Source organism: Zeus faber (genome assembly GCF_960531495.2).
Source record: "Zeus faber genome assembly, chromosome: 12".
In the NCBI taxonomy this organism is placed as follows: domain Eukaryota; kingdom Metazoa; phylum Chordata; class Actinopteri; order Zeiformes; family Zeidae; genus Zeus; species Zeus faber.
The window spans coordinates 640,986-785,164 of NC_137196.1; positions in this window are offsets into that span (position 1 = coordinate 640,986).

Sequence of the window (144,179 nt, forward strand, 5' to 3'; positions counted from 1 at the left end):
TTGTACTCTGTTGTCCCTGCCCATGCCGGTGTAATCTATGCATATTTCTCTGAAGGGGTAGGGGGGCACTGAGAATGTTCCCAAAGGTCTTTGGTAGACTGTCTTCTTATTTAGCTCGTGACAGACGACGCATTCTGCAATATGGTTGGCCACCATTTCCTCCAGGTAGGGATGCCACCAGTCCTGTTTGAGCCTGTTGGTGGTTCTTTTGGGTCCTTCATGAGTCTGTCCATGTGCATCCTTGATGAGGTAGACCAGGAGTGCGGCTGGTGCTACTGGGCGCCCATCGTGGCTTCTCCATAGGCCGCTGGTGCATGTGGCTCCTTTCTTCTGCCACTGCGAGTGTTCGTTCCATTTCGCTTCTTTCTGCACTTCTTTCAGATGTTCCTCTGACAAATTGAGGGCGTTGTTTTCAGTAAATACAATCATCATTGCTGCGCTTTCTTTTAGGTTCCCTCCTGCTTCTTTTGCTGCTGTGTCGGCTGCGTTTGAATTTCCTTTGGAGTGTCCTTTGCATTTGGTGATCTGGATTTTTCGGGGGAGATGTATAGCTTCCAGGAGGGCGAGTATGAGGTCTTTGTGTTTTACCGGGGCTCCTGCTGACGTTTGGAGTCCTCTTTTCATCCATATGGCTACATCCACGTGAGCTGCAGCGTGTGCGTATGCTGAGTCGGTGAATATGTTTGCATTTTTGTTTTTTGAGATTTTTAATGCTTTCACCGAGGCGTCGAGTTCTGCTTTTTGTGCTGATGCTGGTTGTTCTATCATCCCACTTCTTAGGGTGACGTGGTGTCCATTAATTTGTTGAATGGCTGCGTATGATGCTCTATTTCCCTCTTCTTCTTTGAAACAACAACCATCTATAAACAGGACAATTTCTGCATCGGGGTCAGATGTTCCATCCAAGTCTGTGCGGCCCTTTGCTTCCAGTTTCATGAGCTGTACGCAGTCATGGGTGCCATCTGCATACTGTAGTCCGCCGGCCAAGTTGATTCCATCGGCTGTGTACAAGACATTGTCTCTTTCCAGGGTGACATGCAAGCGCATCTTGTGTTTTGGTGTGGTAAAGGTGAAATCCGTTTGATCGAGGTAGGATTTGACTCCATGAGTGGTATGCACGATGGTGGGGTGGTAGAAAGTAATGTGGTCGGTTCTCGTAGGGCGTGTGCGATGGCAGCCGTGTGTCGTCCACATCCGGAGAGTCCATGTTCCACTGTGTCGAGTTTGCAACTGTGGTGAGCCAGGATCGCGCGCTCACCGTGTCGAGGCTGCCAGAGCACAGCTTGACAATTCCGTGCTTTTCAGTAACGTCCAAATGGAACGAGGAAGAGATGTCTGGGGTGCATAGGTGTTCGGCCTTCCCCATGAGTTGTTTCAATCTTATGAACGCTTCCTCCGCACTTGTGGTCCAGTTGAGTGGTGCCTTGACGTTCCGATGGCCAGCTTCCGCAATGGGTTCGCGTGGGGGAACAGTGTGGTCCACATAATCAGCTATGTGGTGTCTGCTATAGCCAGTGAGTCCCAGGAATGCTAGCATTTGCTGCACGGTGGTGGGTTTAGGGTACTGGAGCATTGCCTGTTGTCTTTCCGGGTTGATGTATCTCTTATCTCCCGTGATCCTTTTTCCCAGGAATACCACTTCTGTGCGGCAGACCTGTGCTTTTTCCTTCCTGATTTTGTAGCCACATTTTGCGATGCGCCGTAGCAGGGATTTGGTGGCCGTGAGGCAATTTTCTACTGTGGTGATGTCCATGAGGATGTCGTCGACATACTGGATGAGTAGGAGTTCCTTGAGATCTGCCTTCAGGCAGGCGTTGAATATGGTTGGCGTGCATGTGAATCCTCGTAGCATTCTTGTGTAGGTCTAAGAGCATTTTTTAAATGTGAATGCAAACATATCTTGACTTTCTTTGGCCAAGGGGAGGCAAAAAAATGCGTTGGCCAGGTCGATGACGGTGAAAAATTGATGACTCGGGGAGCCTGCATGCAGGGCGACATGGGGGTTGGGCACTTTTTCAGTAATGGGTTGGACCACCTGGTTGATACGTCGCAGATCGTGGACCAGGCGCCATGAGTGTCCTCCAGCCTTGGGTACTGGTAGAATTTGTGTGTTCCACGGTGAATCCGCTGGTCGTAGAACTCCTGCTTGTAAGAGGCCTTCAATGGTGGAGGCTATTCGAGCAGCTGCCTCGGGCTTGACCTTGTACTGACCTTGCCAAATGGGCACAGCGTGGGCTTTCACTTTGATGTGTATATTGTGGTGTGGTGTGCAGCCAACGTGATAGGGGCCGGTGGTCCAGAGGGTTGGCGGTATTTGGGCGAACATTTCTGCTGCCAGGGGGTGTTCTTCGATGCTTCCTTGATAAGTTCTTTCCAGGACATTTCTTTCATATATGCCTTGTTCGTAGCTGTTGTGTCCTATTCTCCAAACCGATTTGTCTGGCGTGTGTTGCAACAGGGGGTTCGTTGTGGGGACCCAGGTGGGTTGGCGAGGGCTCTTTTGACCATGGGGCCCAATTGTTTGGCTGCATGGTTGGCTTCTACGGCTAGGGTCACATGTGGAACTGCGGTGTTGTGAAGTAGATACCAGGATTGTTGGTCTGGTGTCAGGCGGACCGCTGCTGCAACTCCTTCGTGGCCCAGATAGAAGTCTGTTGTCTGGAGTCGTTCTTGTCGTCCCTCCTTTTTCGCTTCCCAGCCTTCGTCATAGATGTCATCACGGTGGCGTGTGAAACAGAGAGTGCAGTGTACGGGTCCAGCATCGACTTTTTCCAGAGTTGGTAGGTTTACAAAATGCCACCAGCCGGTGAGTGTGGGGTCGGGGGTGGTATCAGGAGTTCCACCTAAGACGAGTATACGTTCGAGGGGTATTAGCTCTTCTTTTGGCTCAGAGAAACTAACTTCCAGACCGTGGAGGTTACATATCACAGATGCCCCTGTTCTTCGGAGAAGGTCCCTTCCCATTAGGTTGGTGGGGCAGCTTGGTGAGTAGAGGTATTGGTGTCTGACTTTGTGAGGACCTATCTTGGTAGGGAGGGGTGCGGTGAAGGGTTGGACTTGTGTCGTCCCAGAGAATCCAACAGTCCGTAATTTCCGAGTGGATAGTTGTATGTAGTACGTAGTATGTTGGCGGCCAGGTTCTTCAAGCAAGACACGTGACAGTGACAGTGACAGTAATTCCTTGGATTGACAGTGATTCCTTGGATTGTACATGGCACTACTGGTTCGGCATTTATTTTTGTCTGTACCACCACTTCCATGCCCCCTGGGCGCCTCTATGCTCCATGCCATGGCGGGGTGTCCATGCGGGGTCCTCCCTTTCCTCTCGAGGAAGCTCCTCTTCCTCTCTGAGGGGGGCGGTAGGATCCTCTATATAATTGCTGGGGTTGTTGGTTCTGGGGGCATTCCCTTGCCCAGTGGTCACTTTGGCCACAGATGAAACATCCTGTAGTTTTCTCGGGTCCTCCCCATCCTCTAGAGGATTGGAATTGTCCTCTCCCTCTCAGTTGCTGCCATTGGGGGGGGCCTTGGGGGTATGAGGGTGCGGGGGCCCCGGGATACTGCCGCTGGGGATATTCATAGGGAGTCCAGGCCTGCTGCCATTGGGGTAGGTGCTGGGCTGGTGGGTAGGCGGGGGTTACAGTTAGGGGCTGTGGTCCTGTCCATTGTAGTGGCGCGGTTTGGGGCGGGGCCTGTGCTTCAGGGGTGGTGACTACTGCTTGCACAGTTGCTTTCTTCTTTTTGTCCGTATTGACTTCATCTTCCAGTTTTTTTACCTGCATTTTTAGTAGTCTGGTTTGTATGGAATCTTTCTCCAGGAATTCGTCTTCTTGCTTTTTGATGTGTCTTTCCAGGTGATGGATGAGATGGCTCTCCCACTGTCTCTCGGTCATGTCTGACAGTCAAACTGTGTCTGCGAGCTACAGCCTGACATCTCCTGGGAGGCCATTTTGGCATTTGGCATCTGCATGTACATGGGGAGACCCACTAGGCAGGGGTCATGACGTTCTACAGTGCTATCACTCCAGAGCTCCTTTGCTCATGTGAGATAGGCGTGTGGTTCTTCCCCATTTTTAAATCTCAGGCCTGCCAGGGCCACTGTGTTGCGTCTGGTCGGCCAGGTTTCTCTCATGGCTGTCCATATGTCATTCCGCATGTGGTCGAATGGGTGCTCGTGTGCCATGGTGAGGGTTCTAACTTCTCTTTCCAGGGAGGTCAGGGTGATGTTTCCTGCTGTGGCGCGGAGAATGGCTCGCACATCTCTTAGGGCTAGTGTGTCAGCCGCTGTGTGGTTTTCGAAGATTCGGATCCATGCTGCAGCTCCTTTGTCCAACGCTGATAGGTTGCCTTTGAGGGCCTGCATGTCGCGGTGGTACCAGGGAACAAATGTTTCTCTTTTGGCGGACTGCTTTTGTTCCTCCTCTCGTTGTCTAATTTTCGAGCGGGTAACTATCCCTATTGCTGACGATCTTCTGGCCTGGCTTTTGGATGATGCTATAAGGGTTCCTTTTCTTCTGTTGTCGTTTGTGTACTCTCCCCGGGAGCTGCCACTGTTTTTGAATGACCACTTTTTTGTCTTAGTCTCGTGGTCTGACATGGGTTCTTCTTCCCAGGAGCGGAGGGGGGTGGGGTGTCTTTGTTTTGTTTTCTTAAAGGTGTATTTGGGGACTACAGGGGTAGGTGAAGGTGTGGGCTGGCTTCGGGTCTTTTGTTTTTCTTTGGGTTGTTGTTTGGCTGTAGCGTCTGAAGGAGGTGCTATGAGATGAACATGGGTTGTGTTGGCATCCTCTGGTAGTGGGCCACATTGTCCAGTCAGTGTGACAGTTGCGTGGCTAACCCTTGTGGTACATTTCTTTTTCCTTTCTTGATGTCTTTTTGTGGTTTGTAGGACTGGCAAGTGCATTCGTCGTCCTCTGTATTAGAGGAGAGAAACTCTTTGTGTCTGTTTGATCGTTAGGGGGCGATGTCTGATCATTGTCCTTGTTCTCACTGTCAGATGGCTTTGGGGAGGGCTGTACTCGGAAATGGATTTGGATCGGGCCTTCCATTACTAATACGGGTGCTTGTATTTCTGGCGGGGGTGGGGTGGCTATTTTCTGGTTGCTCAGCACAGGGGGCGCTGTTGCTTCAGGTGTGTGCTCGGTCTTAGGGTTGTACGGAGAGGGGGGGTGCCGATGTGTTTCTTCATCGGCCAGCAGGGAGGGGTAGAGGGATGGGGTGGTGTGTGGTTGGAGTGGGGTGTGACCTTGGGGGATGGGTTCGGGGAGGGGTGGTAACTTGTCTTCTTGTGGGGGGTAGGGTTCCTTCTGGGCTTCTACCACTGCCTTGGTTGCGGCATTTCTGATTTTATTGCGACGTTCGACAATCATTTCCGCTCGAATCCATGCCGTCATGATGTGCTGAACCAGCGCCCATTGTGCACGCTGCTTTGTTTAACTTGCGCTTTCAAGCCCCCATTAATCCAGGGTTGTTTTTTGCATCCACTCCTGCTTCAGCCAGCAGTCTTTTTTCTTCCTCTATCACCTTGGTGCGGTTTTCTGCTGTCGGGGTAGTGTCTTTCGACCACCACCCTGCTTTGATCCATTTTTGTTCATATTTATGGAATTTCCAAGTTTCTCAAGCATGGAACTTTGGCTCTGTTCTGTTCTTGAGCTCAGCTACAGCTTCAATACGAATCTCACTGGTGCCGGGTCTGGGGGATGGGGTCTTTTCCATTATGTTTTTGAATGGCAGGAGAACAAAAGACATGGGAAGAAGTGGGAGGGGGAAACCTCAAATGTTCGGATCTCAATGTGTTTCTGGTGCAGCTACGCCACTAGTGGTCTTTTAGGTTATTACAGGTCAACTTTTTTTTTTATTTGTATTTTTTTTTTATATATTGCCCTTTTATCTAGGGCAATTTGAGGAGGTTGTTCATACACATACACACACAAAACCTCTAGCACACATGCACAGACTCTATCAAACACACACTCTCTTAAACACAAAGACTGTCTCAAACACACACACGCCCGCGGTCTCTCTCACATTCACACACACGCATGGTACCTCTCTTTCCACACACACAAGGTACCTCGTTGCGCACACTCTCACTCACACAGCCGGCAATACAATTTTACGCTAAGTCACGTGAATTGGGCCTTTAACCCTTTAATATTTGGTTTCTCTAAGAACCGGGCCTTTAACCCCTAAATGCTTGGCTTCCTTTTTACTTTAAAAATGATTCCGGGCCTTTCACCCTTAAATGAAATTACCGACTATCGACTACCCTTCTGAAGGCTGAGTTTAACATTTTTCATCGCCAGACATCACTTAGTTTAGGCATTTCGGAGGTCTTTTCAACAACCGGGCCTAAACGGGATTCGGAATTACTTCACGAGTTAAACATTGTTCATCACCAAAACGTCGCTCAGTTTAGGCATACTGGATGTATTCTCTACACACGGGCCCAAACGTTACGTGGAATTACTACGCAATTTAAACACACAGCCGCTTCGAAGGGGGGTTTCCTAACCCGTTCCCTTAACTTACCTTACTACCGTTCTCATCAAACAATCCAATTTCTCCTCTCCACAATATTTAACAATTATTATTCATGCATCATTCAACAATACATCCCCAAAACCACAAAGTTGTTCGTCCAGCCTTAAACAGTACAACACTTCCACCTAAAATATTCCTATCTAATCTATGCAGACTTCATGAAATGGCTCTGCTCACCTTTTAGCGGGTACCCATGGAAGTATCGCAACCGTTCAGGCTTTCGGAACTCCTCTGCTGTCTTGTAATGGGATCACGTCGGGGTCACCAATTTGTTGTGTTCAAAATTTCCAAATCCGGAATGATGGGATGAAACTGGAACTTTGAGCTACGGAGAGTTTATAGGACGGTTTGAGAATCTACCAAAAAATAAAAAACGTTTTACGTCGACGTGGTTAGTCCTAAGCTGCGTGTCTCATCTAGCATACATTTCACCCAGGAGTCTGCAGAAACTTTGTTTCCTCGTCACTTTGTTACAAACGACAGACCCCCCTTTGCGAGGCGGTCCCGCCTTTGTTATTTCCCATCTCCCGAGTATCTAGTTTCAGACTCCCCGCTGTGTGTGCGCCAGATTAACCGTTTCAGTGCCGGTTTCTAACTGGTTGCGTAGTTACACCCAGTGTCTTTAGACATGTTTTAATTTTGGCTCTGACTGATCAATAAAACTGTATTTCATAATTACCCACTATATGAATGATAGTAATGTACATGAATAAATTTATGTAATGTATACTGTAGTATACACACATATAGTTTTGCTATCGAGGATTACTTCAATCTGTAATGTTATAGTTATAGTAGTATAGTTATATGTAGTACGTAATAGTTATAGTATATGTATATATATATATTTTTTTTTTTTCTCACAAAACCCAACAGGAAGTCGGCCATTTTTAATTTTCCTGACTTTTTAGTCATATTTATGTTTTGTACTTTAGCGAAACTCCTCCTTGGCGATTTATCGGATCGGCTTCAAACTTGACGAGTGTCTACAAGACACCTTCACAGCTTAACATTATCAAAATATATATATTTTTTGGCACACGGTGTGGGCGTGGCAACACGTTAAATTTCATGTTCCAAAAGATACTTGGAAATTCACGAAACTTTGTGCACTCGTCAGTCCCAGTGTGGCAATTGATATTCTATGGATTCCGTGCTTGGGCATGGCAAAATGACCGGACACGCCCTGTTGAAAATTTCAAAACATCAAACCTATTCACTTTTTAACATGAAATTGGGTATATTAATGTAACATCACTAGACTCAAAAAAAATTATATTGCCGCCATGACCGACACCCAACCAACAGGAAGGTGGCCATATTGGATTTAATGTGCGCAAACTCCTAGGGGATTCATCAGATCGACTTCAAAGTTCGCGAGTGTCTACAAGACACTTTGGGGATTAAATTTATTAAAACATTGGGTTTTCGTCACACAATGTGGGCATGGCACTGTGTTGAATTGAAGTGTTAACCTGACTTTTGGGGCCTTAAGAAACTCGAAAAATCACAAAACTTTACACACTCAAGATCAAACCTATTCACTTTTTTAGTATCTCCTCCGAGATCTGCATAGAATTCCGGCAGGTTTTCCTCTTGTCTTTCTCCTCCGTCGGCGTATTGGTAAACACAGTGGCGGCAGGACAAAGAGATCTTAGTACGTACTCCGGTAAGTTGCGAAAAAGTCCGTATGAGGTGTCGAACAGACGTCCAGGAGTGCTTGTCGTTCATATTGTAATAGCGACAGTGCACTGCATGCAAAAATAAGAACAATACAAATAGTAATAAACACAAAACTAAGAGTTGAATGCAGAGCCGGTGTGTCCATACTACGGCGCAACCGGAAGTTAGTCCGGGTTAACTCATAAGTTAGCTAGCTTCCTCTGCTGAACCAATATTTTACTAAAATGACTTTTACAACTCTCTTTGCTCCAACTTCCATCCTTAACAAAGAATCCCAAATGCATCATTTGCTAACTTTCCCACTTTCATTGTCTTTCACATCAACTTCCATAATCATTTCAGCCTGTCAACTAACTTTACAGCTCTCTCGCCTTGTTATATTTTTTTCAAATAAATTTAAAGCCTTACAGTATCCTTTCCAGAAATCCTACCAGATATTTAGATTATAACGCTACTTTTAAACCAAGGACTCGTGTGGGAAACTAGTTTGACATGTTGTGTACAACACACATACTATGCTTACTGTATCTCACATTTATACATTTGCTTGTTTTTAATCGCGATTTTCATCAGCCATGTAGCTAAACATACCCCGAGACACTGATAAAATGTCTCCGAACTCATCTCATCCATACGTGCTCCAGAGTGATCCATCGGCCAGGCGGTCACACGCCTCAAACACCATTTCAATCACCCAAGGATTCATTCATTCAACGCTTTTGCTAGGATGGGTCAAGAATAATCTATAATAATCATGTATTTAATAATGTCGATTTTATTATTGGATAACATAAAGCAAATAAACAGACAAAAACCACGATTCTCTTGATCAATGCAAAATTGGCTACTTCATAAGTAAGGCATACATTTTTAATGTACAACACATCTCTGAGTACTTAAAAAAGCCCTCTATATAATACATTTCTCTTTATTCTTCTTCATAATATTGTTCTTATACTGTAGCTAACCAATAATAAATGAAATACTTTTTACCATTAATGCAACTTCTGGTGCTCCTTCGTTTTGCTGATGGCCTTCTAGTCTGGATCATACGTTGTGAGGTTAAGCTTAATGCAGGCGTTGAGGCTTCCATCAGTTAAACTTAAGCGTAGGATGGTCTTAATGTTTCTCAGATGCGAGAAAGACTGCTCACATGCATTTGTAAAGCCAAACATGGTCAATACGGCATTACTCACACGCTGCATTGTGTGCTGTGTGACGGGACGCTCGTTCCAAGTTTTAAGAATCAGCTGGTCTTCAGTTTCAAGTTCAAGTTCAAGTTCAAGAGATTATTTGTCACATACATATTGAAGTTTTTTCGACTTCTGTCCACTTTTGTTCAGCTGATTGGTCCGACTCGAGGCAGGGAGTTTTCTTAATGTTTGTCTGTCTTACAGAGGGGATCGGCGCATGGGCTCGTAAGCAGTCCAGCAGTGGAACGCCATTCCTCCTGCTCCCAAGAGGATCATTATTATCCACAATTATTATAATGATCCTCAGTGATACATATAATTGTGGCCTGCGTGCCGCAAGTTGAAATGAACAGTAAAACTTTCGCCATGTCGGCGCACCACAGCCATCTCCTTCCCTAAGCCCTTACCTGTGGGCAGAGACTTCCACAAGTTGCGCCTGAGCAGAGACCCGGTAGGGGCAGGGCGCCGAGTAAATGGCGCCCCGGAGTCTTTATGTTGTCCGCAGCCGGTGCTTGACTACTTTGTCCGCCACATTTATATTTTGAATTTTATTTTCAAGTTGTAATTTCTCTTACCTATTTTACTTTAAAATGACACAGAATAATAATTTATTACTTGTTAATTGTGATGAAAAATTTTAGCTCAAAATTGTATGCGAGCCATATACCGTCATCAAAAGAGCCGTAATTGGCTCGCGAGCCATAGGTTCCCGACCCCTGCTCTAGATTGATTCAATCTTTAAGCTTACTCAGATCTTCCCTGATCGGAACAATATCTCAGTGAGTCGTCACCTTCACTTTTCGGGAATCTTGTGTTGCCTTTGCTGGACCTGTCCAGACGACTCCTTGTTGGATATCTTACGGCCGGTCTCTGACTGCCGCTGGGCACACAACCTGGACATGAAGAGAGTCTCATCATCGTCGCCAGATTGTTGGATAAATTATCCTAGGTGGTCGGTGAGGTTAATCTGCCCGCTACAGGAAAACAAAACTGAGAGTATTAAAGATATTTATTCTGCAAAATAAAGAGAAAGATACCGTCATGCTTCAAAGCAGTGTTCTGATCAGTCTACCCCTATTACTGACGAAGAGGGCTTTATACCAAAGAGAGGTTGTGTGTCAGGTGTCATTTACAACTCTGATCCTCAGTCATATCCCTGGGTGTTCCCCCAAACAGTGATTTAACAGTCAAACTTCGGTCACAGACACAATCCTACTGTACCATAAAACAAACACACAACGCTCTTTTAAGTCCCTCTTGTCCTTATCCTTATCTCCACACAAGGTTGAGTGAAGGATGGAATGTGGTCTGGTTTTTCCAATACTACAACTGAAATGTTTTAGACAGTTTTTACACACAGACACACACAGACAATTTTTTTGTCTCTTTATATTAACTCTGAGTGACTCATAAAAACCCATAGACAATGAGTTTTATAACTAAGTAACATACAAAAGGCTGTTGTCCTGTATAAAACATGTAAAACCTCATTCAAATAGTTGATCATGTGCATTTTTCTCTCACAGCCTACATACGTGCAACTGCGGCTCTAGCGCATGCCACTGTGATTGCACTGACGTTTCACCTTCTGGACTTGATAGACCTGCTGGCTAATTTAAGGGTCTTATTGGCCCGACTTAATGGCCTTGTTGGCCGACTTGAAGGACCTGCTGGATGCGTTGCCAAGCCCGCTTTGCGCACTCAAAGTTGTACTGCCACTGCGGTCCAGGCCTTTTGCCTGTTCCTCCAAGCCTGGCTGTCTGTTTGGGCCCACGAGTTCTGTGGAGCCTCAGCCTTCCGAGGGGTCTGAGGGTTCCGTGGGCCCTGGGTGTTCTGACATCATTGCTCTCAGCAATGCCTTGAGGTGAGGCCAATCTTTTTACTCTTAAGCCCTCACCACATGTAGCTGTACTTGGCTATACAGCGAGCTAAACACTCTTGCAATAAGTACCCAGAGACAGGAGCGCACTTTTGGTATCGTTAATGAAAGCGGTGTAAAACTGTGGAACAGTAGAGAAATATGCAGATAAACGATCAATCTCTATGCAGATGTAGATAACGTGTTAATACGTTGTCATAGCTCCCACATTGTATACATACAACAATAACATGAATTATCTCACAAATTGTGCTTTCTCAAGGGCAGTGAAGAGGCTGATGGAAGAGATGTTAATCCGGGTCTGGGACATGATCAGATTGGCTGAGTGTGCCTTGATCTGTTTATGCCTGTTCTGATTTTACTATTATATTATTATACTATCATCCAAATGCTATGATGTTGCAATACTGACTGCGCGGGGGGCGCACCGGGAGGCAGAACAACCGTGTTTTGGTTGCATCTAAATTTTTTAGTATGGCTTTTAAGTTGGTTTTTAACTGTATTTCTGTGTTTGTATTGGAACTGATTTTTTTAATCTGGCTTTTAAATCAGTTTTGAAACTGTATTTCTGTATCAGGATTGGGTCTGAATTTTTGGGACACATCATCAGTAGTGGACCCCAGGATCATGGGGGGTTTGACCATTATCACTAGACACCCTCGCCTGAGGAAGGCCCTCCCGTGGTTGATCAAGCCTCGGAGTGTGTCCCATAGCCAATTGGAGTTCAATTTGGGTTATGCTCGATTGTGGGTAGGCAAAGAGTTTTGCTAAGCATTAATTTGGAATGATTTATGTTAAGAGTTTTGCTAAACATTAATTTTGAATGACCAATTTACTAATGCTTCATGCAATTATGCCATGTCAAGGTTGGTATGGTAAATTATAAAAAAAAAATAAAAGGTTACGTTTAATAGGTAAGTATTTAGAGGTGTCTTGTGTTCCTACTTTGTGTCAGGGTCTTCTGTAGGTTCAGAATGAAGTTAGCTCCTCGGCACATCTGAATTTATGGGGCATAGCTCCACCCATTTTTTGGAATAAACTCCTTTTATTTTCTTTGTTTTCTTCCAATAAAAATCCTAATTGGTTTTAACCAATTGGGGATGGGGGGATGGGTTTTAACCAACTTCATCTTTCATTTTCATAAACGTCCTTTACTTACTCAACTTACTACGCCGGATCGAGCTGTACACTCTACCTTCATCCACTCCCTCATTTTCATGAGGGAAAGGAGGATAGAAGAGAGAAGATAGAAGATAACGTATTGTCAGACGATTTAAAATGCTGAAAAGGCGGTTAGGTTAAAAGCTTGTATGTGCGCCCCACACTGTGTTGGTGTGGGGCGTGGTTGTGTGTTTGGGCGCCGCGCCCCTGCATCGATCTGGTCGCGATTCGCCTATCTCTCCCAGTGCCAAAACTTATATTCACAAATACACCACACAATAGGCCTAGGGCTTGCGGGATGGGTGGGGTGCAAGCTATATAGGTGGGGATGCAGCGGGCAGCTGCCATCTTGCCTGTCACGCTCCTGCCCCAGCGTGCTTCTCGTCCGTTACGAAATGTTAATCCGACTCATATTGGCTTAGAATGCATACACTCGCACACGAATCCTACTCCAAGCAACACTCCACCAGACCAGGGTCTGCGGGGCAGGAGGGGTGTGAGTGATTCAGGGTCGACTTGCCTGAAGGACTTGCATCCCCAACCCCGCAATTTTGACTGCAATAGGCAACAGTACACATTTAGCACTGGGGTTTTCCGGGATGGACAGACAGGCGGTCCTATCACACACACACACACATGCACACACCACCACACCTTCTTTGAATGCACCCCAGCAGCCTTCTGGTTGCATTACTCTCCTTTTCTCCCTCATTTACTGCCATAACTATGACAGGAAGAGGCCAGGTGACCATTTGTCATTCCAGTTTTCCTGGACCTAATCAACTGTTTTTCATTACATGTTGTCGTCCAATGTTAATTTTTTTGTGTAAATGTTTTCAGGTTCTATGTTTAATTGTCTCACCGGCCATGATTCTCTCCCTCTTGGGGTAGTGATCAGTTGTTTATAGACCCAAACATGATAAATAGTTTTCCAAAGAGGGGGGTTGGTGGTGGTTCTCTTTGACCAAAAACTGTGCTCTTGTCATCCTACAGGTCATCCACTGGACAGAATTATTGCAGCAGTTCTTGATGATTTAAGAATTAATAAAGTGTTGCATTGCAGGTGGAGAACTTGAGCTACACTTGCGGACTAACTCTGTCCTAGATGCAATGGCATGCAAATACTCTTTGTTGTATGCCCAGCATGCTGACAGGATGGGTTGAAAATAAATAAATAAAAAATAAAATTACTCTGTGTGGCAGGATCAGACAAAAGGTCAAACATGTATTTGTCGAGTTAAAAAACGCATTTTCAGCCCATTTAAACGTCGAAAAGGCGGATCGGTTAAACGCTACAGTCATTACTCTGTGTGACAGTGTCAGGCAGTTTAAATACTATGATGAACTAGTATGTGCTGCTAAAGTGTTGTTTGTCAAACAGTTGTAGGTCCTTCTAACATTTATTTTTCGAGTAATGATTATTTTTATCAACGTCTGCACATGTGGGAAAAAACGCATTTTCAGCCGATTTAAACGCCGAAAAGGCGGATCGGTTAAACGCTACAGTCATTACTCTGTGCGACAGTGTCAGACAGTTTAAATACTATGATGAACTAGTATGTGCTGCTAAAGTGTTGTCTGTCAACGAGTTTTAGGCTCATATAAAATGTATTTTTCGAGTTATGAGTATTTTCAGAATTTTGGAGGGTTTGCTGCCTTGCTGAATTAGAGAAACACCGAACCAATGTCTCTTTATAGGTGAATGATTCAGAATGCTGCAGTACACCATATAATTTTAATTAATATGAGGAACAATTATGTGCTTAAGTCTTTCTCAAAGACAGTTTAAATACAATGATAAACTAGTATGTGCTGCTAAAGTGTTGTTTGTCAACCAGTTTTAGGCCCATATAAAATGTTTTCTCGAGTTATGATCATTTTCATCAAAGTCTACACATGTGGGAAAAAACGCATTTTCAGCCGATTTAAACGTCGATTTGGCGGAACGGTTAAACGCTTCAGTCATTACTCTATGTGACAGTGTCAGACAGTTTAAATACAATGATAAACTAGTATGTGCTGCTAAAGTGTTGTTTGTCAACCAGTTTTAGGCCCATATAAAATGTATTTTTCGAGTTATGATCATTTTCAGAACTTTGGATCGTTTGCTGTCTAGCTGAATTAGAGAAACACCGAACCATTGTCTCTTTGTAGGCGCATGATTTAGAATGCTGCAGTACACCATATAACTTTAATGAATATGAGGAACTATTATGTGCTTCTTATGTCTTTCTCAAAGACAGTTTAAATACAATGATAAACTAGTATGTGCTGCTAAAGTCTTGTTTGTCAACCAGTTTTAGGCCCAAATAAAATGTATTTTTCGAGTTCTGATAATTTTCATCAAAGTCTACACGTGAGATTAAACGCATTTTCAGCCGATTTAAACGTCGAAAAGGCGAATCGGTTGAACGCTTCAGTCATTACTCTATGTGACAGTGTCAGAAAGTGTAAATACAATGATAAACTAGTATGTGCTGCTAATGTGTTGTTTGCCAACCAGTTTTAGGCCCATATAAAATGTATTTTTCGAGTTATGATCATTTTCCGAACTTTGGACCGTTTGCTGTCTAGCTGAATTAGAGAAACACCGAACCATTGTCTCTTTGTAGGCGCATGATTTAGAATGCTGCAGTACACCATAAAACTTTAATGAATATGAGGAACTATTATGTGCTTCTTAAGTCTTTCTCAAAGACAGTTTAAATACAATGATAAACTAGTATGTGCTGCTAAAGTCTTGTTTGTCAACCAGTTTTAGGCCCATATAAAATGTATTTTTCGAGTTCTGATCATTTTCATCAAAGTCTACACATGTGGGAAAAAACGCATTTTCAGTCGATTTAAACGTCGAAAAGGCGAATCGGTTAAACGCTTCAGTCATTACTCCATGTGACAGTGTCAGACAGTTTAAATACAATGATGAACTAGTATGTGCTGCTAAAGTGTTGTTTGTCAACCAGTTTTAGGCCCATATAAAATGTATTTTTCGAGTTCTGATCATTTTCAGAACATTGGTCGATTTGCTGTCGAGCTGAATTAGAGAAACACCGAACCATTGTCTCTTTGTAGGTGAATGATTCAGAATGCTGCAGTACACCATATAACTTTAATTATTAGGAGGAACAATTATTTTGCTTCTTAAGTCTTTCTCAAAGACAGTTTAAATACAATGATGAACTAGTATGTTCTGCTTATGTCTTGTCTGTCAACCAGTTTTAGGCCCATATAAAATGTATTTTTCGAGTTATGATCATTTTCCGAACTTTGGACCGTTTGCTGTCTAGCTGAATTAGAGAAACACCGAACCATTGTCTCTTTGTAGGCGCATGATTTAGAATGCTGCAGTACACCATATAACTTTAATGAATATGAGGAACTATTATGTGCTTCTGAAGTCTTTCTCAAAGACAGTTTAAATACAATGATAAACTAGTATGTGCTGCTAAAGTCTTGTTTGTCAACCAGTTTTAGGCCCATATAAAATGTATTTTTCGAGTTCTGATCATTTTCATCAAAGTCTACACATGTGGGAAATAACGCATTTTCAGTCGATTTAAACGTCGAAAAGGCGAATCGGTTAAACGCTTCAGTCATTACTCCATGTGACAGTGTCAGACAGTTTAAATACAATGATGAACTAGTATGTGCTGCTAAAGTGTTGTTTGTCAACCAGTTTTAGGGTCATATAAAATGTAGTTTTCGAGTTCTGATCATTTTCAGAACTTTGGACGATTTGCTGTCGAGCTGAATTAGAGAAACACTGAACCATTGCCTCTTTGTAGGTGCATGATTTAGAATGCTGCAGTACACCATATAACTTTAATTAATATGAGGAACAATTATTTTGCTTCTTAAGTCTTTCTCAAAGACAGTTTAAATACAATGATGAACTAGTATGTGCTGCTTATGTCTTGTCTGTCAACCAGTTTTAGGCCCATATAAAATGTATTTTTCGAGTTCTGATAATTTTCATCAAAGTCTACACATGTGGGAAAAAATGCATTTTCAGCCGATTTTAACGTCGATTTGGTGGAACGGTTAAACGCTTCAGTCATTACTCCATGTGACAGTGTCAGACAGTTTAAATACAATGATAAACTAGTATGTGCTGCTAAAGTGTTGTTTGTCAGCCAGTTTTAGGCCCTTATAAAATGTATTTTTCGAGTTATGATCATTTTCAGAACTTTGGACGATTTGCTGTCGAGCTGAATTAGAGAGACACCGAACCATTGTCTCTTTGTAGGTGAATGATTCAGGATGCTGCCGTACACCATATAACTTTAATTAATATGAGGAACAATTATTTTGCTTCTTAAGTCTTTCTCAAAGACAGTTTAAATACAATGATGAACTAGTATATGCTGCTAAAGTGTTGTTTGTCAAACAGTTTTAGGCCCATGTACAATGTATTTGTCGAGTTATGATTATTTTCATCATTGTGTGCACATGTGGGAAAAAACGCATTTTCAGCCGATTTAAACGTCGAAAAGGGGAATTGGTTAAACGCTTCAGTCATTACTCTGTGTGACAGTGTCAGACAGTTTAAATACAATGGTGAACTAGTATATGCTGCTAAAGCGTTGTTTGTCAAACAGTTTTAGGCCCAAACAACATGTATTTGTCGAGGTATGAGCATTTTCAGAACATTGGACGGTTTGCTGTCTAGCTGAATTAGAGAAACACCGAACCATTGTCTCTTCAGAGGTGAATGGTTCAGAATGCTGCAGTACAGTATTGAAATTGTATTAATATGATGAACTATTATGTGCTTCCTAAGTTTTTCTCTCAGATTTCTATGCCCATCTAACATGTATTTGTGGAGTTAGGATCATTTTCATCATAGTGTGCACATGTGGGAAAAAATGCATTTTCAGCCGATTTAAACGTCGAAAAGGGGAATTGGTTAAACGCTTCAGTCATTACTCTGTGTGACAGTGTCAGACAGTTTAAAGACAATGGTGAACTAGTATATGCTGCTAAAGTTTTGTTTGTCAACAAGTTTTAGGCCCATCTGACATGTATTTGTCGAGTTATGATCATTTTCATCATTATGTGTACATGTGGGAAAAAACGCATTTTCAGCCGATTTAAACGTCGAAAAGGGGAATTGCTTGAACGCTTCAGTCATTACTCTGTGTGACAGTGTCAGACAGTTTAAATACAATGGTGAACTAGTATATGCTGCTAAAGCGTTGTTTGTCAAACAGTTTTAGGCCCATACAACATGTATTTGTCGAGGTATGAGCATTTTCAGAACATTGGACGGTTTGCTGTCAAGCTGAATTAGAGAAACACCGAACCATTGTCTCTTCAGAGGTGAATGATTCAGAATGCTGCAGTACAGCATAGAAATTTTATTAATATGATGAACTATTATGTGCTTCCTAAGTGTTTCTCACAGATTTCTATGCCCATCTAACATGTATTTCTGGAGTTATGATCATTTTCAGAACTTGTGACGGTTTGCTGTCTAACTGAATTAGAGAAACACCGAACCATTGTCTCTTCAGAGGTGAATGATTCAGAATGCTGCAGTACAGCATAGAAATTTAATTAATATGATGAACTATTATGTGCTTCTTAAGTGTTTCTCACAGATTTCTAGGCCCATCTAACATGTATTTGTGGAGTTATGATCATTTTCATCATCGTGTGCACATGTGGGAAAAAACGCATTTTCTGCCGATTTAAACGTCGAAAAGGGGAATTGGTTAAACGCTTCAGTCATTACTCTGTGTGACAGTGTCAGACAGTTTAAATACAATGGTGAACTAGTATATGCTGCTAAAGTGTTGTTTGTCAACCAGTTTTAGGCCCATCTAACATGTATTTGTCGAGTTATGATCATTTTCATCATTATGTGTACATGTGGGAAAAAACGCATTTTCAGCCGATTTAAACGTCGAAAAGGGGAATTGCTTAAACGCTTCAGTCATTACTCTGTGTGACAGTGTCAGACAGTTTAATTACAATGGTGAACTAGTATATGCTGCTAAAGCGTTGTTTGTCAAACAGTTTTAGGCCCATACAACATGTATTTGTCGAGGTATGAGCATTTTCAGAACATTGGACGGTTTGCTGTCTAGCTGAATTAGAGAAACACCGAACCATTGTCTCTTCAGAGGTGAATGATTCAGAATGCTGCAGTACAGCATTGAAATGTAATTAATGTGATGAACTATTATGTGCTTCCTAAGTTTTTCTCTCAGATTTCTATGCCCATCTAACATGTATTTCTGGAGTTATGATCATTTTCAGAACTTGTGACGGTTTGCTGTCTAACTGAATTAGAGAAACACCGAACCATTGTCTCTTCAGAGGTGAATGATTCAGAATGCTGCAGTACAGCATAGAAATTTAATTAATATGATGAACTATTATGTGCTTCTTAAGTGTTTCTCACAGATTTCTAGGCCCATCTAACATGTATTTGTGGAGTTATGATCATTTTCATCATTGTGTGCACATGTGGGAAAAAACGCATTTTCAGCCGATTTAAACGTCGAAAAGGGGAATTGGTTAAACGCTTCAGTCATTACTCTGTGTGACAGTGTCAGACAGTTTAAATACAATGGTGAACTAGTATATGCTGCTAAAGTGTTGTTTGTCAAACAGTTTTAGGCCCATGTAAAATGTATTTGTCGAGTTATGATCATTTTCATCATTGTGTGCACATGTGGGAAAAAACGCATTTTCAGCCGATTTAAACGTCGAAAAGGGGAATTGGTTAAACGCTTCAGTCATAACTCTGTGTGACAGTGTCAGACAGTTTAAATACAATGGTGAACTAGTATATGCTGCTAAAGCGTTGTTTGTCAAACAGTTTTAGGCCCAAACAACATGTATTTGTGGAGGTATGAGCATTTTCAGAACATTGGACGGTTTGCTGTCTAGCTGAATTAGAGAAACACCGAACCATTGTCTCTTCAGAGGTGAATGATTCAGAATGCTGCAGTACAGCATTGAAATTTTATTAATGTGATGAACTATTATGTGCTTCCTAAGTTTTTCTCTCAGATTTCTATGCCCATCTAACATGTATTTCTGGAGTTATGATCATTTTCAGAACTTGTGACGGTTTGCTGTCTAACTGAATTAGAGAAACACCGAACCATTGTCTCTTCAGAGGTGAATGATTCAGAATGCTGCAGTACAGCATAGAAATTTAATTAATATGATGAACTATTATGTGCTTCTTAAGTGTTTCTCACAGATTTCTAGGCCCATCTTACATGTATTTGTGGAGTTATGATCATTTTCATCATTGTGTGCACATGTGGGAAAAAACGCATTTTCAGCCGATTTAAACGTCGAAAAGGGGAATTGGTTAAACGCTTCAGTCATTACTCTGTGTGACAGTGTCAGACAGTTTAAATACAATGGTGAACTAGTATATGCTGCTAAAGTGTTGTTTGTCAAACAGTTTTAGGCCCATGTAAAATGTATTTGTCGAGTTATGATCATTTTCATCATTGTGTGCACATGTGGGAAAAAACGCATTTTCAGCCGATTTAAACGTCGAAAAGGGGAATTGGTTAAACGCTTCAGTCATAACTCTGTGTGACAGTGTCAGACAGTTTAAATACAATGGTGAACTAGTATATGCTGCTAAAGTGTTGTTTGTCAACCAGTTTTAGGCCCATCTAACATGTATTTGTGGAGTTATGATCATTTTCATCATTATGTGTACATGTGGGAAAAAACGCATTTTCAGCCGATTTAAACGTCGAAAAGGGGAATTGCTTGAACGCTTCAGTCATTACTCTGTGTGACAGTGTCAGACAGTTTAAATACAATGGTGAACTAGTATATGCTGCTGAAGCGTTGTTTGTCAAACAGTTTTAGGCCCATGCAACATGTATTTGACGAGGTATGAGCATTTTCAGAACATTGGACGGTTTGCTGTCTAGCTGAATTAGAGAAACACCGAACCATTGTCTCTTCAGAGGTGAATGATTCAGAATGCTGCAGTACAGCATAGAAATTTTATTAATATGATGAACTATTATGTGCTTCTTAAGTGTTTCTCACAGATTTCTAGGCCCATCTAACATGTATTTGTGGAGTTATGATCATTCTCATCATTGTGTGCACATGTGGGAAAAAACGCATTTTCAGCCGATTTAAACGTCGAAAAGGGGAATTGCTTAAACGCTTCAGTCATTACTCTGTGTGACAGTGTCAGACAGTTTAAATACAATGGTGAACTAGTATATGCTGCTAAAGTGTTGTTTGTCAAACAGTTTTAGGCCCATGTAAAATGTATTTGTCGAGTTATGATCATTTTCATCATTGTGTGCACATGTGGGAAAAAACGCATTTTCAGCCGATTTAAACGTCGAAAAGGGGAATTGGTTAAACGCTTCAGTCATAACTCTGTGTGACAGTGTCAGACAGTTTAAATACAATGGTGAACTAGTATATGCTGCTAAAGCGTTGTTTGTCAACCAGTTTTAGGCCCAAACAACATGTATTTGTCGAGGTATGAGCATTTTCAGAACATTGGACGGTTTGCTGTCTAGCTGAATTAGAGAAACACCGAACCATTGTCTCTTCAGAGGTGAATGATTCAGAATGCTGCAGTACAGCATTGAAATTTAATTAATGTGATGAACTATTATGTGCTTCCTAAGTTTTTCTCTCAGATTTCTATGCCCATCTAATATGTATTTCTGGAGTTATGATCATTTTCAGAACTTGTGACGGTTTGCTGTCTAACTGAATTAGAGAAACACCGAACCATTGTCTCTTCAGAGGTGAATGATTCAGAATGCTGCAGTACAGCATTGAAATTGTATTAATATGATGAACTATTATGTGCTTCCTAAGTTTTTCTCTCAGATTTCTATGCCCATCTAACATGTATTTCTGGAGTTATGATCATTCTCATCATTGTGTGCACATGTGGGAAAAAACGCATTTTCAGCCGATTTAAACGTCGAAAAGGGGAATTGGTTAAACGCTTCAGTCATTACTCTGTGTGACAGTGTCAGACAGTTTAAATACAATGGTGAACTAGTATATGCTGCTAAAGTGTTGTTTGTCAACAAGTTTTAGGCCCATCTAACATGTATTTGTCGAGTTATGATCATTTTCATCATTATGTGTACATGTGGGAAAAAACGCATTTTCAGCCGATTTAAACGTCGAAAAGGGGAATTGCTTGAACGCTTCAGTCAGTACTCTGTGTGACAGTGTCAGACAGTTTAAATACAATGGTGAACTAGTATATGCTGCTAAAGCGTTGTTTGTCAAACAGTTTTAGGCCCATACAACATGTATTTGTCGAGGTATGAGCATTTTCAGAACATTGGACGGTTTGCTGTCTAGCTGAATTAGAGAAACACCGAACCATTGTCTCTTCAGAGGTGAATGATTCAGAATGCTGCAGTACAGCATTGAAATTTAATTAATGTGATGAACTATTATGTGCTTCCTAAGTTTTTCTCTCAGATTTCTATGCCCATCTAACATGTATTTCTGGAGTTATGATCATTTTCAGAACTTGTGACGGTTTGCTGTCTAACTGAATTAGAGAAACACCGAACCATTGTCTCTTCAGAGGTGAATGATTCAGAATGCTGCAGTACAGCATAGAAATTTAATTAATATGATGAACTATTATGTGCTTCTTAAGTGTTTCTCACAGATTTCTAGGCCCATCTAACATGTATTTGTGGAGTTATGATCATTTTCATCATTGTGTGCACATGTGGGAAAAAACGCATTTTCAGCCGATTTAAACGTCGAAAAGGGGAATTGGTTAAACGCTTCAGTCATTACTCTGTGTGACAGTGTCAGACAGTTTAAATACAATGGTGAACTAGTATATGCTGCTAAAGTGTTGTTTGTCAACCAGTTTTAGGCCCATCTAACATGTATTTGTGGAGTTATGATCATTTTCATCATTATGTGTACATGTGGGAAAAAACGCATTTTCAGCCGATTTAAACGTCGAAAAGGGGAATTGCTTAAACGCTTCAGTCATTTCTCTGTGTGACAGTGTCAGACAGTTTAAATACAATGGTGAACTAGTATATGCTGCTAAAGCGTTGTTTGTCAAACAGTTTTAGGCCCATACAACATGTATTTGACGAGGTATGAGCATTTTCAGAACATTGGACGGTTTGCTGTCTAGCTGAATTAGAGAAACACCGAACCATTGTCTCTTCAGAGGTGAATGATTCAGAATGCTGCAGTACAGCATAGAAATTTTATTAATATGATGAACTATTATGTGCTTCTTAAGTGTTTCTCACAGATTTCTAGGCCCATCTAACATGTATTTGTGGAGTTATGATCATTTATATCATTGTGTGCACATGTGGGAAAAAACGCATTTTCAGCCGATTTAAACGTCGAAAAGGGGAATTGGTTAAACGCTTCAGTCATTACTCTGTGTGACAGTGTCAGACAGTTTAAATACAATGGTGAACTAGTATATGCTGCTAAAGTGTTGTTTGTCAACCAGTTTTAGGCCCATCTAACATGTATTTGTCGAGTTATGATCATTTTCATCATTATGTGTACATGTGGGAAAAAACGCATTTTCAGCCGATTTAAACGTCGAAAAGGGGAATTGCTTAAACGCTTCAGTCATTACTCTGTGTGACAGTGTCAGACAGTTTAAATACAATGGTGAACTAGTATATGCTGCTGAAGCGTTGTTTGTCAAACAGTTTTAGGCCCATACAACATGTATTTGTCGAGGTATGAGCATTTTCAGAACATTGGACGGTTTGCTGTCTAGCTGAATTAGAGAAACACCGAACCATTGTCTCTTCAGAGGTGAATGATTCAGAATGCTGCAGTACAGCATTGAAATTTAATTAATGTGATGAACTATTATGTGCTTCCTAAGTTTTTCTCTCAGATTTCTATGCCCATCTAACATGTATTTCTGGAGTTATGATCATTTTCAGAACTTGTGACGGTTTGCTGTCTAACTGAATTAGAGAAACACCGAACCATTGTCTCTTCAGAGGTGAATGATTCAGAATGCTGCAGTACAGCATAGAAATTTAATTAATATGATGAACTATTATGTGCTTCTTAAGTGTTTCTCACAGATTTCTAGGCCCATCTAACATGTATTTGTGGAGTTATGATCATTTTCATCATTGTGTTCACATGTGGGAAAAAACGCATTTTCAGCCGATTTAAACGTCGAAAAGGGGAATTGGTTAAACGCTTCAGTCATTACTCTGTGTGACAGTGTCAGACAATTTAAATACATTGGTGAACTAGTATATGCTGCTAAAGTGTTGTTTGTCAACCAGTTTTAGGCCCATCTAACATGTATTTGTCGAGTTATGATCATTTTCATCATTATGTGTACATGTGGGAAAAAACGCATTTTCAGCCGATTTAAACGTCGAAAAGGGGAATTGCTTAAACGCTTCAGTCATTTCTCTGTGTGACAGTGTCAGACAGTTTAAATACAATGGTGAACTAGTATATGCTGCTAAAGCGTTGTTTGTCAAACAGTTTTAGGCCCATAAAACATGTATTTGACGAGGGATGAGCATTTTCAGAACATTGGACGGTTTGCTGTCTAGCTGAATTAGAGAAACACCGAACCATTGTCTCTTCAGAGGTGAATGATTCAGAATGCTGCAGTACAGCATAGAAATTTAATTAATATGATGAACTATTATGTGCTTCTTAAGTGTTTCTCACAGATTTCTAGGCCCATCTAACATGTATATGTGGAGTTATGATCATTTTCATCATTGTGTGCACATGTGGGAAAAAACGCATTTTCAGCCGATTTAAACGTCGAAAAGGGGAATTGGTTAAACGCTTCAGTCATTACTCTGTGTGACAGTGTCAGACAGTTTAAATACAATGGTGAACTAGTATATGCTGCTAAAGTGTTGTTTGTCAAACAGTTTTAGGCCCATGTAAAATGTATTTGTCGAGTTATGATCATTTTCATCATTGTGTGCACATGTGGGAAAAAACGCATTTTCAGCCGATTTAAACGTCGAAAAGGAGAATTGGTTAAACGCTTCAGTCATAACTCTGTGTGACAGTGTCAGACAGTTTAAATACAATGGTGAACTAGTATATGCTGCTAAAGCGTTGTTTGTATAACAGTTTTAGGCCCAAACAACATGTATTTGTCGAGGTATGAGCATTTTCAGAACATTGGACGGTTTGCTGTCTAGCTGAATTAGAGAAACACCGAACCATTGTCTCTTCAGAGGTGAATGATTCAGAATGCTGCAGTACAGCATTGAAATTTAATTAATGTGATGAACTATTATGTGCTTCCTAAGTTTTTCTCTCAGATTTCTATGCCCATCTAACATGTATTTCTGGAGTTATGATCATTTTCAGAACTTGTGACGGTTTGCTGTCTAACTGAATTAGAGAAACACCGAACCATTGTCTCTTCAGAGGTGAATGATTCAGAATGCTGCAGTACAGCATAGAAATTTAATTAATATGATGAACTATTATGTGCTTCTTAAGTGTTTCTCACAGATTTCTAGGCCCATCTAACATGTATTTGTGGAGTTATGATCATTTTCATCATTGTGTGCACATGTGGGAAAAAATGCATTTTCAGTCGATTTAAACGTCGAAAAGGGGAATTGGTTAAACGCTTCAGTCATTACTCTGTGTGACAGTGTCAGACAGTTTAAATACATTGGTGAACTAGTATATGCTGCTAAAGTGTTGTTTGTCAACCAGTTTTAGGCCCATCTAACATGTATTTGTCGAGTTATGATCATTTTCATCATTATGTGTACATGTGGGAAAAAACGCATTTTCAGCCGATTTAAACGTCGAAAAGGGGAATTGCTTAAACGCTTCAGTCATTACTCTGTGTGACAGTGTCAGACAGTTTAAATACAATGGTGAACTAGTATATGCTGCTAAAGCGTTGTTTGTCAAACAGTTTTAGGCCCAAACAACATGTATTTGTCGAGGTATGAGCATTTTCAGAACATTGGACGGTTTGCTGTCTAGCTGAATTAGAGAAACACCGAACCATTGTCTCTTCAGAGGTGAATGATTCAGAATGCTGCAGTACAGCATAGAAATTTAATCAATATGATGAACTATTATGTGCTTCTTAAGTGTTTCTCACAGATTTCTAGGCCCATCTAACATGTATTTGTGGAGTTATGATCATTTTCATCATTGTGTTCACATGTGGGAAAAAACGCATTTTCAGCCGATTTAAACGTCGAAAAGGGGAATTGGTTAAACGCTTCAGTCATTACTCTGTGTGACAGTGTCAGACAGTTTAAATACATTGGTGAACTAGTATATGCTGCTAAAGTGTTGTTTGTCAACCAGTTTTAGGCCCATATAACATGTATTTGTCGAGTTATGATCATTTTCATCATTATGTGTACATGTGGGAAAAAACGCATTTTCAGCCGATTTAAACGTCGAAAAGGGGAATTGCTTAAACGCTTCAGTCATTTCTCTGTGTGACAGTGTCAGACAGTTTAAATACAATGGTGAACTAGTATATGCTGCTAAAGCGTTGTTTGTCAAACAGTTTTAGGCCCATACAACATGTATTTGACGAGGGATGAGCATTTTCAGAACATTGGACGGTTTGCTGTCTAGCTGAATTAGAGAAACACCGAACCATTGTCTCTTCAGAGGTGAATGATTCAGAATGCTGCAGTACAGCATAGAAATTTTATTAATATGATGAACTATTATGTGCTTCTTAAGTGTTTCTCACAGATTTCTAGGCCCATCTAACATGTATTTGTGGAGTTATGATCATTTTCATCATTGTGTGCACATGTGGGAAAAAACGCATTTTCAGCCGATTTAAACGTCGAAAAGGGGAATTGGTTAAACGCTTCAGTCATTACTCTGTGTGACAGTGTCAGACAGTTTAAATACAATGGTGAACTAGTATATGCTGCTAAAGTGTTGTTTGTCAACCAGTTTTAGGCCCATCTAACATGTATTTGTCGAGTTATGATCATTTTCATCATTATGTGTACATGTGGGAAAAAACGCATTTTCAGCCGATTTAAACGTCGAAAAGGGGAATTGCTTGAACGCTTCAGTCAGTACTCTGTGTGACAGTGTCAGACAGTTTAAATACAATGGTGAACTAGTATATGCTGCTAAAGCGTTGTTTGTCAAACAGTTTTAGGCCCATACAACATGTATTTGTCGAGGTATGAGCATTTTCAGAACATTGGACGGTTTGCTGTCTAGCTGAATTAGAGAAACACCGAACCATTGTCTCTTCAGAGGTGAATGATTCAGAATGCTGCAGTACAGCATTGAAATTTAATTAATGTGATGAACTATTATGTGCTTCCTAAGTTTTTCTCTCAGATTTCTATGCCCATCTAACATGTATTTCTGGAGTTATGATCATTTTCAGAACTTGTGACGGTTTGCTGTCTAACTGAATTAGAGAAACACCGAACCATTGTCTCTTCAGAGGTGAATGATTCAGAATGCTGCAGTACAGCATAGAAATTTAATTAATATGATGAACTATTATGTGCTTCTTAAGTGTTTCTCACAGATTTCTAGGCCCATCTAACATGTATTTGTGGAGTTATGATCATTTTCATCATTGTGTGCACATGTGGGAAAAAACGCATTTTCAGCCGATTTAAACGTCGAAAAGGGGAATTGGTTAAACGCTTCAGTCATTACTCTGTGTGACAGTGTCAGACAGTTTAAATACAATGGTGAACTAGTATATGCTGCTAAAGTGTTGTTTGTCAACCAGTTTTAGGCCCATCTAACATGTATTTGTGGAGTTATGATCATTTTCATCATTATGTGTACATGTGGGAAAAAACGCATTTTCAGCCGATTTAAACGTCGAAAAGGGGAATTGCTTAAACGCTTCAGTCATTTCTCTGTGTGACAGTGTCAGACAGTTTAAATACAATGGTGAACTAGTATATGCTGCTAAAGCGTTGTTTGTCAAACAGTTTTAGGCCCATACAACATGTATTTGACGAGGTATGAGCATTTTCAGAACATTGGACGGTTTGCTGTCTAGCTGAATTAGAGAAACACCGAACCATTGTCTCTTCAGAGGTGAATGATTCAGAATGCTGCAGTACAGCATAGAAATTTTATTAATATGATGAACTATTATGTGCTTCTTAAGTGTTTCTCACAGATTTCTAGGCCCATCTAACATGTATTTGTGGAGTTATGATCATTTATATCATTGTGTGCACATGTGGGAAAAAACGCATTTTCAGCCGATTTAAACGTCGAAAAGGGGAATTGGTTAAACGCTTCAGTCATTACTCTGTGTGACAGTGTCAGACAGTTTAAATACAATGGTGAACTAGTATATGCTGCTAAAGTGTTGTTTGTCAACCAGTTTTAGGCCCATCTAACATGTATTTGTCGAGTTATGATCATTTTCATCATTATGTGTACATGTGGGAAAAAACGCATTTTCAGCCGATTTAAACGTCGAAAAGGGGAATTGCTTAAACGCTTCAGTCATTACTCTGTGTGACAGTGTCAGACAGTTTAAATACAATGGTGAACTAGTATATGCTGCTGAAGCGTTGTTTGTCAAACAGTTTTAGGCCCATACAACATGTATTTGTCGAGGTATGAGCATTTTCAGAACATTGGACGGTTTGCTGTCTAGCTGAATTAGAGAAACACCGAACCATTGTCTCTTCAGAGGTGAATGATTCAGAATGCTGCAGTACAGCATTGAAATTTAATTAATGTGATGAACTATTATGTGCTTCCTAAGTTTTTCTCTCAGATTTCTATGCCCATCTAACATGTATTTCTGGAGTTATGATCATTTTCAGAACTTGTGACGGTTTGCTGTCTAACTGAATTAGAGAAACACCGAACCATTGTCTCTTCAGAGGTGAATGATTCAGAATGCTGCAGTACAGCATAGAAATTTAATTAATATGATGAACTATTATGTGCTTCTTAAGTGTTTCTCACAGATTTCTAGGCCCATCTAACATGTATTTGTGGAGTTATGATCATTTTCATCATTGTGTTCACATGTGGGAAAAAACGCATTTTCAGCCGATTTAAACGTCGAAAAGGGGAATTGGTTAAACGCTTCAGTCATTACTCTGTGTGACAGTGTCAGACAATTTAAATACATTGGTGAACTAGTATATGCTGCTAAAGTGTTGTTTGTCAACCAGTTTTAGGCCCATCTAACATGTATTTGTCGAGTTATGATCATTTTCATCATTATGTGTACATGTGGGAAAAAACGCATTTTCAGCCGATTTAAACGTCGAAAAGGGGAATTGCTTAAACGCTTCAGTCATTTCTCTGTGTGACAGTGTCAGACAGTTTAAATACAATGGTGAACTAGTATATGCTGCTAAAGCGTTGTTTGTCAAACAGTTTTAGGCCCATAAAACATGTATTTGACGAGGGATGAGCATTTTCAGAACATTGGACGGTTTGCTGTCTAGCTGAATTAGAGAAACACCGAACCATTGTCTCTTCAGAGGTGAATGATTCAGAATGCTGCAGTACAGCATAGAAATTTAATTAATATGATGAACTATTATGTGCTTCTTAAGTGTTTCTCACAGATTTCTAGGCCCATCTAACATGTATATGTGGAGTTATGATCATTTTCATCATTGTGTGCACATGTGGGAAAAAACGCATTTTCAGCCGATTTAAACGTCGAAAAGGGGAATTGGTTAAACGCTTCAGTCATTACTCTGTGTGACAGTGTCAGACAGTTTAAATACAATGGTGAACTAGTATATGCTGCTAAAGTGTTGTTTGTCAAACAGTTTTAGGCCCATGTAAAATGTATTTGTCGAGTTATGATCATTTTCATCATTGTGTGCACATGTGGGAAAAAACGCATTTTCAGCCGATTTAAACGTCGAAAAGGAGAATTGGTTAAACGCTTCAGTCATAACTCTGTGTGACAGTGTCAGACAGTTTAAATACAATGGTGAACTAGTATATGCTGCTAAAGCGTTGTTTGTCAAACAGTTTTAGGCCCAAACAACATGTATTTGTCGAGGTATGAGCATTTTCAGAACATTGGACGGTTTGCTGTCTAGCTGAATTAGAGAAACACCGAACCATTGTCTCTTCAGAGGTGAATGATTCAGAATGCTGCAGTACAGCATTGAAATTTAATTAATGTGATGAACTATTATGTGCTTCCTAAGTTTTTCTCTCAGATTTCTATGCCCATCTAACATGTATTTCTGGAGTTATGATCATTTTCAGAACTTGTGACGGTTTGCTGTCTAACTGAATTAGAGAAACACCGAACCATTGTCTCTTCAGAGGTGAATGATTCAGAATGCTGCAGTACAGCATAGAAATTTAATTAATATGATGAACTATTATGTGCTTCTTAAGTGTTTCTCACAGATTTCTAGGCCCATCTAACATGTATTTGTGGAGTTATGATCATTTTCATCATTGTGTGCACATGTGGGAAAAAATGCATTTTCAGTCGATTTAAACGTCGAAAAGGGGAATTGGTTAAACGCTTCAGTCATTACTCTGTGTGACAGTGTCAGACAGTTTAAATACATTGGTGAACTAGTATATGCTGCTAAAGTGTTGTTTGTCAACCAGTTTTAGGCCCATCTAACATGTATTTGTCGAGTTATGATCATTTTCATCATTATGTGTACATGTGGGAAAAAACGCATTTTCAGCCGATTTAAACGTCGAAAAGGGGAATTGCTTAAACGCTTCAGTCATTACTCTGTGTGACAGTGTCAGACAGTTTAAATACAATGGTGAACTAGTATATGCTGCTAAAGCGTTGTTTGTCAAACAGTTTTAGGCCCAAACAACATGTATTTGTCGAGGTATGAGCATTTTCAGAACATTGGACGGTTTGCTGTCTAGCTGAATTAGAGAAACACCGAACCATTGTCTCTTCAGAGGTGAATGATTCAGAATGCTGCAGTACAGCATAGAAATTTAATTAATATGATGAACTATTATGTGCTTCTTAAGTGTTTCTCACAGATTTCTAGGCCCATCTAACATGTATATGTGGAGTTATGATCATTTTCATCATTGTGTGCACATGTGGGAAAAAACGCATTTTCAGCCGATTTAAACGTCGAAAAGGGGAATTGGTTAAACGCTTCAGTCATTACTCTGTGTGACAGTGTCAGACAGTTTAAATACAATGGTGAACTAGTATATGCTGCTAAAGTGTTGTTTGTCAAACAGTTTTAGGCCCATGTAAAATGTATTTGTCGAGTTATGATCATTTTCATCATTGTGTGCACATGTGGGAAAAAACGCATTTTCAGCCGATTTAAACGTCGAAAAGGAGAATTGGTTAAACGCTTCAGTCATAACTCTGTGTGACAGTGTCAGACAGTTTAAATACAATGGTGAACTAGTATATGCTGCTAAAGCGTTGTTTGTCAAACAGTTTTAGGCCCAAACAACATGTATTTGTCGAGGTATGAGCATTTTCAGAACATTGGACGGTTTGCTGTCTAGCTGAATTAGAGAAACACCGAACCATTGTCTCTTCAGAGGTGAATGATTCAGAATGCTGCAGTACAGCATTGAAATTTAATTAATGTGATGAACTATTATGTGCTTCCTAAGTTTTTCTCTCAGATTTCTATGCCCATCTAACATGTATTTCTGGAGTTATGATCATTTTCAGAACTTGTGACGGTTTGCTGTCTAACTGAATTAGAGAAACACCGAACCATTGTCTCTTCAGAGGTGAATGATTCAGAATGCTGCAGTACAGCATAGAAATTTAATCAATATGATGAACTATTATGTGCTTCTTAAGTGTTTCTCACAGATTTCTAGGCCCATCTAACATGTATTTGTGGAGTTATGATCATTTTCATCATTGTGTTCACATGTGGGAAAAAACGCATTTTCAGCCGATTTAAACGTCGAAAAGGGGAATTGGTTAAACGCTTCAGTCATTACTCTGTGTGACAGTGTCAGACAGTTTAAATACATTGGTGAACTAGTATATGCTGCTAAAGTGTTGTTTGTCAACCAGTTTTAGGCCCATATAACATGTATTTGTCGAGTTATGATCATTTTCATCATTATGTGTACATGTGGGAAAAAACGCATTTTCAGCCGATTTAAACGTCGAAAAGGGGAATTGCTTAAACGCTTCAGTCATTTCTCTGTGTGACAGTGTCAGACAGTTTAAATACAATGGTGAACTAGTATATGCTGCTAAAGCGTTGTTTGTCAAACAGTTTTAGGCCCATACAACATGTATTTGACGAGGGATGAGCATTTTCAGAACATTGGACGGTTTGCTGTCTAGCTGAATTAGAGAAACACCGAACCATTGTCTCTTCAGAGGTGAATGATTCAGAATGCTGCAGTACAGCATAGAAATTTTATTAATATGATGAACTATTATGTGCTTCTTAAGTGTTTCTCACAGATTTCTAGGCCCATCTAACATGTATTTGTGGAGTTATGATCATTTTCATCATTGTGTGCACATGTGGGAAAAAACGCATTTTCAGCCGATTTAAACGTCGAAAAGGGGAATTGGTTAAACGCTTCAGTCATTACTCTGTGTGACAGTGTCAGACAGTTTAAATACAATGGTGAACTAGTATATGCTGCTAAAGTGTTGTTTGTCAACCAGTTTTAGGCCCATCTAACATGTATTTGTCGAGTTATGATCATTTTCATCATTATGTGTACATGTGGGAAAAAACGCATTTTCAGCCGATTTAAACGTCGAAAAGGGGAATTGCTTAAACGCTTCAGTCATTACTCTGTGTGACAGTGTCAGACAGTTTAAATACAATGGTGAACTAGTATATGCTGCTAAAGTGTTGTTTGTCAACAAGTTTTAGGCCCATCTAACATGTATTTGTCGAGTTATGATCATTTTCATCATTATGTGTACATGTGGGAAAAAACGCATTTTCAGTATATGCTGCTAAAGTGTTGTTTGTCAACAAGTTTTAGGCCCATCTAACATGTATTTGTCGAGTTATGATCATTTTCATCATTATGTGTACATGTGGGAAAAAACGCATTTTCAGCCGATTTAAACGTCGAAAAGGGGAATTGCTTAAACGCTTCAGTCATTTCTCTGTGTGACAGTGTCAGACAGTTTAAATACAATGGTGAACTTGTATATGCTGCTAAAGCGTTGTTTGTCAAACAGTTTTAGGCCCATACAACATGTATTTGACGAGGTATGAGCATTTTCAGAACATTGGACGGTTTGCTGTCTAGCTGAATTAGAGAAACACCGAACCATTGTCTCTTCAGAGGTGAATGATTCAGAATGCTGCAGTACAGCATAGAAATTTTATTAATATGATGAACTATTATGTGCTTCTTAAGTGTTTCTCACAGATTTCTAGGCCCATCTAACATGTATTTGTGGAGTTATGATCATTCTCATCATTGTGTGCACATGTGTGAAAAAACGCATTTTCAGCCGATTTAAACGTCGAAAAGGGGAATTGGTTAAACGCTTCAGTCATTACTCTGTGTGACAGTGTCAGACAGTTTAAATACATTGGTGAACTAGTATATGCTGCTAAAGTGTTGTTTGTCAACCAGTTTTAGGCCCATCTAACATGTATTTGTCGAGTTATGATCATTTTCATCATTATGTGTACATGTGGGAAAAAACGCATTTTCAGCCGATTTAAACGTCGAAAAGGGGAATTGCTTAAACGCTTCAGTCTTTACTCTGTGTGACAGTGTCAGACAGTTTAATTACAATGGTGAACTAGTATATGCTGCTAAAGCGTTGTTTGTCAAAAAGTTTTAGGCCCATCTAACATGTATTTGTCGAGTTATGATCATTTTCATCATTATGTGTACATGTGGGAAAAAACGCATTTTCAGCCGATTTAAACGTCGAAAAGGGGAATTGCTTAAACGCTTCAGTCATTTCTCTGTGTGACAGTGTCAGACAGTTTAAATACAATGGTGAACTAGTATATGCTGCTAAAGCGTTGTTTGTCAAACAGTTTTAGGCCCATACAACATGTATTTGACGAGGTATGAGCATTTTCAGAACATTGGACGGTTTGCTGTCTAGCTGAATTAGAGAAACACCGAACCATTGTCTCTTCAGAGGTGAATGATTCAGAATGCTGCAGTACAGCATAGAAATTTTATTAATATGATGAACTATTATGTGCTTCTTAAGTGTTTCTCACAGATTTCTAGGCCCATCTAACATGTATTTGTGGAGTTATGATCATTCTCATCATTGTGTGCACATGTGGGAAAAAACGCATTTTCAGCCGATTTAAACGTCGAAAAGGGGAATTGGTTAAACGCTTCAGTCATTACTCTGTGTGACAGTGTCAGACAGTTTAAATACATTGGTGAACTAGTATATGCTGCTAAAGTGTTGTTTGTCAACCAGTTTTAGGCCCATCTAACATGTATTTGTCGAGTTATGATCATTTTCATCATTATGTGTACATGTGGGAAAAAACGCATTTTCAGCCGATTTAAACGTCGAAAAGGGGAATTGCTTAAACGCTTCAGTCATTTCTCTGTGTGACAGTGTCAGACAGTTTAAATACAATGGTGAACTAGTATATGCTGCTAAAGCGTTGTTTGTCAAACAGTTTTAGGCCCATAAAACATGTATTTGACGAGGGATGAGCATTTTCAGAACATTGGACGGTTTGCTGTCTAGCTGAATTAGAGAAACACCGAACCATTGTCTCTTCAGAGGTGAATGATTCAGAATGCTGCAGTACAGCATAGAAATTTAATTAATATGATGAACTATTATGTGCTTCTTAAGTGTTTCTCACAGATTTCTAGGCCCATCTAACATGTATATGTGGAGTTATGATCATTTTCATCATTGTGTGCACATGTGGGAAAAAACGCATTTTCAGCCGATTTAAACGTCGAAAAGGGGAATTGGTTAAACGCTTCAGTCATTACTCTGTGTGACAGTGTCAGACAGTTTAAATACAATGGTGAACTAGTATATGCTGCTAAAGTGTTGTTTGTCAAACAGTTTTAGGCCCATGTAAAATGTATTTGTCGAGTTATGATCATTTTCATCATTGTGTGCACATGTGGGAAAAAACGCATTTTCAGCCGATTTAAACGTCGAAAAGGAGAATTGGTTAAACGCTTCAGTCATAACTCTGTGTGACAGTGTCAGACAGTTTAAATACAATGGTGAACTAGTATATGCTGCTAAAGCGTTGTTTGTCAAACAGTTTTAGGCCCAAACAACATGTATTTGTCGAGGTATGAGCATTTTCAGAACATTGGACGGTTTGCTGTCTAGCTGAATTAGAGAAACACCGAACCATTGTCTCTTCAGAGGTGAATGATTCAGAATGCTGCAGTACAGCATTGAAATTTAATTAATGTGATGAACTATTATGTGCTTCCTAAGTTTTTCTCTCAGATTTCTATGCCCATCTAACATGTATTTCTGGAGTTATGATCATTTTCAGAACTTGTGACGGTTTGCTGTCTAACTGAATTAGAGAAACACCGAACCATTGTCTCTTCAGAGGTGAATGATTCAGAATGCTGCAGTACAGCATAGAAATTTAATTAATATGATGAACTATTATGTGCTTCTTAAGTGTTTCTCACAGATTTCTAGGCCCATCTAACATGTATTTGTGGAGTTATGATCATTTTCATCATTGTGTGCACATGTGGGAAAAAATGCATTTTCAGTCGATTTAAACGTCGAAAAGGGGAATTGGTTAAACGCTTCAGTCATTACTCTGTGTGACAGTGTCAGACAGTTTAAATACATTGGTGAACTAGTATATGCTGCTAAAGTGTTGTTTGTCAACCAGTTTTAGGCCCATCTAACATGTATTTGTCGAGTTATGATCATTTTCATCATTATGTGTACATGTGGGAAAAAACGCATTTTCAGCCGATTTAAACGTCGAAAAGGGGAATTGCTTAAACGCTTCAGTCATTACTCTGTGTGACAGTGTCAGACAGTTTAAATACAATGGTGAACTAGTATATGCTGCTAAAGCGTTGTTTGTCAAACAGTTTTAGGCCCAAACAACATGTATTTGTCGAGGTATGAGCATTTTCAGAACATTGGACGGTTTGCTGTCTAGCTGAATTAGAGAAACACCGAACCATTGTCTCTTCAGAGGTGAATGATTCAGAATGCTGCAGTACAGCATAGAAATTTAATTAATATGATGAACTATTATGTGCTTCTTAAGTGTTTCTCACAGATTTCTAGGCCCATCTAACATGTATATGTGGAGTTATGATCATTTTCATCATTGTGTGCACATGTGGGAAAAAACGCATTTTCAGCCGATTTAAACGTCGAAAAGGGGAATTGGTTAAACGCTTCAGTCATTACTCTGTGTGACAGTGTCAGACAGTTTAAATACAATGGTGAACTAGTATATGCTGCTAAAGTGTTGTTTGTCAAACAGTTTTAGGCCCATGTAAAATGTATTTGTCGAGTTATGATCATTTTCATCATTGTGTGCACATGTGGGAAAAAACGCATTTTCAGCCGATTTAAACGTCGAAAAGGAGAATTGGTTAAACGCTTCAGTCATAACTCTGTGTGACAGTGTCAGACAGTTTAAATACAATGGTGAACTAGTATATGCTGCTAAAGCGTTGTTTGTCAAACAGTTTTAGGCCCAAACAACATGTATTTGTCGAGGTATGAGCATTTTCAGAACATTGGACGGTTTGCTGTCTAGCTGAATTAGAGAAACACCGAACCATTGTCTCTTCAGAGGTGAATGATTCAGAATGCTGCAGTACAGCATTGAAATTTAATTAATGTGATGAACTATTATGTGCTTCCTAAGTTTTTCTCTCAGATTTCTATGCCCATCTAACATGTATTTCTGGAGTTATGATCATTTTCAGAACTTGTGACGGTTTGCTGTCTAACTGAATTAGAGAAACACCGAACCATTGTCTCTTCAGAGGTGAATGATTCAGAATGCTGCAGTACAGCATAGAAATTTAATCAATATGATGAACTATTATGTGCTTCTTAAGTGTTTCTCACAGATTTCTAGGCCCATCTAACATGTATTTGTGGAGTTATGATCATTTTCATCATTGTGTTCACATGTGGGAAAAAACGCATTTTCAGCCGATTTAAACGTCGAAAAGGGGAATTGGTTAAACGCTTCAGTCATTACTCTGTGTGACAGTGTCAGACAGTTTAAATACATTGGTGAACTAGTATATGCTGCTAAAGTGTTGTTTGTCAACCAGTTTTAGGCCCATATAACATGTATTTGTCGAGTTATGATCATTTTCATCATTATGTGTACATGTGGGAAAAAACGCATTTTCAGCCGATTTAAACGTCGAAAAGGGGAATTGCTTAAACGCTTCAGTCATTTCTCTGTGTGACAGTGTCAGACAGTTTAAATACAATGGTGAACTAGTATATGCTGCTAAAGCGTTGTTTGTCAAACAGTTTTAGGCCCATACAACATGTATTTGACGAGGGATGAGCATTTTCAGAACATTGGACGGTTTGCTGTCTAGCTGAATTAGAGAAACACCGAACCATTGTCTCTTCAGAGGTGAATGATTCAGAATGCTGCAGTACAGCATAGAAATTTTATTAATATGATGAACTATTATGTGCTTCTTAAGTGTTTCTCACAGATTTCTAGGCCCATCTAACATGTATTTGTGGAGTTATGATCATTTTCATCATTGTGTGCACATGTGGGAAAAAACGCATTTTCAGCCGATTTAAACGTCGAAAAGGGGAATTGGTTAAACGCTTCAGTCATTACTCTGTGTGACAGTGTCAGACAGTTTAAATACAATGGTGAACTAGTATATGCTGCTAAAGTGTTGTTTGTCAACCAGTTTTAGGCCCATCTAACATGTATTTGTCGAGTTATGATCATTTTCATCATTATGTGTACATGTGGGAAAAAACGCATTTTCAGCCGATTTAAACGTCGAAAAGGGGAATTGCTTAAACGCTTCAGTCATTACTCTGTGTGACAGTGTCAGACAGTTTAAATACAATGGTGAACTAGTATATGCTGCTAAAGTGTTGTTTGTCAACAAGTTTTAGGCCCATCTAACATGTATTTGTCGAGTTATGATCATTTTCATCATTATGTGTACATGTGGGAAAAAACGCATTTTCAGTATATGCTGCTAAAGTGTTGTTTGTCAACAAGTTTTAGGCCCATCTAACATGTATTTGTCGAGTTATGATCATTTTCATCATTATGTGTACATGTGGGAAAAAACGCATTTTCAGTATATGCTGCTAAAGTGTTGTTTGTCAACAAGTTTTAGGCCCATCTAACATGTATTTGTCGAGTTATGATCATTTTCATCATTATGTGTACATGTGGGAAAAAACGCATTTTCAGCCGATTTAAACGTCGAAAAGGGGAATTGCTTAAACGCTTCAGTCATTTCTCTGTGTGACAGTGTCAGACAGTTTAAATACAATGGTGAACTTGTATATGCTGCTAAAGCGTTGTTTGTCAAACAGTTTTAGGCCCATACAACATGTATTTGACGAGGTATGAGCATTTTCAGAACATTGGACGGTTTGCTGTCTAGCTGAATTAGAGAAACACCGAACCATTGTCTCTTCAGAGGTGAATGATTCAGAATGCTGCAGTACAGCATAGAAATTTTATTAATATGATGAACTATTATGTGCTTCTTAAGTGTTTCTCACAGATTTCTAGGCCCATCTAACATGTATTTGTGGAGTTATGATCATTCTCATCATTGTGTGCACATGTGTGAAAAAACGCATTTTCAGCCGATTTAAACGTCGAAAAGGGGAATTGGTTAAACGCTTCAGTCATTACTCTGTGTGACAGTGTCAGACAGTTTAAATACATTGGTGAACTAGTATATGCTGCTAAAGTGTTGTTTGTCAACCAGTTTTAGGCCCATCTAACATGTATTTGTCGAGTTATGATCATTTTCATCATTATGTGTACATGTGGGAAAAAACGCATTTTCAGCCGATTTAAACGTCGAAAAGGGGAATTGCTTAAACGCTTCAGTCTTTACTCTGTGTGACAGTGTCAGACAGTTTAATTACAATGGTGAACTAGTATATGCTGCTAAAGCGTTGTTTGTCAAAAAGTTTTAGGCCCATCTAACATGTATTTGTCGAGTTATGATCATTTTCATCATTATGTGTACATGTGGGAAAAAACGCATTTTCAGCCGATTTAAACGTCGAAAAGGGGAATTGCTTAAACGCTTCAGTCATTTCTCTGTGTGACAGTGTCAGACAGTTTAAATACAATGGTGAACTAGTATATGCTGCTAAAGCGTTGTTTGTCAAACAGTTTTAGGCCCATACAACATGTATTTGACGAGGTATGAGCATTTTCAGAACATTGGACGGTTTGCTGTCTAGCTGAATTAGAGAAACACCGAACCATTGTCTCTTCAGAGGTGAATGATTCAGAATGCTGCAGTACAGCATAGAAATTTTATTAATATGATGAACTATTATGTGCTTCTTAAGTGTTTCTCACAGATTTCTAGGCCCATCTAACATGTATTTGTGGAGTTATGATCATTCTCATCATTGTGTGCACATGTGTGAAAAAACGCATTTTCAGCCGATTTAAACGTCGAAAAGGGGAATTGGTTAAACGCTTCAGTCATTACTCTGTGTGACAGTGTCAGACAGTTTAAATACAATGGTGAACTAGTATATGCTGCTAAAGTGTTGTTTGTCAAACAGTTTTAGGCCCATGTAAAATGTATTTGTCGAGTTATGATTATTTTCATCATTGTGTGCACATGTGGGAAAAAACGCATTTTCAGCCGATTTAAACGTCGAAAAGGGGAATTGGTTAAACGCTTCAGTCATTACTCTGTGTGACAGTGTCAGACAGTTTAAATACAATGGTGAACTAGTATATGCTGCTAAAGTGTTGTTTGTCAACAAGTTTTAGGCCCATCTAACATGTATTTGTCGAGTTATGATCATTTTCATCATTATGTGTACATGTGGGAAAAAACGCATTTTCAGCCGATTTAAACGTCGAAAAGGGGAATTGCTTGAACGCTTCAGTCAGTACTCTGTGTGACAGTGTCAGACAGTTTAAATACAATGGTGAACTAGTATATGCTGCTAAAGTGTTGTTTGTCAAACAGTTTTAGGCCCATACAACATGTATTTGTCGAGGTATGAGCATTTTCAGAACATTGGACGGTTTGCTGTCTAGCTGAATTAGAGAAACACCGAACCATTGTCTCTTCAGAGGTGAATGATTCAGAATGCTGTAGTAGAGCATAGAAATTTAATTAATATGATGAACTATTATGTGCTTCCTAAGTTTTTCTCTCAGATTTCTATGCCCATCTAACATGTATTTGTGGAGTTAGGATCATTTTCATCATAGTGTGCACATGTGGGAAAAAATGCATTTTCAGCCGATTTAAACGTCGAAAAGGGGAATTGGTTAAACGCTTCAGTCATTACTCTGTGTGACAGTGTCAGACAGTTTAAAGACAATGGTGAACTAGTATATGCTGCTAAAGCGTTGTTTGTCAAACAGTTTTAGGCCCAAACAACATGTATTTGTCGAGGTATGAGCATTTTCAGAACATTGGACGGTTTGCTGTCTAGCTGAATTAGAGAAACACCGAACCATTGTCTCTTCAGAGGTGAATGATTCAGAATGCTGCAGTACAGCATAGAAATTTAATTAATATGATGAACTATTATGTGCTTCTTAAGTGTTTCTCACAGATTTCTATGCCCATCTAACATGTATTTGTGGAGTTATGATCATTTTCATCATTGTGTGCACATGTGGGATAAAACGCATTTTCAGCCGATTTAAACGTCGAAAAGGGGAATTGGTTAAACGCTTCAGTCATTACTCTGTGTGACAGTGTCAGACAGTTGAAATACATTGGTGAACTAGTATATGCTGCTAAAGTGTTGTTTGTCAACCAGTTTTAGGCCCATCTAACATGTATTTGTCGAGTTATGATCATTTTCATCATTATGTGTACATGTGGGAAAAAACGCATTTTCAGCCGATTTAAACGTCGAAAAGGGGAATTGCTTAAACGCTTCAGTCTTTACTCTGTGTGACAGTGTCAGACAGTTTAATTACAATGGTGAACTAGTATATGCTGCTAAAGCGTTGTTTGTCAAAAAGTTTTAGGCCCATACAACATGTATTTGTCGAGGTATGAGCATTTTCAGAACATTGGACGGTTTGCTGTCTAGCTGAATTAGAGAAACACCGAACCATTGTCTCTTCAGAGGTGAATGATTCAGAATGCTGCAGTACAGCATTGAAATTTAATTAATGTGATGAACTATTATGTGCTTCCTAAGTTTTTCTCTCAGATTTCTATGCCCATCTAACATGTATTTCTGGAGTTATGATCATTTTCATCATTGTGTGCACATGTGGGAAAAAACGCATTATCAGCCGATTTAAACGTCGAAAAGGGGAATTGGTTAAACGCTTCAGTCATTACTCTGTGTGACAGTGTCAGACAGTTTAAATACAATGGTGAACTAGTATATGCTGCTAAAGTGTTGTTTGTCAACCAGTTTTAGGCCCATGTACAATGTATTTGTCGAGTTATGATTATTTTCATCATTGTGTGCACATGTGGGAAAAAACGCATTTTCAGCCGATTTAAACGTCGAAAAGGAGAATTGGTTAAACGCTTCAGTCATTACTCTGTGTGACAGTGTCAGACAGTTTAAATACAATGGTGAACTAGTATATGCTGCTAAAGCGTTGTTTGTCAAACAGTTTTAGGCCCATACAACATGTATTTGTCGAGGTATGAGCATTTTCAGAACATTGGACGGTTTGCTGTCTAGCTGAATTAGAGAAACACCGAACCATTGTCTATTCAGAGGTGAATGATTCAGAATGCTGTAGTGGAGCATAGAAATTTTATTAATATGATGAACTATTATGTGCTTCCTAAGTTTTTCTCTCAGATTTCTATGCCCATCTAACATGTATTTGTGGAGTTAGGATCATTTTCATCATAGTGTGCACATGTGGGAAAAAACGCATTTTCAGCCGATTTAAACGTCGAAAAGTGGAATTGGTTAAACGCTTCAGTCATTACTCTGTGTGACAGTGTCAGACAGTTTAAATACAATGATTCAGAATATGCTGCTAAAGCGTTGTTTGTCAAACAGTTTTAGGCCCAAACAACATGTATTTGTCGAGGTATGAGCATTTTCAGAACATTGGACGGTTTGCTGTCTAGCTGAATTAGAGAAACACCGAACCATTGTCTCTTCAGAGGTGAATGATTCAGAATGCTGCAGTACAGCGTTGAAATTTAATTAATGTGATGAACTATTATGTGCTTCCTAAGTTTTTCTCTCAGATTTCTATGCCCATCTAACATGTATTTCTGGAGTTATGATCATTTTCAGAACTTGTGACGGTTTGCTGTCTAACTGAATTAGAGAAACACCGAACCATTGTCTCTTCAGAGGTGAATGATTCAGAATGCTGCAGTACAGCATAGAAATTTAATTAATATGATGAACTATTATGTGCTTCTTAAGTGTTTCTCACAGATTTCTAGGCCCATCTAACATGTATTTGTGGAGTTATGATCATTTTCATCATTGTGTGCACATGTGGGAAAAAACGCATTTTCAGCCGATTTAAACGTCGAAAAGGGGAATTGGTTAAACGCTTCAGTCATTACTCTGTGTGACAGTGTCAGACAGTTTAAATACATTGGTGAACTAGTATATGCTGCTAAAGTGTTGTTTGTCAACCAGTTTTAGGCCCATCTAACATGTATTTGTCGAGTTATGATCATTTTCATCATTATGTGTACATGTGGGAAAAAACGCATTTTCAGCCGATTTAAACGTCGAAAAGGGGAATTGCTTAAACGCTTCAGTCATTTCTCTGAGTGACAGTGTCAGACAGTTTAAATACAATGGTGAACTAGTATATGCTGCTAAAGCGTTGTTTGTCAAACAGTTTTAGGCCCATACAACATTGTATTTGACGAGGTATGAGCATTTTCAGAACATTGGACGGTTTGCTGTCTAGCTGAATTAGAGAAACACCGAACCATTGTCTCTTCAGAGGTGAATGATTCAGAATGCTGCAGTACAGCATAGAAATTTTATTAATATGATGAACTATTATGAAAATCGAAAATTGAAAGACTGAAAGTAAGAATGAAAGAAAGATTGAAAGTTTGAAAGAAAGAATGAAAGAATTAAAGAAAGATTGAAAGAAATATTGAAAGAAAGAATGAAAGATTGAAAGAAAGAATGAAAGAATGAAAGAAATACTGAAAGAAAGAAAGATTGAAAGTAAGAACGATTGAAAGAAAGATTTATAGAAAGATTGAAGGACTGAAAGAAAGAATGAAAGATTGAAAGAAATATTGGAAGAAAGAGAGATTGAAAGATTAAAAGATTGAAAGAAAGAATGAAGGAAAAACTGAAAGATTGAAAGACTGAAAGAATGAATGAAATAAAGATTGAAAGATTGAATGAAAAAATGAAAAACTTAAAGAAAGATTGAAAGAAATACTGAAAGATAGATTGAAAGATTGAAAGAAAGAAAGATTGAAAGAAAGAATGAAAGAAAGATTGTAAGAAAGAATGAAAGTAAGAAAGAAAGATTGAAAGATTGAAAGAAATATTGAAAGAAAGAAAGATTGAAACTAAGAACGATTGAAAGAAAGATTGAAAGAAAGATTGAAAGCTTGAAAGAAAGATTGAAAGAAAGATTTTAAGAAAGGTTGAAAGACTGAAAGAAAGAAGGAAAGATTGAAAGAAAGAATGAAAGAACGATTGAAAGAAAGAATGAAAGAATGAAAGAAAGATTGAAAGATTGAAAGAAATATTGAAAGAAAGAGAGAATGAAAATAAGAAAGATTGAAAGAAAGATTGAAAGTAATAAAGATTGAAAGAAATAACAAAAGAAAGATTGAAAGAAATATTGAAAGAAAGAAAGATTGAAACTAAGAACGATTGAAAGAAAGATTGAAAGAAAGATTGAAAGCTTGAAAGAAAGATTGAAAGAAAGATATTAAGAAAGGTTGAAAGACTGAAAGAAAGAATGAAAGATTGAAAGAAAGAATGAAAGAACGATTGAAAGAAAGAATGAAAGAATGAAAGAAAGATTGAACGATTGGAAGAAATATTGAAAGATAGAAAAATTTTAAGTAAGAAAGATTGAAAGAAAGAATGAAGGAAAGATTGAAAGATTGAAAGATTGAAAGAAAGATTGAATGTTTGAAAGAAAGATTGAAAGTATTAAATATCGAAAGAAATATTTAAAGAAAGATTGAAAGATCGAAAGAAAGAATGAAATAACGATTGAAAGAAAGAATGAAAGTATGAAAGAAAAATTGAAAGATTGAAAGAAATATTGAAAGAAAGAGTGATTGAAAGATTAAAAGATTGAAAGAAAGATTGAAAGTGATGAAGTTTGAAAGAAAGAATGAAGGAAAAACTGAAAGATTGAAAGACTGAAAGAATGAATGAAAGAAAGATTGAAAGATTGAATGAAAAAATGAAAAACTTAAAGAAAGATTGAAAGAAATATTGAAAGATAGATTAAAAGATTGAAAGAAAGAAAGAAAGATTGAAAGAAAGAATGAAAGTAAGAAAGAAAGATTGAAAGATTGAAAGAAATATTGAAAGAAAGAAAGATTGAAACTAAGAACGATTGAAAGAAAGATTGAAAGAAAGATTGAAAGCTTGAAAGAAAGATTGAAAGAAAGATTTTAAGAAAGGTTGAAAGACTGAAAGAAAGAATGAAAGATTGAAAGAAAGAATGAAAGAACGATTGAAAGAAAGAATGAAAGAATGAAAGAAAGATTGAAAGATTGAAAGAAATATTGAAAGAAAGAGAGAATGAAAATAAGAAAGATTGAAAGAAAGATTGAAAGTAATAAAGATTGAAAGAAAGAATGAACGAAAAATTGAAAGATTGATAGATTGAAAGAAGGATTGAAAGAAAGATTTAAAGAAAGATTGAAAGACTGAAAGAAAGAATGAATAAAATAATTAAAGAAAGATTGAAGGTTTGAAAGATTGAAAGAAAGATTGAAAGAAAGATTGAAAAAAAGATTGAAAAAAAGAAAAATTGAAAGAAAGATTGAAAGAAATATTGAAAGACTGAAGGAAAGAATGAAAGAAAGATGGAAAGAAAGATTGAAAGAAAGAAAGATTGAAAGTAAGAAAGATTGAAAGAAATATTGAAAGAAAGATTGAAAGAAAGATTGAAAGATTGAAAGATTGAAAGAAAGAATGAAAGAAAGACTGAAATATTGAAAGAAAAATTGAAAGAAATATTGAAAGATTGAAAGATTGAAAGAAAAATTGAAAGTTTGAAAGAAATATTGAAAGACTGAAAGAAAGATTGCAAGAAAGATTGAAAAAAAAGAAAGATTTAAAGATAGAATAAAAGAAAGATTGAAAGAAATATTGAAAGACAGAAAGATTGAAAGAAACAATGAAAGAAATATTGAAAGATTAAAAGAAAGAATGAAAGAAAGATTGAAAAATTGAAAGATTGAAAGAAAGACTAAAAGAAAGAAAGAACGATTGAAAGAAAGATTGAAAGAAAGATTGAAAGAAAGATTGAAAGAAAGAAAGATTGTAAGAGAGAATGAAACAAAGATTGAAATAAAGAATGAAAGAAAGATTGAAAGAAAAAATGAAAGAAAGATTGAAAGAAAGATGGAAAGAAAGTTTGAAAGAAAGAAAGATTGAAAGAAATAACAAAAGAAAGATTGAAAGAAATAATGAAAGAAAGATTGAACGATTGGAAGAAATATTGAAAGATAGAAAAATTGAAAGTAAGAAAGATTGAAAGAAAGAATGAAAGAAAGATTGAAAGATTGAAAGATTGAAAGAAAGAATGAAAGAAAGATTGAAAGATTGAAATATTGAAAGAAAGAATGAAAGAAAGATTGAAAGTTTGAAAGAAAGAATGAAAGAATTAAAGAAAGATTGAAAGAAATATTGAAAGAAAGAATGAAAGATTGAAAGAAAGAATGAAAGAATGAAAGAAATACTGAAAGAAAGAAAGATTGAAAGTAAGAACGATTGAAAGAAAGATTTATAGAAAGATTGAAAGACTGAAAGAAAGAATGAAAGATTGAAAGAAATATTGAAAGAAAGAGAGATTGAAAGATTAAAAGATTGAAAGAAAGATTGAAAGTAATAAAGATTGAAAGATAGAATGGAGGAATAATTGAAAGATTGAAAGAAAAAATGAAAGAATTAAAGAAAGATTGTAAGAAATATTGAAAGAAAGATTGAAAGATTGAAATAAAGAAAGATTGAAAGAAAGAATGAAAGAAAGATTGTAAGAAAGAATGAAAGTAAGAAAGAAATATTGAAAGATTGAAAGAAATATTGAAAGAAAGAAAGATTGAAAGTAAGAACGATTGAAAGAAAGATTGAAAGAAAGACTGAAAGCTTGAAATAAAGATTGAAAGAAAGATTTTAAGAAAGGTTGAAAGACTGAAAGAAAGAATGAAAGATTGAAAGAAAGGATGAAAGAACGATTGAAAGAAAAAATGAAAGAATGATAGAAAGATTGAAAGATTGAAAGAAAGAAAGATTGAAAGAAAGAATGAAAGAAAGATTGTAAGAAAGAATGAAAGTAAGAAAGAAAGATTGAAATATTGAAAGAAATATTGAAAGAAAGAAAGATTGAAACTAAGAACGATTGAAAGAAAGATTGAAAGAAAGATTGAAAGCTTGAAAGAAAGATTGAAAGAAAGATTTTAAGAAAGGTTAAAGACTGAAAAAAAGAATGAAAGATTGAAAGAAAGAATGAAAGAATGAAAGAAAGATTGAAAGATTGAAAGAAATATTGAAAGAAAGAGAGAATGAAAATAAGAAAGATTGAAAGAAAGATTGAAAGTAATAAAGATTGAAAGAAATAACAAAAGAAAGATTGAAAGAAAGAATGAAAGAAAGATTGAACGATTGGAAGAAATTTTGAAAGATAGAAAAATTTAAAGTAAGAAAGATTGAAAAAAAGAATGAAAGAAAGATTGAAGGATTGAAAGATTGAAAGAAAGATTGAATGTTTGAAAGAAAGATTGAAAGTATTAAAGATCGAAAGAAATATTTAAAGAAAGATTGAAAGATTGAAAGAAAGATTGAAAGATTGAAAGAAAGAATGAAATAACGATTGAAAGAAAGAATGAAAGAATGAAAGAAATATTGAAAGAAAGAGAGATTGAAAGATTAAAAGATTGAAAGAAAGATTGAAAGTTATGAAGATTGAAAGAAAGAATGAAGGAAAAACTGAAAGATTGAAAGACTGAAAGAATGAATGAAAGAAAGATTGAAAGATTGAAAGAAAAAATGAAAAACTTAAAGAAAGATTGAAAGAAATATTGAAAGACAGATTGAAAGATTGAAAGAAAGAAAGATTGAAAGAAAGAATGAAAGAAAGATTGTAAGAAAGAATGAAATATTGAAAGAAAAAATGAAAGAAAGACTGAAAAAAACAAAGAAAGATTGAAAGAAATAAAGATTTAAAGAAAAAAAGATTTAAAGAAAGATTGAAAGACTAAAAGTAAGAATGAAAAAAAAGATTGAAAGAAAGATTGAAAAAAAAAGAAAGATTGAAAGAAAGATTGAAAGAAAGATTGACAGAAAGAATGAAAGTTTGAAAGAAAGATTGAAAGAAAGATTGAAAGAAAGATTGAAAGACTGAAAGAAAAAATGAAAGAAAGATTAAAAGAGAGATTGAAAGATTGAAAGATTGAAAGAAGGAATGAAAGAAAGATTGAATGATTGAAAGATTGAAATAAAGACTGAAAGATTGAAAGAAAGAATAAAAGAACGATTGAAAGAAAGAATGAAAGAATGAAAGAAAGATTGAAAGATTGAAAGAATATTGAAAGAAAGAGAGAATGAAAGTAAGAAAGATTGAAAGAAAGATTGAAAGTAAAAAAGATTGAAAGAAAGAATGAAATGAAAAATTGAAAGATTGAAAGATTGAAAGAAAGATTTAAAGAAAGATTTAAAGAAAGATTGAAAGACTGGAAGAAAGAATGAATAAAAGAATTAAAGAAAGATTGAAAGATTGAAAGATTGAAAGATTGAAAGAAAGATTGAAAAAAGAATGATTGAAAGAAAGAAAGATTTAAAGAATGAAAGATTTAAAGAAAGATTGAAAGACTAAAAGTAAGAATGAAAAAAAAGAATGAAAGCAAGATTGAAAGATTGAAAGATTGAAAGAAAGAATGAAAGATTGAAAGAAAGAATGAAAGAATGAAAGATAGATTGAAAGACTGAAAGAAATATTGAAAGAAGGAGAGAATGAAAGTAAGAAAGATTGAATGAAAAATTGAAAGATTGAAAGATTGAAAGAAAGAATGAAAGAAAGATTGAAAGATTGAAAGAAATACTGAAAGAAAGAAAGAAAGAATGATTGAAAGATTGAACGATTGAAAGAAAGAATGAAAGATTGAAAGAAAGAATAAAAGAACGATTGAAAGAAAGAATGAAAGAATGAAAGAAAGATTGAAAGATTGAAAGAATACTGAAAGAAAGAGAGAGTGAAAGTAAGAAAGATTGAAAGAAAGATTGAAAGTAAAAAAGATTGAAAGAAAGAATGAAAGAAAAATTGAAAGATTGAAAGATTGAAAGAAAGATTTAAAGAAAGATTTAAAGAAAGATTGAAAGACTGAAAGAAAGAATGAATAAAAGAATTAAAGAAAGATTGAAAGATCGAAAGATTGAAAGATTGAAAGAAAGATTGAAAAAAGAATGATTAAAAGAAAGAAAGATTTAAAGAATGAAAGATTTTAAGAAAGATTGAAAGACTAAAAGTAAGAATGAAAAAAAAGAATGAAAGAAAGATTGAAAGATTGAAAGAAAGAATGAAAGATTGAAAGAAAGAATGAAAGAACGATTGAAAGAAAGAATGAAAGAAAGATTGAAAGAAATATTGAAAGAAAGAGAGAATGAAAGTAAGAAAGATGGAAAGAAAAATTGAAAGATTGAAAGATTGAAAGAAAGAATTAAAGAAAGATTGAATGATTGAAAGATTGAAAGAAAAATTGAAAGAAAGATTGAAGAAAGAAAGATTTAAAGAAAAAAAGATTTAAAGAAAGATTGAAAGACTAAAAGTAAGAATGAAAAAAAGATTGAAAGAAAGATTGAAAAAAGAAAGAAAGATTGAAAGAAATATTGAAAGAAAGATTGAAAGAAAGAATGAAAGTTTGAAAGAAAGATTGAAAGAAAGATTGAAAGACTGAAAGAAAAAATGAAAGAAAGATTAAAAGAGAGATTGAAAGATTGAAAGATTGAAAGATAGAATGAAAGATTGAAAGAAAGAATGAAAGATTAAAAGATTGAAAGAAATATTGAAAAAAAGAAAGATTGAAAGTAAGAAAAATTGAAAGAATGAATGAAAGAAACAAAAAAAGACTGATAAAAAGAAAGAATGTTTGAGAGATCAAAATATTTAAAGAAAGAAAGATTGAAAGAAAGGTTGAAAGATAGAATGAAAGAAAGATTGAAAGATTGAAAGTTGTAAAGAAAGATTGAAAGAAAGATTTAAAGAAAGATTGAAAGACTAAAAAAAAGAATGAAAGAAAGATTGAAAGGTTGAAAGAAAGAATGAAAGAATGAAAGAAAGATTGAAAGATTGAAAGAAAGATTGGAAGAAAGAATGAAAGTATGAAAGAAAGATTGAAAGATCGAAGGAAAGATTGAAAGAACGATTGAAAGAAAGAATGAAAGAATGAAAGAAAGATTGAAAGATTGAAAGAAAGATTGAAAGTAATAAAGATTGAAAGAAGGAATGAAGGAAAAATTGAATGTTTGAAAGACTGAAAGAATGAATGAAAGAAAGCTTGAAAGAAAGATTGAAAGAAAGATTTTAAGAAAGGTTGAAAGACTGAAAGAAAGAATGAAAGAAAGAATGATTGAAAGATTGAAAGAAAGAATGAAAGATTGAAAGAAAGAATATAAGAACGATTGAAAGAAAGATTGAAAGTAAGATTGAAAGTTTGAAAGAAAGATTGAAAGAAAAATTGAAAGAAAGATTGAAAGACTGAAGGAAAGAATGAGTGAAATATTGAAAGAAAGATTGAAAGATTGAAAGATAGAATGAAAGAAAGATTGAAAGATTGAAAGATTGAAAGAAAGAATTAAAGAAAGATTGAAAGACTGAAAAAAATATTGAAAGAAAGATTGAAAGATTGAAAGATAGAATGAAAGAAAGATTGAAAGATTGAAAGATTGAAAGAAAGAATGAAAGAAAGATTGAAAGACTGAAAGAAAGAATGAAAGAAAGATTGAAAGTGCGAAAGAAAGAATGAAAGAATTAAAGAAAGATTGAAAGAAATATTGAAAGAAAGAATGAAAGATTGAAAGAAAGAATGAAAGTAATAAAGATTAAAAGAAGGAATGAAGGAAAAATTGAATGTTTGAAAGACTGAAAGAATGAATGAAAGAAAGCTTGAAAGAAAGATTGAAAGAAAGATTTTAAGAAAGGTTGAAAGAATGAAAGAAAGAATGAAAGAAAGAATGATTGAAAGATTGAAAGAAAGAATGAAAGATTGAAAGAAAGAATATAAGAACGATTGAAAGAAAGATTGAAAGTAAGATTGAAAGTTTGAAAGAAAGATTGAAAGAAAAATTGAAAGAAAGATTGAAAGACTGAAGGAAAGAATGAGTGAAAGATTGAAAGAAAGATTAAAAGAAAAAAAGATTGAAAGTATTAAAGACTGAAAAAAATATTGATAGAAAGATTGAAAGATTGAAAGATAGAATGAAAGAAAGATTGAAAGATTGAAAGATTGAAAGAAAGAATTAAAGAAAGATTGAAAGACTGAAAAAAATATTGAAAGAAAGATTGAAAGATTGAAAGATAGAATGAAAGAAAGATTGAAAGATTGAAAGATTGAAAGAAAGAATGAAAGAAAGATTGAAAGACTGAAAGAAAGAATGAAAGAAAGATTGAAAGTGCGAAAGAAAGAATGAAAGAATTAAAGAAAGATTGAAAGAAATATTGAAAGAAAGAATGAAAGATTGAAAGAAAGAATGAAAAAAAGATTGTAAGAAAGAATGAAAGAACGATTGAAATATTGAAAGAAAGATTGAAAGAAAGATTGAATGTTTAAAAGAAAGATTGAAAGAAAGATTTAAAGAAAGATTGAAAGATTGAAAGAAAGATTGAAAGATAGATTTAAAGAAAGATTGAAAGACTGAAAGAAAGATTGAAAGAAAGAAAGATTTATAGAAAGAATGAAAGAAAGATTGAAAAAAGAAAGATTGAAAGATAGATTTAAAGAAAGATTGAAAGACTGAAAGAAAGATTGAAAGAAAGAAAGATTTATAGAAAGAATGAAAGAAAGATTGAAAAAAGAAAGATAGATTGAAAGAAAGATTGAAAGATTGAAAGAAAGAATGAAAGAAAGATTTAAAAAAAGATTGAAAAAAAGAAAGATTGAAAGAAAGATTGAAAGACAGATTGAAAGACTGAAGGAAAGAATGAAAGAAAGATGGAAAGAAAGATGGAAAGAAAGATTGAAAGAAAGAAAGATTGAAAGAAATATTGAAAGAAAGATTGAAAGATTGAAAGAAAGAATGAAAGAAAGATTGAAAGAAAGATGGAAAGAAAGATTGAAAGAAAGAAAGATTGAAAGAAATAATGAAAGAAAGATTGAACGATTGGAAGAAATTTTGAAAGATAGAAAAATTGAAAGTAGGAAAGATTGAAAGAAAGAATGAAAGAAAGATTGAAAGATTGAAAGAAAGAATGAAAGAAAGATTGAAAGATTGAAATATTGAAAGAAAGAATGAAAAAAAGATTGAAAGATTAAACAATTGAAAGAAAGTTTGCAAGAAAGTTTGAAAAAAGAAAGATTGAAAGAAAGAATGAAAGAAAGATTGAAAGATAGATGGATAGAAAGATTCAAAGAAAGAAAGATTGAAAGAATAACAAAAGAAAGATTGAAAGATTGGAAGAAATATTGAAAGATAGAAAAATTGAAAGTAAGAAAGATTGAAAGAAATATTGAAAGAAAGATTGAAAGATTGAAAGAAAGATTGAAAGAAAGATTGAAAGAAAGAATGAAAGAAAGATTGAAAGAAAGATTGAAAGACTGAAGGAAAGAATGAAAGAAAGATTGAAAGAAAGATTGAAAGAAAGAAAGATTGAAAGAATGAATGATTGAAAGATTGAATGATTGAAAGATTGAAAGAAAGATTGAAAGAAAGATTGAAAGAAAGATTGAACGACTGAAAGATTGAAAGAAAGATTGAAAGTTTGAAAGAGAGATTGAAAGACTGAAAGATAGATTGAAAGATTGAAGATTGAAAGATTGAAAGAAAGATTGAAAGAAAGATTGAACGACTGAAAGATTGAAAGAAAGATTGAAAGTTTGAAAGAAAGATTGAAAGACTGAAAGAAATAATGAAAGAAAGATTGAAAGAAAGATGGATAGAAAGATTGAAAGAAAGAAAGATTGAAAGAAATAACAAAAGAAAGATTGAAAGAAATAATGAGAGAAAGATTGAACGATTGGAAGAAATATTGAAAGATAGAAAAATTGAAAGTAAGAAAGATTGAAAGAAAGAATGAAAGAAAGATTGAAAGATTGAAATATTGAAAGAAAGAATGAAAGAAAGACTGAAAGATTGAAAGAAAGATTGAAAGAAAGATTGAAAGATTGAAATATTTAAAGAAAGATTGAAAGAAAGAATGAAAGAACAATTGAAAGAAAGAATGAAAGAATGAAAGAAAAATTGAAAGATTGAAAGAAAGAATGAAAGAACGATTGAAAGATTGAAAGATTGAAATATTGAAAGAAAGAATGAAAGAAAGATTGAAAGAAAGATGGAAAGAAAGATTGAAAGAAAGAAAGATTGAAAGAAAGAATGAAAGATTGAAAGAAAGAATATAAGAACGATTGAAAGAAAGATTGAAAGTAAGATTGAAAGTTTGAAAGAAAGATTGAAAGAAAAATTGAAAGAAAGATTGAAAGACTGAAGGAAAGAATGAGTGAAAGATTGAAAGAAAGATTAAAAGAAAAAAAGATTGAAAGTATTAAAGACTGAAAAAAATATTGAAAGAAAGATTGAAAGATTGAAAGATAGAATGAAAGAAAGATTGAAAGATTGAAAGATTGAAAGAAAGAATGAAAGAAAGATTGAAAGACTGAAAAAAATATTGACAGAAAGATTGAAAGATTGAAAGATAGAATGAAAGAAAGATTGAAAGATTGAAAGATTGAAAGAAAGAATGAAAGAAAGACTGAAAGAAAGAATGAAAGAAAGATCGAAAGTGCGAAAGAAAGAATGAAAGAATTAAAGAAAGATTGAAAGAAATATTGAAAGAAAGAATGAAAGATTGAAAGAAAGAATGAAAAAAAGATTGTAAGAAAGAATGAAAGAAAGATTGAAAGATTGAAAGAAAGATTGAAAGATTGAAAGAAAGATTGAAAGATAGATTTAAAGAAAGATTGAAAGACTGAAAGAAAGATTGAAAGAAAGAAAGATTTATAGAAAGAATGAAAGAAAGATTGAAAAAAGAAAGATAGATTGAAAGAAAGATTGAAAGATTGAAAGAAAGAATGAAAGAAAGATTTAAAAAAAGATTGAAAAAAAGAAAGATTGAAAGAAAGATTGAAAGACAGATTGAAAGACTGAAGGAAAGAATGAAAGAAAGATGGAAAGAAAGATGGAAAGAAAGATTGAAAGAAAGAAAGATTGAAAGAAATATTGAAAGAAAGATTGAAAGATTGAAAGAAAGAATGAAAGAAAGATTGAAAGATTGAAAGAAAGAATGAAAGAAAGATTGAAAGAAAGATGGAAAGAAAGATTGAAAGAAAGAAAGATTGAAAGAAATAATGAAAGAAAGATTGAACGATTGGAAGAAATTTTGAAAGATAGAAAAATTGAAAGTAGGAAAGATTGAAAGAAAGAATGAAAGAAAGATTGAAAGATTGAAAGAAAGAATGAAAGAAAGATTGAAAGATTGAAATATTGAAAGAAAGAATGAAAAAAACATTGAAAGACTGAAAGAAAGAATGAAAGAAAGATTGAAAGATTAAACAATTGAAAGAAAGTTTATAAGAAAGTTTGAAAAAAGAAAGTTTGAAAGAAAGAATGAAAGAAAGATTGAAAGATAGATGGATAGAAAGATTGAAAGAAAGAAAGATTGAAAGAATAACAAAAGAAAGATTGAAAGATTGGAAGAAATATGGAAAGATAGAAAAATTGAAAGTAAGAAAGATTGAAAGAAAAAATTAAAGAAAGATTGAAAGATTGAAAGAAAGAATGGAAGAAAGGTTGAAAGAAAGAAAGATTGAAAGAAATATTGAAAGAAAGATTGAAAGATTGAAAGAAAGAATGAAAGAAAGATTGAAAGATTGAAAGATTGAAATAAAGAATGAAAGTTTGAAAGAAAGATTGAAAGAAAGATTTTAAGAAAGAAAGATTGAAAGATTGAAAGATTGAAAGAAATATTGAAAGAAAGATTGAAAGATTGAAAGAAAGATTGAAAGAAAGAATGAAAGAAAGATTGAAAGAAGGATTGAAAGAAAGATTGAAAGAAAGATTGAAAGACTGAAGGAAAGAATGAAAGAAAGATTGAAAGAAAGATTGAAAGAAAGAAATATTGAAAGTAAGATTGAAAGATTGAATGATTGAAAGAAAGACTGAAAGATAGATTGAAAGATTGAAGATTGAAAGATTGAAAGAAAGATTGAAAGAAAGATTGAACGACTGAAAGATTGAAAGAAAGATTGAAAGTTTGAAACAAATTTTCAAAGACTGAAAGAAAGAATGAAAGAAAGATTGAAAGAAAGATTGAAAAAAGAAAGATTGAAAGAAAATTTGAAAGAAAGATTGAAAGAAGGAATGAAAGAAAGATTGAATGAAATATTGAAAGACAGAAAGATTGAAAGAAACAATGAAAGAAAGATTGAAAGATTAAAAGAAAGAATGAAAGAAAGATTGAAAAATTGAAAGATTGAAAGAAAGATTGAAAAAAAGATTGAAAGACTGGAAGAAAGAATGAAAGAAAGATCGAAAGATTCAACAAATGAAAGAATGATTGCAAGAAAGATTAAAAAAAGAAAGATTGAAAGAAAATTTGAAAGAAAGATTGAAAGAAATAATGAAAGAAGGAATGAAAGAATGAAAGAAAGATTGAAAGAAATATTGAAAGTAAGAAAGATTGAAAAAAAGAATGGAAGAAAGATTGAAAGAAAGATTGAAAAAAGAAAGATTTGAAGAAATATTGAAAGAAAAATTTAAACAAAGATTGAAAGACTGAAAGAAAGATTGAAAGAAAGAATGAAAGAATGAAAGAATGAAAGAAAGATTGAAAGAAAGTTTGAAAGAAAGAAAGATTGAAAGTCATATAAATTGAAAGAAAGAATGAAAGAAAGATTGAAAGAAAGAATGAAAGAAAGATTGAAAGAAAGAATGAAAGAATGAAAAAAAGATTTAAAGAATGAAAGAAAGATTGAAAGAAAGATTGAAAGAAAGAAAGATTGAAAGTCATTTAAATAGAAAGAAAGAATGAAAGAAAGATTGAACGATTGAAAGAAAGATTGAAATAAAGAAAGATTGAAAGAAAGGATGAAAGACAGATTGAAAGAAAGAATGAAAGAAAGATTGAAAGAAAGAATGAAAGAATGAAAAAAAGATAATGAAATAATGAAAGAAAGATTAAAGGAAGGAATGAAAGAATGAAAGAAAGATTGAAAGATTGAAAGAAATATTGAAAGAAAGAAAGATTGAAAGTAAGAAAGATTGAAAGATTAAAAAAAAGAATAAAAGAAAGATTGAAAGATTGAAAAAAAGATTTAAAGAATGAAAGAAAGATTGAAAGAAAGATTGAAAGAAAGAAAGATTGAAAGTCATTTAAATAGAAAGAAAGAATGAAAGAAAGATTGAACGATTGAAAGAAAGATTGAAATAAAGAAAGATTGAAAGAAAGGATGAAAGACAGATTGAAAGAAAGAATGAAAGAAAGATTGAAAGAAAGAATGAAAGAATGAAAAAAAGATAATGAAATAATGAAAGAAAGATTAAAGGAAGGAATGAAAGAATGAAAGAAAGATTGAAAGATTGAAAGAAATATTGAAAGAAAGAAAGATTGAAAGTAAGAAAGATTGAAAGATTAAAAAAAAGAATAAAAGAAAGATTGAAAGATTGAAAAAAAGATTGAACGAAATAATGAAAGAAAGATTGAAAGAAATAATGAAAGAAGGAATGAAAGATTGAAAGATTAAAAAAAAGAATAAAAGAAAGATTGAAAGATTGAAAAAAAGATTGAACGAAATAATGAAAGAAAGATTGAAAGAAATAATGAAAGAAGGAATGAAAGAATGAAAGAAAGATTGAAAGAAATATTGAAAGTAAGAAAGATTGAAAAAAAGAATGAAAGAAAGATTGAAAGAAAGATTGAAAAAAAGAATGATTTAAAGAAATATTGAAAGAAATTTAAACAAAGATTGAAAGACTGAAAGAAAGATTGAAAGAAAGAATGAAAGAATGAAAGAAAGATTGAAAGAAAGAATGAAAGACAGATTGAAAGAAAGAATGAAAGAAAGATTGAAAGAAAGAATGAAAGAATGAAAAAAAGATTTAAAGATTGAAAGAAGTATTGAAAGAAAGAAAGATTGAAAGTAATACAAATTGAAAGAAAGACTGAAAGAAAGAGTGAAAGTAAGAAAGATTGAAAGAAAGATTGAAAAGAAAGATTGATAGAAAGATTGAAAGATTGAAAGATTGAAAGAAAGATTGAAAAAAACAATAAAAGAAAGATTGAAAGATTGAAAGAAAGATTGAAATAAATAATGAAAGAAAGATTAAAGGAAGGAATGAAAGAATGAAAGAAAGATTGAAAGATTGAAAGAAATATTGAAAGAAAGAAAGACTGGAAGTAAGAAAGATTGAAAGATTGAAAAAAAGAATAAAAGAAAGATTGTAAGATTGAAAAAAAGATTTAAAGAAATAATGAAAGAAAGATTGAAAGAAATAATGAAAGAAGGAATGAAAGAATGAAAGAAATATTGAAAGAAATATTGAAAGTAAGAAAGATTGACAAAAAGAATGAAAGAAAGATTGAAAGAAAGATTGAAAAAAAGAAAGATTTAAAGAAATATTGAAAGAAAAATTTAAACAAAGATTGAAAGACTGAAAGAAAGATTGAAAGAAAGAATGAAAGAATGAAAGAATGAAAGAAAGATTGAAAGAAAGATTGAAAGAAAGAAAGATTGAAAGTCATATAAATTGAAAGAAAGAATGAAAGAAAGATTGAACGATTGAAAGAAAGATTGAAAAAAAGAAACATTGAAAAAAAGAATGAAAGACAGATTGAAAGAAAGAATGAAAGAAAGATTGAAAGAAAGAATGAAAGAATGAAAAAAAGATTTAAAGATTGAAAGAAATATTGAAAGAAAGAAAGATTGAAAGAAAGATTGATAGAAAGATTGAAAGTTTGAAAGAAAGATTGAAAGAAAAATTGAAAGAAAGATTGAAAGACTGAAGGAAAGAATGAGTGAAAGATTGAAAGAAAGATTAAAAGAAAAAAAGATTGAAAGTATTAAAGACTGAAAAAAATATTGAAAGAAAGATTGAAAGATTGAAAGATAGAATGAAAGAAAGATTGAAAGATTGAAAGATTGAAAGAAAGAATGAAAGAAAGATTGAAAGACTGAAAAAAATATTGAAAGAAAGATTGAAAGATTGAAAGATAGAATGAAAGAAAGATTGAAAGATTGAAAGATTGAAAGAAAGAATGAAAGAAAGATTGAAAGACTGAAAGAAAGAATGAAAGAAAGATTGAAAGTGCGAAAGAAAGAATGAAAGAATTAAAGAAAGATTGAAAGAAATATTGAAAGAAAGAATGAAAGATTGAAAGAAAGAATGAAAAAAAGATTGTAAGAAAGAATGAAAGAAAGATTGAAAGATTGAAAGAAAGATTGAATGTTTGAAAGAAAGATTGAAAGAAAGATTTAAAGAAAGATTGAAAGATTGAAAGAAAGATTGAAAGATAGATTTAAAGAAAGATTGAAAGACTGAAAGAAAGATTGAAAGAAAGAAAGATTTATAGAAAGAATGAAAGAAAGATTGAAAAAAGAAAGATAGATTGAAAGAAAGATTGAAAGATTGAAAGAAAGAATGAAAGAAAGATTTAAAAAAAGATTGAAAAAAAGAAAGATTGAAAGAAAGATTGAAAGACAGATTGAAAGACTGAAGGAAAGAATGAAAGAAAGATGGAAAGAAAGATTGAAAGAAATAAAGATTGAAAGAAATATTGAAAGAAAGATTGAAAGTTTGAAAGAAAGAATGAAAGAAAGATTGAAAGATTGAAAGAAAGAATGAAAGAAAGATTGAAAGATTGAAAGATTGAAAGAAAGAATTAAAGAAAGATTGAAAGAAAGATTGAAAGACAGATTGAAAGACTGAAGGAAAGAATGAAAGAAAGATGGAAAGAAAGATGGAAAGAAAGATTGAAAGAAAGAAAGATTGAAAGAAATATTGAAAGAAAGATTGAAAGATTGAAAGAAAGAATGAAAGAAAGATTGAAAGATTGAAAGAAAGAATGAAAGAAAGATTGAAAGAAAGATGGAAAGAAAGATTGAAAGAAAGAAAGATTGAAAGAAATAATGAAAGAAAGATTGAACGATTGGAAGAAATTTTGAAAGATAGAAAAATTGAAAGTAGGAAAGATTGAAAGAAAGAATGAAAGAAAGATTGAAAGATTGATAGAAAGAATGAAAGAAAGATTGAAAGATTGAAATATTGAAAGAAAGAATGAAAAAAACATTGAAAGACTGAAAGAAAGAATGAAAGAAAGATTGAAAGATTAAACAATTGAAAGAAAGTTTATAAGAAAGTTTGAAAAAATAAAGTTTGAAAGAAAGAATGAAAGAAAGATTGAAAGATAGATGGATAGAAAGATTGAAAGAAAGAAAGATTGAAAGAATAACAAAAGAAAGATTGAAAGATTGGAAGAAATATGGAAAGATAGAAAAATTGAAAGTAAGAAAGATTGAAAGAAAAAATTAAAGAAAGATTGAAAGATTGAAAGAAAGAATGGAAGAAAGGTTGAAAGATTGAAATATTGAAAGAAAGAATGAAAGAAAGATTGAAAGATTGAAAGAAAGATTGAAAGAAAGATTGAAAGATTGAAAGATTGAAATAAAGATTGAAAGTTTGAAAGAAAGATTGAAAGAAAGATTTAAAGAAAGAAAGATTGAAAGAAATATTGAAAGAAAGATTGAAAGATTGAAAGAAAGAATGAAAGAAAGATTGAAAGATTGAAAGATTGAAATAAAGAATGAAAGTTTGAAAGAAAGATTGAAAGAAAGATTTTAAGAAAGAAAGATTGAAAGATTGAAAGATTGAAAGAAATATTGAAAGATTGAAAGAAAGATTGAAAGAAAGAATGAAAGAAAGATTGAAAGAAGGATTGAAAGAAAGATTGAAAGAAAGATTGAAAGACTGAAGGAAAGAATGAAAGAAAGATTGAAAGAAAGATTGAAAGAAAGAAATATTGAAAGTAAGATTGAAAGATTGAATGATTGAAAGAAAGACTGAAAGATAGATTGAAAGATTGAAGATTGAAAGATTGAAAGAAAGATTGAAAGAAAGATTGAACGACTGAAAGATTGAAAGAAAGATTGAAAGTTTGAAACAAATTTTCAAAGACTGAAAGAAAGAATGAAAGAAAGATTGAAAGAAAGATTGAAAAAAGAAAGATTGAAAGAAAATTTGAAAGAAAGATTGAAAGAAGGAATGAAAGAAAGATTGAATGAAATATTGAAAGACAGAAAGATTGAAAGAAACAATGAAAGAAAGATTGAAAGATTAAAAGAAAGAATGAAAGAAAGATTGAAAAATTGAAAGATTGAAAGAAAGATTGAAAAAAAGATTGAAAGACTGGAAGAAAGAATGAAAGAAAGATTGAAAGATTCAACAAATGAAAGAATGATTGCAAGAAAGATTAAAAAAAGAAAGATTGAAAGAAAATTTGAAAGAAAGATTGAAAGAAATAATGAAAGAAGGAATGAAAGAATGAAAGAAAGATTGAAAGAAATATTGAAAGTAAGAAAGATTGAAAAAAAGAATGGAAGAAAGATTGAAAGAAAGATTGAAAAAAGAAAGATTTGAAGAAATATTGAAAGAAAAATTTAAACAAAGATTGAAAGACTGAAAGAAAGATTGAAAGAAAGAATGAAAGAATGAAAGAATGAAAGAAAGATTGAAAGAAAGTTTGAAAGAAAGAAAGATTGAAAGTCATATAAATTGAAAGAAAGAATGAAAGAAAGATTGAAAGAAAGAATGAAAGAAAGATTGAAAGAAAGAATGAAAGAATGAAAAAAAGATTTAAAGAATGAAAGAAAGATTGAAAGAAAGATTGAAAGAAAGAAAGATTGAAAGTCATTTAAATAGAAAGAAAGAATGAAAGAAAGATTGAACGATTGAAAGAAAGATTGAAATAAAGAAAGATTGAAAGAAAGGATGAAAGACAGATTGAAAGAAAGAATGAAAGAAAGATTGAAAGAAAGAATGAAAGAATGAAAAAAAGATAATGAAATAATGAAAGAAAGATTAAAGGAAGGAATGAAAGAATGAAAGAAAGATTGAAAGATTGAAAGAAATATTGAAAGAAAGAAAGATTGAAAGTAAGAAAGATTGAAAGATTAAAAAAAAGAATAAAAGAAAGATTGAAAGATTGAAAAAAAGATTTAAAGAATGAAAGAAAGATTGAAAGAAAGATTGAAAGAAAGAAAGATTGAAAGTCATTTAAATAGAAAGAAAGAATGAAAGAAAGATTGAACGATTGAAAGAAAGATTGAAATAAAGAAAGATTGAAAAAAAGAATGAAAGAAAGATTGAAAGAATGAAAGAAAGATTGAAATAAATAATGAAAGAAAGATTGAAAGAAGGAATGAAAGAATGAAAGAAAGATTGAAAGATTGAAAGAAATATTGAAAGAAAGAACGATTGAAAGATTGAAAGAAAGAATGAAAGATTGAAAGAAGGATTGAAAAAATGAAAGATTGAAAGAAAGAATAAAAGAAAGATTGAAAGAACGATTGAAAGATTGAAAGAAAGAATGAAAGAAAGATTAAAGGAAGGAATGAAAGAATGAAAGAAAGATTGAAAGATTGAAAGAAATATTGAAAGGAAGAAAGATTGAAAGTAAGAAAGATTGAAAGATTAAAAAAAAGAATAAAAGAAAGATTGAAAGATTGAAAAAAAGATTGAACGAAATAATGAAAGAAAGATTGAAAGAAATAATGAAAGAAGGAATGAAAGAATGAAAGAAAGATTGAAAGAAATATTGAAGGTAAGAAAGATTGAAAAAAAGAATGAATAAAAGATTGAAAGAAAGATTGAAAAAAAGAAAGATTTAAAGAAATATTGAAAGAAAAATTTAAACAAAGATTGAAAGACTGAAAGAAAGATTGAAAGAAAGAATGAAAGAATGAAAGAATGAAAGAAAGATTGAAAGAAAGATTGAAAGAAAGAAAGATTGAAAGTCATATAAATTGAAAGAAAGAATGAAAGAAAGATTGAAAGATTAAATGATTGAAAGAAAGATTGAAAGAAATAATGAAAGAAAGATTGAAAGAAATAATGGAAGAAGGAATGAAAGAATGAAAGAAAGATTGAAAGAAATACTGAAAGTAAGAAAGATTGAAAAAAAGAATGAAAGAAAGATTGAAAGAAAGATGGAAAAAAAGAAAGATTGAAAGAAATATTGAAAGAAAAATTTAAAGAAAGATTGAAAGATTGAAAGATTGAAAGAAAGATTGAAAAAAAGAATAAAAGAAAGATTGAAAGATTGAAAGAAAGATTGAAATAAATAATGAAAGAAAGATTAAAGGAAGGAATGAAAGAATGAAAGAAAGATTGAAAGATTGAAAGAAATATTGAAAGAAAGAAAGATTGAAAGATTGAAAGAAAGAATGAAAGATTAAAAGAAAGATTGAAAGATTGAAAGAAAGATTGAAAAAATGAAAGATTGAAAGAAAGAATAAAAGAAAGATTGAAAGAACGATTGAAAGATTGAAAGAAAGAATGAAAGATTGAAAGAAACATTGAAAGAAAGATTGAAAGATTGAAAGAAAGAATGAAAGAGAGATTGAAAGATTGAATGAAAGATTGAAAGATCGATTGAAAGATTGAAAGATTGAAAGAAAGATTGAAAGAAAGATTGAATGTTTGAAAGAAAGATTTAAAGAAAGATTGAAATATTGAAAGAAATATTGAAAGAGAGAAAGATTAAAAGTAAGAAAGATTGAACGAAAGAATGAAAGAAAGATTGAATGATTGAAAGATTGAAAGAAAGATTGAAAGAAAGAAAGATTGAAAGAAAGAATGAAAGAATGAAAGAAAGAATGAAAGAAAGATTGAAAGAAAGATTGAAAGAAATATTGAAAGAAAGAAAGATTGAAAGTAAGAAAGATTGAAAGAAAGAATGAAAGAAAGATTGAAAGATTGAAAGAAAGATTGTAAAAAGAAAGATTGAAAGAAAGATTGAAAGAAAGATTGAACGACTGAAAGAAAGAATGAAAGAAAGATTGAAAGATAGATTGAAAGAGAGATTGAAAGAAATATTGAAAGACTGAAAGAAAGAATGAAAGAAAGATTGAAAGAAATATTGAAAGAAAGAAAGATTGAAAGTAAGAAAGATTGAAAGAAAGAATGAAAGAAAGATTGAAAGATTGAAAGAAAGATTGAAAAAAGAAAGATTGAAAGAAAGATTGAAAGAAAGATTGAACGACTGAAAGAAAGAATGAAAGAAAGATTGAAAGATAGATTGAAAGAGAGATTGAAAGAAATATTGAAAGACTGAAAGAAAGAATGAAAGAAAGATTGAAAGAAAGATTGAAAGAAAGAAAGAAAAATTGAAAGAAAGATTGAAAGATTGAAAGAAAGATTGAAAGAACGATTGAAATAAAGGAGAACGAAAGAAAGGTTGATCCATTAACATCAGCACAACCCCATTGTGTTTATTGTTCTATGATAAGATTGAAAGAAAGATTGAAAATAAGTATGAAAGAAACAAAGATTGAAAGAAAGATTTAAAAAAAATGAGTACTAGTCACTTTTAAAAAATCATTTGTCCTATGGATTAAATGCCATACACACTTGCATCTCTCCCCTCCCACCCCACACACATTCACATGACCAATCCTCCCAACACCCACACACACATGCGTACATGCACACACACACACACACACACACACACACACACACACACACACACACACTAGCACAGGAATAAATGTACCCGTACATGTTAGGCCCACGGCCTCCCAGCGCCACTAGAGGCCGCCCTTGCCCCATCTGCAGCTCCCTACTCAGACCCAATTGCACACACCTGGGATCAATTACCCGCACTGTATTTAGCCCCAGCTTCCTAGCCATTCCTTGCCAGACCGTCAACTAGCTTTCCCCGAGTTGCATCGCGATTGGCTCCCTTCCTAGTTCCTAGTTCCTAGTTCCTAGTTCCTAGTTCCTAGTTCCCAGTTCCCAGTTCCAAGTTCCTAGTTTATGTCTTGTTGTCTCGCCTTCCCTTCACCTGTCTGTCTCCGCTTGTCGACCAGGACTCTCCACCCAGCCTGGTTCCCCGTCTCTCCACCCGGATCCTGGACCCCATCTCCTGGTCAGCATCGTCCCTGCCCTGCCCTGCTCCATCCCCTCCCGACCAGGTCCCCCCGGCCAGCTCCACCGTCCCGGTTAATAAACATCCCTTGCCTGCCTCCCGTGTCCCTGTGTCGTGTGTTTGGGTTCCTCCCTGTTCGGGTCGTGACAGTACGGTCTGGCCAGGAAAACATGGACCCAGCCGACACAGAAGGGCTCCGCCGCGCACTCCGGGACAGAGGAGTGTTGCTTGGGCAACATGACCGGGTCCTCCGGGACATCGCGGAACACCTCCGGACCATCTCTGCGGCCGTCAGCAGCCTGCAGGGCCCTCCGGCCCCCGTGGCCTCCCCTGCTCCTCCGACCTGCCCTCCTTCCCCCACCAGGGCTCCCAGCGCCTCTCTCGTTCCCCCTGAGCCCCACGTTCCGGCTCCAGCGCCTTACGACGGCGATTTCGGCACCTGCCGCGCCTTCCTTGTGCAGTGCGCGGTGGTTTTCCAACAGCGGCTGTCATCGTACGCCTCCGATAGTGCCCACATCGCGTTCCTCATCTCCTGCCTGAGAGGGGCGGCTCTCGGCTGGGGTTCCGCGGTTTGGAGTCAGGGGGGTCCCGTGAGTCTCTCCTACGATCTGTTTACCCGCGAAATGAGGAGAGTCTTCGACCACCCAGTTTGCGGCAAGGAGGCCGCCAGAAGACTCCTCTCCCTCCGCCAGGGTTCCCGTAGCGTCGCCTCCCTCGTCGTCGAGTTCCGGACTCTAGCCGCGGAAAGCGGCTGGAATGACGGAGCCCTGCAGGACGTGTTCCAGCGTGCCCTGAACGACGAGTTGCGGGACGAGCTGGCACGGCAGGACGAGCCCACGGACCTGGACCAACTAGTGGAGACCTCAATCCGCCTGGACAACCGGCTACGGGAGCGCCAGCGCGAGAGGGAGGGGGCGAGCCTCCAGTCCGTGCCTCCCGCCTGGGCGGCCACGCCCCAGTCTCCAGCGCCTGCTACTCTTGGGCGCCGCACAAGTCCCCCGACTCTCTCCGATGCCGAGCCAATGCAGCTTGGTCGCTCCCGGATCTACCCAGAGGAGCGAGCATGCCGCCTACAGACCGGTGCCTCTCTGTATTGCGGTCGGCTGGGACACCTCTGAGCCACCTGCCCGGTCCGGCCACGAGAGGGCGACTCCTCGGTAGGGATACGCTCCGGCCGCTCCAGCACCGACCCTCTCTCCCGTCCGCTGCTCCCAGCTACCCTCTCTTGGGGAAATATAACACTCTCTTCCTCTGCTCTCATAGATTCCGGGGCAGATGCGAGTTTCCTCGACTAGGGACTAGCACGCCAGCTAGGGCTGACACCCGTTCCTCTCCCCGCACCGCTCGAGGTCAAGGAGCTGAATGGGTCGCATCTGACCCGGATTACCCACCAGACAGCTCCCCTCAAGCTGCTACTCTCCGGCAACCACCATGAGTCTTTAAGGTTCTTCCTTATTGATTCCCCACTGAATCCCGTGGTGCTGGGGTACCCCTGGCTCCAGACCGATAACCCTCAGATGGACTGGCGCTCGGGCAGCGTGAGCTCCTGGAGCACACACTGTCATGCCCACTGCCTCGGCTCGGCCCCAACCCCGCTGCGGGGTGCGCCGCTGGGCGCGCCGCCGGGGGTCCCCAGGAGCCCTGACCTGCCCTCGGTCCCATCTCAATATCTGGACCTAGCCCCGGTCTTCAGCAAGCAGGAGGCGCTATCCTTACCACCTCATCGCCCCTATGACTGCGCAATCAACCTCCTGCCAGGCGCCCCCCTCCCCTGCAGTCGCCTGTATAACGTCTCCCGGCCTGAACAGGAGGCCATGGAGACTCACATCCGCGACTCTCTCGCTGCCAGGATTACTCGTCCCTCGTTTACTCCGCTAGGCGCAGGGTTCTTCTTTGTTGCGGAGAAGGACAAGACCCTCCGTCCTTGCGTCGATTTCAGGGGACTGAACGATATCACGATCAAAGACAAGTACCCCTTGCCCCTGATGGATTCAGTCTTCGTCCCCATCCAGGGGGCCACCCACTTTTCCAAGCTGGACCTCCGCAACGCTTACCACCTGATCCGCATCCGCAAAGGGGATGAGTGGAAGACTGCCTTTAACACCCCGCTCGGACACTATGAGTACCTTGTTATGCCCTTTGGGCTGTCAAATGCCCCAGCGGTCTTCCAGGCCCTAATTAACGGGAGGTTAGCAACTAGCTTTCCCCGAGTTGCATCGCCGCGTCAGCCGCGTCAGCCGCGTCAGCGATTGGCTCCCTTCCTAGTTCCTAGTTCCCAGTTCCAAGTTCCAAGTTCCTAGTTTATGTCTTGTTGTCTCGCCTTCCCTTCACCTGTCTGTCTCCGCTGGTCGACCAGGACTCTCCACCCAGCCTGGTTCCCCGTCTCTCCACCCGGATCCTGGACCCCATCTCCTGGTCATCATCGTCCCTGTCCTGCCCTGCTCCATCCCCCCCGACCAGGTCCCCCCGGCCAGCTCCACCGTCCCGGTTAATAAACATCACTTTATTATTTGCCTGCCTCCCGTGTCCCTGTGTCGTGCGTTTGGGTTCCTCCCTGTTCTGGTCGTGACAGTACATCCAGTATGTATACACACACAGTCATGTTAACCTATACACTGTGGTTTAAACAGGACTACGTACTACCCATATGCACTCACAGCACTGTGTATATCCTCTCCCACCACACACATTCACATAAGAAACCGTCCCGGCACACATACACACACACACACACACAATGATGCAAGTCATATCAACACAGCTGAAGCCGCCTTGTGTTATGAATTCCTCTCATGCCGCAGCCTTCAGCTCTCCAGTAGCTCTCCAGCAGCTCCTCGTGTCCCAGCAGAGCTGCCGTGCAGTTGTTCTGCTGCTAAAGGCTGTCAACGTTCAGCGGGCGGACGCTCGTTTGCCCCCACCCTCCGAGCTCCCCTGCCATCCAGGGTCCTTCTGACCCCCCCCCCCCCTTTAGCAGGGAGCTTGCCATCCTGCTTCTGTGTGTGGCCAGAGTCCACCGCTGCACACATCCCCTGGCCGACACGGCCCGTTGTGTTGTTTTTTTTTTATAATAGGGGGGATAAACAAAGTGTGTGTGTGGCGGAACAATCTCACGGGTTACAGGGGCCAAGTTGGGTTCACCTGTCGACGATGACGAAGCCCGGCATTGACGTGCAAGCTTGGCGGCGGTAGTGGAGTCGGGTGGTGGGGGTAGGCAGACTCAGAGCTTTACAAGGAGCGGGGCCGTGAAATGTGGCGCACGGCTGAAGGCGACGTAGCTAAATCACCTCCACGGGGTGTTTACGGGGAAGGATCATTAGCGAGCTCGGCTACCTGCGTTACCCCTCGCTCTCCCTCCGTCAGCGTTTCGGCAGGAGTCAGGGGAGTCTGATGCCCTCATTAATAAAGATTACTATCTTATCCTACAATGAATAGTAGTAATTTTAATAATTATGCCGAACAGCGATAAACTTAATCTCATTAAATTAATGCCCAATCGTTCTTCTTTACAAAGAATAATCCACGTATTCATAATAATAAATAATAATTTGGTTATCAAAATGCGTCATTATAGACGTTTTTTTTAATATCTTAATGGTATATTTTGTACGATCACATTAGCATGATGCAATAATAATTTTGGGAATGCATTATTAAAATATATTAAAATAATTTATTTGGATGGAGTAATTTTTTGGAGAAGCTTCCGCATTGCGGGAGGAGAACGTCTGAGAGAAGCACACTATATTTACCCTATCTCCTCATGCCGTGACTGTGCCCAATATTGAAACAGCAGAAGAAGAACGGGGGCAATAAAATGGATATAGAGTAAGTGCACGAAAAAATAATGTTTTAGAAAGTTAACTTTTCAATTGTTACACGTTTTTGCTGTTAAATGCTAGCAGGTTTTGTGTTATAACACGATATAACACGGAGAGATTATGCATGCAAAAGTTAATGACTTTGTTTTATTTTATAAAGCCGTTTTTAACATGCACAGTATCTAGCTTTAGTTAAATGTGTGTTGGAGTGGAGTGTTAACTAGCATTTAGATTTAGTTTACTGTGTGTTGGGGCAGGGAGACGGTACTGTGAGAGAGAGACGGTTTTCAAACAGACAGACGGACCCGCTAGCTAAGTTTCACTTGATCGGTTCTCCACCAAAGCGTGCTGAGAGAGTCCGGACTGTTTTTTGCCAGTTTAGACTTTATTTGAAGGTACAATGGTACCTCGACTTATGACTGCATCTACTTACTAATCCAAGATACGATAGTCGCGAAAATTAGCATCGTCTTACGACTGACTGCTCCAAGATACGACCGTGGAAATTTGTAGTTGGCGCGTCGGCGTCAGTCAGCGGGCGACCTACATCGTGTGTGCACGTTGTTCGTGGCTTATCGATTTTTTTTTCATATTTACTGTGTTTGTGCTGTGCATTTTGTTTTTTTGTTTTTTAACTTATGAAAGCAATATGTGCTCTCTGTCATTTGGGTGGGCCGGCTGTACAAGTGGTTGCCTGCTGAAATAGAATATTTTCTGCAATGATATCTGTTATCCTCGGGCAGTGCCTGACTTTAAGGATAAACAGTAAAAGATAACATTTATAAAGTCGCGATCATGTGGGACATCTGGAACAATCACAGCATCCCATTTTGCTGGTTCATACACATTGCTGTATGGAGGTGATTTAGCAGCATGAGAAATGTACCACTGAATTTTGGAGTCCTAAATAGTTGTAACTGGTTCTAATGTTGTGGCTGATCGGTGTGTATGTTGTTGTATGATGTTGTTGTGATTTTATTTTTTCCTATTGAAATAAAAAAAAATGAAAGTCAAACCTGATTTTAAATTTCACTCATCCTTTGGTCATGAAATGGAAAAATAATTTTTCAATTTTGATTTTTGTATCTCCAAAAAAGCAAAATTTGAAAACCACTCATACCCCATTTTTTCCATTTCTGATTCTGAATTGAGAATAGAGTAACCAAAAGATACAGCGATTGAAAGACCTGGTCTACACTCCTAATTGTATTTGTCCTTTTACATTTCTATTTCTATCTTAGAAATCTCTGAGAGAAGGAGGTGGTTACCTGAGGAGGTCCATGCGGTGGAAAAGAACCTGAAGGCTTTCATTGAAAGTGGTAAAGTGCCGGGAAGGACTGAGTGTGATGCATGTATTAGAGCTTCACCTGAAGCTCTAAACCAGCGAAGCTGGACTGCATTGAAGTACTATGTAAAAAATCGTATCACTGCCATCCAATGCGAAAGTGCGAGAAGAATTTATTAATAGAGTTGTTAAAGCATTTGCTCAAACATGTTGGTTCACGTTGCTCAAAAATGTTGGTTCATTTGATGCAACTTCATTTTTGATGATGTCTGTGTTGTTCGTTGGCATCCTGAGTACCCAGGTATACACTGGAGTTCAACTAGTTATTGATTTTATCAGGCGAAAACATTGATAATTAGTAGTTAGGTGCAGTCAAAGGCCGCAAGTCAATTCATCTGCTGATAACAACTGACTCTACGGTGGCCAACGGGAAAACTCTGCAACTAAAGAAAATACATGTAAATAGACAAAACGCAAGCAAATTTAGAAAATGTCATCATCAATTTGACAACACAGGCAACAACACAATGGAAAAGTTCACGAAGGAACAAACTTAAAATAAAAACATCAAGAAATGTTTGTGTATCATATCTGATATATTCCCCAAATGAAGTGTCCGTGGTGAATTGCTTTTAAGTTTGTTTCTGTGCAAATGTTTCCATTGTTTTGCATCTCTTGCCTGTGTTGTCAAATTGATGATGATGTTTTCTGAATTTGCTTGTGTTTTGTCTATTTGCAGTGAGTTTTCGTGCCGACCACCGTAGGGTAGGTTTTTATCAGCAGATTAATTGAAAATGGATAGTTAGGTGCAGGCAAAGGCCAAAGGTCAGGGTTTACCACCATACTACTCTTCCCCCGCGTGAATACATTGCACTTTTTCTTTGTTACAAAGCATATCAGGAGACTTACTGAGCCCTGTGTGAGCCCTTGTTTGTTTTCTTGTGCCATCTGCTCCTTTTTATTTTATAATAAATAATTGTAATTTTTTATCTACCTTTTGTACAGTGGGTGTAGGTTTATTCCCCGTTCGATTAAGTTTGGAAGAAAATATTATACTGTCAAAACCATCAAATTCAATAACAATTGATTCTGTGCTCTCTTTTAAAGTATATGTGGTATTTGTCATACTTATCTGGAAATCAATTGATGAACCGGTATTTAAGTCGAAAATGATCTGCATAATATGCTCAAATTTACTACATTTACTTACAGCGTGCTTAGGTAGAAAAATAATCTTTACTTTCCAATTTTTGATATGTTTAAGTGGTGTTGGCCTGAGGCCTGATTTCTTAAATTGGTTGTATATCCTTTCAAATTAATAATTATACTTTTGGAAGGTTTATATTTTTCAATCAGAATCTGACCTATTGATTAAAAAAAGTGTTCAGTGTCAAAGTTTGCATGTCAATAGACCATAACATGGTGGGTCCCCTGTGTAATCAAAAAGTCAGGTGGGGTTCCCATGAGGCTCAAAAATTCAGGTCTAAAATCTTTTTGAGGGTTATCATTTTTTAAAGTAGTTTTTGTATCATCAAAAAATGATCCGTGATTTATGTACTCAACACTAAACATTTTACGAGACACAAGGACGCGTTAGCATGGGGTATGCCACGTGAAAACCCCAGCATGCAATGGGGGGCGTACCTTCGTATTCCTGTCTATTATTTGTCCGCATTTTGTTAATTGTTTATATTCTTGTTATTTACATTTACATTTACATTTAGTCATTTAGCAGATGCTTTTATCCAAAGCGACTTACAAGGGAGAATAACATTCAAGCAACAGCTATTTCTCTACATTCTGCTGGTACTTGTAGAGTTAATTGACTAACCGATATGATGGTCTATAGACCAATCAATAGAAAAAATAGTTTCACCTTTACAGCCAGCAGTAAGGTTTTTGGATGCTTTAAATTGCAGTACACTTGTTCTAGAAAATGATCAGTTTCTAAGTTATGGAGCCATTTCAAAATGTTATTGTCGAATTAGTGTCTTGTGCTGTTCTTATTTATCTATTGTGCCTCAACACTTTTAGAAGCCTCGTGGAAAGTCAGTAGTATTTATTTTGGGTTTTTGTCTGTTAAGAAACAGGTGATCACCAGAAAGTGCGCCTGTAGCCAATTTCCACCGTGACTGGACGAAGCCACAAGCTGGTCATTACAGCAGAGTCTCCAGATAAGAAGGTATTTTTGTTTGATTATTTATGAACAATACTTGAAGACAAAAGTTGTGATTTTCATGAAAAAAAAAGACTTTCTATGTTTCTAGTTTGTACTTCTTGTTGGTGACTCCCATCTACGGAGCATTGTGGATGGATTTGTGAAGATGCCAGGGGACCGAGGTACTGAATGCTTTTTTGTCTCGGAGACCTGACGCAGTTTGTGTTGTAGCCCCTAGCAGCGACTTGACGGCCAGCAGGACCATCGACGAGGCAGCAGTAGACTTTCGCAGCCTCCTGGTCAGTGTCTGCAGTCGCTGGCCAAAGTTACGCTTCATGTTTAGTACATTTTTGGTAGTATTGGTACTATTAATACTTTTGCTTTGTGAGCTCTGCAGAACATATTTTACATTTTGAAAACAAATGTACTGTAATAAACACCTTTTTTTTTTTGTGTGTTTGTATAGGTGTTTGTCCTGGACTTCCTTCCGCGTCTGACTATTTGCTCCGTGAGGAATACCATCCTGTGGCGGCATGCATGGGAAGCATATTTTAATTTTAGTACAGTTAAATGTATAACGGAGTATATATTTTTAGACAAACCAATTCAATAAATATTTCTAATGAACAAAGTTGACATCTATGTATGCATATTTCTATTCGTCCTAATCGTTGTTTTAAGGCATCAAGTACTTTTCTGCAGCCAACCACTTCCCATTGAACCACCCAGAGCTGTGAAGCAGAGATGGTGTAAGTACAATTGTACAATTTGTTGTCATGTCACGTGATGGCTATTTTATGAATAACTTTGCTATGTTGTGAAACCATGGCCCTGTGACATTGCTGTGAAATGCTGCTTATCGCCAACTGGAGACAACAGCGCCGCCAACAGCACGAAAGTCAAAGGTTTCTCCCGGCAGGTCACTTCCAACATTCTCTCCAAAAGTGGTTGTGAAGGGAGAGCTCATCGTGCCTCATCCTTCACCTAACCCTTTTGAGTGGAGACTGGTTGGAAGGGGCAGAAAGATAATCGGTTGCACACTGTTATTGTTGGGGTAAGACCCTCTGGAAACTGTGATAGTCTCTGATATTCACTCAAAGTGTACCGATTTTCATTAAACAATTTTAATATGTTTGTTATGAAACATATGGACATTAACACACACACACACACACACACACACACATGTCTAACACACTTTAATTAACTGAACAACTTACCAGTGAGCGCTCCGGGCTACAGTTGATTCTGCTGTCGGCTCCCCTCAACCGTCCTCTATTGTTTTGTATCCAGGAGATTTTCTGCAGTTTGTTGGTTTTTTTATTCTCTTTTTAGTTAGTAGTTTAGTTTAGTTTAGTTTAGTAGTTAGTGCTTTTAGTTGGCCTTTTGTCAAGACATTGTCTTAAATCGACATTTTGCTCTATGATTTCACAGGTGGACACAACACCAGTAGCGTCGCCGGAATGATCCATCCCGTTATCAACTTGTTCCATCGCATCTTTCTAGCGCTGTCCAGTGTGGAGAATTTTATATTGTTTTTATATCAACAATTGTATATCAATTTTATATCAAGAAAATTTTGCTTTGCTTACATGGGAAAGCCACGGTGGGACATTGGCAGAAAGCTACTGCCTCCAAGAGGACACTGGGAACGGAGCAGGTTTGCTTTGTTCGTTGTTTTTCTTCTTTTTTCAATGACATTTTTGATAGTAGTACTTCATTTTAGTTTTATTTAGTCCATGCATTTCATTCTCTTGCATTTTTTTAGGGGAAGGCAGCACCAACCGTTGTGGAGGTGTCTTCAAAGCCACACCTGCCAGTGATGTGCCAGTTCTTGTGAAGGAATAGCAGCGCTCTCAAACATTTGTCAAAGGTCAGAGTGATGCTGCTCCTTATTATCCTGATATGGAGAGTGCTACAGTGTTTTCTGATGTTGCAGCAGAGCTTGACGCTAGCAGTTCTGTCATGGGAACAATTGATGTCACTTCTATCAGCGGAACAGGTGATAGCTGAGAACATTTTTTAACAAAGAAAAACGTAGAACACGTTCAGTGCCGGGAAAGCATACGTTGAGTGTTTACACAAATGGTCCTTTTACGATCTAGAAAAACTGAGATAACGACTAAAACTTTCGTGACAGTGATATACAGGAATGTAAGATCTCCTGTGAAAGAGTCGGGCGTCACCAAACAAACATATGCCTCAGCATTCAGACATCACTTGGTGGTAGAATTATATCATTCATTAACATTGATCATCATTTTTCTCTCACACTCCCTTCTGTTGTTCCCAGTGGAATGATACAAAAGGAAAATGCAATAATGCTTAAGTATAATATAATTGAGGCAAAGGGATCAGAAAATGATGTATAAATTGAGTACAATACATTTATACAGAGATATTGTTTTATCTGTGTCCTTTTGATGGAGGGGCCAAGGAAAATGATGACCATATAACAAGGTGGGAAGTGGCCAGGTGTAATCAAATGTGGAGCAGAAGTCCAGCGGTGGAGCCGTCTGTGGGGCGCCAATGTTGGTGTAGAAAGCCCCTTCGATAACTGCTTCCAAAACACACATTTCTTCGGCTGTGGTAAGGGGAATGGCAGTAACCCAAGTAGCCTATGTAGGTATGGTTGAAGTGGTTCCATCGCAGTTGCAGGGTGAGCAGTGTTCAGCGTACACTCACGTTGTCTCCTCAACGAGTACCTAGAGGGGAGTAGGAACTTTCTTGCGATGAGATACGTGTATCCATATTGGTCGTTCTACCACCTTAACTGCTGCTGCAGTGGTGCGGGTCCCTAACCCTGCTGGAAAGGTCCTAGGAATCTGGCAGAGTTCCAGCTTTTCCTCTGTAAGTCGCGATCACCACCCATTCACCTGGTCAGCGGCCGTGTAGAGGTCCTTCAAGTGGGACGGGTAGGGCTGCTTTGACCTGGGCACATAGACTTAAACACTTGGGTGAGAGACACATTTTGACAACATTGTTTGGTATAGGTCCAAGATTGTTAAATGGGCGTTAAATAGTTGAATAGCAGACTACAGGCTCAGTACAAAAATGAATGTATGCACACTCGTGTAACAACAGAATAATATTATCACAATGTCTAATATGTAGGAGATAATAGGCGGCCATTTTGACACGCCCATGCATGGCACCACTAGAATATCAAATGACACACTGGGACTGACGAGTGTGCAAAGATTTGTGAATTTCCAAGTATCTTTTGGAACATGAAATTGTACGTGTTGCCACGCCCACACCGTGTGCCAAAATATATATGTATTTTAATAAGTTTTAGCTGTGAAGGTGTCTTGTAGACACTCGTAAAGTTTGAAGTCGATCCGATAAATCGCCAAGGAGGAGTTTCGCGAAAGTACAAAGCATAAATATGACTAAAAAGTCAGGAAAATTCAAAATGGCCGACTTCCTGTTGGGTTTCCGTCATGGCGGAAATATATATATTTTTCCAAGTCTAGAGAGGTTACAAATGTGTACCGAATTTTGGGAGTTTACGTGGAAAAAGGTGAATAGGTCAGAAAATTATTATTTTATTTTCTAGGGTGGCGTGGCAACACGTAAAATTTCATGTTCCAAAGATACTAATTCACGAAACTTTGCGCACTTGTTAGTCCCAGTGTGGCAATTGATATTGTATGAGTTGCCTGCATGGGCGTGGCAAAATGGCCCGACACACCCTGTTGAAAATTTCAAAACATCAAACCTATTCACTTTTTACCATGAAATTCACAAAATTCGGGACACTTTTGTAACTTCTTGGATTAAATGTGTAATTTTAGTCACTTTCCGTTCATTTTCTCGCTTTGTACTTTCGTTAACTCCTCCAAGGCCCTTTATCTGGCTTCAAACTTGGCGAGTGTCTACAAGACACCTTCACGATTAAAAGATATTAAAAAAAATAATAATTGTCACACGATGTGGCCGTGGCAAAGCGTTGGATTTCGTGTTCCAAAAAAAGCTGTGTTTTTGTAATATTTTATCCACTTTTTATGCTTTGTACTTTCGTGAACTTCTCCTGGGGGATTTTTTGGATTGAGACTCATTGGGGATTAAAAGTTATTAAAACATTTTTTTTTCGTCACGATGCGGGTGTGGCAACGCGTTGAATTTTATGTTCAAAAAAACAGTTTACGTGCCTTTGGGGGCCTTGAGAAACTACAAAATTATTGCAAAACTTTGCACACTCTTCAGTCCCAGTGTGGCATTTAATATTCTATGGGTCCTATACATGGGCGTGTCAAAATGATCAACTAGATGCAGTTATCGTGGATGAGGATGTCGGGGTCCTGGTGCTGGGGAAAGGAGGCCCATACCTATAGCAACATAGGTGTCGCCACATTCCTTCTGTCTCAATGCCATGTACGCTTGTATTTCTGGTTTTCCCAACGCAGTCATGATGCATTTTTCACTAGAGTACAAATGCATGGTATACAACAACATCCACATACAATTAACAGAGCAGCAATGATAGCAACGTTGATTATGCATGATAAAATGAGGCCTTTTCATTTGGAAAACATAGAGTCCAACCAACCAGTGATGTGATCATCCATTCCTGCATTTTCTTTTAGTTCTACGCTCCGTGAGTGGAGTAGCAATTCCTCCTACTGGTTCCTGTGTTTATAAGCACATTACTCCATGCCCCACAATCAATATGGGTACCTTAAACCTCGTCCAGCCACCAGTCACTTGTTAGTCTAGGGTTGGTGGACCACGCATATTTCTCATTCCACTGGTACTGCTCCTACCCTGTGGAATCACACTTTATTATGGAACAGAAATCAACATTGAATGCCAGGATTTGTCCTTCATAGGCATAAATGACAAGAACTGTTTCTTTCATTCGGCCCCACTCTTTGACCTCAAGATTCAAGATTTTTATTTGTCACATACATATACATACTTCCATACATATATGCAGTGAAATGTAATGCAACGCACCCGGTGATGGAGAAAGTACTAAAATAAAATAAAATAAAAAGTAGAAAATTACTTTCTAATAGACCGACTAACTGACTCCTAAAACGTAATACAGTAAGTGGAATACTTATAGAATAAGATAAAAAATATATAGAATAAAATACAATAAAAAATAAATTGAAATAAAATGGAATAGGTTGAAGGAATATGGCTATGTATATACAGATATGTGCATTTAAAGTGGCATGTGAATTAAAGTGGCATGTGAATGTGAATAGTGTGAGGTAGTGTTTGGGATAATACAGCACAGTATACAACAGTACGGCGCAGCAATACGGCATCACGAACAACCCTGAACAGTGATACAGTATGCGGTACAGTATGCTACATACAGTACAGTAGGTAGTGGAGCCTAGTGCATGGCTCAGTTAGGACCCCTGGTGAGGTCAGCGTTGACAGTTCTGATGGCTTGAGGGAAGAAACTCCGTCTCAGTCTCTCTGTTCTCGCTGCGTGACTGCGGAGGCGCTTGCCTGACCGCAGCAGCTGAAACAGTCCGTTGTTGGGGTGATGAGGATCCTTCATGATCCTACGGGCTCTGCTACTACACCTCCTGGTGTATAACTCCTGCAAGGGGGGGAGGGTAGTTCCAGTGGTACGTTCAGCTGAACGCACCACCCTCTGCAGGGCCCGCCTGTCCTGGGCAGTACAGTTCCCAAACCAGGCAGTGATGTTGCCTGTCAGGATGCTCTCCACTGCTCCAGAATAGAAGGACTTGAGGATCCTCACCGAGACCCGGAATTTCCTCAGCTGCCTGAGGTGGTAGAGACGCTGCCTCGCCTTTCTCACCAGAGTGTCTGTGTGAACAGTCCATGTTAAGTCCTCAGTGATGTGGACTCCCAGATATCTGAAGCTGCTCACCCTATCGACAGAAGTCCCATTAATCCACAACGGCGCGTGCGTCCTCGATTGTGATCCACGCCTAAAGTCCACAATCAGCTCCTTGGTTTTGCTGACGTTCAGGTGGAGGCTGTTGTCCTGGCACCAGAGTGACAGGTCAGCCACCTCCTCGCGGTAGGCCTTCTCATCGCAGTCGGTGATCAGGCCCACGACCACGGTGTCGTCAGCAAACTTGATGATGGTGTTGGAGCTGGACCTGGCCACACAGTCATGTGTGTACAGGGAGTACAGTAGGGGGCTGAGGACGCAGCCTTGGGGGGATCCTGTATTCAGGGTGAGGGAGCTTGACATGTACTTCCCCACCTTGACCACCTGGGGGCGGCCTGTGAGGAAGTCCAGGATCCAGGTGCACAGCGGAGCATTCAATCCTAGCTCCAACAACTTGACAGCCAGTCTGGTGGGGACTATGGTGTTGAAAGCTGAACTATAATCAATGAACAGCATTCTCACATAGGCCCCCTTCTGGCCATCCAGGTGCGTGAGCGTGGTGTGCAGTACCTGAGAGACCGCGTCATCCGTGGATCTGTTCTGCCGGTACGCGAACTGCAACGGGTCCAAGGTGCGGGGGAGGGAGGCGCAGATGTAATCCTTAATCAGCCTCTCGAAACACTTCATGACCACCGAGGTGAGGGCCACCGGACGGTAGTCATTCAGGCAGGTTGGAGAGGCGATCTTCGGGACAGGAACGACGGTGGACCTCTTGAAGCAGGATGGGACCACTGATTCAGCCAGGGAGATGTTGAATATTGTGGTGAACACCGGAGCTAGCTGGTTAGCACAGGTCTTCAGTACTCGTCCAGATATGCCGTCTGGACCCGCAGCTTTCCTGGTGTTCACCCGCATCAGAGCCCTCCTGACCTCGTGCACGGACACTGAGAGTGCGCGCTCGTCCCCAGCGGTGTAACTCCAATTAGCCGGCGAGCTAGCGGTGCTGCTGCCAGACTCAAACCGCGCATAAAAGGAGTTCAGTTGGTTGGCCAGGGAGGCGTCCGCACTCGTGGCTGGGGAGGAGCTGCTCTTGTAGTTAGTTATTGTTCGCAGCCCCTCCCACAAGCGTCTTGTGTCCCCCCGCTCCATCTGCAGCTCCACGGTGTCTCTGTACGTCCGTTTGGCGTCCCTCACCGCCCTCCGCAGATTGTACGACGCCGCTTTGTAATTGTCCATGTTACCAGATACAAGTCCGTCGTTGTAAGCGGCCGTGCGCGCATTCAGAGCGCAGCGGATGGATTTATCAACCCATGGTTTCTGGTTTGGAAATATCCGAACTTTCACCGTGGGAACGATTTCATCCGCGAGCGTAGCCACAAAACTCACTACAACCTCCGTAAACTCGCTGACGTCACTTGAACTCGCTCGGAACATGTCCCAGTCTACGTCAGTCAGAGCGTCCTGAAGCGCAGCCTCTGATTGGTCCGTCCACCGCTTCACTTCCCTCGTCATCACCAGATCCCGCGCGATCAGAGGCCTGTAAACAGGAAGCAGCGAGATCGCGGCGTGATCTGATTTCCCGAAAGCAGGAAGCGACACGGGCTTGTATCCGTTCTTGTAAGGAGTGTAACAATGGTCCAGAGTTCTGTCTCCCCTGGTGGCACACGAGATGTGTTGGTGGAAATTCGGCAGAACTTTTTTCAGGTTGGCCCTGTTAAAGTCCCCAGTCACCACCACAGCCGCGTCGGGATGTCTGTTCTGAAATCCGCACAACACATCGTGCAGAACCGACAGAGCTGCGTCGGTGTCCGCTTGCGGTGGGATATAAACGGCTGTAATGATGACCGTGCTGAATTCCCGGGGGAGATAAAATGGACGGCATAGTATGGTCAGCTGTTCCAGGTTCGGCGAGCAGGAGTGGGAGAGGAATTTGGTGTTGTTGGCATTACACCAGCGGTTGTTTACCATTAGGCAGACGCCTCCACCTTTGGATTTCCGGAGAAGGCCTCGGCTGGACGTATGGCTTCATCCGGCACCAGTGGGGTCAGCCATGTTTCCGTCAGGCAGAGGACGCAACAGTTCCTCGTGTCACGCTGGAATTGAATCCTCGCTCGAAGTTCATCCATCTTGTTCTCCAGGGACTGGACGTTAGCAAGAAGGATGCTTGGCAGAGGTGGACGGTAAGGTTGCGTCCTCATTCTGACCCGAATGCCGCCTCGTTTACCTCGGTGCTTCCTCCGTGGGCCGGCTCGTGGAACAGCGACTCCATTTTTGTTGTTGTTGCGAGTGTTCCCGCGTAGGATTTCCGCCGGCCACTCTGCTCCCACGGATAAAAAGTCCCAAAGTTGTTCGTTTAGGGAAATTTTTATATCCATGAGTGCATCGCGGCCGTATGAGTTAATTGTTGATGTTTTTCTGGCGAACATCGTGATAAAAAAAGGAAAAAAATACTAAAGAGTAAGAAAGTAACCGGAGCGCCGGCGCAGGCGACCGCTAGGGGCGGCGCCACTATCGCCACACATCGCCATACGACGACGGAATTGATGAAGAACGTGCGAGAGCTCTGCGGCGGTTTACTAGCTTGCCGCACCACCGGAGATCGACGATACGAACTTACAATGAGTCACCAAAGAGGGAAAGATCGCCTGCTGGAGGGATTCAAGATTGGAGAGGTAAGAATAATAGCCAGAGAATTGAGGAATGACGAGATGGTCGTTTCCTTCCTCAACCTCCCGGCTTATATTACTGACGACGAAATACTGGGGAAGCTACATGGTTGGGGCGTGTCGGCCACCTCGCCGATTAAGCGCAGAATGTGGCCAGGAACCCGTATTGCGGACGGTACACGGTTTATGAGAGTAAAATTCAATAAATTAGTTCAGAGTCTTCCATACTCTGCAAAGTTTCACACTGCCATAGGGCCAGAGTACTTCCGCGTCATTCACGATAGACAATCAAAGGTCTGCCGCCTCTGTATACAGCCTGGACATATCCTACGGGAATGTCCGGAGTTCTTCTGTCGCAAATGTGGATTGCAAGGACACTTTGCGAGAGAGTGCAAAAGTGCCAAGAAATGTGACCTGTGTCATAACACTTGGAATGAATGTGACTGCAATAAGAGCGAGGAGGACGGCGGCGCTCCGCTGGTCACGACGGCCGCTTCAACCGATAGGCAAGGCGAACTGCATAGCGAGGATGAAAATAAAATGGAGACTGAGACAGGGCAGGCGGATGTGAGGGATGAAACTCAACCTGCAGTGGCGGGTAGTATGAACCAAGCAAGCAAGGTGAGGCTAGATCTGAGCTCCGGCTCTGACGAGGAGAGCGGAGCGAGACGAGGAGCGAGGCTGAAGGCGGAGGTGGGAGGGGAGGTGCTAGCCTTGGGAGTGGGCCCCACCCCCGCTCCTACCCCGCTGCTGCTGAAGCAAATCAGAGATCCTGCATCTGAGATGGGAATGATGAATAGGTCATCATCTCAGTCCCAGCCCCTCCAGCGACTGCCTCTTGATAACCCGATCTCAAGTGCAAGTGAGGCCGAATCCGAGATAGACTTGTCTCATATGAACAGAATTGGGAAAAGGCTAAGTGAAAAGCAGATGAGAAGGAGAAGCAAGAGAAACAAAGACAGAGTTAATAACTAAATGTCGAAATCATACTCTCTTCTCAGTGTGACTCTAATGATTAGCTTCACTTCTCTAAATGCTAACGGCCTACGCACAAAATCGAAAATAGATTCTGTACTGCAAACTTTGAACTCAGATGTAGTCTGCCTGCAAGAAACTTGGTGGGACCAGGAGCATCACGACTATGTGGCGAACCAGAGAAACAAGCAGGTATTTTCAAACCACGGGTCAGCAAGATCATGCGGGGTAGCAATCATATCTAAGATTGCTTCAGGCATGAGTGCTGAAGAGATATACAAAGACGATCAAGGCAGAGTATTAATTGTAGATTTTTCACTTAATAAACAACGATATAGAATAATTAACATATATGCACCAAACAATGAAAATCATAGAAAGCAGTTTTTCATTAAATTAAAGAAATGGTACGGAAACAATGTAATAATAACTGGAGACTTTAATGTGGCTCTAACAAAAATGGACGTGTCAGTAAACAATACCTTCAAGAGTGACGCCAGTCGAACAACCCTAATGAATTTGATAAATCACCATAACCTAGTAGAAATGTGGAGAATCTCAAATCCTTTGAAGCGGGACTTCTCGAGAAGGCAGATTGTAAAGGGGGTCCTCAAACAGTCCAGAATCGATCTCTGTCTGGCTTCCTCCAGCATTATCAGGGACATTAACAAAATTAAATATGAGTTCAATAGCTGGAGCGATCACGCATCTTTATACTGGCAATTAGGGGACGATGGAAGGCCCAGAGGTGGGGGCATCTGGTGCTTCAATGCCAGTCTCCTTGAGGACCAAACCTTAAAAAAAAAGATAAGGAATCTACTGAGCAATATAACAGATGAATTAGCTGTAGAAGAAAACTACATTAAATCATGGGACGATGTAAAAAGACGAATTAAGAGAGCCTGTATAAATTATAGTAAAGAGAAAGGATGGCGGGAAGGAATGGAGGAGAGAACATTAAGGCACCTCCTCGCAAAAGAAATTACATTACTTGACCATAACCCTGACAGAAGTTGTGCAAAATTTGAAGAATATGAAGCTAAACTTCACTCTTTTGAAAAGAAAAGATGCATAGGAGCAGCTGTTAGAAGTAGATTTAAAAATATCACAGATGGGGAGAAATGTACAGCTTTTTTCCTTGGCCTAGAAAAACAAAAACAAAACAAAGCCAGAATGGGTCAGATTGAAAATAGTAAGGGGGAAATAATAGCTGAGCAGGAAGACATACTGGACGAAATACATAGGTATTACGAGAACCTCTTTACTAGTAACAGCTCCAATCCAAAACAGACTAAAGAAATACTGGAATGTATTGATAGGGAAATCAATCACATCGACAAAGAAGAGTGCGACACGGTAATCACATTAGCGGAAGTAGAACTGGCAATAGATGGACAAAATAAGAACAAAAGCCCAGGCCCAGACGGAATCTCGACAGAGTTCTACCAGTGCTTCAAAGCCCAGCTGGCCCCCTTGCTGCTAAAACTTTACACTAGTATTAGAGTAAACCAGACAACTCCGGACTCCCTCACAAAAGGTATCATCACAATTGTATTTAAGAATAAAGGATGCCGGAACCAACTGAAAAACTATAGGCCAATTAGCCTACTCAATTCAGATTATAAGATTCTGGCAAAAATTCTGGCTAATAGACTTAAAGCAGTAATAGGCTCAATCATCAGCAATACGCAAACTTACAGTATCCCAGGCAGAGATATTACAGACTCCATCAATACAATTAGGGATACAGTAAAAACAATGACTATGCAGAGGGGCCTGCTGCTTGGAGTAGACCTAGAAAAAGCTTTTGACAGGGTTGAGCATCCGTTCCTCTGGTCCGTAATGGAAAAGTTCGGCTTCGGAGCAAAGTTCATCGATTGGATCAAGGTTTTATATCGAAGTGCGAGTAGCAGGGTGAAATGCAACGGACTTCTCACCAGGGACATTCGGATCGAGAGGTCGGTGAGACAGGGATGCCCCCTCTCAGCTCTGCTATACACCCTGGTCGCAGAACCCCTCGCACTCCTAATACTGAAAGACAAAAATATAAAAGGTATCTTAACGCCAAATGGCAGCAAAACCAAAATAGTCCAATATGCAGACGACATTAATATCATGGTCTCGGATGGTGACAGCATAGACCATGTCTTCAAACACCTAGGGGCCTATGAGAAAGCCTCTGGCGCAAGAATCAATAAAGAAAAATCTGCAATAATGTTCTGCGGTAAGAATCAAAAAACGATAAACAAATGGGGCCTTAAAGAGACCACAGGGTGCAGAGAAATCTGGGGTGTGTACATTGGGAAAGACGAGAGTGAAGCAAGAGATAAAACATGGAAGAGTGTGATAATTAAAATACAGTGTACCTTGAACCTGTGGAGGGCGAGGGGGCTTAGTCTAAAAGGAAAGGTAATAGTATCTAATGCCCTAGTGCTGTCAAAAATAAATCATGCTTTGGGAACCTGTGAGCTGCCCGATTGGGCACTAAATTCATTGAACGGTGAGATCTCCTCCTTTCTTTGGAAGGGTAAGGGAAATATGTTCGCCCACAGGACGTTAATTGCTAATAAACGGGAGGGGGGATTAGGGCTGATTGACATTGGTGCCAAAAGAGACGCACTGAGGGTTAAATTGATAGGGAAATTCTTGGATTCGACCAGGCAGTATCCCTGGGAGGACGCACTCGCAGGCTACCTGGCGGAGTTTGGGGAGAGGAGCAAATACAATCTCTGTACCCACTACCCCAGAAAAACTTACAGTGGCCTGCCGGGCTTCTACCAGGAGGTGCTGGAGGCATGGGGAAGGATACTCCCCCACCTCAGACCCGAGTGCAGTAAAAAAGAGCATGTGCTGCAGTTACCTTTCCTCTCGAATCCATGCTTCACCTATAATGGGAGAAACCTCGTCAGCAGTCACTTAACGGCAGCAGGCCTAACAAGAGTGGGACAGGTGACCGACCACAAAGGGAACTTTGATATAGGGAATGTACTATGGGAATTAGACAGATGGAAGGTGCAATACAGGGAAAAACTGATTGTCTCTTTCGGGGAAAAATTTGATCAAAGCCTACTACCTGAGTGGCGAGGCATGCTCAAAGAGAAAGGAACCAAGGTGCAGGATGATGCCCTGAACTTCCTCCTGTGCCTTAGAGGAAAATTCCCCACCATCCAATCAGTGAAAACCAGAGACTGGTATAGATTACTCATTTCAAAGATTGTGACAATTCCAGCTTCAGAAAAGGCCTGGTCAAGGATATTTCCTGGCTATTCAATTAGAAATATATGGAACAACATGGAAATCCCTTTTGCCACATCAGCCATCTTCCACCTGGATTTCAAGATAAGGCACAGGAGGATTTTTACTGGCATCATCCTGCATCAATAACACAAAGACTTGCACAAAAGGGAGTGTGTGGTCTGCATGGAAGAAGCAGAAGACATTGAGCACCTGTTCCTTAGGTGCACGGCCCTCACAAACTATAGGGAGAGGGTCAAGAGCCTACTGGTGGAACATTGTGGCCTTAGGAGACTAACAGGGCTTACATGGGACTGGGCCTACATGTTTGCCCCCCCCCCCCAAAACAATGAGCCCAACGGTAAACTTACTGATAAACACTGTGCTGGCATTTGCCAGGCGCGCAACATGGACAAGAAGGAACTTGGCACTATATGAGGGTAGAGACGTAAGCATACAAAGCCTCTTTGGAAACTCACTAAAGGCCCACCTATTGTTGCTAAATGGAGGAAACAAAGACCTTTTTGTAATCCAATTTATGCAACAAACTACCCTACTCCAGGAAACTGAATGCCACTCTCTCTCCTTCGCATTCTGATAGGATAGAGAAGGGAGAAAAAGGGAAAACATGTATTTCCCAAGTGTTTAAAAATGTTTTCTTGGCATAATTGTTACTGTTGATGATTCTGTATTTTTATATTAAAAAAAAAAAATGTATTTGTTGAGTTATGATCATTTTCATCATAGTGTGCACATGAGGGAAAAAACGCATTTTCAGCCGATTTAAACGTCGAAAAGGCGAATTGGTTAAACGCTTCAGTCATTACTCTGTGTGACAGTATCAGACAGTTTAAATACAATGATGAACTAGTATGTGCTGCTAAAGTGTTGTTTATCAAACAGTTTTAGTCCCATAGAAAATGTATTTGTCGAGTTATGATCATTTTCATCATAGTGTGCACATGTGGAAAAAAACGCATTTTCAGCCGATTTAAACGTCGAAAAGGCGTATTGGTTAAACACTTCAGTCATTACTCTGTGTGACAGTGTCAGACAGTTTAAATACAATGATGAACTAGTATGTGCTGCTAAAGTGTTGTTTATCAAACAGTTTTAGTCCCATAGAAAATGTATTTGTCGAGTTATGATCATTTTCATCATAGTGTGCACATGTGGAAAAAAACGCATTTTCAGCCGATTTAAACGTCGAAAAGGCGTATTGGTTAAACACTTCAGTCATTACTCTGTGTGACAGTGTCAGACAGTTTAAATACAATGATTAACTAGTACGTGCTGCTAAAGTGTTGTTTGTCAACCAGTTTTAGGCCCATATAAAATGTATTTGTCGAGGTATGAGCATTTTCATAACATTGGACGGTTTGCTGTCTAGCTGAATTAGAGAAACACCGAACCATTGTCTCTTCAGAGGTGAATGATTCAGAATGCTGCTGTACAGCATAGAAATTTAATTAATATGATGAACTATTATGTGCTTCCTAAGTGTTTCTCTCAGATTTCTATGCCCATCTAACATGTATTTGTGGAGTTATGATCATTTTCAGAACTTTTGACGGTTTGCTGTCTAGCTGAATTAGAGAAACACCGAACCATTGTCTCTTCAGAGGTGAATGATTCAGAATGCTGCAGTACAGCATAGAAATTTAATTAATATGATTAACTATTATGTGCTTCTTAAGTGTTTCTCACAGATTTCTAGGCCCATCTAACATGTATTTGTGGAGTTATGATCATTTTCATCATTGTGTGCACATGTGGGAAAAAACGCATTTTCAGCCGATTTAAACGTCGAAAAGGGGAATTGGTTAAACGCTTCAGTCATTACTCTGTGTGACAGTGTCAGACAGTTTAAATACTATGGTGAACTAGTATATGCTGCTAAAGTGTTGTTTGTCAAACAGTTTTAGGCCCATGTACAATGTATTTGTCGAGTTATGATTATTTTCATCATTGTGTGCACATGTGGGAAAAAACGCATTTTCAGCCGATTTAAACGTCGAAAAGGGGAATTGGTTAAACGCTTCAGTCATTACTCTGTGTGACAGTGTCAGACAGTTTAAATACAATGGTGAACTAGTATATGCTGCTAAAGTGTTGTTTGTCAACCAGTTTTAGGCCCATCTAACATGTATTTGTCGAGTTATGATCATTTTCATCATTATGTGTACATGTGGGAAAAAACGCATTTTCAGCCGATTTAAACGTCGAAAAGGGGAATTGGTTAAACGCTTCAGTCATAACTCTGTGTGACAGTGTCAGACAGTTTAAATACAATGGTGAACTAGTATATGCTGCTAAAGCGTTGTTTGTCAACCAGTTTTAGGCCCATACAACATGTATTTGTCGAGGTATGAGCATTTTCAGAACATTGGACGGTTTGCTGTCTAGCTGAATTAGAGAAACACCGAACCATTGTCTCTTCAGAGGTGAATAATTCAGAATGCTGCAGTACAGCATAGAAATTTTATTAATATGATGAACTATTATGTGCTTCCTAAGTTTTTCTCTCAGATTTCTATGCCCATCTAACATGTATTTGTGGAGTTAGGATCATTTTCATCATAGGGAAAAAACGCATGTGGGAAAAAACGCATTTTCAGCCGATTTAAACGTCGAAAAGGGGAATTGGTTAAACGCTTCAGTCATTACTCTGTGTGACAGTGTCAGACAGTTTAAATACAATGGTGAACTAGTATATGCTGCTAAAGTGTTGTTTGTCAACCAGTTTTAGGCCCATCTAACATGTATTTGTCGAGTTATGATCATTTTCATCATTATGTGTACATGTGGGAAAAAACGCATTTTCAGCCGATTTAAACGTCGAAAAGGGGAATTGCTTGAACGCTTCAGTCAGTACTCTGTGTGACAGTGTCAGACAGTTTAAATACAATGGTGAACTAGTATATGCTGCTGAAGCGTTGTTTGTCAAACAGTTTTAGGCCCATACAACATGTATTTGTCGAGGTATGAGCATTTTCAGAACATTGGACGGTTTGCTGTCTAGCTGAATTAGAGAAACACCGAACCATTGTCTCTTCAGAGGTGAATGATTCAGAATGCTGCAGTACAGCATTGAAATTGTATTAATATGATGAACTATTATGTGCTTCCTAAGTGTTTCTCTCAGATTTCTATGCCCATCTAACATGTATTTGTGGAGTTATGATCATTTTCAGAACTTTTGACGGTTTGCTAGAGAAACACCGAACCATTGTCTCTTCAGAGGTGAATGATTCAGAATGCTGCAGTACAGCATAGAAATTTAATTAATATGATGAACTATTATGTGCTTCTTAAGTGTTTCTCACAGATTTCTAGGCCCATCTAACATGTATTTGTGGAGTTATGATCATTTTCATCATTGTGTGCACATGTGGGAAAAAACGCATTTTCAGCCGATTTAAACGTCGAAAAGGGAATTGGTTAAACGCTTCAGTCATTACTCTGTGTGACAGTGTCAGACAGTTTAAATACAATGGTGAACTAGTATATGCTGCTAAAGTGTTGTTTGTCAACCAGTTTTAGGCCCATCTAACATGTATTTGTCGAGTTATGATCATTTTCATCTTTATGTGTACGTGTGGGAAAAAACGCATTTTCAGCCGATTTAAACGTCGAAAAGGGGAATTGCTTAAACGCTTCAGTCATTACTCTGTGTGACAGTGTCAGACAGTTTAAATACAATGGTGAACTAGTATATGCCGCTAAGGCGTTGTTTGTCAAACAGTTTTAGGCCCATACAACATGTATTTATCGAGGTATGAGCATTTTCAGAACATTGGACGGTTTGCTGTCTAGCTGAATTAGAGAAACACCGAACCATTGTCTCTTCAGAGGTGAATGATTCAGAATGCTGCAGTACAGCATAGAAATTTAATTAATATGATGAACTATTATGTGCTTCTTAAGTGTTTCTCACAGATTTCTAGGCCCATCTAACATGTATTTGTGGAGTTATGATCATTCTCATCATTGTGTGCACATGTGGGAAAAAACGCATTTTCAGCCGATTTAAACGTCGAAAAGGGGAATTGGTTAAACGCTTCAGTCATTACTCTGTGTGACAGTGTCAGACAGTTTAAATACAATGGTGAACTAGTATATGCTGCTAAAGTGTTGTTTGTCAAACAGTTTTAGGCCCATGTAAAATGTATTTGTCGAGTTATGATTATTTTCATCATTGTGTGCACATGTGGGAAAAAACGCATTTTCAGCCGATTTAAACGTCGAAAAGGGGAATTGGTTAAACGCTTCAGTCATTACTCCGTGTGACAGTGTCAGACAGTTTAAATACAATGGTGAACTAGTATATGCTGCTAAAGTGTTGTTTGTCAAATAGTTTTAGGCCCATGTAAAATGTATTTGTCGAGTTATGATTATTTTCATCATTGTGTGCACATGTGGGAAAAAACACATTTTCAGCCGATTTAAACGTCGAAAAGGGGAATTGGTTAAACGCTTCAGTCATTACTCTGTGTGACAGTGTCAGAAAGTTTAAATACAATGGTGAACTAGTATATGCTGCTAAAGTGTTGTTTGTCAAACAGTTTTAGGCCCATCTAACATGTATTTGTCGAGTTATGATAATTTTCAGAACATTGGACGGTTTGCTGTCTAGCTGAATTAGAGAAACACCGAACCATTGTCTCTTCAGAGTTGAATGATTCAGAATGCTGCAGTACAGCATTGAAATTTAATTAATGTGATGAACTATTATGTGCTTCCTAAGTTTTTCTCTCAGATTTCTATGCCCATCTAACATGTATTTCTGGAGTTATGATCATTTTCAGAACTTGTGACGGTTTGCTGTCTAACTGAATTAGAGAAACACCGAACCATTGTCTCTTCAGAGGTGAATGATTCAGAATGCTGCAGTACAGCATAGAAATTTAATTAATATGATGAACTATTATGTGCTTCTTAAGTGTTTCTCACAGATTTCTAGGCCCATCTAACATGTATTTGTGGAGTTATGATCATTTTCATCATTGTGTGCACATGTGGGAAAAAACGCATTTTCAGCCGATTTAAACGTCGAAAAGGGGAATTGGTTAAACGCCTCAGTCATTACTCTGTGTGACAGTGTCAGACAGTTTAAATACAATGGTGAACTAGTATATGCTGCTAAAGTGTTGTTTGTCAAACAGTTTTAGGCCCATGTAAAATGTATTTGTCGAGTTATGATCATTTTCATCATTGTGTGCACATGTGGGAAAAAACGCATTTTCAGCCGATTTAAACGTCGAAAAGGGGAATTGGTTAAACGCTTCAGTCATTACTCTGTGTGACAGTGTCAAACAGTTTAAATACAATGGTGAACTGGTATATGCTGCTAAAGTGTTGTTTGTCAAACAGTTTTAGGCCCATCTAACATGTATTTGTCGAGTTATGATCATTTTCAGAACATTGGACGGTTTGCTGTCTAGCTGAATTAGAGAAACACCGAACCATTGTCTCTTCAGAGGTGAATGATTCAGAATGCTGCAGTACAGCATTGAAATTTAATTAATGTGATGAACTATTATGTGCTTCCTAAGTTTTTCTCTCAGATTTCTATGCCCATCTAACATGTATTTCTGGAGTTATGATCATTTTCAGAACTTGTGACGGTTTGCTGTCTAACTGAATTAGAGAAACACCGAACCATTGTCTCTTCAGAGGTGAATGATTCAGAATGCTGCAGTACAGCATAGAAATTTAATTAATATGATGAACTATTATGTGCTTCTTAAGTGTTTCTCACAGATTTCTAGGCCCATCTAACATGTATTTGTTGAGTTATGATCATTTTCATCATTGTGTGCACATGTGGGAAAAAACGCATTTTCAGCCGATTTAAACGTCGAAAAGGGAATTGGTTAAACGCTTCAGTCATTACTCTGTGTGACAGTGTCAGACAGTTTAAATACAATGGTGAACTAGTATATGCTGCTAAAGTGTTGTTTGTCAACCAGTTTTAGGCCCATCTAACATGTATTTGTCGAGTTATGATCATTTTCATCATTATGTGTACGTGTGGGAAAAAACGCATTTTCAGCCGATTTAAACGTCGAAAAGGGGAATTGCTTAAACGCTTCAGTCATTACTCTGTGTGACAGTGTCAGGCAGTTTAAATACAATGGTGAACTAGTATATGCCGCTAAAGCGTTGTTTGTCAAACAGTTTTAGGCCCATACAACATGTATTTGTCGATGTATGAGCATTTTCAGAACATTGGACGGTTTGCTGTCTAGCTGAATTAGAGAAACACCGAACCATTGTCTCTTCAGAGGTGAATGATTCAGAATGCTGCAGTACAGCATAGAAATTTAATTAATATGATGAACTATTATGTGCTTCTTAAGTGTTTCTCTCAGATTTCTATGCCCATCTAACATGTATTTCTGGAGTTATGATCATTTTCAGAACTTGTGACGGTTTGCTGTCTAACTGAATTAGAGAAACACCGAACCATTGTCTCTTCAGAGGTGAATGATTCAGAATGCATCAGTACAGCATAGAAATTTAATTAATATGATGAACTATTATGTGCTTCTTGAGCGTTTCTCACAGATTTCTAGGCCCATCTAACATGTATTTGTGGAGTTATGATCATTTTCATCATTGTGTGCACATGTGGGAAAAAACGCATTTTCAGCCGATTTAAACGTCGAAAAGGGGAATTGGTTAAACGCTTCAGTCATTACTCTGTGTGACAGTGTCAGACAGTTTAAATACAATGGTGAACTAGTATATGCTGCTAAAGCGTTGTTTGTCAAACAGTTTTAGGCCCATACAACATGTATTTGTCGATGTATGAGCATTTTCAGAACATTGGACGGTTTGCTGTCTAGCTGAATTAGAGAAACACCGAACCATTGTCTCTTCAGAGGTGAATGATTCAGAATGCTGCAGTACAGCATAGAAATTTTATTAATATGATGAACTATTATGTGCTTCCTAAGTTTTTCTCTCAGATTTCTATGCCCATCTAACATGTATTTCTGGAGTTATGATCATTTTCAGAACTTGTGACGGTTTGCTGTCTAACTGAATTAGAGAAACACCGAACCATTGTCTCTTCAGAGGTGAATGATTCAGAATGCTGCAGTACAGCATAGAAATTTAATTAATATGATGAACTATTATGTGCTTCTTAAGTGTTTCTCACAGATTTCTAGGCCCATCTAACATGTATTTGTGGAGTTATGATCATTCTCATCATTGTGTGCACATGTGGGAAAAAACGCATTTTCAGCCGATTTAAACGTCGAAAAGGGGAATTGGTTAAACGCTTCAGTCATTACTCTGTGTGACAGTGTCAGACAGTTTAAATACAATGGTGAACTAGTATATGCTGCTAAAGTGTTGTTTGTCAAACAGTTTTAGGCCCATGTAAAATGTATTTGTCGAGTTATGATTATTTTCATCATTGTGTGCACATGTGGGAAAAAACGCATTTTCAGCCGATTTAAACGTCGAAAAGGGGAATTGCTTGAACGCTTCAGTCAGTACTCTGTGTGACAGTGTCAGACAGTTTAAATACAATGGTGAACTAGTATATGCTGCTGAAGCGTTGTTTGTCAAACAGTTTTAGGCCCATACAACATGTATTTGTCGAGGTATGAGCATTTTCAGAACATTGGACGGTTTGCTGTCTAGCTGAATTAGAGAAACGCCGAACCATTGTCTCTTCAGAGGTGAATGATTCAGAATGCTGCAGTAAAGCATTGAAATTGTATTAATATGATGAACTATTATGTGCTTCCTAAGTTTTTCTCTCAGATTTCTATGCCCATCTAATATGTATTTCTGGGGTTATGATCATTTTCAGAACTTGTGACGGTTTGCTGTCTAGCTGAATTTGAGAAACACCGAACCATTGTCTCTTCAGAGGTGAATGATTCAGAATGCTGCAGTACAGCATAGAAATTTAATTAATATGATGAACTATTATGTGCTTCTTAAGTGTTTCTCACAGATTTCTAGGCCCATCTAACATGTATTTGTGGAGTTATGATCATTCTCATCATTGTGTGCACATGTGGGAAAAAACGCATTTTCAGGCGATTTAAACGTCGAAAAGGGGAATTGGTTAAACGCTTCAGTCATTACTCTGTGTGACAGTGTCAGACAGTTTAAATACAATGGTGAACTAGTATATGCTGCTAAGGTGTTGTTTGTCAACCAGTTTTAGGCCCATCTAACATGTATTTGTCGAGTTATGATCATTTTCATCATTATGTGTACATGTGGGAAAAAACGCATTTTCAGCCGATTTAAACGTCGAAAAGGGGAATTGCTTAAACGCTTCAGTCATTACTCTGTGTGACAGTGTCAGACAGTTTAAATACAATGGTGAACTAGTATATGCTGCTAAAGCGTTGTTTGTCAAACAGTTTTAGGCCCATACAACATGTATTTGTCGAGGTATGAGTATTTTCAGAACATTGGACGGTTTGCTGTCTAGCTGAATTAGAGAAACACCGAACCATTGTCTCTTCAGCGGTGAATGATTCAGAATGCTGCAGTAGAGCATTGAAATTTAATTAATATGATGAACTATTATGTGCTTCCTAAGTTTTTCTCTCAGATTTCTATGCCCATCTAACATGTATTTGTGGAGTTATGATCATTTTCATCATAGTGTGCACATGTGGGAAAAAACGCATTTTCAGCCGATTTAAACGTCGAAAAGGGGAATTGGTTAAACGCTTCAGTCATTACTCTGTGTGACAGTGTCAGACAGTTTAAATACAATGGTGAACTAGTATATGCTGCTAAAGTGTTGTTTGTCAAAAAGTTTTAGGCCCATGTAAAATGTATTTGTCGAGTTATGATCATTTTCATCATTGTGTGCACATGTGGGAAAAAACGCATTTTCAGCCGATTTAAACGTCGAAAAGGGGAATTGGTTAAACGCTTCAGTCATAACTCTGTGTGACAGTGTCAGACAGTTTAAATACAATGGTGAACTAGTATATGCTGCTAAAGTGTTGTTTGTCAAACAGTTTTAGGCCCAAACAACATGTATTTGTCGAGGTATGAGCATTTTCAGAACATTGGACGGTTTGCTGTCTAGCTGAATTAGAGAAACACCGAACCATTGTCTCTTCAGAGGTGAATGATTCAGAATGCTGCAGTACAGCATAGAAATTTTATTAATATGATGAACTATTATGTGCTTCCTAAGTTTTTCTCTCAGATTACTATGCCCATCTAACATGTATTTCAAGGAGTTATGATCATTTTCAGAACTTGTGACGGTTTGGTGTCTAACTGAATTAGAGAAACACCGAACCATTGTCTCTTCAGAGGTGAATGATTCAGAATGCTGCAGTACAGCATAGAAATTTAATTAATATGATGAACTATTATGTGCTTCTTAAGTGTTTCTCACAGATTTCTAGGCCCATCTAACATGTATTTGTGGAGTTATGATCATTCTCATCATTGTGTGCACATGTGGGAAAAAACGCATTTTCAGCCGATTTAAACGTCGAAAAGGGGAATTGGTTAAACGCTTCAGTCATTACTCTGTGTGACAGTGTCAGACAGTTTAAATACAATGGTGAACTAGTATATGCTGCTAAAGTGTTGTTTGTCAACAAGTTTTAGGCCCATCTAACATGTATTTGTCGAGTTATGATCATTTTCATCATTATGTGTACATGTGGGAAAAAACGCATTTTCAGCCGATTTAAACGTCGAAAAGGGGAATTGGTTAAACGCTTCAGTCATTACTCTGTGTGACAGTGTCAGACAGTTTAAATACAATGGTGAACTAGTATATGCTGCTAAAGTGTTGTTTGTCAAAAAGTTTTAGGCCCATGTAAAATGTATTTGTCGAGTTATGATCATTTTCATCATTGTGTGCACATGTGGGAAAAAACGCATTTTCAGCCGATTTAAACGTCGAAAAGGGGAATTGGTTAAACGCTTCAGTCATAACTCTGTGTGACAGTGTCAGACAGTTTAAATACGATGGTGAACTAGTATATGCTGCTAAAGTGTTGTTTGTCAAACAGTTTTAGGCCCAAACAACATGTATTTGTCGAGGTATGAGCATTTTCAGAACATTGGACGGTTTGCTGTCTAGCTGAATTAGAGAAACACCGAACCATTGTCTCTTCAGAGGTGAATGATTCAGAATGCTGCAGTACAGCATAGAAATTTTATTAATATGATGAACTATTATGTGCTTCCTAAGTTTTTCTCTCAGATTACTATGCCCATCTAACATGTATTTCTGGAGTTATGATCATTTTCAGAACTTGTGACGGTTTGGTGTCTAACTGAATTAGAGAAACACCGAACCATTGTCTCTTCAGAGGTGAATGATTCAGAATGCTGCAGTACAGCATAGAAATTTAATTAATATGATGAACTATTATGTGCTTCTTAAGTGTTTCTCACAGATTTCTAGGCCCATCTAACATGTATTTGTGGAGTTATGATCATTCTCATCATTGTGTGCACATGTGGGAAAAAACGCATTTTCAGCCGATTTAAACGTCGAAAAGGGGAATTGGTTAAACGCTTCAGTCATTACTCTGTGTGACAGTGTCAGACAGTTTAAATACAATGGTGAACTAGTATATGCTGCTAAAGTGTTGTTTGTCAACAAGTTTTAGGCCCATCTAACATGTATTTGTCGAGTTATGATCATTTTCATCATTATGTGTACATGTGGGAAAAAACGCATTTTCAGCCGATTTAAACGTCGAAAAGGGGAATTGCTTGAACGCTTCAGTCAGTACTCTGTGTGACAGTGTCAGACAGTTTAAATACAATGGTGAACTAGTATATGCTGCTGAAGCGTTGTTTGTCAAACAGTTTTAGGCCCATACAACATGTATTTGTCGAGGTATGAGCATTTTCAGAACATTGGACGGTTTGCTGTCTAGCTGAATTTGAGAAACACCGAACCATTGTCTCTTCAGAGGTGAATGATTCAGAATGCTGCAGTACAGCATAGAAATTGAATTAATATGATGAACTATTATGTGCTTCTTAAGTGTTTCTCACAGATTTCTAGGCCCATCTAACATGTATTTGTGGAGTTATGATCATTCTCATCATTGTGTGCACATGTGGGAAAAAACGCATTTTCAGGCGATTTAAACGTCGAAAAGGGGAATTGGTTAAACGCTTCAGTCATTACTCTGTGTGACAGTGTCAGACAGTTTAAATACAATGGTGAACTAGTATATGCTGCTAAGGTGTTGTTTGTCAACCAGTTTTAGGCCCATCTAACATGTATTTGTCGAGTTATGATCATTTTCATCATTATGTGTACATGTGGGAAAAAACGCATTTTCAGCCGATTTAAACGTCGAAAAGGGGAATTGCTTAAACGCTTCAGTCATTACTCTGTGTGACAGTGTCAGACAGTTTAAATACAATGGTGAACTAGTATATGCTGCTAAAGCGTTGTTTGTCAAACAGTTTTAGGCCCATACAACATGTATTTGTCGAGGTATGAGCATTTTCAGAACATTGGACGGTTTGCTGTCTAGCTGAATTAGAGAAACACCGAACCATTGTCTCTTCAGCGGTGAATGATTCAGAATGCTGCAGTAGAGCATTGAAATTTAATTAATATGATGAACTATTATGTGCTTCCTAAGTTTTTCTCTCAGATTTCTATGCCCATCTAACATGTATTTGTGGAGTTATGATCATTCTCATCATTGTGTGCACATGTGGGAAAAAACGCATTTTCAGCCGATTTAAACGTCGAAAAGGGGAATTGGTTAAACGCTTCAGTCATTACTCTGTGTGACAGTGTCAGACAGTTTAAATACAATGGTGAACTAGTATATGCTGCTAAAGTGTTGTTTGTCAAACAGTTTTAGGCCCAAACAACATGTATTTGTCGAGTTATGATTATTTTCATCATTGTGTGCACACGTGGGAAAAAACGCATTTTCAGGCGATTTAAACGTCGAAAAGGGGAATTGGTTAAACGCTTCAGTCATTACTCTGTGTGACAGTGTCAGACAGTTTAAATACAATGGTGAACTAGTATATGCTGCTAAAGTGTTGTTTGTCAACAAGTTTTAGGCCCATCTAACATGTATTTGTCGAGTTATGATCATTTTCATCATTATGTGTACATGTGGGAAAAAACGCATTTTCAGCCGATTTAAACGTCGAAAAGGGGAATTGGTTAAACGCTTCAGTCATTACTCTGTGTGACAGTGTCAGACAGTTTAAATACAATGGTGAACTAGTATATGCTGCTAAAGTGTTGTTTGTCAAACAGTTTTAGGCCCATGTAAAATGTATTTGTCGAGTTATGATTATTTTCATCATTGTGTGCACATGTGGGAAAAAACGCATTTTCAGCCGATTTAAACGTCGAAAAGGGGAATTGCTTGAACGCTTCAGTCGGTACTCTGTGTGAGAGTGTCAGACAGTTTAAATACAATGGTGAACTAGTATATGCTGCTAAAGTGTTGTTTGTCAACCAGTTTTAGGCCCATCTAACATGTATTTGTCGAGTTATGATCATTTTCATCATTATGTGTACATGTGGGAAAAAACGCATTTTCAGCCGATTTAAACGTCGAAAAGGGGAATCGCTTAAACGCTTCAGTCATTACTCTGTGTGACAGTGTCAGACAGTTTAAATACAATGGTGAACTAGTATATGCTGCTAAAGCGTTGTTTGTCAAACAGTTTTAGGCCCATACAACATGTATTTGTCGAGGTATGAGCATTTTCAGAACATTGGACGGTTTGCTGTCTAGCTGAATTAGAGAAACACCGAACCATTGTCTCTTCAGAGGTGAATGATTCAGAATGCTGCTGTACAGCATAGAAATTTTATTAATATGATGAACTATTATGTGCTTCCTAAGTTTTTCTCTCAGATTACTATGCCCATCTAACATGTATTTCTGGAGTTATGATCATTTTCAGAACTTGTGACGGTTTGGTGTCTAACTGAATTAGAGAAACACCGAACCATTGTCTCTTCAGAGGTGAATGATTCAGAATGCTGCAGTACAGCATAGAAATTTAATTAATATGATGAACTATTATGTGCTTCTTAAGTGTTTCTCACAGATTTCTAGGCCCATCTAACATGTATTTGTGGAGTTATGATCATTCTCATCATTGTGTGCACATGTGGGAAAAAACGCATTTTCAGCCGATTTAAACGTCGAAAAGGGGAATTGGTTAAACGCTTCAGTCATTACTCTGTGTGACAGTGTCAGACAGTTTAAATACAATGGTGAACTAGTATATGCTGCTAAAGTGTTGTTTGTCAAACAGTTTTAGGCCCAAACAACATGTATTTGTCGAGTTATGATTATTTTCATCATTGTGTGCACACGTGGGAAAAAACGCATTTTCAGGCGATTTAAACGTCGAAAAGGGGAATTGGTTAAACGCTTCAGTCATTACTCTGTGTGACAGTGTCAGACAGTTTAAATACAATGGTGAACTAGTATATGCTGCTAAAGTGTTGTTTGTCAAACAGTTTTAGGCCCATGTAAAATGTATTTGTCGAGTTATGATTATTTTCATCATTGTGTGCACATGTGGGAAAAAACGCATTTTCAGCCGATTTAAACGTCGAAAAGGGGAATTGCTTGAACGCTTCAGTCAGTACTCTGTGTGACAGTGTCAGACAGTTTAAATACAATGGTGAACTAGTATATGCTGCTAAAGCGTTGTTTGTCAAACAGTTTTAGGCCCATACAACATGTATTTGTCGAGGTATGAGCATTTTCAGAACATTGGACGGTTTGCTGTCTAGCTGAATTAGAGAAACACCGAACAATTGTCTCTTCAGAGGTGAATGATTCAGAATGCTGCAGTACAGCATTGAAATTTAATTAATATGATGAACTATTATGTGCTTCCTAAGTTTTTCTCTCAGATTTCTATGCCCATCTAACATGTATTTCTGGAGTTATGATCATTTTCAGAACTTGTGACGGTTTGCTGTCTAGCTGAATTAGAGAAACACCGAACCATTGTCTCTTCAGAGGTGAATGATTCAGAATGCTGCAGTACAGCATAGAAATTTTATTAATATGATGAACTATTATGTGCTTCCTAAGTTTTTCTCTCAGATTTCTATGCCAATCTAACATGTATTTGTGGAGTTAGGATCATTTTCATCATAGTGTGCACATGTGGGAAAAAACGCATTTTCAGCCGATTTAAACGTCGAAAAGGGGAATTGGTTAAACGCTTCAGTCATTACTCTGTGTGACAGTGTCAGACAGTTTAAATACAATGGTGAACTAGTATATGCTGCTAAAGTAATGTTTGTCAAAAAGTTTTAGGCCCATGTAAAATGTATTTGTCGAGTTATGATCATTTTCATCATTGTGTGCACATGTGGGAAAAAACGCATTTTCAGCCGATTTAAACGTCGAAAAGGGGAATTGGTTAAACGCTTCAGTCATAACTCTGTGTGACAGTGTCAGACAGTTTAAATACAATGGTGAACTAGTATATGCTGCTAAAGTGTTGTTTGTCAAACAGTTTAATGCCCAAACAACATGTATTTGTCGAGGTATGAGCATTTTCAGAACATTGGACGGTTTGCTGTCTAGCTGAATTAGAGAAACACCGAACCATTGTCTCTTCAGAGGTGAATGATTCAGAATGCTGCAGTACAGCATAGAAATTTTATTAATATGATGAACTATTATGTGCTTCCTAAGTTTTTCTCTCAGATTACTATGCCCATCTAACATGTATTTCTGGAGTTATGATCATTTTCAGAACTTGTGACGGTTTGGTGTCTAACTGAATTAGAGAAACACCGAACCATTGTCTCTTCAGAGGTGAATGATTCAGAATGCTGCAGTACAGCATAGAAATTTAATTAATATGATGAACTATTATGTGCTTCTTAAGTGTTTCTCACAGATTTCTAGGCCCATCTAACATGTATTTGTGGAGTTATGATCATTCTCATCATTGTGTGCACATGTGGGAAAAAACGCATTTTCAGCCGATTTAAACGTCGAAAAGGGGAATTGGTTAAACGCTTCAGTCATTACTCTGTGTGACAGTGTCAGACAGTTTAAATACAATGGTGAACTAGTATATGCTGCTAAAGTGTTGTTTGTCAAACAGTTTTAGGCCCAAACAACATGTATTTGTCGAGTTATGATTATTTTCATCATTGTGTGCACACGTGGGAAAAAACGCATTTTCAGGCGATTTAAACGTCGAAAAGGGGAATTGGTTAAACGCTTCAGTCATTACTCTGTGTGACAGTGTCAGACAGTTTAAATACAATGGTGAACTAGTATATGCTGCTAAAGTGTTGTTTGTCAACAAGTTTTAGGCCCATCTAACATGTATTTGTCGAGTTATGATCATTTTCATCATTATGTGTACATGTGGGAAAAAACGCATTTTCAGCCGATTTAAACGTCGAAAAGGGGAATTGGTTAAACGCTTCAGTCATTACTCTGTGTGACAGTGTCAGACAGTTTAAATACAATGGTGAACTAGTATATGCTGCTAAAGTGTTGTTTGTCAAACAGTTTTAGGCCCATGTAAAATGTATTTGTCGAGTTATGATTATTTTCATCATTGTGTGCACATGTGGGAAAAAACGCATTTTCAGCCGATTTAAACGTCGAAAAGGGGAATTGCTTGAACGCTTCAGTCAGTACTCTGTGTGACAGTGTCAGACAGTTTAAATACAATGGTGAACTAGTATATGCTGCTAAAGTGTTGTTTGTCAACCAGTTTTAGGCCCATCTAACATGTATTTGTCGAGTTATGATCATTTTCATCATTATGTGTACATGTGGGAAAAAACGCATTTTCAGCCGATTTAAACGTCGAAAAGGGGAATCGCTTAAACGCTTCAGTCATTACTCTGTGTGACAGTGTCAGACAGTTTAAATACAATGGTGAACTAGTATATGCTGCTAAAGCGTTGTTTGTCAAACAGTTTTAGGCCCATACAACATGTATTTGTCGAGGTATGAGCATTTTCAGAACATTGGACGGTTTGCTGTCTAGCTGAATTAGAGAAACACCGAACAATTGTCTCTTCAGAGGTGAATGATTCAGAATGCTGCAGTACAGCATTGAAATTTAATTAATATGATGAACTATTATGTGCTTCCTAAGTTTTTCTCTCAGATTTCTATGCCCATCTAACATGTATTTCTGGAGTTATGATCATTTTCAGAACTTGTGACGGTTTGCTGTCTAGCTGAATTAGAGAAACACCGAACCATTGTCTCTTCAGAGGTGAATGATTCAGAATGCTGCAGTACAGCATAGAAATTTTATTAATATGATGAACTAATATGTGCTTCCTAAGTTTTTCTCTCAGATTCCTATGCCAATCTAACATGTATTTGTGGAGTTAGGATCATTTTCATCATAGTGTGCACATGTGGGAAAAAACGCATTTTCAGCCGATTTAAACGTCGAAAAGGGGAATTGGTTAAACGCTTCAGTCATTACTCTGTGTGACAGTGTCAGACAGTTTAAATACAATGGTGAACTAGTATATGCTGCTAAAGTGTTGTTTGTCAAAAAGTTTTAGGCCCATGTAAAATGTATTTGTCGAGTTATGATCATTTTCATCATTGTGTGCACATGTGGGAAAAAACGCATTTTCAGCCGATTTAAACGTCGAAAAGGGGAATTGGTTAAACGCTTCAGTCATAACTCTGTGTGACAGTGTCAGACAGTTTAAATACAATGGTGAACTAGTATATGCTGCTAAAGTGTTGTTTGTCAACAAGCTTTAGGCCCATCTAACATGTATTTGTCGAGTTATGATCATTTTCATCATTATGTGTACATGTGGGAAAAAACGCATTTTCAGCCGATTTAAACGTCGAAAAGGGGAATTGGTTAAACGCTTCAGTCATTACTCTGTGTGACAGTGTCAGACAGTTTAAATACAATGGTGAACTAGTATATGCTGCTAAAGTGTTGTTTGTCAAACAGTTTTAGGCCCATGTAAAATGTATTTGTCGAGTTATGATCATTTTCATCATTGTGTGCACATGTGGGAAAAAACGCATTTTCAGCCGATTTAAACGTCGAAAAGGGGAATTGGTTAAACGCTTCAGTCATAACTCTGTGTGACAGTGTCAGACAGTTTAAATACAATGGTGAACTAGTATATGCTGCTAAAGTGTTGTTTGTCAAACAGTTTAATGCCCAAACAACATGTATTTGTCGAGGTATGAGCATTTTCAGAACATTGGACGGTTTGCTGTCTAGCTGAATTAGAGAAACACAGAACCATTGTCTCTTCAGAGGTGAATGATTCAGAATGCTGCAGTACAGCATAGAAATTTTATTAATATGATGAACTATTATGTGCTTCCTAAGTTTTTCTCTCAGATTACTATGCCCATCTAACATGTATTTCTGGAGTTATGATCATTTTCAGAACTTGTGACGGTTTGGTGTCTAACTGAATTAGAGAAACACCGAATCATTGTCTCTTCAGAGGTGAATGATTCAGAATGCTGCAGTACAGCATAGAAATTTAATTAATATGATGAACTATTATGTGCTTCTTAAGTGTTTCTCACAGATTTCTAGGCCCATCTAACATGTATTTGTGGAGTTATGATCATTTTCATCATTGTGTGCACATGTGGGAAAAAACGCATTTTCAGGCGAAGTAAACGTCGAAAAGGGGAATTGGTTAAACGCTTCAGTCATTACTCTGTGTGACAGTGTCAGACAGTTTAAATACAATGGTGAACTAGTATATGCTGCTAAAGTGTTGTTTGTCAAACAGTTTTAGGCCCATGTAAAATGTATTTGTCGAGTTATGATTATTTTCATCATTGTGTGCACATGTGGGAAAAAACGCATTTTCAGGCGATTTAAACGTCGAAAAGGGGAATTGGTTAAACGCTTCAAGTCATTACTCTGTGTGACAGTGTCAGACAGTTTAAATACAATGGTGAACTAGTATATGCTGCTAAAGTGTTGTTTGTCAACAAGCTTTAGGCCCATCTAACATGTATTTGTCGAGTTATGATCATTTTCATCATTATGTGTACATGTGGGAAAAAACGCATTTTCAGCCGATTTAAACGTCGAAAAGGGGAATTGGTTAAACGCTTCAGTCATTACTCTGTGTGACAGTGTCAGACAGTTTAAATACAATGGTGAACTAGTATATGCTGCTAAAGTGTTGTTTGTCAAACAGTTTTAGGCCCATGTAAAATGTATTTGTCGAGTTATGATTATTTTCATCATTGTGTGCACATGTGGGAAAAAACGCATTTTCAGCCGATTTAAACGTCGAAAAGGGGAATTGGTTAAACGCTTCAGTCATTACTCTGTGTGACAGTGTCAGACAGTTTAAATACAATGGTGAACTAGTATATGCTGCTAAAGTGTTGTTTGTCAACCAGTTTTAGGCCCATCTAACATGTATTTGTCGAGTTATGATCATTTTCATCATTATGTGTACATGTGGGAAAAAACGCATTTTCAGCCGATTTAAAACGTCGAAAAGGGGAATCGCTTAAACGCTTCAGTCATTACTCTGTGTGACAGTGTCAGACAGTTTAAATACAATGGTGAACTAGTATATGCTGCTAAAGCGTTGTTTGTCAAACAGTTTTAGGCCCATACAACATGTATTTGTCGAGGTAAGAGCATTTTCAGAACATTGGACGGTTTGCTGTCTAGCTGAATTAGAGAAACACCGAACCATTGTCTCTTCAGAGGTGAATGATTCAGAATGCTGCAGTACAGCATTGAAATTTAATTAATATGATGAACTATTATGTGCTTCCTAAGTTTTTCTCTCAGATTTCTATGCCCATCTAACATGTATTTCTGGAGTTATGATCATTTTCAGAACTTGTGACGGTTTGCTGTCTAGCTGAATTAGAGAAACACCGAACCATTGTCTCTTCAGAGGTGAATGATTCAGAATGCTGCAGTACAGCATAGAAATTTAATTAATATGATGAACTATTATGTGCTTCTTAAGTCTTTCTCAAAGACAGTTTAAATACAATGGTGAACTAGTATATGCTGCTAAAGTGTTGTTTGTCAAACAGTTTTAGGCCCATGTAAAATGTATTTGTCGAGTTATGATTATTTTCATCATAGTGTGCACATGTGGGAAAAAACGCATTTTCAGCCGATTTAATCGTCGAAAAGGGGAATTGGTTAAACGCTTCAGTCATTACTCTGTGTGACAGTGTCAGACAGTTTAAATACAATGGTGAACTAGTATATGCTGCTAAAGTGTTGTTTGTCAACCAGTTTTAGGCCCATCTAACATGTATTTGTCGAGTTATGATCATTTTCATCATTATGTGTACATGTGGGAAAAAACGCATTTTCAGCCGATTTAAACGTCGAAAAGGGGAATTGCTTAAACGCTTCAGTCATTACTCTGTGTGACAGTGTCAGACAGTTTAAATACAATGGTGAACTAGTATATGCTGCTAAAGCGTTGTTTGTCAAACAGTTTTAGGCCCATACAACATGTATTTGTCGAGGTATGAGCATTTTCAGAACATTGGACGGTTTGCTGTCTAGCTGAATTAGAGAAACACCGAACCATTGTCTCTTCAGAGGTGAATGATTCAGAATGCTGCAGTACAGCATTGAAATTTAATTAATATGATGAACTATTATGTGCTTCCTATGTTTTTCTCTCAGATTTCTATGCCCATCTAACATGTATTTCTGGAGTTATGATCATTTTCAGAACTTGTGACGGTTTGCTGTCTAGCTGAATTAGAGAAACACCGAACCATTGTCTCTTCAGAGGTGAATGATTCAGAATGCTGCAGTACAGCATAGAAATTTTATTAATATGATGAACTATTATGTGCTTCCTAAGTTTTTCTCTCAGATTTCTATGCCCATCTAACATGTATTTGTGGAGTTAGGATCATTTTCATCATAGTGTGCACATGTGGGAAAAAACCCATTTTCAGCCGATTTAAACGTCGAAAAGGGAAATTGGTTAAACGCTTCAGTCATTACTCTGTGTGACAGTGTCAGACAGTTTAAATACAATGGTGAACTAGTATATGCTGCTAAAGTGTTGTTTGTCAACCAGTTTTAGGCCCATCTAACATGTATTTGTCGAGTTATGATCATTTTCATCATTATGTGTACATGTGGGAAAAAACGCATTTTCAGCCGATTTAAACGTCGAAAAGGGGAATTGCTTAAACGCTTCAGTCATTTCTCTGTGTGACAGTGTCAGACAGTTTAAATACAATGGTGAACTAGTATATGCTGCTAAAGCGTTGTTTGTCAAACAGTTTTAGGCCCATACAACATGTATTTGACGAGGTATGAGCATTTTCAGAACATTGGACGGTTTGCTGTCTAGCTGAATTAGAGAAACACCGAACCATTGTCTCTTCAGAGGTGAATGATTCAGAATGCTGCAGTACAGCATAGAAATTTTATTAATATGATGAACTATTATGTGCTTCTTAAGTGTTTCTCACAGATTTCTAGGCCCATCTAACATGTATTTGTGGAGTTATGATCATTTTCATCATTGTGTGCACATGGGGGAAAAAACGCATTGTCAGCCGATTTAAACGTCGAAAAGGGGAATTGGTTAAACGCTTCAGTCATTACTCTCTGTGACAGTGTCAGACAGTTTAAATACAATGGTGAACTAGTATATGCTGCTAAAGCGTTTTTTGTCAAACAGTTTTAGGCCCATACAACATGTATTTGTCGAGGTATGAGCATTTTCAGAACATTGGACGGTTTGCTGTCTAGCTGAATTAGAGAAACACCGAACCATTGTCTCTTCAGAGGTGAATGATTCAGAATGCTGCAGTACAGCATTGAAATTTTATTAATATGATGAACTATTATGTGCTTCCTAAGTTTTTCTCTCAGATTTCTATGCCCATCTAACATGTATTTCTGGAGTTATGATCATTTTCAGAACTTGTGACGGTTTGCTGTCTAGCTGAATTAGAGAAACACCGAACCATTGTCTCTTCAGAGGTGAATGATTCAGAATGCTGCAGTACAGCATAGAAATTTAATTAATATGATGAACTATTATGTGCTTCTTAAGTGTTTCTCACAGATTTCTAGGCCCATCTAACATGTATTTGTGGAGTTATGATCATTTTCATCATTGTGTGCACATGTGGGAAAAAACGCATTTTCAGCCGATTTAAACGTCGAAAAGGGGAATTGGTTAAACGCTTCAGTCATTACTCTGTGTGACAGTGTCAGACAGTTTAAATACAATGGTGAACTAGTATATGCTGCTAAAGTGTTGTTTGTCAAACAGTTTTAGGCCCATCTAACATGTATTTGTCGAGTTATGATCATTTTCATCATTATGTCTACATGTGGGAAAAAACGCATTTTCAGCCGATTTAAACGTCGAAAAGGGGAATTGCTTAAACGCTTCAGTCATTTCTCTGTGTGACAGTGTCAGACAGTTTAAATAAAATGGTGAACTAGTATATGCTGCTAAAGTGTTGTTTGTCAAACAGTTTTAGGCCCATCTAACATGTATTTGTCGAGTTATGATCATTTTCATCATTATGTGCACATGTGGGAAAAAACGCATTTTCAGCCGATTTAAACGTCGAAAAGGGGAATTGCTTAAACGCTTCAGTCATTACTCTGTGTGACAGTGTCAGACAGTTTAAATACAATGGTGAACTAGTATATGCTGCTAAAGCGTTGTTTGTCAAAAAGTTTTAGGCCCATACAACATGTATTTGTCGAGGTATGAGCATTTTCAGAACATTGGACGGTTTGCTGTCTAGCTGAATTAGAGAAACACCGAACCATTGTCTCTTCAGAGGTGAATGATTCAGAATGCTGCAGTACAGCATAGAAATTTAATTAATATGATGAACTATTATGTGCTTCCTAAGTTTTTCTCTCAGATTTCTATGCCCATCTAACATGTATTTCTGGAGTTATGATTATTTTCAGAACTTGTGACGGTTTGCTGTCTAGCTGAATTAGAGAAACACCGAACCATTGTCTCTTCAGAGGTGAATGATTCAGAATGCTGCAGTACAGCATTGAAATTTAATTAATATGATGAACTATTATGTGCTTCCTAAGTTTTTCTCTCAGATTTCTATGCCCATCTAACATGTATTTCTGGAGTTATGATCATTTTCAGAACTTGTGACGGTTTGCTGTCTAGCTTAATTAGAGAAACACCGAACCATTGTCTCTTCAGAGGTGAATGATTGAGAAAGCTGCAGTACAGCATAGAAATTTAATTAATATGATGAACTATTATGTGCTTCCTATGTTTTTCTCTCAGATTTCTATGCCCATCTCACATGTATTTGTGGAGTTAGGATCATTTTCATCATTGTGTGCACATGTGGGAAAAAACGCATTTTCAGCCGATTTAAACGTCGAAAAGGGGAATTGGTTAAACGCTTCAGTCATTACTCTGTGTGACAGTGTCAGACAGTTTAAATACAATGGTGAACTAGTATATGCTGCTAAAGTGTTGTTTGTCAAACAGTTTTAGTCCCATACAACATGTATTTGTCGAGTCGAAAAACTTCAAAATATACAACGCCGAAAAATATCACAAATACTTCAAAATTTTCAACCCAGATAAATATCCCAAAAACGACTTACGGAAAATGTCGAAAAACGTCAAAATACACAACGCCAAAAAATGTCCCAAAAACGTCAAAATATACAACCCAGGTAATATCCCAAAGACGATATAAAACTATGTCGAAAAACGTCAAAATATACAACGCCAAAAAATATCCCAAAAACTACATAATACTATGTCGAAAAACATCAAAATATACCACGTCGAAAAATATCACAATAACGTAAAAATATACAACCCAGATAAATATCCCAAAAAACGACATAATATACGATGTCGAAAAAAGTCAACATATACAACACCAAAAAATGTCCCAAAAACGTCAAAATATACAACCCAGAAAAAAAATCCCAAAAACGATATATTACTATGTCGAAAAACGTCAAAATATACAACGCCAAAAAATATCCCAGAAACTACATTATACTATGTCGAAAAAAGTCAAAATATACAACGCCAAATATGTCCCAAAAACGTCAAAATATACAACCCAGAGAAATATCCCAAAAACGACATAATACTATGTCAAAAAACGTCCAAATATACAACACGAAAAAATTTCCCAAAAACGACATAATACTATGTTGAAAAACGTCAAAATATACCACGTCGAAAAATATCACAATAACGTAAAAATATACAACCCAGATAAATATTCCAAAAACGACATGCTTGTTACGTCGAAAAAAGTCAAAATATACAATGCCAAAATATGTCCAAAGACGTCAAAATATACAACCCAGATAAATATCCCAAGAACGACATACTTGTTATGTCGAAAAAAGGCAAAATATACAACACCAAAAAATATCCCAAAAACTACATGTCGAAAAACGTCAAAATATACAACGCCAAAATATGTCCCAAAAACGTCACAATATACAACCCAGATAAATATCCCAAAAACAATATATTACTATGTCGAAAAACGTCAAAAAATACAACGCCAAAAAATATCCCAAAAACTACATAATACTATGTCGAAGAACGTCAAAATATACAACACCAAAAAATATCCCAAAAACTACATAATACTCTGTCGAAAAACGTCAAAATATACAACGCCGAAAAATATCACAAATACTTCAAAATTTACAACCCAGATAAATATTCCAAAAATGACATGATACTATGCCGAAAAACGTCAAAATATACAACACCAAAAAATATCCCAAAAACTACATAATACTATGTCGAAAAACATCAAAATATACAGCGCCAAAAAATGTCCCAAAAACGTCAAAATATACAACCCAGATAAAAATCCCAAAAACGATATATTACTATGTCGAAAAACGTCAAAATATACAACGCTGAAAAATATCACAAATACTTCAAAATATACAACTCAGATAAATAATCCAAAAACGACATCCAAAAAAAGTCGAAAAAAGTCCAAATATACAAGAACAAAAAATATCCCAAAAACGACCAGTATGTCATATGTATCCCAAAGTACGACACTATGTCAAAAAACTTCTATATATACAACGCCAAAAAATATCCCAAAAATGACATAATACCATGTCGAAAAACATCAAAATATAAAATGCCGAAAAATATCCCAAAAACGACATACTATATTTGTCAAAAAAAGTCAAAATATACAGCGCCAAAAAATGTCCCAAAAACTAGAGAATACTATGTCGAAAAATGTCAAAATATACAACGCCGAAAAATGTCACAAATACTTCAAAGTATACAACCCAGATAAATATTCCAAAAACGACATACTTGTTACGTCGAAAAAAGTCAAAATATACGCCAAACGTCGTTCTTGGGATATTTATCTGGGTTGTATATTTTGACGTCTTTGGACATATTTTGGCATTGTATATTTTGACTTTTTTCGACGTAACATACTTGTTACGTCGAAAAAAGTCAAAATATACAACACCAAAAAATATCCCAAAAACGACATAATACTATGTCGAAAAACGTCAAAATATACAACGCCAAAATATGTCCCTAAAACGTCAAAATATACAACCCTGAGAAATATCCCAAAAACAATTTATTACTATGTCGAAAAACGTCAAAAAATACAACGCCAAAAAATATCCCAAAAACTACATAATACTAGGTCGAAGAACGTCAAAATATACAACACCAAAAAACATCCCAAAAACTACATAATTCCTATCTGTCACTGTCACACAGAGTAATGACTGTAGCTTTTAACCAATTCGCCTTTTCGACGTTTAAATCGGCTGAAAATGCATTTTTTCCCACATGTGCACACTATGATGAAAATGATCATAACTCCACAAATACATGTGGGATGGGCCTAGAAGTCTGTGAGAAACACTTAAGAAGCACATAATGGTTCATCATATTAATTAAATTTCTATGCTGTACTGCAGCATTCTGAATCATTCACCTCTGAAGAGACAATGGTTCGGTGTTTCTCTAATTCAGCTAGACAGCAAACCGTCAAAAGTTCTGAAAATGATCATAACTCCACAAATACATGTTAGATGGGCATAGAAATCTGTGAGAAACATTTAAGAAGCACATAATAGTTCATCATATTAATTTAATTTCTATGCTGTACTGCAGCATTCTGAATCATTCACCTCTGAAGAGACAATGGGTCGGTGTTTCTCTAATTCAGTTAGACAGCAAACCGTCCAAAGTTCTGAAAATTATCATAACTCGAAAAATTCATGTTAGATGGGCTTAAAACTCTGTGAGAAACACTTATGGACCACATAATAGTTCATCATATTAATCAAATTTCTATGCTGTACTGCAGCATTCCGAACCATTCACCTTTGATGAGACAATGGTTCAGTGTTTCTCTAATTCAGCTAGACAGCAAACCGTCCAAAGTTCTGACGTGATCAAAACTCCACAAATACATGTTAGATGGGCCTAGAGGTCTGTGAGAAACACTTAAGAAGCACATAATAGTTCCTCATATTAGATTTCAATGGTGTACGGCAGCATTCTGAATCATTCACCTATAAAGAGACAAAGGTTCGGTGTTTCTCTAATTCAGCTGGACCGCAAATCGTCCAAAGTTCTGAAAATGATCATAACTCGAAAAATACATTTTATATGGGCCTAAAACTGTTTGACCAACAACACTTTAGCAGCATATACTAGTTCATCATTGTTTTTAAACTGTCTGTCACTGTCACACAGAGTAATGACTGTAGCTTATAACCAATTCGCCTTTTCGACGTTTAAATCGGCTGAAAATGCGTTTTTTCCCACATGTGCACACTATGATGAAAATGATCATAACTCGACAAATACATTTTATTTGGGCCTAAAACTGTTTGACAAACAACACTTTAGCAGCATATACTAGTTCACTATTGTATTTAAACTGTCTGGCACTGTCACACAGAGTAATGACTGAAGTGTTTAACCAATTCGCCTTTTCGACGTTTAAATCGGCTGAAAATGCGTATTTTCCCACATGTGCACACTATGATCAAAATGATCAAACCTCGACAAATACATTTTAAATGGGCCTAAAACTGTTTGACATACAACACTTTAGCAGCACATACTAGTTATTCATTGTATTTAAACTGTCTGACACTGTCACACAGAGTAATGACTGAAGCTTTAAACCAAATCGCCTTTTCGACGTTTAAATCGGCTGAAAACGCATTTTTTCCCACATGTGCACACTATGATGAAAATGATCATAACTCAACAAATACATATTAGATGGGCCTAGAACTCTGTGAGAAACACTTAAGAAGGACATAATAGTTCATCATATTAATTACATTTCTATGCTGTACTGCAGCATTCTGAATCATTAACCGCTGAAGAGACAATGGTTCGGTGTTTCTCTAATTCAGCTAGACAGCAAACCGTCAAAAGTTCTGAAAATGATCATAACTCCACAAATACATGTTAGATGGGCATAGTAATCCGTGAGAAACACTTAAGAAGCACATAATAGTTCATCATTTTAATTAAATTTCTATGCTGTACTGCAGCATTCTGAATCATTCACTTATGAAGAGACAATGGTTCGGTGTTTCTCTAACACAGCTAGACAGCAAACCGTTCAAAGTTCTGAAAATGCTCATAACTCGACAAATACATGTTGTATGGGACTAAAACTGTTTGACAAGCAACACTTTAGCAGCACAGACTAGTTCATCATATTAATTAAATTTCTATGCTGTACTGCAGCATTCTGAATCATTCACCTCTGAAGAGACAATGGTTCGGTGTTTCTCTAATTCAGCTAGATACCAAACCGTCCAAAGTTCTGAAAATGATCATAACTCGAAAAATACATGTTAGATGGGCCTAAAACTCTGTGAGAAACACTTATGGGGCTCATAATAGTTCATCATATTAATCAAATTTCTATGCTGTACTGTAGCATTGTGAATCATTCACTTATGAAGAGACAATGGTTCGGTGTTTCTCTAATTCAGCTAGACAGCAAACCGTCCAAAGTTCTGAAAATGATCATAACTCCACAAATACATGTTAGATGGGTCTAGAACTCTGTGAGAAAAACTGAAGAAGCACATAAAAGTTCATCAAATTAATTAAATTCATATGCTGTACTGCAGCATTCTGAATCATTCACCTCTGAAGAGACAATGGTTCGGTGTTTCTCTAATTCAGCTAGACAGCAAACCGTCCCAAGTTCTGAAAATGCTCATAGCTCGACAAATACATGTTAGATGGGCCTAAAACTCTGTGAGAAACACTTATGGAGCACATAATAGTTCATCATATTGATCAAATTGATCAAATTTCTATGCTGTACTGCACCATTCTGAACCATTCACCTCTGAAGAGACAATGGTTCGGTGTTTCTCTAATTCAGCTAGACAGCAAACCGTCCAAAGTTCTGAAAATGCTCATAACTCTACAAATACATGTTGTATGGGACTAAAACTGTTTGACAAACAACACTTTAGCAGCACATACTTGTTCATCATAGTATTTAAACTGTCTGACACTGTCACACAGAGTAATGACTGAAGCGTTTAACCAATTCGCCTTTTCGACGTTTAAATCGGCTGAAAATGCGTTTTTTCCCACATGTGCACACTATGATGAAAATGATCATAACTCGACAAATACATTTTATATGGGCCTAAAACTGTTTGACATACAACACTTTAGCAGCTTATACTAGTTCATCATTGTATTTAAACTGTCTGACACTGTCACCGAGAGTAATGACTGAAGCTTTTAACCAATTCGCCTTTTCGACGTTTAAATCGGCTGAAAATGCATTTTTCCCCACTTGTGCACACTATGATGAAAATTATCATAACTCCACAAAAAAATGTTAGATGGGTCTAGAAGTCTGTGAGAAACACTTAAGAAGCACATAATAGTTCATCATATTAATTAAATTTCTATGCTGTACTGCAGCATTCTGAATCATTCACCTCTGAAGAGACAATGGGTCGGTGTTTCTCTAATTCAGTTAGACAGCAAACCGTCCAAAGTTCTGAAAATTATCATAACTCGAAAAATTCATGTTAGATGGGCTTAAAACTCTGTGAGAAACACTTATGGACCACATAATAGTTCATCATATTAATCAAATTTCTATGCTGTACTGCAGCATTCTGAACCATTCACCTTTGATGAGACAATGGTTCAGTGTTTCTCTAATTCAGCTAGAAAGCAAACCGTTCAAAGTTCTGAAACTGCTCATAACTCGACAAATAGATGTTGTATGGGACTAAAACTGTTTGACAAACAACACTTTAGCAGCACAGACTAGTTCATCATATTAATTACATTTCTATGCTGTACTGCAGCATTCTGAATCATTCACCTCTGAAGAGACAATGGTTCGGTGTTTCTCTAATTCAGCTAGACAGCATACCGTCCACAGTTCTGAAAATGATCATAACTCCACAGATACATTTTAGATGGTTCTAGAACTCTGTGAGAAAAAACTTAAGAAGCACATAATAGTTCATCAAATTAATCAAATTTCTATGCTGTACTGCACCATTCTGAATCATTCACCGCTGAAGAGACAATGGTTCGGTGTTTCTCTAATTCAGCTAGACAGCAAACCATCAAAAGTTCTGAAAATGATCGTAACTCCACAAATACATGTTATATGGGACTAAAACTGTTTGACAAACAACACTTTAGCAGCACAGACTAGTTAGTCATAGTATTCAAACTGTCTGACACTGTCACACAGAGTAATGACTGAAGCGTTTAACCAATTCGCCTTTTCGACGTTTAAATCGGTTGAAAATTTGTTTTTTCCCACATGTGCACACTATGATGAAAATGATCATAACTCGACAAATACATGTTGTATGGGACTAAAACTGTTTGACAAGCAACACTTTAGCAGCACATACTTGTTCATCATAGTATTTAAACTGTCTGACACTGTCACACAGAGTAATGACTGTCTGAAAATGATCATAACTCGAAAAATACATGTTAGATGGGCCTAAAACTCTGTGAGAAACACTTATGGAGCACATAATAGTTCATCATATTAATCATCATATTATGTACTGCAGCATTCTGAACCATTCACCTTTGATGAGGCAATGGTTCGGTATTGAAAGAAAGATTGAATGATTGAAAGAAATGTAGATTGAAATAAAGAATGAAAGAAAGATTTGAAGTAAGAATGAAATATTGAAAGAAAGATTTTAGGAAAGGTTGAAAGACTGAAAGAAAGAATGAAAGATTGAAAGAAAGATTGAAAGATTGAAAGAAATATTGAAAGAAAGAGAATTTGAAAGTAAGAAAGATTGAAAGAAAGATTGAAAGTAATAAAGATTGAAAGAAAGAATAAAAGAAAAATTGAAAGATTGAAAGATTGAAAGAAAGATTGAAAGAAAGATTTAACGAAAATTGAAAGACTGAAAGTAAGAATGAAAGAAAGATTGAAAGTTTGAAAGAAAGAATGAAAGAATTAAAGAAAGATTGAAAGAAATATTGAAAGAAAGAATGAAAGATTGAAAGAAAGAATGAAAGAATGAAAGAAATACTGAAAGAAAGAAAGATTGAAAGTAAGAACGATTGAAAGAAAGATTTATAGAAAGATTGAAAGACTGAAAGAAAGAATGAAAGATTGAAAGAAATATTGAAAGAAAGAGAGATTGAAAGATTAAAAGATTGAAAGAAAGATTGAAAGTAATAAAGATTGAAAGAAAGAATGGAGGAATAATTGAAAGATTGAAAGAAAAAATGAAAGAATTAAAGAAAGATTGTAAGAAATATTGAAAGAAAGATTGAAAGAAAGAATGAAAGAAAGATTGTAAGAAAGAATGAAAGTAAGAAAGAAATATTGAAAGATTGAAAGAAATATTGAAAGAAAGAAAGATTGAAAGTAAGAACGATTGAAAGAAAGATTGAAAGAAAGACTGAAAGCTTGAAAGAAAGAATGAAAGAAAGATTTTAAGAAAGGTTGAAAGACTGAAAGAAAGAATGAAAGATTGAAAGAAAGAATGAAGGAACGATTGAAAGAAAAAATGAAAGAATGATAGAAAGATTGAAAGATTGAAAGAAAGATTGAATGTTTGAAAGAAAGATTGAAAGTATTAAAGATCGAAAGAAATATTTAAAGAAAGATTGAAAGATTGAAAGAAAGAATGAAATAACGATTGAAAGAAAGAATGAAAGAATGAAAGAAATATTGAAAGATTGAAAGAAAAATTGAAAGAAAAAGAGATTGAAAGATTAAAAGATTGAAAGAAAGATTAAAAGTGATGAAGTTTGAAAGAAAGAATGAAGGAAAAACTGAAAGATTGAAATACTGAAAGAATGAATGAAAGATTGATTGAAAGATTGAATGAAAAAATGAAAAACTTAAAGAAGATTGAAAGAAATATTTAAAGATAGATTGAAAGATTGAAAGAAAGAAAGATTGAAAGAAAGAAGGAAAGAAAGATTGTAAGAAAGAATGAAAGTAAGAAAGAAAGATTGAAATATTGAAAGAAATATTGAAAGAAAGAAAGATTGAAACTAAGAATGATTGAAAGAAAGATTGAAAGAAAGATTGAAAGCTTGAAAGAAAGATTGAAAGAAAGATTTTAAGAAAGGTTGAAAGACTGAAAAAAAGAATGAAAGATTGAAAGAAAGAATGAAAGAATGAAAGAAAGATTGAAAGATTGAAAGAAATATTGAAAGAAAGAGAGATTGAAAATAAGAAAGATTGAAAGAAAGATTGAAAGTAATAAAGATTGAAAGAAATAACAAAAGAAAGATTGAAAGAAAGAATGAAAGAAAGATTGAACGATTGGAAGAAATTTTGAAAGATAGAAAAATTTAAAGTAAGAAAGATTGAAAGAAAGAATGAAAGAAAGATTGAAAGATTGAAAGATTGAAAGAAAGATTGAATGTTTGAAAGAAAGATTGAAAGTATTAAAGATCGAAAGAAATATTTAAAGAAAGATTGAAAGATTGAAAGAAAGAATGAAATAACGATTGAAAGAAAGAATGAAAGAATGAAAGAAAAATTGAAAGATTGAAAGAAATATTGAAAGAAAGAGAGATTGAAAGATTAAAAGATTGAAAGAAAGATTGAAAGTTATGAAGATTGAAAGAAAGAATGAAGGAAAAACTGAAAGATTGAAAGACTGAAAGAATGAATGAAAGAAAGATTGAAAGATTGAAAGAAAAAATGAAAAACTTAAAGAAAGATTGAAAGAAATATTGAAAGACAGATTGAAAGATTGAAAGAAAGAAAGATTGAAAGAAAGAATGAAAGAAAGATTGTAAGAAAGAATGAAATATTGAAAGAAAAAATGAAAGAAAGACTGAAAAAAACAAAGAAAGATTGAAAGAAATAAAGATTTAAAGAAAAAAAGATTTAAAGAAAGATTGAAAGACTAAAAGTAAGAATGAAAAAAAAGATTGAAAGAAAGATTGAAAAAAGAAAGAAAGATTGAAAGAAAGATTGAAAGAAAGATTGAAAGAAAGAATGAAAGTTTGAAAGAAAAAATGAAAGAAAGATTAAAAGAGAGATTGAAAGATTGAAAGATTGAAAGAAGGAATGAAAGAAAGATTGAATGATTGAAAGATTGAAATGAAGAATGAAAGATTGAAAGAAAGAATAAAAGAATGATTGAAAGAAAGAATGAAAGAATGAAAGAAAGATTGAAAGATTGAAAGAATATTGAAAGAAAGAGAGAATGAAAGTAAGAAAGATTGAAAGAAAGATTGAAAGTAAAAAAGATTGAAAGAAAGAATGAAAGAAAAATTGAAAGATTGAAAGATTGAAAGAAAGATTTAAAGAAAGATTTAAAGAAAGATTGAAAGACTGGAAGAAAGAATGAATAAAAGAATTAAAGAAAGATTGAAAGATTGAAAGATTGAAAGATTGAAAGAAAGATTGAAAAAAGAATGATTGAAAGAAAGAAAGATTTAAAGAATGAAAGATTTAAAGAAAGATTGAAAGACTAAAAGTAAGAATGAAAAAAAAGAATGAAAGCAAGATTGAAAGATTGAAAGATTGAAAGAAAGAATCAAAGATTGAAAGAAAGAATGAAAGAATGAAAGATAGATTGAAAGACTGAAAGAAATATTGAAAGAAGGAGAGAATGAAAGTAAGAAAGATTGAATGAAAAATTGAAAGATTGAAAGATTGAAAGAAAGAATGAAAGAAAGATTGAAAGATTGAAAGAAATACTGAAAGAAAGAAAGAAAGATTGAAAGTAAGAACGATTGAAAGAAAGCTTGAAACGAAAGATTGAAAGAAAGAATGAAAGAAAGATTGAAAGATTGAACGATTGAAAGAAAGAATGAAAGATTGAAAGAAAGAATAAAAGAACGATTGACAGAAAGAATGAAAGAATGAAAGAAAGATTGAAAGATTGAAAGAATATTGAAAGAAAGAGAGAATGAAAGTAAGAAAGATTGAAAGAAAGATTGAAAGTAAAAAAGATTGAAAGAAAGAATGAAAGAAAAATTGAAAGATTGAAAGATTGAAAGAAAGATTTAAAAAAAGATTGAAAGACTGAAAGAAAGAATGAATAAAAGAATTAAAGAAAGATTGAAAGATCGAAAGATTGAAAGATTGAAAGAAAGATTGAAAAAAGAATGATTAAAAGAAAGAAAGATTTAAAGAATGAAAGATTTAAAGAAAGATTGAAAGACTAAAAGTAAGAATGAAAAAAAAGAATGAAAGAAAGATTAAAAGATTGAAAGATTGAAAGAAAGAATGAAAGATTGAAAGAAAGAATGAAAGAACGATTGAAAGAAAGAATGAAAGAAAGATTGAAAGATTGAAAGAAATATTGAAAGAAAGAGAGAATGAAAGTAAGAAAGATGGAAAGAAAAATTGAAAGATTGAAAGATTGAAAGAAAGAATTAAAGAAAGATTGAATGATTGAAAGATTGAAAGAAAAATTGAAAGAAAGATTGAAGAAAGAAAGATTTAAAGAAAAAAAGATTTAAAGAAAGATTGAAAGACTAAAAGTAAGAATGAAAAAAAAGATTGAAAGAAAGATTGAAAAAAGAAAGAAAGATTGAAAGAAAGATTGAAAGAAAGAATGAAAGTTTGAAAGAAAGATTGAAAGAAAGATTGAAAGAAAGATTGAAAGACTGAAAGAAAAAATGAAAGAAAGATTAAAAGAGAGATTGAAAGATTGAAAGATTGAAAGAAAGAATGAAAGATTGAAAGAAAGAATGAAAGAATGAATGAAAGATTAAAAGATTGAAAGAAATATTGAAAAAAAGAAAGATTGAAAGTAAGAAAAATTGAAAGAATGAATGAAAGAAACAAAAAAAGACTGATAAAAAGAAAGAATGTTTGAGAGATCAAAATATTTAAAGAAAGAAAGATTGAAAGAAAGGTTGAAAGATAGAATGAAAGAAAGATTGAAAGATTGAAAGTTGTAAAGAAAGATTGAAAGAAAGATTTAAAGAAAGATTGAAAGACTAAAAAAAAGAATGAAAGAAAGATTGAAAGGTTGAAAGAAAGAATGAAAGAATGAAAGAAAGATTGAAAGATTGAAAGAAAGATTGGAAGAAAGAATGAAAGTATGAAAGAAAGATTGAAAGATCGAAGGAAAGATTGAAAGAACGATTGAAAGAAAGAATGAAAGAATGAAAGAAAGATTGAAAGATTGAAAGAAAGATTGAAAGTAATAAAGATTGAAAGAAGGAATGAAGGAAAATTTGAATGTTTGAAAGACTGAAAGAATGAATGAAAGAAAGCTTGAAAGAAAGATTGAAAGAAAGATTTTAAGAAAGGTTGAAAGACTGAAAGAAAGAATGAAAGAAAGAATGATTGAAAGATTGAAAGAAAGAATGAAAGATTGAAAGAAAGAATATAAGAACGATTGAAAGAAAGATTGAAAGCAAGATTGAAAGTTTGAAAGAAAGATTGAAAGAAAAATTGAAAGAAAGATTGAAAGACTGAAGGAAAGAATGAGTGAAAGATTGAAAGAAAGATTAAAAGAAAAAAAGATTGAAAGTATTAAAGACTGAAAAAAATATTGAAAGAAAGATTGAAAGATTGAAAGATAGAATGAAAGAAAGATTGAAAGATTGAAAGTTTGAAAGAAAGAATTAAAGAAAGATTGAAAGACTGAAAAAAATATTGAAAGAAAGATTGAAAGATTGAAAGATAGAATGAAAGAAAGATTGAAAGATTGAAAGATTGAAAGAAAGAATGAAAGAAAGATTGAAAGACTGAAAGAAAGATTGAAAGTGCGAAAGAAAGAATGAAAGAATTAAAGAAAGATTGAAAGAAATATTGAAAGAAAGAATGAAAGATTGAAAGAAAGAATGAAAAAAAGATTGTAAGAAAGAATGAAAGAAAGATTGAAAGATTGAAAGAAAGATTGAAAGAAAGATTGAATGTTTGAAAGAAAGATTGAAAGAAAGATTTAAAGAAAGATTGAAAGATTGAAAGAAAGATTGAAAGATAGATTTAAAGAAAGATTGAAAGACTGAAAGAAAGATTGAAAGAAAGAAAGATTTATAGAAAGAATGAAAGAAAGATTGAAAAAAGAAAGATAGATTGAAAGAAAGATTGAAAGATTGAAAGAAAGAATGAAAGAAAGATTGAAAAAAAGATTGAAAAAAAGAAAGATTGAAAGAAAGATTGAAAGACAGATTGAAAGACTGAAGGAAAGAATGAAAGAAAGATGGAAAGAAAGATGGAAAGAAAGATTGAAAGAAATAGAGATTGAAAGAAATATTGAAAGAAAGATTGAAAGATTGAAAGAAAGAATGAAAGAAAGATTGAAAGATTGAAAGAAAGAATGAAAGAAAGATTGAAAGAAAGATGGAAAGAAAGATTGAAAGAAAGAAAGATTGAAAGAAATAATGAAAGAAAGATTGAAAGAAATAATGAAAGAAAGATTGAACGATTGGGAGAAATTTTGAAAGATAGAAAAATTGAAAGTAGGAAAGATTGAAAGAAAGAATGAAAGAAAGATTGAAAGATTGAAAGAAAGAATGAAAGAAAGATTGAAAGATTGAAATATTGAAAGAAAGAATGAAAAAAAGATTGAAAGACTGAAAGAAAGAATGAAAGAAAGATTGAAAGATTAAACAATTGAAAGAAAGTTTGCAAGAAAGTTTGAAAAAAGAAAGATTGAAAGAAAGAATGAAAGAAAGATTGAAAGATAGATGGATAGAAAGATTGAAAGAAAGAAAGATTGAAAGAATAACAAAAGAAAGATTGAAAGATTGGAAGAAATATTGAAAGATAGAAAAATTGAAAGTAAGAAAGATTGAAAGAAAGAATTAAAGAAAGATTGAAAGATTGAAAAAAAGAATGAAAGAAAGATTGAAATATTGAAAGAAAGAATGAAAGAAAGATTGAAAGATTGAAATAAAGATTGAAAGAAAGATTGAACGATTGAAAGATTGAAATAAAGATTGAAAGTTTGAAAGAAAGATTGAAAGAACGATTCAAAGAAAGAAAGATTGAAAGAAATATTGAAACAAAGATTGAAAGATTGAAAGAAAGATTGAAAGAAAGAAAGAAAGAAAGATTGAAAGAAAGATTGAAAGACTGAAGGAAAGAATGAAAGAAAGATTGAAAGAAAGATTGAAAGAAAGAAAGATTGAAAGAATGAATGATTGAAAGATTGAATGATTGAAAGATTGAAAGAAAGATTGAAAGAAAGATTGAAAGAAAGATTGAACGACTGAAAGATTGAAAGAAAGATTGAAAGTTTGAAAGAGAGATTGAAAGACTGAAAGATAGATTGAAAGATTGAAGATTGAAAGATTGAAAGAAAGATTGAAAGAAAGATTGAACGACTGAAAGATTGAAAGAAAGATTGAAAGAAAGAATGAAAGAAAGATTGAAAGAAAGATGGATAGAAAGATTGAAAGAAAGAAAGATTGAAAGAAATAACAAAAGAAAGATTGAAAGAAATAATGAGAGAAAGATTGAACGATTGGAAGAAATATTGAAAGATAGAAAAATTGAAAGTAAGAAAGATTGAAAGAAAGAATGAAAGAAAGATTGAAAGATTGAAAGAAAGAATGAAAGAAAGATTGAAAGATTGAAATATTGAAAGAAAGAATGAAAGAAAGACTGAAAGATTGAAAGAAAGATTGAAAGAAAGATTGAAAGATTGAAATATTTAAAGAAAGATTGAAAGAAAGAATGAAAGAACAATTGAAAGAAAGAATGAAAGAATGAAAGAAAGTATGAAAAAAAGATTGAAAGACTGAAAGAAAGAATGAAAGAAACATTGAAAGATTAAACAATTGAAAGAAAGATTGCAAGAAAGATGGAAAGCAAGATTGAAAGAAATAAAGATTGAAAGAAATAACAAAAGAAAGATTGAAAGAAATAATGAAAGATAGAAAAATTGAAAGTAAGAAAGATTGAAAGAATGAATGAAAGAAATATTGAAAGATTGAAAGAAAGAATGAAAGAAAGATTGAAAAAAGCTGGAAAGAAAGATTGAAAGAATGAATGAAAGAAATATTGAAAGATTGAAAGAAAGAATGAAAGAAAGATTGAAAAAAGCTGGAAAGAAAGATTGAAAGAAAGAAAGATTGAAAGAAATAATGAAATAAAGATTGAACGATTGGAAGAAATATTGAAAGATGGAAAAATTGAAAGCAAGAAAGAATGAAAGCAAGATTGAAAGATTGAAAGAAAGAATGAAAGAAAGATTGAAAGATTGAAATATTGAAAGAAAGAATGAAAGAAAGATTGATAGATTAAACAATTGAAAGAAAGATTGCAAGAAAGATTGAAAAAAGAAAGATTGAAAGAAAGAATTAAAGAAAGATTGAAAGATAGATGAAAGAAAGATTGAAAGAAAGAAAGATTGAAAGAAATAACAAAAGAAAGATTGAAAGATTGGAAGAAATATTGAAAGATAGAAAAATTGAAAGTAAGAAAGATTGAAAGAAAGAATGAAAGAAAGATTGAAAGATTGAAAGAAGAATGAAAAGAAGATTGAAAGATTGAAATATTGAAAGATAGAATGAAAGAAATATTGAAAGATTGAAAGAAAGATTGAAAGAAAGATTGAAAGATTGAAAGATTGAAAGAAAGATTGAATGTTTGAAAGAAAGATTTAAAGAAAGATTTAAAGAAAGAATGAACGACTGAAAGATTGAAAGAAAGATTGAAAGTTTGAAAGAAAGATTGAAAGACTGAAAGAAAGAATGAAAGAAAGATTGAAAGAAAGATTGAAAGATTGAAAGAAGTAATGAAAGAAAGAAAGATTGAAAGTAAGAAAGATTGAAAGAAAGAATGAAAGAAAGATTGAACGAAAGATTGAAAAAAGAAAGATTGAAAGAAAGAAAGATTGAAAGAAATATTGAAAGAAAGATTGAAAGATTGAAAGATTTAAATAATGATTGAAAGTTTGAAAGAAAGATTGAAAGAAAGATTTAAAGAAAGAAAGATTGAAAGTAAGAAAGATTGAAAGAAATATTGAAAGAAAGATTGAAAGATTGAAAGAAAGATTGAAAGAAAGAATGAAAGAAAGATTGAAAGAAAGATTGAAAAAAAGAAAGATTGAAAGAAAGATTGAAAGAAAGATTGAAAGACTGAAGGAAAGAATGAAAGAAAGATTGAAAGAAAGATTGAAAGAAAGATTGAAAGAAAGAAAGATTGAAAGAAAGATTGAAAGATTTACATATTGAAAGAAATAATGAAAGAAAGATTGAAAGATTGAAAGAAAGATTGAAAGAAAGATTTAAAGAAAGAAAGATTGAAAGAAATATTGAAAGAAAGATTGAAAGAAATAACAAAAGAAAGATTGAACGATTGGAAGAAATATTGAAAGAAAGATAGATTGAAAGTAAGATAGATTGAAAGAAAGAATGAAAGAAAGATTGAAAGATTTAAATAAAGAATGAAAGAAAGATTGAAACATTGAAATATTGAAAGAAAGAATGAAAGATAGATTGAAAGATTGAACGAAAGATTGAAAGATTGAAATATTGAAATAAAGATTGAAAGTTTGAAAGAAAGATTGAAAGAAAGATTTAAAGAAATATTGAAAGACTGAAAGAAAGAATGAAAGGCAGATTGAAAGAACGATTGAAAGTAAGAAAGATTGAAAGAAAGAATGAAAGAAAGATTGAAAGATTGCAAGAAAGAATGAAAGAAATATTGAAAGATTGAAATATTGAAAGAAAGAATGAAAGAAAGATTGAAAGATTGAAAGTGGGCGATAGTGGCGCCGCCCCTAGCGGTCGCCTGCGCCGGCGCTCCGGTTTCTTTCTTACTCTTTAGTATTTTTTTCCTTTTTTTATCACAATGTTCGCCAGAAAAACATCAACAATTAACTCATACGGCCGCGATGCACTCATGGATATAAAAATTTCCCTAAACGAACAACTTTGGGACTTTTTATCCGTGGGAGCAGAGTGGCCGGCGGAAATCCTACGCGGGAACACTCGCAACAACAACTACAACAGAAATGGAGTCGCTGTTCCACGAGCCGGCCCACGGAGGAAGCACCGAGGTAAACAAGGCGGCATTCGGGTCAGAATGAGGACGCAACCTTACCGTCCACCTCTGCCAAGCATCCTTCTTGCCAACGTCCAGTCCCTGGAGAACAAGATGGATGAACTTCGAGCGAGGATTCAATTCCAGCGTGACACGAGGAACTGTTGCGTCCTCTGCCTGACGGAAACATGGCTGACCCCACTGGTGCCGGATGAAGCCATACGTCCAGCCGAGGCCTTCTCCGTGTTCCGCGGCGACAGAACGGGAGAGTCGGGGAAATCCAAAGGTGGAGGCGTCTGCCTAATGGTAAACAACCGCTGGTGTAACGCCAACAACACCAAATTCCTCTCCCACTCCTGCTCGCCGAACCTGGAACAGCTGACCATACTATGCCGTCCATTTTATCTCCCCCGGGAATTCAGCACGGTCATCATTACAGCCGTTTATATCCCACCGCAAGCGGACACCGACGCTGCTCTGTCGGTTCTGCACGATGTGTTGTGCGGATTTCAGAACAGACATCCCGACGCGGCTGTGGTGGTGACTGGGGACTTTAACAGGGCCAACCTGAAAAAAGTTCTGCCGAATTTCCACCAACACATCACGTGTGCCACCAGGGGAGACAGAACTCTGGACCATTGTTACACTCCTTACAAGAACGGATACAAGCCCGTGTCGCTTCCTGCTTTCGGGAAATCAGATCACGTCGCGATCTCGCTGCTTCCTGTTTACAGGCCTCTGATCGCGCGGGATCTGGTGATGACGAGGGAAGTGAAGCGGTGGACGGACCAATCAGAGGCTGCGCTTCAGGACGCTCTGACTGACGTAGACTGGGACATGTTCCGAGCGAGTTCAAGTGACGTCAGCGAGTTTACGGAGGTTGTAGTGAGTTTTGTGGCTACGCTCGCGGATGAAATCGTTCCCACGGTGAAAGTTCGGATATTTCCAAACCAGAAACCATGGGTTGATAAATCCATCCGCTGCGCTCTGAATGCGCGCACGGCCGCTTACAACGACGGACTTGTATCTGGCGACATGGACAACTACAAAGCGGCGTCGTACAATCTGCGGAGGGCGGTGAGGGACGCTAAACGGACGTACAGAGACACCGTGGAGCTGCAGATGGAGCGGGGGGACACAAGACGCTTGTGGCAGGGGCTGCGAACAATAACTAACTACAAGAGCAGCTCCTCCCCAGCCACGAGTGCGGACGCCTCCCTGGCCAACCAACTGAACTCCTTTTATGCGCGGTTCGAGTCTGGCAGCAGCACCGCTAGCTCGCCGGCTAATTGGAGCTACACCGCTGGGGACGAGCGCGCACTCTCAGTGTCCGTGCACGAGGTCAGGAGGGCTCTGATGCGGGTGAACACCAGGAAAGCTGCGGGTCCAGACGGCATATCTGGACGAGTACTGAAGACCTGTGCTAACCAGCTAGCTCCGGTGTTCACCACAATATTCAACATCTCCCTGGCTGAATCAGTGGTCCCATCCTGCTTCAAGAGGTCCACCGTCGTTCCTGTCCCAAAGATCGCCTCTCCAACCTGCCTGAATGACTACCGTCCGGTGGCCCTCACCTCGGTGGTCATGAAGTGTTTCGAGAGGCTGATTAAGGATTACATCTGCGCCTCCCTCCCCCGCACCTTGGACCCGTTGCAGTTCGCGTACCGGCAGAACAGATCCACGGATGACGCGGTCTCTCAGGTACTGCACACCACGCTAACGCACCTGGATGGCCAGAAGGGGGCCTATGTGAGAATGCTGTTCATTGATTATAGTTCAGCTTTCAACACCATAGTCCCCACCAGACTGGCTGTCAAGTTGTTGGAGCTAGGATTGAATGCTCCGCTGTGCACCTGGATCCTGGACTTCCTCACAGGCCGCCCCCAGGTGGTCAAGGTGGGGAAGTACATGTCAAGCTCCCTCACCCTGAATACAGGATCCCCCCAGGGCTGCGTCCTCAGCCCCCTACTGTACTCCCTGTACACACATGACTGTGTGGCCAGGTCCAGCTCCAACACCATCATCAAGTTTGCTGACGACACCGTGTTCGTGGGCCTGATCACCGACTGCGATGAGAAGGCCTACCGCGAGGAGGTGGCTGACCTGTCACTCTGGTGCCAGGACAACAGCCTCCGCCTGAACGTCAGCAAAACCAAGGAGCTGATTGTGGACTTTAGGCGAGGATCACAATCGAGGACGCACTGCTGTTGTGGATTAATGGGACTTCTGTGGATAGGGTGAGCAGCTTCAGATATCTGGGAGTCCACATCACTGAGGACTTAACATGGACTGTTCACACAGACACTCTGGTGAGAAAGGCGAGGCAGCGTCTCTACCACCTCAGGCAGCTGAGGAAATTCCGGGTCTCGGTGAGGATCCTCAAGTCCTTCTATTCTGGAGCAGTGGAGAGCATCCTGACAGGCAACATCACTGCCTGGTTTGGGAACTGTACTGCCCAGGACAGGCGGGCCCTGCAGAGGGTGGTGCGTTCAGCTGAACGTACCACTGGAACTACCCTCCCCCCCTTGCAGGAGTTATACACCAGGAGGTGTAGTAGCAGAGCCCGTAGGATCATGAAGGATCCTCATCACCCCAACAACGGATTGTTTCAGCTGCTGCGGTCAGGCAAGCGCCTCCGCAGTCACGCAGCAAGAACAGAGAGACTGAGACGGAGTTTCTTCGCTCAAGCCATCAGAACTGTCAATGCTGACCTCACCAGGGGTCCTAACTGAGCCATGCACTAGGCTCCACTACCTACTGTACTGTATGTAGCATACTGTACCGCATACTGTATCACTGTTCAGGGTTGTTCGTGATGCCGTATTGCTGCGCCGTACTGTTGTATACTGTGCTGTATTATCCCAAACACTACCTCACACTATTCACATTCACATGCCACTTTAATTCACATGCCACTTTAAATGCACATATCTGTATATACATAGCCATATTCCTTCAACCTATTCCATTTTATTTCAATTTATTTTTTATTGTATTTTATTCTATATATTTTTTATCTTATTCTATAAGTATTCCACTTACTGTATTACGTTTTAGGAGTCAGTTAGTCGGTCTATTAGAAAGTAATTTTCTACTTTTTATTTTATTTTAGTACTTTTTCCTAGGACTTCTTGTGTGCTATCACCGGGTGCGTTGCATTACATTTCACTGCATATATGTATGGAAGTATGTATATGTATGTGACAAATAAAAAAAATCTTGAATCTTGAATCTTGAAGTAAGATTGAAAGAAAGATTTAAATAATGATTGAAAGTTTGAAAGAAAGATTGAAAGAAAGATTTAAAGAAAGAAAGAAAGATTGAAAGAACGATTGAAAGAAAGATTGAAAGAAAGAATGAAACAAAGATTGAAATAAAGAATGAAAGAAAGATTGAAAGAAAGATTGAAAGAAAGAAAGATTAAAAGATTGAATGATTGAAAGAAAGACTGATAGAAAGAATGACGGACAGAAAGATTGAAAGAAAGATTGAAAGAAAGATTGAAAAAAAGATTGAAAGACTGAAAGAAAGAATGAAAGAAACATTGAAAGATTAAACAATTGAAAGAAAGATCGCAAGCAAGATGGAAAGAATGAAAGATTGAAATAATGATTGAAAGTTTGAAAGAAAGATTGAAAGAAAGATTTAAACAAAGAAAGATTGAAAGTAAGAAAGATTCAAAGAAATATTGAACGAAAGATTGAAAGAAAGGATGAAAGAAAGATTGAAAAAAAGATTGAAAGATTGAAAGAAAGATTGAAAGAAAGATTGAAAGAATGAAAGATTGAAATAATGATTGAAAGTTTGAAAGAAAGATTGAAAGAAAGATTTAAACAAAGAAAGATTGAAAGTAAGAAAGATTGAAAGAAATATTGAACGAAAGATTGAAAGAAAGGATGAAAGAAATATTGAAAGAAAGATTGAAAAAAAGAAAGATTGAAAGAAAGATTGAATGACTGAAGGAAAGAATGAAAGAAAGATTGAAAGAAAGATTGAAAGAAAGAAATATTGAAAGAAAGATTGAAAGAAAGATTGAAAGACTGAAGGAAAGAATGAAAGAAACATTGAAAGATTAAACAATTGAAAGAAAGATCGCAAGAAAGATGGAAAGAATGAAAGAAAGATTGAAAGATTTACATATTGAAAGAAATAATGAAAGAAAGATTGAAAGATTGAAAGAAAGATTGAAAGAAAGATTTAAAGAAAGAAAGATTGAAAGAAATATTGAAAGAAAGATTGAAAGAAATAACAAAAGAAAGATTGAAAGATTGGAAGAAATATTGAAAGAAAGATAGATTGAAAGTAAGATAGATTGAAAGAAAGAATGAAAGAAAGATTGAAAGATTTAAATAAAGAATGAAAGAAAGATTGAAACATTGAAATATTGAAAGAAAGAATGAAAGATAGATTGAAAGATTGAACGAAAGATTGAAAGATTGAAATATTGAAATAAAGATTGAAAGTTTGAAAGAAAGATTGAAAGAAAGATTTAAAGAAATATTGAAAGACTGAAAGAAAGGATGAAAGGCAGATTGAAAGAACGATTGAAAGTAAGAAAGATTGAAAGAAAGAATGAAAGAAAGATTGAAAGATTGCAAGAAAGAATGAAAGAAATATTGAAAGATTGAAATATTGAAAGAAAGAATGAAAGAAAGATTGAAAGATTGAAAGAAAGATTGAAAGAAAGATTTAAATAATGATTGAAAGTTTGAAAGAAAGATTGAAAGAAAGATTTAAAGAAAGAAAGAAAGATTGAAAGAACGATTGAAAGAAAGATTGAAAGAAAGAATGAAACAAAGATTGAAATAAAGATTGAAAGAAAGATTGAAAGAAAGATTGAAAGAAAGATTGAAAGAAAAAATGAAACAAAGATTGAAATAAAGAATGAAAGAAAGATTGAAAGAAAGATTGAAAGAAAGAAAGATTGAAAGATTGAATGATTGAAAGAAAGACTGAAAGAAAGAATGACGGACAGAAAGATTTAAAGAAAGAATGAAAGAAAGATTGAAAAAAAGATTTATAGACTGAAAGAAAGAATGAAAGAAACATTGAAAGATTAAACAATTGAAAGAAAGATTGCAAGAAAGATGGAAAGAATGAAAGATTGAAATAATGATTGAAAGTTTGAAAGAAAGATTTAAACAAAGATTTAAACAAAGAAAGATTGAAAGTAAGAAAGATTGAAAGAAATATTGAACGAAAGATTGAAAGAAAGGATGAAAGAAAGATTGAAAGAAAGATTGAAAAAAAGAAAGATTGAAAGAAAGATTGAACGACTGAAGGAAAGAATGAAAGAAAGATTGAAAGAAAGATTGAAAGAAAGAAATATTGAAAGAAAGATTGACAGACAGAAAGATTGAAAGAAAGAATGAAAGAAAGATTGAAAGAAAGAATGAAAGAAAGATTGAAAAAAGAAATATTGAAAGAAAGAATGAAAGAAAGTTGGAAAGAAAGATTGAAAGAAAGAAAGATTGAAAGAAATAATGAAAGAAAGATTGAACGATTGGAAGAAATATTGAAAGATAGAAAAATTGAAAGTAAGAAAGATTGAAAGCAAGATTGAAAGATTGAAAGAAAGAATGAAAGAAAGATTGAAAGATTGAAATATTGAAAGAAAGAATGAAAGAAAGATTGATAGATTAAACAATTGAAAGAAAGATTGCAAGAAAGATTGAAAAAAGAAAGATTGAAAGAAAGAATGAAAGACAGATTGAAAGATAGATGAAAGAAAGATTGAAAGAAAGAAAGATTGAAAGAAATAACAAAAGAAAGATTGAAAGATTGGAAGAAATATTGAAAGATAGAAAAATTGAAAGTTAGAAAGATTGAAAGAAAGAATGAAAGAAAGATTGAAAGATTGAAAGAAAGAATGAAAGAAATATTGAAAGAAAGATTGAAAGAAATAACAAAAGAAAGATTGAACGATTGGAAGAAATATTGAAAGAAAGATAGATTGAAAGTAAGATAGATTGAAAGAAAGAATGAAAGAAAGATTGAAAGATTTAAATAAAGAATGAAAGAAAGATTGAAACATTGAAATATTGAAAGAAAGAATGAAAGATAGATTGAAAGATTGAACGAAAGATTGAAAGATTGAAATATTGAAATAAAGATTGAAAGTTTGAAAGAAAGATTGAAAGAACGATTTAAAGAAATATTGAAAGACTGAAAGAAAGAATGAAAGGCAGATTGAAAGAAAGATTGAAAGTAAGAAAGATTGAAAGAAAGAATGAAAGAAAGATTGAAAGATTGCAAGAAAGAATGAAGGAAATATTGAAAGATTGAAATATTGAAAGAAAGAATGAAAGAAAGATTGAAAGATTGAAAGTAAGATTGAAAGAAAGATTGAAATAATGATTGAAAGTTTGAAAGAAAGATTGAAAGAAAGATTTAAAGAAAGAAAGAAATATTGAAAGAAAGATTGAAAGAAAGATTGAAAGAAAGAATGAAACAAAGATTGAAATAAAGAATTAAAAAGAAAGATTGAAAGAAAGATTGAAAGAAAGAAAGATTAAAAGATTGAATGATTGAAAGAAAGACTGAAAGAAAGAATGACGGACAGAAAGATTGAAAGAAAGATTGAAAGAAAGATTGAAAAAAAGATTGAAAGACTGAAAGAAAGAATGAAAGAAACATTGAAAGATTAAACAATTGAAAGAAAGATCGCAAGAAAGATGGAAAGAATGAAAGATTGAAATAATGATTGAAAGTTTGAAAGAAAGATTGAAAGAAAGATTTAAACAAAGAAAAAATTGAAAGTAAGAAAGATTGAAAGAAATATTGAACGAAAGATTGAAAGAAAGGATGAAAGAAAGATTGAAAAAAAGATTGAAAGATTGAAAGAAAGATTGAAAGAAAGAATGAAAGAATGAAAGATTGAAATAATGATTGAAAGTTTGAAAGAAAGATTGAAAGAAAGATTTAAACAAAGAAAGATTGAAAGTAAGAAAGATTGAAAGAAATATTGAACGAAAGATTGAAAGAAAGGATGAAAGAAAGATTGAAAGAAAGATTGAAAAAAAGAAAGATTGAAAGATTGAAAGTAAGATTGAAAGAAAGATTGAAATAATGATTGAAAGTTTGAAAGAAAGATTGAAAGAAAGATTTAAAGAAAGAAAGAAATATTGAAAGAAAGATTGAAAGAAAGATTGAAAGAAAGAATGAAACAAAGATTGAAATAAAGAATTAAAAAGAAAGATTGAAAGAAAGATTGAAAGAAAGAAAGATTAAAAGATTGAATGATTGAAAGAAAGACTGAAAGAAAGAATGACGGACAGAAAGATTGAAAGAAAGATTGAAAGAAAGATTGAAAAAAAGATTGAAAGACTGAAAGAAAGAATGAAAGAAACATTGAAAGATTAAACAATTGAAAGAAAGATCGCAAGAAAGATGGAAAGAATGAAAGATTGAAATAATGATTGAAAGTTTGAAAGAAAGATTGAAAGAAAGATTTAAACAAAGAAAAAATTGAAAGTAAGAAAGATTGAAAGAAATATTGAACGAAAGATTGAAAGAAAGGATGAAAGAAAGATTGAAAAAAAGATTGAAAGATTGAAAGAAAGATTGAAAGAAAGAATGAAAGAATGAAAGATTGAAATAATGATTGAAAGTTTGAAAGAAAGATTGAAAGAAAGATTTAAACAAAGAAAGATTGAAAGTAAGAAAGATTGAAAGAAATATTGAACGAAAGATTGAAAGAAAGGATGAAAGAAAGATTGAAAGAAAGATTGAAAAAAAGAAAGATTGAAAGAAAGATTGAATGACTGAAGGAAAGAATGAAAGAAAGATTGAAAGAAAGATTGAAAGAAAGAAATATTGAAGGAAAGATTGAAAGATTGAATGATTGAAAGAAAGACTGAAAGACAGATTGACAGACAGAAAGATTGAAAGAAAGAATGAAAGAAAGATTGAAAGAAAGAATGAAAGAAAGATTGAACGATTAAACAATTGAAAGAAAGATTGCAAGAAAGATTGAAAAAAGAAAGATTGAAAGAAAGAATAAAAGAAAGATTGAAAGAAAGATGGAAAGAAAGAAAGATTGAAAGAAATAACAAAATAAAGATTGAAAGAAAGAATGAAAGAAAGATTGAACGATTGGAAGAAATATTGAAAGAAAGAAAGATTGAAAGTAAGATAGATTGAAATAAAGAATGAAAGAAAGATTGAAAGATTTAAAGAAAGAATGAAAGAAAGAATGAAAGATTGAAATATTGAAAGAAAGAATGAAAGAAAGATTGAAAGATTGAAAGAAAGATTGAAAGATTGAAAGATTGAAATAAAGATTGAAAGTTTGAAATAAAGATTGAAAGTTTGAAAGAAAGATTGAAAGAAAGATTTAAAGAAAGATTGAGAGACTGAAAGAAAGAATGAAAGGCAGATTGAAAGAAAGATTGAAAGTAAGAAAGATTGAAAGAAAGAATAGAAGAAAGATTGAAAGATTGCAAGAAAATGAAAGAAATATTGAATGATTGAAATATTGAAAAAAAGAATGAAAGAAAGATTGAAAGATTGAAAGAAAGATTGAAAGAAAGATTGAAAGATTGAAATAAAGATTGAAAGTTTGAAAGAAAGATTGAAAGAAAGATTTAAAGTTTGAAAGAAAGATTGAAAGAAAGATTGAAAGAAAGATTGAAAGAAAAAATGAAACAAAGATTGAAATAAAGAATGAAAGAAAGATTGAAAGAAAGATTGAAAGAAAGAAAGATTGAAAGATTGAATGATTGAAAGAAAGACTGAAAGAAAGAATGACGGACAGAAAGATTTAAAGAAAGAATGAAAGAAAGATTGAAAAAAAGATTGATAGACTGAAAGAAAGAATGAAAGAAACATTGAAAGATTAAACAATTGAAAGAAAGATTGCAAGAAAGATGGAAAGAATGAAAGATTGAAATAATGATTGAAAGTTTGAAAGAAAGATTGAAAGAAAGATTTAAACAAAGAAAGATTGAAAGTAAGAAAGATTGAAAGAAATATTGAACGAAAGATTAAAAGAAAGGATGAAAGAAAGATTGAAAGAAAGATTGAAAAAAAGAAAGATTGAAAGAAAGATTGAACGACTGAAGGAAAGAATGAAAGAAAGATTGAAAGAAAGATTGAAAGAAAGAAATATTGAAAGAAAGATTGACAGACAGAAAGATTGAAAGAAAGAATGAAAGAAAGATTGAAAGAAAGAATGAAAGAAAGATTGAAAAAAGAAATATTGAAAGAAAGAATGAAAGAAAGATTGAAAGAAAGTTGGAAAGAAAGATTGAAAGAAAGAAAGATTGAAAGAAATAATGAAAGAAAGATTGAACGATTGGAAGAAATATTGAAAGATAGAAAAATTGAAAGTAAGAAAGATTGAAAGCAAGATTGAAAGATTGAAAGAAAGAATGAAAGAAAGATTGAAAGATTGACATATTGAAAGAAATAATGAAAGAAAGATTGAAAGATTGAAAGAAAGATTGAAAGAAAGATTGAAAATATTGAAAGATTGAAATAAAGATTGAAAGTTTGAAAGAAAGATTGAAAGATTGAAATAAAGATTGAAAGTTTGAAAGAAAGATTGAAAGAAATATTGAAAGAAAGATTGAAAGATTGAAAAAAAGATTGATGGAAAGAATGAAAGAAAGATTGAAAGATTGAAAGATTGAAATAAAGATTGAAAGTTTGAAAGAAAGATTGAAAGAAAGATTTAAAGAAAGAAAGATTGAAAGTAAGAAAGATTGAAAGAAATATTGAAAGAAAGATTGAAAGATTGAAAGAAAGATTGAAAGAAAGATTGAAAGAAAGAATGAAAGAAATATTGAAAGAAGGATTGAAAAAAAGAAAGTTTGAAAGAAAGATTGAAACAAAGATTGAAAGACTGAAGGAAAGAATGAAAGAAAGATTGAAAGAACGATTGAAAGAAAGAAAGATTGAAAGAAAGATTGAAAGATTGAATGATTGAAAGAAAGACTGAAAGATAGATTGAAAGATTGAAGATTGAAAGATTGAAAGAAAGATTGAAAGAAAGAATGAACGACTGAAAGATTGAAAGAAAGATTGAAAGTTTGAAAGAAAGATTGAAAGACTGAAAGAAAGAATGAAAGAAAGATTGAAAGAAAGATTGAAAGATTGAAAGAAATAATGAAAGAAAGAAAGATTGAAAGTAAGAAAGATTGAAAGAAAGAATGAAAGAAAGATTGAACGAAAGATTGAAAAAAGAAAGATTGAAAGAAAAATTGAAAGAAAGATTGAAAGAAGGAATGAAAGTAAGAAAGATTGAAAGAAATATTGAAAGAAAGATTGAAAGATTGAAAGAAAGATTGAAAGAAAGATTGAAAAAAAGATTGAAAGAAAGATTGAAAGAAAGAAAGATTGAAAGAAAGATTTTAAGATTGACATATTGAAAGAAAGAATGAAAGAAAGATTGAAAGATTAAAAGAAGGAATGAAAGAAAGATTGAAAAATTGAAAGATTGAAAGAAAGACTAAAAGAAAGAAAGAACGATTGAAAGAAAGATTGAAAGAAAGATTGAAAGAAAGATTGAAAGAAAGATTGAAAGAAAGAAAGATTGAAAGATTGAATGATTGAAAGAAAGAATGAAAGATAGATTGAAAAATTGAAAGATTGAAAGAAAGACTAAAAGAAAGATAGAAAGAAAGATTGAAAGAAAGAAAGATTGAAAGATTGAATGATTGAAAGAAAGATTGAAAGAAATATTGAAAGCTTGAAAGAAAGATTGAAAGAACGATTGAAAGAAAGAATGAAAGAATGAAAGAAAGATTGAAAGATTGAAAGAAATATTGAAAGAAAGAGAGAATGAAAGTAAGAAAGATTGAAAGAAAGATTGAAAGTAATAAAGATTGAAAGAAAGAATGAAAGAAAAATTGAAAGATTGATAGATTGAAAGAAAGATTGAAAGAAAGATTTAAAGAAAGATTGAAAGACTGAAAGAAAGAATGAATAAAATAATTAAAGAAAGATTGAAAGATTGAAAGATTGAAAGAAAGATTGAAAGAAAGAAAGATTTATAGAAAGAATGAAAGAAAGATTGAAAAAAGAAAGAAAAATTGAAAGAAAGATTGAAAGATTGAAAGAAAGAATGAAAGAAAGATTGAAAAAAGAAAGAAAGAAAGATTTATAGAAAGAATGAAAGAAAGATTGAAAAAAGAAAGAAAAATTGAAAGAAAGATTGAAAGACTGAAAGAAAGAATGAAAGAAAGAATGAAAGAAAGATTGAAAGATTGAAAGATTGAAAGAAAGAATGAAAGATTGAAAGAAAGATTGAAAGATTGAAAGAAAGATTGAAAGATTGAAAGAAATATTGAAAGAAAGATAATTTGAAAGTAAGAAAGATTGAAAGAAAGATTGAAAGTAATAAAGATTGAAAGAAAGAATAAAAGAAAAATTGAAAGATTGAAAGATTGAAAGATTGAAAGAAAGATTTAAAGAAAAAATTGAAAGACTGAAAGTAAGAATGAAAGAAAGATTGAAAGTTTGAAAGAAAGAATGAAATTATTAAAGAAAGATTGAAAGAAATATTGAAAGAAAGAATGAAAGAAAGATTGAAAGATTAAACAATTGAAAGAAAGATTGCAAGATAGATTGAAAAAAGAAAGATTGAAAGAAAGAATGAAATAAAGATTGAAAGAAAGATGGAAAGAAAGATTGAAAGAAAGAAAGATTGAAAGAAATAACAAAAGAAAGATTGAAAGAAATAATGAAAGAAAGATTGAACGATTGGAAGAAATATTGAAAGATAGAAAAATTGAAAGTAAGAAAGATTGAAAGAAAGAATGAAAGAAAGATTGAAAGATTGAAAGAAAGAATGAAAGAAAGATTGAAAGATTGAAATATTGAAAGAAAGAATGAAAGACAGATTGAAAGATTGAAAGAAAGATTGAAAGAAAGATTGAAAGATTGAAATATTTAAAGAAAGATTGAAAGAAAGAATGAAAGAAAGATTGAAAAAAAGATTGAAAAAAAGAAAAATTGAAAGATTGAAAGATTGAAAGAAAGATTAAAAGAAAAAAAGATTGAAAGTATTAAAGACTGAAAAAAATATTGATAGAAAGATTGAAAGATTGAAAGATAGAATGAAAGAAAGATTGAAAGATTGAAAGATTGAAAGAAAGAATGAAAGAAAGATTGAAAGACTGAAAAAAATATTGAAAGAAAGATTGAAAGATTGAAAGATAGAATGAAAGAAAGATTGAAAGATTGAAAGATTGAAAGAAAGAATGAAAGAAAGATTGAAAGACTGAAAGAAAGAATGAAAGAAAGATTGAAAGTGCGAAAGAAAGAATGAAAGAATTAAAGAAAGATTGAAAGAAATATTGAAAGAAAGAATGAAAGATTGAAAGAAAGAATGAAAAAAAGATTGTAAGAAAGAATGAAAGAAAGATTGAAAGATTGAAAGAAAGATTGAAAGAAAGATTGAATGTTTGAAAGAAAGATTGAAAGAAAGATTTAAAGAGTGATTGAAAGACTGAAAGAAAGAATGAAAGAAAGATTGAAAGTTTGAAAGAAAGAATGAAAGAATTAAAGAAAGATTGAAAGAAATATTGAAAGAAAGAATGAAAGATTGAAAGAAAAAAATGAAAGAAAGATTGTAAGAAAGAATGAAAGAATGAAAGAAAGAATGAAAGTATGAAAGAAAGATTGAAAGATTGAAAGAAAGATTGAAAGAACGATTGAAAGAAAGATTTATAGAAAGATTGAAAGACTGAAAGAAAGAATGAAAGAAAGATTGAAAGTTTGAAAGAAAGAATGAAAGAATTAAAGAAAGATTGAAAGAAATATTGAAAGAAAGAATGAAAGATTGAAAGAAAAAAATGAAAGAAAGATTGTAAGAACGATTGAAAGAAAGATTTATAGAAAGATTGAAAGACTGAAAGAAAGAATGAAAGAAAGATTGAAAGTTTGAAAGAAAGAATGAAAGAATTAAAGAAAGATTGAAAGAAATATTGAAAGAAAGAATGAAAGATTGAAAGAAAAAATTGAAAGACTGAAAGTAAGAATGAAAGAAAGATTGAAAGTTTGAAAGAAAGAATGAAATTATTAAAGAAAGATTGAAAGAAATATTGAAAGAAAGAATGAAAGAAAGATTGAAAGATTAAACAATTGAAAGAAAGATTGCAAGATAGATTGAAAAAAGAAAGATTGAAAGAAAGAATGAAATAAAGATTGAAAGAAAGATGGAAAGAAAGATTGAAAGAAAGAAAGATTGAAAGAAATAACAAAAGAAAGATTGAAAGAAATAATGAAAGAAAGATTGAACGATTGGAAGAAATATTGAAAGATAGAAAAATTGAAAGTAAGAAAGATTGAAAGAAAGAATGAAAGAAAGATTGAAAGATTGAAAGAAAGAATGAAAGAAAGATTGAAAGATTGAAATATTGAAAGAAAGAATGAAAGACAGATTGAAAGATTGAAAGAAAGATTGAAAGAAAGATTGAAAGATTGAAATATTTAAAGAAAGATTGAAAGAAAGAATGAAAGAAAGATTGAAAAAAAGATTGAAAAAAAGAAAAATTGAAAGATTGAAAGATTGAAAGAAAGATTAAAAGAAAAAAAGATTGAAAGTATTAAAGACTGAAAAAAATATTGATAGAAAGATTGAAAGATTGAAAGATAGAATGAAAGAAAGATTGAAAGATTGAAAGATTGAAAGAAAGAATGAAAGAAAGATTGAAAGACTGAAAAAAATATTGAAAGAAAGATTGAAAGATTGAAAGATAGAATGAAAGAAAGATTGAAAGATTGAAAGATTGAAAGAAAGAATGAAAGAAAGATTGAAAGACTGAAAGAAAGAATGAAAGAAAGATTGAAAGTGCGAAAGAAAGAATGAAAGAATTAAAGAAAGATTGAAAGAAATATTGAAAGAAAGAATGAAAGATTGAAAGAAAGAATGAAAAAAAGATTGTAAGAAAGAATGAAAGAAAGATTGAAAGATTGAAAGAAAGATTGAAAGAAAGATTGAATGTTTGAAAGAAAGATTGAAAGAAAGATTTAAAGAGTGATTGAAAGACTGAAAGAAAGAATGAAAGAAAGATTGAAAGTTTGAAAGAAAGAATGAAAGAATTAAAGAAAGATTGAAAGAAATATTGAAAGAAAGAATGAAAGATTGAAAGAAAAAAATGAAAGAAAGATTGTAAGAAAGAATGAAAGAATGAAAGAAAGAATGAAAGTATGAAAGAAAGATTGAAAGATTGAAAGAAAGATTGAAAGAACGATTGAAAGAAAGATTTATAGAAAGATTGAAAGACTGAAAGAAAGAATGAAAGAAAGATTGAAAGTTTGAAAGAAAGAATGAAAGAATTAAAGAAAGATTGAAAGAAATATTGAAAGAAAGAATGAAAGATTGAAAGAAAAAAATGAAAGAAAGATTGTAAGAACGATTGAAAGAAAGATTTATAGAAAGATTGAAAGACTGAAAGAAAGAATGAAAGAAAGATTGAAAGTTTGAAAGAAAGAATGAAAGAATTAAAGAAAGATTGAAAGAAATATTGAAAGAAAGAATGAAAGATTGAAAGAAAAAAATGAAAGAAAGATTGTAAGAAAGAATGAAAGAATGAAAGAAAGAATGAAAGTATGAAAGAAAGAATGAAAGTATGAAAGAAAGATTGAAAGATTGAAGGAAAGATTGAAAGAACGATTGAAAGAAAGAATGAAAGAATGAAAGAAAGATTGAAAGATTGAAAGAAAGATTGAAAGTAATAAAGATTGAAAGAAGGAATGAAGGAAAAATTGAAAGTTTGAAAGACTGAAAGAATGAATGAAAGAAAGATTGAAAGATTGAAAGAAAGAAAGATTGAAAGAAAGAATGAAAGAATGAAAGAAAGATTGAAAGATTGAAAGAAATACTGAAAGAAAGAAAGAAAGATTGAAAGTAAGAACGATTGAAAGAAAGCTTGAAAGAAAGATTGAAAGAAAGAATGAAAGAAAGATTGAAAGAATGAAAGATTGAAAGAAAGATTGAAAGATTGAAAGAAAGAATAAAAGAACGATTGAAAGAAAGAATGAAAGAATGAAAGAAAGATTGAAAGATTGAAAGAATATTGAAAGAAAGAGAGAATGAAAGTAAGAAAGATTTAAAGAAAGATTGAAAGACTGAAAGAAAGAATGAATAAAATAATTAAAGAAAGATTGAAAGATTGAAAGATTGAAAGAAAGATTGAAAAAAGAATGATTGAAAGAAAGAAAGATTTAAAGAATGAAAGATTTAAAGAAAGATTGAAAGACTAAAAGTAAGAATGAAAAAAAAGAATGAAAGAAAGATTGAAAGATTGAAAGATTGGAAGAAAGAATGAAAGATTGAAAGAAAGAATGAAAGAACGATTGAAAGAAAGAATGAAAGAATGAAAAAAAAGAATGAAAGAAAGATTGAAAGATTGAAGGAAAGATTGAAAGAACGATTGAAAGAAAGAATGAAAGAATGAAAGAAAGATTGAAAGATTGAAAGAAAGATTGAAAGTAATAAAGATTGAAAGAAGGAATGAAGGAAAATTTGAAAGTTTGAAAGACTGAAAGAATGAATGAAAGAAAGATTGAAAGATTGAAAGAAAGAAAGATTGAAAGAAAGAATGAAAGACTGAAGGAAAGAATGAGTGAAAGATTGAAAGAAAGATTAAAGGAAAAAAGATTGAAAGTATTAAAGACTGAAAAAAATATTGAAAGAAAGATTGAAAGATTGAAAGATAGAATGAAAGAAAGATTGAAAGATTGAAAGATTGAATGAAAGAATGAAAGATAGATTGAAAGACTGAAAAAAATATTGAAAGAAAGATTGAAAGATTGAAAGATAGAATGAAAGAAAGATTGAAAGATTGAAAGATTGAAAGAAAGAATGAAATAAAGATTGAAAGACTGAAAGAAAGAATGAAAGAAAGATTGAAAGTGCGAAAGAAAGAATGAAAGAATTAAAGAAAGATTGAAAGAAATATTGAAAGAAAGAATGAAAGATTGAAAGAAAGAATGAAAAAAAGATTGTAAGAAAGAATGAAAGAAAGATTGAAAGATTGAAAGAAAGATTGAAAGAAAGATTGAATGTTTGAAAGAAAGATTGAAAGAATTAAAGAAAGATTGAAAGAAATATTGAAAGAAAGAATGAAAGATTGAAAGAAAAAAATGAAAGAAAGATTGTAAGAAAGAATGAAAGAATGAAAGAGAGAATGAAAGTATGAAAGAAAGATTGAAAGATTGAAAGAAAGATTGAAAGAACGATTGAAAGAAAGATTTATAGAAAGATTGAAAGACTGAAAGAAAGATTGAAAGAAAGATTGAAAGTTTGAAAGAAAGAATGAAAGAATTAAAGAAAGATTGAAAGAAATATTGAAAGAAAGAATGAAAGATTGAAAGAAAAAAATGAAAGAAAGATTGTAAGAAAGAATGAAAGAATGAAAGAAAGAATGAAAGTATGAAAGAAAGAATGAAAGTATGAAAGAAAGATTGAAAGATTGAAGGAAAGATTGAAAGAACGATTGAAAGAAAGAATGAAAGAATGAAAGAAAGATTGAAAGATTGAAAGAAAGATTGAAAGTAATAAAGATTGAAAGAAGGAATGAAGGAAAAATTGAAAGTTTGAAAGACTGAAAGAATGAATGAAAGAAAGATTGAAAGATTGAAAGAAAGAAAGATTGAAAGAAAGAATGAAAGAATGAAAGAAAGATTGAAAGATTGAAAGAAATACTGAAAGAAAGAAAGATTGAAAGTAAGAACGATTGAAAGAAAGCTTGAAAGAAAGATTGAAAGAAAGAATGAAAGAAACATTGAAAGAATGAAAGATTGAAAGAAAGATTGAAAGATTGAAAGAAAGAATAAAAGAACGATTGAAAGAAAGAATGAAAGAATGAAAGAAAGATTGAAAGATTGAAAGAATATTGAAAGAAAGAGAGAATGAAAGTAAGAAAGATTGAAAGAAAGATTGAAAGACTGAAAGAAAGAATGAATAAAATAATTAAAGAAAGATTGAAAGATTGAAAGATTGAAAGAAAGATTGAAAAAAGAATGATTGAAAGAAAGAAAGATTTAAAGAATGAAAGATTTAAAGAAAGATTGAAAGACTAAAAGTAAGAATGAAAAAAAAGAATGAAAGAAAGTTGAAAGATTGAAAGATTGAAAGATAGAATGAAAGAAAGATTGAAAGATTGAAAGATTGAATGAAAGAATGAAAGATAGATTGAAAGACTGAAAAAAATATTGAAAGAAAGATTGAAAGATTGAAAGATAGAATGAAAGAAAGATTGAAAGATTGAAAGATTGAAAGAAAGAATGAAATAAAGATTGAAAGACTGAAAGAAAGAATGAAAGAAAGATTGAAAGTGCGAAAGAAAGAATGAAAGAATTAAAGAAAGATTGAAAGAAATATTGAAAGAAAGAATGAAAGATTGAAAGAAAGAATGAAAAAAAGATTGTAAGAAAGAATGAAAGAAAGATTGAAAGATTGAAAGAAAGATTGAAAGAAAGATTGAATGTTTGAAAGAAAGATTGAAAGAAAGATTTAAAGAAAGATTGAAAGACTGAAAGAAAGAATGAAAGAAAGATTGAAAGTTTGAAAGAAAGAATGAAAGAATTAAAGAAAGATTGAAAGAAATATTGAAAGAAAGAATGAAAGATTGAAAGAAAAAAATGAAAGAAAGATTGTAAGAAAGAATGAAAGAATGAAAGAAAGAATGAAAGTATGAAAGAAAGATTGAAAGATTGAAAGAAAGATTGAAAGAACGATTGAAAGAAAGATTTATAGAAAGATTGAAAGACTGAAAGAAAGAATGAAAGAAAGATTGAAAGTTTGAAAGAAAGAATGAAAGAATTAAAGAGAGATTGAAAGAAATGTTGAAAGAAAGAATGAAAGATTGAAAGAAAAAAATGAAAGAAAGATTGTAAGAAAGAATGAAAGAATGAAAGAAAGAATGAAAGTATGAAAGAAAGAATGAAAGTATGAAAGAAAGATTGAAAGATTGAAGGAAAGATTGAAAGAACGATTGAAAGAAAGAATGAAAGAATGAAAGAAAGATTGAAAGACTGAAAGAAAGATTGAAAGTAATAAAGATTGAAAGAAGGAATGAAGGAAAAATTGAAAGTTTGAAAGACTGAAAGAATGAATGAAAGAAAGATTGAAAGATTGAAAGAAAGAAAGATTGAAAGAAAGAATGAAAGACTGAAGGAAAGAATGAGTGAAAGATTGAAAGAAAGATTAAAAGAAAAAAAGATTGAAAGTATTAAAGACTGAAAAAAATATTGAAAGAAAGATTGAAAGATTGAAAGATAGAATGAAAGAAAGATTGAAAGATTGAAAGATTGAATGAAAGAATGAAAGATAGATTGAAAGACTGAAAAAAATATTGAAAGAAAGATTGAAAGATTGAAAGATAGAATGAAAGAAAGATTGAAAGATTGAAAGATTGAAAGAAAGAATGAAATAAAGATTGAAAGACTGAAAGAAAGAATGAAAGAAAGATTGAAAGTGCGAAAGAAAGAATGAAAGAATTAAAGAAAGATTGAAAGAAATATTGAAAGAAAGAATGAAAGATTGAAAGAAAGAATGAAAAAAAGATTGTAAGAAAGAATGAAAGAAAGATTGAAAGATTGAAAGAAAGATTGAAAGAAAGATTGAATGTTTGAAAGAAAGATTGAAAGAAAGATTTCAAGAAAGATTGAAAGACTGAAAAAGAATGAAAGAAAGATTGAAAGTTTGAAAGAAAGAATGAAAGAATTAAAGAAAGATTGAAAGAAATATTGAAAGAAAGAATGAAAGATTGAAAGAAAAAAATGAAAGAAAGATTGTAAGAAAGAATGAAAGAATGAAAGAAAGAATGAAAGTATGAAAGAAAGATTGAAAGATTGAAAGAAAGATTGAAAGAACGATTGAAAGAAAGATTTATAGAAAGATTGAAAGACTGAAAGAAAGAATGAAAGAAAGATTGAAAGTTTGAAAGAAAGAATGAAAGAATTAAAGAAAGATTGAAAGAAATATTGAAAGAAAGAATGAAAGATTGAAAGAAAAAAATGAAAGAAAGATTGTAAGAAAGAATGAAAGAATGAAAGAAAGAATGAAAGTATGAAAGAAAGAATGAAAGTATGAAAGAAAGATTGAAAGATTGAAGGAAAGATTGAAAGAACGATTGAAAGAAAGAATGAAAGAATGAAAGAAAGATTGAAAGATTGAAAGAAAGATTGAAAGTAATAAAGATTGAAAGAAGGAATGAAGGAAAAATTGAAAGTTTGAAAGACTGAAAGAATGAATGAAAGAAAGATTGAAAGATTGAAAGAAAGAAAGATTGAAAGAAAGAATGAAAGAATGAAAGAAAGATTGAAAGATTGAAAGAAATACTGAAAGAAAGAAAGATTGAAAGTAAGAACGATTGAAAGAAAGCTTGAAAGAAAGATTGAAAGAAAGAATGAAAGAAACATTGAAAGAATGAAAGATTGAAAGAAAGATTGAAAGATTGAAAGAAAGAATAAAAGAACGATTGAAAGAAAGAATGAAAGAATGAAAGAAAGATTGAAAGATTGAAAGAATATTGAAAGAAAGAGAGAATGAAAGTAAGAAAGATTGAAAGAAAGATTGAAAGACTGAAAGAAAGAATGAATAAAATAATTAAAGAAAGATTGAAAGATTGAAAGATTGAAAGAAAGATTGAAAAAAGAATGATTGAAAGAAAGAAAGATTTAAAGAATGAAAGATTTAAAGAAAGATTGAAAGACTAAAAGTAAGAATGAAAAAAAAGAATGAAAGAAAGATTGAAAGATTGAAAGATTGGAAGAAAGAATGAAAGATTGAAAGAAAGAATGAAAGAACGATTGAAAGAAAGAATGAAAGAATGAAAAAAAAGAATGAAAGAAAGATTGAAAGATTGAAGGAAAGATTGAAAGAACGATTGAAAGAAAGAATGAAAGAATGAAAGAAAGATTGAAAGATTCAAAGAAAGATTGAAAGTAATAAAGATTGAAAGAAGGAATGAAGGAAAAATTGAAAGTTTGAAAGACTGAAAGAATGAATGAAAGAAAGATTGAAAGATTGAAAGAAAGAAAGATTGAAAGAAAGAATGAAAGACTGAAGGAAAGAATGAGTGAAAGATTGAAAGAAAGATTAAAAGAAAAAAAGATTGAAAGTATTAAAGACTGAAAAAAATATTGAAAGAAAGATTGAAAGATTGAAAGATAGAATGAAAGAAAGATTGAAAGATTGAAAGATTGAATGAAAGAATGAAAGATAGATTGAAAGACTGAAAAAAATATTGAAAGAAAGATTGAAAGATTGAAAGATAGAATGAAAGAAAGATTGAAAGATTGAAAGATTGAAAGAAAGAATGAAATAAAGATTGAAAGACTGAAAGAAAGAATGAAAGAAAGATTGAAAGTGCGAAAGAAAGAATGAAAGAATTAAAGAAAGATTGAAAGAAATATTGAAAGAAAGAATGAAAGATTGAAAGAAAGAATGAAAAAAAGATTGTATGAAAGAATGAAAGAAAGATTGAAAGATTGAAAGAAAGATTGAAAGAAAGATTGAATGTTTGAAAGAAAGATTGAAAGAAAGATTTAAAGAAAGATTGAAAGACTGAAAGAAAGAATGAAAGAAAGATTGAAAGTTTGAAAGAAAGAATGAAAGAATTAAAGAAAGATTGAAAGAAATATTGAAAGAAAGAATGAAAGATTGAAAGAAAAAAATGAATGAAAGATTGTAAGAAAGAATGAAAGAATGAAAGAAAGAATGAAAGTATGAAAGAAAGATTGAAAGATTGAAAGAAAGATTGAAAGAACGATTGAAAGAAAGATTTATAGAAAGATTGAAAGACTGAAAGAAAGAATGAAAGAAAGATTGAAAGAACGATTGAAAGAAAGATTTATAGAAAGATTGAAAGACTGAAAGAAAGAATGAAAGAAAGATTGAAAGTTTGAAAGAAAGAATGAAAGAATTAAAGAAAGATTGAAAGAAATATTGAAAGAAAGAATGAAAGATTGAAAGAAAAAAATGAAAGAAAGATTGTAAGAAAGAATGAAAGAATGAAAGAAAGAATGAAAGTATGAAAGAAAGAATGAAAGTATGAAAGAAAGATTGAAAGATTGAAGGAAAGATTGAAAGAACGATTGAAAGAAAGAATGAAAGAATGAAAGAAAGATTGAAAGATTGAAAGAAAGATTGAAAGTAATAAAGATTGAAAGAAGGAATGAAGGAAAAATTGAAAGTTTGAAAGACTGAAAGAATGAATGAAAGAAAGATTGAAAGATTGAAAGAAAGAAAGATTGAAAGAAAGAATGAAAGAATGAAAGAAAGATTGAAAGATTGAAAGAAATACTGAAAGAAAGAAAGAAAGATTGAAAGTAAGAACGATTGAAAGAAAGCTTGAAAGAAAGATTGAAAGAAAGAATGAAAGAAAGATTGAAAGAATGAAAGATTGAAAGAAAGATTGAAAGATTGAAAGAAAGAATAAAAGAACGATTGAAAGAAAGAATGAAAGAATGAAAGAAAGATTGAAAGATTGAAAGAATATTGAAAGAAAGAGAGAATGAAAGTAAGAAAGATTGAAAGAAAGATTGAAAGACTGAAAGAAAGAATGAATAAAATAATTAAAGAAAGATTGAAAGATTGAAAGATTGAAAGAAAGATTGAAAAAAGAATGATTGAAAGAAAGAAAGATTTAAAGAATGAAAGATTTAAAGAAAGATTGAAAGACTAAAAGTAAGAATGAAAAAAAAGAATGAAAGAAAGATTGAAAGATTGAAAGATTGGAAGAAAGAATGAAAGATTGAAAGAAAGAATGAAAGAACGATTGAAAGAAAGAATGAAAGAATGAAAAAAAAGAATGAAAGAAAGATTGAAAGATTGAAGGAAAGATTGAAAGAACGATTGAAAGAAAGAATGAAAGAATGAAAGAAAGATTGAAAGATTGAAAGAAAGATTGAAAGTAATAAAGATTGAAAGAAGGAATGAAGGAAAATTTGAAAGTTTGAAAGACTGAAAGAATGAATGAAAGAAAGATTGAAAGATTGAAAGAAAGAAAGATTGAAAGAAAGAATGAAAGACTGAAGGAAAGAATGAGTGAAAGATTGAAAGAAAGATTAAAGGAAAAAAGATTGAAAGTATTAAAGACTGAAAAAAATATTGAAAGAAAGATTGAAAGATTGAAAGATAGAATGAAAGAAAGATTGAAAGATTGAAAGATTGAATGAAAGAATGAAAGATAGATTGAAAGACTGAAAAAAATATTGAAAGAAAGATTGAAAGATTGAAAGATAGAATGAAAGAAAGATTGAAAGATTGAAAGATTGAAAGAAAGAATGAAATAAAGATTGAAAGACTGAAAGAAAGAATGAAAGAAAGATTGAAAGTGCGAAAGAAAGAATGAAAGAATTAAAGAAAGATTGAAAGAAATATTGAAAGAAAGAATGAAAGATTGAAAGAAAGAATGAAAAAAAGATTGTAAGAAAGAATGAAAGAAAGATTGAAAGATTGAAAGAAAGATTGAAAGAAAGATTGAATGTTTGAAAGAAAGATTGAAAGAATTAAAGAAAGATTGAAAGAAATATTGAAAGAAAGAATGAAAGATTGAAAGAAAAAAATGAAAGAAAGATTGTAAGAAAGAATGAAAGAATGAAAGAAAGAATGAAAGTATGAAAGAAAGATTGAAAGATTGAAAGAAAGATTGAAAGAACGATTGAAAGAAAGATTTATAGAAAGATTGAAAGACTGAAAGAAAGATTGAAAGAAAGATTGAAAGTTTGAAAGAAAGAATGAAA